The following is a 126,775-nucleotide window of genomic DNA, read 5'->3' as shown; positions in this document are numbered from 1 at the left end:
CTCTAATTTAATAAGACGACACGAATTAATAAAATTCAAGATCAGGGTCACCAAGAGACCATATTCTGAGAGCAGTTAGTTGGCTTCGACAAAATTTCTTGCAGATACATGCATGTAGACAACTGAGGTCATTTCGTTATTTTTAATTGCTTTTCTGACATTATTCGAACATTTGTTACACGTGCTAATAAAATAATGTTCCTACTATTAAAAATGAGAGTTGGATCTCTCAACAGGGATATTCCCAATAATTGAGATTTAAGATTTTTATTTATATATGTCATGTTCAAACTTGAGAAATAATGAGGGAAGCTCTAATATATATGAGGAAAACTTTATGGTATTTAGAGAGTATTTAGTGATATTTTATTTATTTATTATGATTTATTTTAAAGAAAGAGACATACAATTAAGAGAAAATATAAAATTTATGACCTATTAAAAATAATAAAAATATATTCATCTAGGATTTTTCTCTCCTACTCATATCTCTCTATTTTTTTTTAAATGAGTCCTATATAGTTGTCACTATTTACTCTTTAAGCACCATAAAATCACTTTTAAAATGAAAGAGGTTTTGTGTAACAACAAGAAAATTTAATTGTATCTTTAATCATTTCTATTTTTATTTATGGTGCAAACCTTCCATTGCATGAATATTCATCTTATAAATTATTTTTTTATTTCTTTTGCTTTTCATTTAAACCATCAATTTCAAGCACTATACATGTGTGTGTGTCTATATATATATATGCACAGTGATAAGCATAACGTGGTTACTGTTCATATGACCAACTTAATTTTTTTAAATCAAGAGGCCTGATCATGCAATCAACTTAAAACATTTTAAACACTAATTCTTTTTATTTATTTTTCTAAAATTTATTTCATATATAAACAAAAACTTATATTGACATTACAATAAATAAATAAAGCAAGGTGACAAGAACCTATCTACTATTATCAAATGAGCTCCATCTACTAAAGGTCTAGCTCTGATGTCTCTCCTACTTCAAAGAGAGGTATTTTTATTAGTATACCACTAACTCAACTCATGAGGTATTTTTTAAAAGGTTCAAGAACCACAAATTTATATACAAATAGAACATGAGGTTAAGGTTATAACATTGGATTTTTAGCATAAAGCTCAAGGTACCAATGAGATATGAACTTCTCATGAAAGAAAAAAATAATGAGTTGCTCATACTTGATGAGCCTGTCAATTATATGGAACTAATATTCGATATTGATTCTAAGAAATGAGTTGAGGTCATGAAATATAAGATGGATTTCATGTACACCAACCAAATATAGACCTTGATTGATCCACTTGAAAGGATAAAACTCATTGAATATAAGTGGGTATTGCTTCTCTAATAGCTAAAACAGTTAACTGGTTTAGATTGGTTAAGCCAATCGGTTAACCAATTCCTGCAGAATTCTCAGGTGTTCATCATTGATGAATAAGTTGTCGACCGGTTCATTTGGTAACACTAAATGGTCGACTGGTTTATGCAGAATTCTAGATTTAACAGTTTAACCTAGATGAATTCTTAGAATCGTCAAACGTAGATTTTATTTCATTTTTATCAATCCTTTAATGCATGTAAAGTGAAGTGTGTGAGTTCATTTTAATTGTGCTACTAAGTAAGATATAAAGATTTACAATGAAGCGCTAAAATGAACACTTATTATAAGTCTTCACTTTGCTTTCTTTTTTGACTTCCTAATTAATTTCTTCATGAAATTTATTATGCTTGTTGATGTGCTCTTCATATAAAACATGTTTAAAGTTTATTTTTAACCAAGTATATTATAAGTTAATTTTCCATTTTATTGTTATCATAAAAATATATATATATATAAAAAACATTAATTTGTGACTCTAAAGGTCAACATAAGGGATGGAATTGAAAAATAAAATAAATAAAAAATAACAACCAAACGAATGAGGACCAAATATGATAGATGAGAAAAATTAAAGGAGGATGAAACTGAAAAAAATTCTAATTTTATAAATTATTTCAAATAAAATAAATAATTAAAAAAAATAAGGACCAAATCTAAAGGAAAAACAAATTAAAGGGTTTGGTGTGGAAATCAAAAGGAAGATAGAAAAGAAGGAAGAAGTAAAAGGTTGTTGAAGCCAAACTGAAGATCCATTAACCACATGTGTCGTCTAGGCATAAAGGGGTCACTGAGCATATTCCGACACAACCCATGAAGTTGATGTTTGGCCACCTCGTGATTCTGCACTTGCCGTCCAAAATGTGTGGACACAACCCTCACGTTGACGTGTGAATTACATATATCAACTATTTTTTTTTAATAATTTTTATTTTCATTAAATTACCAAATAACCCCTCATTCTTTCTAATTATAACAAAAGGACTATAATGAAAATACAAAAGAAAATCCTGAAAGTAAGTTAAGTAGATTTTGATTTTAAAGATAATGTAGTTATTTTACTGTTATAAAAAAATTAGAAAGACTAAAAAGTCTCTAGATACAAGGTTAGTTTTGTTTTTAGATTTTAAAAATAATTAAATCATTTTACTATACTAAAAAAATTAAAAAGATCAATTTAACTCCGATGAATTCTATAATGAAAATTAAAGCTCACAAAAAGATCATTTTAGCTCCCAATTCTTCTTTTATTGGCTTTTATTGTAGATGACAAAAACATCATTATATTATAACACGACACATTACAATAATGTTTTAATAACAGTGCCCAGGATTAAACTAGAAAACAAATTAGAGTGGGGAAGGGGAGAATTAAGTGCTCCTAGTTTATCCTTGTGATGCCGTGCGAGCCAAGGCTCAAGCTGAAGGGAGATGTCATTATTGCCTAGCATGGAGGCCAGTGTTCAGACCACGAAGAAGAAGAAGAACAGAATATTTAGGCCTATGTACTATGCTGTATTGTCAATGACAACTAAATAGAACATGGATCGGTCAGAGATGCACCAAATCCAGCCCAGAGCCAAGCAAGCAGTGCTGGAAATACCCATTCTGGCTCTATATTCCAGAGGCAAGACGCCTTCCAATTTTGCATTTAAAATTACAGCAATAGACTGGTGAAGTTCCCACGAGAAAAGCTAAGTTGATGATCAAAGATGATAATAATAATCTAACGATGCTGTAATGTATGGCCAGCAATCATCTCATCTGTAACAAAAAGGGGTGTCAATCGGTTATGTAGGCGAATCATATCAATAATAAAAGAATTCATCCCCAATCATTAAGAATTTGCTTTGCTAGCTATTAGTAATTATCTATTCAATTTTTTAATCTTTTCTTTTTTGTCTGTAATTGAATCCAAGATCTCAGTATCAAGGTCATAGTAACAGTACGCCAGCTGAGATTATAGGCATGAAATGGAATCGCAACAATTAAGGGTACATTTGGCCCATCTCTTTCAATTTCAATCGTTGATGGAAGGGCCAGATCATTACAAAATAGAGAGTTCGAGGATTATATTAGATAAAATTGAAAATTGAGGGACCAAATACACCATTGAACCAACCGCAATAACTATAGCTACTGATATCCTCAAGATCCAACCCGTGAAAACTAAAAAGAAGAGGCAAGCACGATCGCACAGTTGCATGATAAAATGGTCAACGAGAATAATGAGTATAATTCAATTAAGAATAAATTAGTAAATTCTTAAATAATCTTATTTATCATAACCTGACATGGCCTCTAAGTCTAGTCTTTTAAGGAACCCTTTAATATTATTGTTATTATTTATTAGTAGTATTTGAAAAATCAGCTTCGCTGGCGCCTAACCTTTTATGCTTTCACGTTGGCGAGGGCTCACATGGCTCTCACTTGTATCATTCAAAACACAGGAAAAAATAATTTTTTTAATAAAATAAAGGCCAAGGTAGATACCCATTAAAAAGAAGAAGAATCAAGAACCACGTTAAAGATGTCTTTTCCCTTTCACTATTGTTAGTGTTTGTGGTGTCTTTCTTTTCCATACTTTCCTGAACTAACTTTGTCTCGTTGAGAAAGGCATTACATAGCTGCTGACATTTTTATAAGAATTCTTGATCGTGATGGACATGTCTCGAAGAGCATTACTGAAGGTTATCGTTCTGGGCGATATCGGGTATGAATCTTCTTCTTTTTTTTTCCTTGCTGAAGTTAGCTAATGTTCATGTTGATTTGTTATTTAACATTGAATGTGGATTTTCTATTCAATTCTCATGAAATTCGTTTTCTTTCCTTTTACTTTCTTGTGATTTTCCAGGGTGGGAAAGACTTCTTTGATGAATCAGTATCCGTTACATGATGATAATTATAATTTTCTTCTCTCTTTTTCAATGATTATGAGAACTTCCATTTAAGCGTCCCTTTTTCATTCTTGTCACCTTTACTTTGGTATGTAATGCCATGTTTTGTCAACTGCCAAGGACAACAGTACTAAAAAATTAAATTTTTCTTCAGTGCAAATATCTGTGGTGCATTGCATTTATGTTTTTGCTGCCTTCAGACGCCATTTGTTGGGCTGTTAACAGCTTTTCAGATATGTATATAAGAAGTTTAGCCAGCAGTATAAATCTACAATTGGTGCTGATTTTGTCACCAAGGAACTACAGATTGATGACAAACTGGTGACTTTGCAAGTGAGTAAAGAATTATCATTCAATTCTATTTGAAATAGAAATTAAGGAAAATCTTTTGCAAGCTACAATTGCTGATATTATGTATGTTATGTGTTAATGCCAGATATGGGACACGGCGGGGCAGGAGAGGTTTCAGAGTTTAGGATCAGCGTTTTACAGAGGGGCAGATTGCTGTGTTCTTGTATATGATGTAAATATACAGAAATCATTTGAAACACTTAATAATTGGCATGACGAATTTGTCAAACAGGTATCGAAAAGTGCATTACCTTTCTGTGCTCCGTTTTTTCTTTCACTGTATTGGGCATTCCTGAACAGTTCATTAGTATAGAATTACAGGTTTGCGTCCTTAGCGCAGTACCAGATAATTAAGCAACTGATTTATTATTATGACCATGGCACACTAATTTTAATGTTTTTCCTTACACTTTTTTTTTTTATGTTGTGGCTACGTATTAAACGGCATTTACAGCTTATAATTTAGATCATGGATATGAAAAGGTTTACAAATCATCTTCAGTTTAAGGTGTCTAAAGATACAATGTTGGAAATTGCAGTGTCCGCAGGGATGGCAATGGGAATGGGATTACTGTATTAAAACAACATATATAATAATCCTCAAGTTCAACAATTAGATTTATAGAGCTTAAACCCGATGAGAATTGCTGGGAAACCTCTTGAATTGTGTGAAAATCTGCGGTTTTGTATTTACATCAGTAAAAAAAATGCTTACATGCTGTAACACAATCCTTTTTTTTTTTTTCCTATTCATGCACTGGTGACATTTTCAATCCTTCTACCTATTTTGTATTTCAATGGCAGGCGGCGGATCCAGCCGATCCTGGTGCATTCCCTTTTATATTATTTGGGAACAAAATCGACGTGGATGGTGGAAGGAGCCGAGTGGTATAGATGCATGCTAACTGCTAAATGCTGAAGTGCAATATCAGTGTCTTCAGTTGAGTTTTTCCTTTCCCCTTAAAAAATACATTAACGTGCAGGTTTCGGAGAAAAAGGCCAGAGAATGGTGTGCTTCCAGGGGAGATATACCATACTTTGAGACCTCAGCAAAAGAGGGTTACAATGTTCATGAAGCATTTCTTTGTGTTGCAAAAATGGCACTAGAAGGTGAACAGGAACAGGAACATGAACAGGAACATGACATGTAAGTATACCAGTAGACTTGTTGATTATCAACATCAATTCTTGCTACCCTTTCTGTTAAAGGCTAACATCAACTTCATGTCCCGATCAATGCAATGAGCTGGCTATATTTTCAGAGAAGCTTTTGTGCAGACCTTTTTTCCAAGACATGTGAATGGTCATAGAATCCCTTAACATTACCTCACCTGTAAACAGACTTCCATAAATTTGAGAAATCATCAGCAATTTGCGTTCCAAAACATTCAATCAACTCACGTTTTGTGAGTTCCTGTCACATCTAAAACTCACGTTCTTGATCCCTTTTTTTAAAAAATACATTTGATTGATTAATGGGCCCCGCCGAACCAGATAGATTTTCACCTTCCATTGCTTAATTTCCCTGATTGCTAAATTTCTGCAAACGATGAAGATTTGCCTCATACCCAAGGCACTTTTTGCAGTTACTTTCAGGGTATATCAGAAACTGTTTCAGAAGTCGAGCAAAGGGGAGGCTGTGCGTGTTGAAGTTGGCTGCCAAAGGATTGGACGTCGGAAAATTCAACCTTCTCATATGTTTCATTCTTTATTATATATGTATTATGATGCTGTTCATTTGGGATTCAGAGGTGTTCTTATTGTTTGTATTTTATGTGTATCTACAGCTAATTAACTAGCACACTCACCATTAGACTGATAGATTGTTTATTTTGTAACTCTATTTTACAAAAAGAGACGCTAAACCATTACCAAAACTCTATTTACTGAATTAATATACCTGCTAATTTTTGGATGTCTTAGCTTTGGAAAGAATTGATAGATTTGTGACGGTGTGGATACACGTGATAGCTCATTTTCATTATTTGTTAAAACATTTATTTTGATGACATGTTTATGACAAAAATTAAAAATATGAATTATTTGGATTGTGTCTTGCCTATCCACATACTCATGTCATGCTAATCTAGCCTAAGTGTGCTAGTCCCGAGGCTAGGCCCGATTTTTTTTAAAAAAAAAATTCATACAATGTTTTTTATAAATTTAAATTTTAAATTTTTATATGTTTTTCAAGTTTCTTATTTTTTTATTTTATGTTTTACTTTTTACTTTTTCTTAATTTAATTAATTTCTATACTACATGACTAATTAAATAGTTTTAAGGAATAACAAGAATTAAATTATAAATAACTCTTAAATCCACATTAATTTAAAAAATGAAACTTTGCCCAATTAATAATATAGTTTGATATTTAATAAATAAATAAATAATTTCATTTTGTTTCCACGAGCACGACTTGGCTTTTTCTTCTTTTTTTAAATTTCAGCCTTTAATATTGAGTTTTTATTGATTTTTTTTCATGTTAATCCTTCAATTTTTTTATTTTAAATTATTATTTTTATTTTTTATCATATAACTGAATTAAAAAAATTATTATTAAACCCATTGGATCTATGATTTGGATCATAGGTTTGGCAAATTAATTCAAGTTGATCATAATTAATCTAATATGGTGTCATTTTAATATTTTTTTAAAAAAATCATTTTAAAAAAATTTATATTTAAATATTTTTTGTTCAACTCGTAATGTAGAGCATGGAAAGTAACCTAGTTTTGCACTAAATATAACTCACAAGCTTCTTATGAAAATAATTAATTTTTTTCCTTATAAAATAGAATAATATGTCTATCAATCTTTTGTATCCTTGCAACCATGTCCATTCTAAATTGGTTAAAGAAAAAAAAAATCTAAAGTCATTAAGTTAATTTGATATTACAATTTTCTAAAAAATATACTAAGATAGCTAGGTATTCTATAGTAGCAATACATAACAATTATAAGTTTTTTTTTTCTAATTTTATCCTCAGATGTTTTTTTTTAAATTATACCCTTTTATGATCAATTTATTAAAATTTGTTCAAGAAAGATAAAATTCAACAAAAGATGACCAAAACTGTAAAATAAAAGGAAATCCTATAACCAATCTTAAATTCATGCAAGAAAATACCTTTAACCCGACCATCTTTACTTTTGTCTATTTTTATAGTCCCTATAGTTTTCTGAAAAAAAAATCTATTTGAATAGTTCTTTTTTATTATTATTTTTTAGACTTTAGGTTTAAGAAATTAGGGGTGATCATTTTCGGTTCGATTTGGTTTTTATCAAAAAAAAGTAACTAAACTGAAATTTTTTAAAAAAAACTGAAACCGGGTCAAACCGACCAGTTTCAGTTCGGTTTTTTAGGGAAAAAACCAGTTTGGCCCGGTTTTTCTGGTTTTGGCTCTTCCGGTTTGGCTCGGTTTTAGCTCGGTTTTTTCCATTTTTTTTTTGTTTCGGTTCAGTTTGGTTTTTTTTCTTATAAAACCGAAACCGAACCGAACCGGCTAGTTTTTTTAAAATTTTAATCGATTTTTTTCAGTTCAGTTATTTTTTTTCCAGTTTTCTCGATTTTTTAGTTTTTTTGCTCACCCCTATAAGAAATGAATGAAAACTTGTTGAAAACTTAAAAACTATCTTTAATGTTAACGAGTTTTACTTAACAAGATAAGCTCCATAAAGATGTACGTAGACCTTTAATTTGCTTGAAAAAGTAGATTGCAATCAAGGGAAAAAAGATGCACTCACCCTATATTTGTTAGGCCAAGTAGTGCTACGGCTTGGCCTCTTTGTATTTTTTTTAATTTTTAATTTTATTTTATTTTTTTTGGATTTAGAGTTAAATGCAATATAAAAAAAATCTAGCAATCTATTTAATTATTGTTCAATTTTATTATATTTCTCAAATAATATTATAGTTTTTTATAATAATGTTAATTTTTTTTTTGATTATCATGTGTCTAATATGAAAAAAAAACTCATGAATATTAAATTAACAAAAAGAATTATGTTTTTTTTTAAGATTTTTAATAAATTTTGATATAAGTTTATCACATTGATCGATTTTTTTTACTTCAATCATATTCAAAATAATGATACTTTGTTTTAATGGTTTTTTTTAATATATTTTTGTTTAAAAAGCAATGCTAGCAACTTACAAAATATCTCGACATTGAGTTAGTTGTCGATTTCATGAGTATCTATTAAACCAAATTGAGTCCATAATCCAATTCGTAGATTTGATAAGTTAACCAAAGTTATTAAAATCGATGGGGTCTATGACCTTAGTCATGAGTTTGACAGGTTAACTCGGGTTATTTTTAATTTTTTTTTTAATTTTATCAACCAATAGTTGATTGAGAATTGAATTTTATAATTTGTTTCAATTTGCTTTCAATAAAGTTACCGCCTTCTCAAAAAAAAATCATGGTATTAGATTAATGCTCGATTTTATAAGCGTATATTTTTTTTGCTATTTTATCATATAATTAAAATAAAAAAAATTTTTAGAAATTTTTTTTTATTAAATTCAGTGGAGCCCATGATCCGGGTGCAAGTTTGGAGGATTAAGTCAGGTTAACTCGAGTCCATCCAATATGTCGTCGTTTTAATGTTTGAAAAAAAAAGATGTCATTTTTAATTTTGTTTTAAAGTCAAAACACGTTTTTACCGATCATCTATATTATTTTTATACTTATCAAATTAACTAAGTTATATAAAAATAACTTTTACATGATTTAATTTGAAGCATGAGTTAAATAAAGAATCAAGCCAGTAAATTTTAAGATCGATATACCTAGAAAAGTTTAATGATACTATCAAAAAATATTTTCAAGACATAAATATTTTTTTTAAGTATCTCGCAGTATATGGATGCTCGATGACATAATTTTTTTTTTAGATTAACATGAGTGTCTGGACTAACTTGTGCGTATCTCGACTAATTCCATGGGCCCTAAAGTTAACGACCATGTAGGTCTCAAGTGGTCCTGAGGTTTATAAAAATTAAACTGATAATATCTAAAAAATTAAATATAAAACCTGACCAATTAAATTATACCAAATTTAATAACATAATTAATCTTGAATTAGGTGGTAAATGATATACTTTTACCTTATCATTCACTTTTCAAATTAAAAGAAAAGTCGTGAAAAAAACCTCCTCGATGCACCAGCATGTAAATGGATGGTCTGCTTTCCATTGATTAGAAAAGGAATGTAATTCTCAGCACACTAGACTCTATTTGTTTTTATGATCATGGTTAAAAAAATAAATTTTAAAAAAATATGGTTAATCTTAATTAGTTAAATTTAAATATGTGTTTGATAAAAATTATAGTTGAAATTTATATACAGTAAAAAATATGTATAAGATGTTTGGTTGTGGTTACTTTTCAAAAGTGTTTTTTACTTGAAAATACATCAATATTTTTTTTATTTTTTTAAAATTATTTTTAATATCAATGCATCAAAATATATGAAAATACAAAAAAAAAATTTGAAGCAAAGAAAAAAATAAAAAAATTTTAAATTTTGAAAAAAATGCTTTTAAAATGCAAAAACAAATAGAATTTTGCAAAACTCAATTTAAAAAGCATATAAAAATAATATTTCAAACTTAATTTTTTGATAAATCCCATAATATAAAACATAATTTAATATATTACTAAACACCTAATTGTATTTTTTTCACGGCAAAAATTAAAGCTAAACAAATGGACCCTAAAAGATAATCTAAGAATAATATCATGACATAAAAGACGAAAAACATCCTATTATTGTACACTAACAGTAACATATACGACAGAAGAAGTTTTTTTCAATGGCAAAGAGCCAAACACACCAAAGAAAGAAAATCTTCTTCCATTCGCATAACAGCCTTAAAATTTCCGTCCAAATAAAATAAAAAGAAAAACCTCAAAAAATTACAACACCATGTATTTATTATAAAAATATATAAAAAAAATGAAGAAAACGTGAAGTAATATATGACCACCTAGCCGTTCAACTTACAAGGACCAGTAATCAAATCTTGAACGGCTACGATCTTCTAATCAAACCTTAATCAATCCATCCCCGGAGGAGGCTAGGAGAAGTCCACAAATGGCGTTTTTCTCTTCGACAGCAGCACCACCGCACTCTCCTCTTCTTCCATCGCCAAATTACACTAGTACAAAAACTCTCTCTTTCTCTTCACCTCCAAATTCTCTCTCTTTCCGATTCTCGAAATCAAATTTCAGCCGTCGAAACCATCCTCTCTCCCTTCGATCAACTTCATCTCCAGGTAAATTCATTTTGATTCAATGCAACTCTCTTGTGAATTATTATAACAGCATGTGACTGTAATTGTTATTATGGTCGATGATTACAGCTGCGCCGCCGTCGGAGGGGGTGGCGCCGGCGATATCCGTGACGGAGAATGCGTTGAAGCATTTGAATAGGATTAAAAATGATAGAGATGAAGATCTGTGCTTAAGAATTGGGGTCAAACAAGGTGGATGCTCTGGCATGTCTTACACCATGGATCTTGAAAATCGAGCCAATGCTAGACCTGATGATTCCATCATTGAATACAACGGATTTGCAATTGGTATGCGTTTCTGTTAGCAGCCTCTTTTATTTTTTCCCTGTTCTTGTAAATGTTGGCGCGTATAGACTGGACTAGACTAGAGGGATCGTGGGACAAGTGTTTGTTCATTTCTAGCTGGGCACCAAATTCTAGTCAAAATTAGGTTGTTCCGCGCAGTCCCATTTAGCCAACCACACTCTCGGTATGCTGCTCCTTCACTTGCATAAAAGCGGGAGTCAGCATGATTGTCAGTGAATCATTTTTACGTGAGTGGGGTTGGGAGTACCCAATAGTCTCTCTCTCTCTCTCTCTCTCTCTCTCTCTCTCTCTCTCTCTCTCTCGTTGTAGTATTTTGCGAATAGGGTTTGTCGAAAGATGAGAAATTGTGCTTACGGAGTATTTGAGACACATGATTGGATAAAAATGGGTTTTGTAAGCTAGATGGTACTGAAGATCATGGGTTTTGTAAGTCAGATGGTACTGAAGATCATGCGTTTAACGTAGTGGTTGATCTAGGAGGATTTTGATATAAGGCCGTTAAGTTGATGTGGTGAGTGGTTATTGTTTAAGTCAGAAATGCATTAATTATAGGGTAATGAAAATATGAATGAGTGTCATGGATATAGATTTATTGGGTGAGTTGGGTTGAAGAGGAAAACGTTCATGTAGGATGTAATGGGATTTTCTCTTCCATGAATGATATGTGTAAGTTGATTCATCTATTCTCTTTGGTGAAACATGATGTCTTTGATCCTATAATAGTAATAAAAAAAATGTTGGTTGGCTGTCCTCTACGGTAAACAAACCATCTCTTTCATTAGTTGTAATAACCTTAACCCTTAATAAAAGGCATCATACATGGAATAAAGGCAAGTTGAGTTTCTATCAAAATAACCAGTGTTTCTAGGAGGTTTATCTGCTGGTTCCCTTCCAAGTAAACCCTAATTTGGTTCTGATTGCTTTCTCAAGAAGGCCTCTCTCACGTCCTCGTTCTAGATAGGGAAGGACAACATATGCAGAGCCAAACCTGATCTGACTTCCATCAACAGACTAACTAGGTCCCAATCTGTTGTCAAACGATATCAGGCTGCCTAGCCTTCCAATGTAGTGATGTTTTTATTGAAAATCTCAGCTTGAACTGTATCATCATTCAAATGAACATCTCTGTAGTAATTATCGAGTATTTAAAAGTTGAAACCCCAATTGCAGCATAATTCTTTTTGTTGGTTATTCGAAAATGCAATATTAGACCCTGAACATGTTCATTTCTTCGACTCTTGATAGTACACTTTATTCTGTGCTGATTGTATCTTCTTGCAAATCATCAACTATGTTGTTATGTAGAAGCTTTTGACAAGTCCTAATAAATCCTGGTTGCAACTTTTTGGTGTTTTAAAATTTAGATCTTAATTTTTGATGTGCTTCTCTTGTATATCATCGTCTTTTTATTTTGTGGTTCAAAATTGACTTGTTAAAGGCACCTAGTTTGAGCCCTTATTTATCCCTTCTTTGATTTCATTAATTCTAGTAGTCGTGGCAACACTATTTGTTTTAGCATGGATACTGGATCTTGGAGTTGGAATTTTCCCATTGTCCTGATTTCTGGAAGCCAACATGTACGTCTTTCATAAAAAATGGGTACCATTTGTTTGTCTTGCTTAAACAATGTAAGAAGCTTGCAGATTTGACACCACCCTCCTCTGCATATGGGAAACAGGATTATGCCTGTAGAAATTATAGGTTATTTTTTACAATAAATTTACATTTTTCTGTTTGTTTTGCAGTTTGTGATCCAAAGAGCCTGCTCTTCCTATTTGGGATGCAATTGGATTATAGCGATGCTCTTATTGGTGGAGGTTTCTCTTTCAAGAACCCAAATGCAACAAAGACATGTGGTTGTGGTAAATCCTTTGCAGCATAGATTTGAAATGATGTGTACAAAAAATATTTAACAGAGAACATGCACAACTCTGAAATTGTTACCGACTTTATGTTGAAGATGTGTACAGGAGAAAATAATTTATAGTTTATGTAGTCTTTTGGCAATTATGGAGTGTGGAAGATGGTAATCATAGAGGTTTGGATGAGCTCTTCAGCTGCAAAAATACCCCCCAACTATTACCTTGTTCATGATGGTTGGTTACCCTATAACAATTTGGACAATCAATTTTGCCGTAAATTAATTTAACATTTTCAATGTGTATTGGTTTTAAACCATGCCACCCTCAGCGAAACTTATTTTAGAAATAGATCCCATGTTGTTCTTGCAAGCGATGTTCAACTCTATAGTATTTCTCAGCTCCAACCCCAGCCCTTTCCACCTAGAGAGGTTGCGCTTCTGCTCAACATGATTTTAATTACTTTGCCAAGGAGAAACAAGTAGCCTCGGTAGTTTTTTATAATACCTTTGATTGATTAATGAAGTATGCTTTAATTATTATTTTTTTCTTGAATTTCTCAGGTTACATCAAGTTAATGCGAAGGCGGGTCCTTGAAATCGTTTAGAAAGAAAAATTAATTTTATTTGGTGCACGAATTAATCAACCAGGAGTACCTCTCTCAACAGAACAAAAATAGAATTTTTATATACCGAGAATGAATGATGAAATAAGGTGGAGTTTGCCTGCACATTTTGAAGCCCAGCTTTGCATTCTTCAAGAGAAACATTCAATTAGCTAGAGAAAACTTTCCATGCTTCCAGTAATTAGCGGTTACCCCAAGATATTTCAAAGGAAGGTTGGCTCTTCTGAAAATGCCCTTCAACTATACTTTTTTATTTTTGGATAAAGTTAAGATGTATATTAAAGGGAAAAAAAAAGAAAATTATGTACAAATATTACAGCAATTTTGTGCAATTTTTATATTATATATTTATATAATTTAAGAGCGGTTTTGACATGAAAAAAACATCATTATTCGATTAAAAAAGACCTTGACACAGTATAGCATATTAAAGAATTAGATAATAATTAAAAATGTAAAGATACCAATCATGTAGATGCATATCTTGTCATTTGCCCATATCTTATAACACATTAAGTGCAATGGATAATTATATTATAATTATAATTATAAGAATCTCTAAAGGTGAAATACCTCTGCAAAATAACTTTTTTTCATTAGCTTATATTTTATTGTGGATTTTTTGTTATATTTTTTTTATTTTGATCCTTAATTTTTTTATCTGTTGTATCATTTTAGGAACAAATTAAAGTTTAATTACTTCAAAATTGTTGACTAGAAACAAAATTAAAAAGAGCACTATAGTGAAAAAGATAGATAAAATAGATGGTAGTTTCAAAATAATATCAAAACATTCATTTTTATCCTTTTACTTGTCACATTATAAATTATTAGATCCCTTGATTTTCTAAAAAATTAATTTTGATCCAAAACTTTATTTTTTTATTTTTATTCCTTAATTTGAGAGAAAATAGAGAAAGTATATGGATTCCAGTGTTAGAGAGAGGAAATCTTGGTTAACACCAATTGTAGTTATAAAAAAATTGATTTTTGTGTCAATAAATTCTATTCGATAAGGGGATTTTATCCTGGATGTTACTTGCCTTTTTTCTTGAAATGTCATATCTAATCTTGAAAAAGTTCTTGGTTTTAAGTTGATTTTAGGTTTTTGAAATGATTTTTTTATTTTTTTAGATCATATTTGAGTTTATTAAGATATTTAGATGCTTTTATAGATATTTTAAGTAAAAAATATGTTGAAAATAAGTTTCTAAACTAAAAAAACTATTAGTCCTCGCCGCCATTGTAGCAAGAATATAGACAAAGATGACAACGTATTATTTATTTTTTTTAAAAATAAATCCCAAATGAGCTAGGCATATGAGCTTGATATGATAGGCCCATCAATGCTTCACTTTTTTTCTTCTAAATTTATTTTTTTGACTTGATTTTTTTTTAATATGTATTTTTTAAATAATTTTTATTTTTATTTAAATCAATACCTCTTTCTCTTTTATTTCTTAGATTGTTTTTTTAGCTTTTTCTTTTAAATAGAGATTTTTTTTAAAATTATTTTATATGTATTTAATGTTTTAAAGAGATTATTCTAATTCATCTATTTTTTAATATTTTATATAAATAAAATTTATTTTTTAAAAAAATATATATTATTTTTAGATAATATTTTTAATATGTGTAATTTTATATAATATTTTTTTAATAAATTTTATATTTTTATATATTTTTATTATCATTTAATTAAATAAAAAATTAATTTTAACAGCTAAATTCATGGTTAAATGTCTAGTATTATAAGATTAAATATATATCTTTTGATTTTTTCAAATATAACCCTCTCAAACTAGATCCAACGGTGCGAAAACAAGGGCTGGCCTACTACTCAAAAACACTCTCTCTCCCTCCGTGTTTCTCTTCCGCTCGGGTCGGATTTCAGCGGTCATAAAAAACGAAGAGCCAAACAACCCTACTCCTTCGATTTGAAAAAAAAAGAAGGAAGAAGAAGAAATAATGGCTTTCAGTTATCGTCTCTTATCCAGATCCAAACAGGTTTTGCTTTTCTTCTCTCTATTCCAGACCATTTACCTCCTTTCCAATCATCCATTATTTTCTTGACGCTGGATTCCGATTCCTCTTAAGTTAATCAAATTCTGAATCCATCTACTCTGATTTTTTTTCATTATTTTTTGCTTTAGTGGACAGGAAGAATTATTAGGGATTTCTTTGGGTCACTGTGATGCCTTTTCTTTTCCTATAATTATTTTTCTGATGAAAATGGAATTATATGTTGGTTGGGATTATTTTTTTATGGGAAATTCCAAATATCATGTGGGTTTCTTTAGGGATATAATTTTGGAATTATTATCATTTTTTATAAAGAGAGGTGCGGGGGTTCTTCGTTCGATTATTGGGATTTTGTATTCATTAATAATGATTTTGTGGTTTATAATTTTTTTGAGAATTTTGGGTTTATGCAGTTGTATGGAAGTCAAGCCATTTTGAATCAGCAACTTGCTTTTCCAGTTCGTTATTATGCAAAAGAGGCGGCTCCCGATGGGTTTAAGGGAGATGGTCAGTAACCCTGTAAACTTCTCTTATTAAATGGGTTTTTGTCACACTTGTGTTCTTTGATGATATTGTGCAAAATGTAGCTTTGTCACTTGCAAAGCACGATGATTTGGGGAGATAAGTTCTGGACCTAAAAGTTGAGTGTTATTGGCTATTATAACTCTACACATTGTGCTATGAGCTTGAAAAAATATTTTACGAAGCTCGGGAAATATTAAACAATGTCACCGACCTACTCACTAGCAGTGGCTTCTGTTTGTTAATATTTGTATTTTGTAAATTTTAACAGCACAATAAAGCATTAACAACCTTACTACTTTTAACCTCTAATCTTTTGGCTAACAGCCAACCCCAACTAGTTTTGGACCGAGGCTTTGTTGTTGATGTTGTTGTTAGGTTTTTCTTTTCCTATAGCATGTTTTGAGCATTGCTCTTGGGGAAAAAAAGAATCCTTTGTGTTGTACAATTGATTTTACTTCACTTTGGTTGGTGCTTGCTCACTTTACTTTTGATACCTTGGATCTAATAGATTCAATTGCAATATTATGCCTTGCAACAACACTGCTATCACATACATGCTTGTGCATCTGTTTTGTTCACTTGTCCGAATGTGAATCATGTCATCGTAACTTGTTTATGTATTATGCCTCTTTTACTGCTGAAACTTGTGCCAAATATAGAAGCAAATTAACAAGTTTGAATTCTGTATGTATTCTGGGGGCCTTCAAACTTTTGTTTGTTCCGCAACACCAAGCTGGATGTCTTATTGTTCCTGTAGATGGTGATCACAATGATTTATGTTGTTGCCCTATATTCTTATTAGGATACGTTTACAGTTCAGTTCAAAGTAAAATATGTGGTAATCATCATTGTTTGTTCCCGAATTGATGATTTATAATAACATTTTTCATTCTAGGTAGAAGCAGTTTTATTTGCAGTGAACACCTTGATGATTTGGTAACTTGATGCAAATTGTGTTGCTTTGAACTAAACAGAGATGTTGAAGGACATCTTTCGGGACCTCAAGAAAAAATTTGATACAGCCATTGGGGTTTTTCGGAAGGAAAAGATCATCATTGATCCCGAGGATCCAGCTGCTGTGTCTCATTATATGAAGGTCATGAAGACAGCTAGAGAGAAGTAAGCCATTTCTATTCTTCTATATTCTGATAGTTTCTCCACTTTCTCCAGAGGTGTTTCAGTATTTAGCATTGTTCTTTGTTTTTGGTGAGCATTTGGTTTGATGCTGATGAATCTTTCATCGAGTGGAGTTATATGCATTGTTTGTGCTGAATTTGGTACACTTGCATTTTAATGATCTATGATGTATTTACTGGTCATATGTTATGTCTTTGCAGGGCTGGCTTGTTATCGGAATCACAAAGGATCCAGTATACTATCGAAGAAGAAACAAAAGATATTCCAGATGCTCGAACATATTTTTTGCAATTGCAGGAAATAAGAATCAAGTATTTGTTTTTTCTTTTCTTTTCCAAGGTCTTGTTTAAATTGGATATTATTGCTGCAGCAATTGAAGCTTCATGTCATAAATGTCTATGTATTTATTATGAATTATCATTTTACTAGGATGTGGAAGAAACTGCTATTTTTTCCTCCTCTCCATTGTGCCAAACACTTGTCCCTGTGGACCTGAAATTAAACCTCACATCTGTAGTAACTGACGTGCAATTCATTTTGTTATAATTCCTCTAAATTATGTTTCTCAACATCTCTTTGTTGTATTTCTTATTTGTAATGTAATGATGGATGTGGGTTTTCCCCTGTAGGAGAGATCTCCCTGATGAGCTTGGTGTAGAGGCTATGATGATGGATGCATTGGATAAAGTTGAAAAGGAAATTAAGAAACCTCTGATGAGGAACGATAAGAAAGGAATGGCACTTCTTATGGCTGAATTTGATAAGATTAATACGAAGTAAGTTTTGTTCTATCAACTGAATCCGAATCCTTATTCTTGTTTGTTTTTTCTTTGTTGAATGATGATGTGCTTTATCTTACCTACTAGAGTGTTGCACTTAATGATGCCCAAGTACATATGAAATGTTCTTGATGAAGTTCATTCTTGTTGCATGATCATTCTCTGTCTTTTGAAACCTGAAGAATATGCAGACCCTTGGCTGTCTGATGACTTATGGATGTTTTCTTTTATTCGACAGATGAAACATCTAATGCATTGGTTTACAAAAGAATGTGTCTATATATTGCCTAGAGGACTTACTTTAAAAAGTATGTCTGTACAGGATTGGAATTGTCAATGTAACTATGTTGATCTACTATTACCAGCAAATAATTTGTGTTTGTTAAACTCCCGCTGTTGCAGTTGGTAGCTCTAGTGCTAGTGCTGATGCGGTGAGTTTGATATGGAGATAGCATCCAAGTGTTTCTTTTCTTTTCCTGGTTTCTTTACGGTGGCTAATGTCTGATAATTTTGTTCATTAGTTGGAATTTGTAATATCACCTGGCATTTAGTTTGCGTTTTAGGATATATTTCAAAAGGGAATTTCAGACCCTTTTTTTTAATATATACATATATCTCCAGGCTTGGAGTTCGGAGGGAAGATCTGCCAAAATATGAAGAGGATTTGGAACTTAAAATCGCTAAAGCTCAATTGGAGGAGCTGAAGAAGGATGCTGTTGAGGCTATGGAAACACAAAGGAAGAGGTACTTTGTTGTTTTTATGCTGTCTTTTTTATTATGAACCTTGTGGTTCTAGATATGCGGGCTTCCTACTCTTGTCTTCAGTCGGGCAGTGAATAGATAGGAGGGATGTTGGTTTAGGTCCCATTTTTGTATTTTTCCTGGGAAAGTGCTTTTTTCCAGATCTCTGTATCCCTGATGAATGAGCACTGAATAGGGGTGTAGGTCAACCCAAACAGCTTGAATTTGACCTGGACTTGGCACATTAAGCTTGATCAAACTCGTTCAGAGCATAATCCAAACCGAGCTTGAACAAAATTTTAAGCTCGTTTTAAAGTTGAGCTGAGCATGACCACTAGGTTGCTCAACCTGGTTTGTTCTCGATCACAGGGGCATTCTAGGTGTTTCTGTTAGAGTTTCAACATGACTTGTTTTAGAGCAATAAAATCTGTGCTCTGTATCTTTAGGAGTTAACAAGAATGAAAATAGGGATTAGATTGACATTCTCAAATTTCATTATTTATTATATTTTCTTCTCTAATTTTGTCTTGAATTGAAGACGATTCCCAAAAAGGCTGCTCCTCTTGTACTAATTGTTTGGCAAAGAAATTCAACAAGGTATAATATCAGGTAGTATTTCATATTCTGAAACCTTGAAGGACAATCTGGCTGGATGAATCTTGACTGTGACTTTAAGTTTACCCTTAGGTTCATTTTAAGCCACCAAGCCAAATGAACCAAGCTCAATAAAAATCTGTACCTTGAGCTGAGCTTGTGCAGAATACCTTTGAAATGGCTCGACTTCGACCAAAGCTTGATTGGCAATTCAATCTACCCAAGCTGAGTTTGATTAATCTTATATTCTGTTATGTTTCACCCTTATAATTGAATTTCGGTATTGATATTTTATTGATACTTTTTTTTTCAGGGAGGAATTTAAGGATGAGAAACCGGTCGATGTGAGGTCTTTGGACATCCGGAACTTTCTCTGAATCTTGCATGGCTTGTTAATTGTTTGACTTGAATTTGAACTTTGTTGAGGCGCAAGACCTGGAATGCGGGAAATAACCATCTGTTTTGCTTTGATAAATAAAACGGTTTTGAATCACAGCTATGGCAAATGAGTAGATATTATGCCATCTTTTGTTAATTCAACTCAATAGCGAGAAGGGAACTGGTGTTATGTTGTCACATGTCTTGGAATGAATTTGTCTTAGAAACTTGCTTCTCTTTGCTAACTAATTTTCTTCCGCTCCCCACTGTATCGAAACCTCTACATAAGTACCGTACTGCGGTATGTAGTCTGCGACTCTGTTGAGTTAAATGGCTGTTTAAACGTCAACTTGCGTTGCAAAAGGTTAAGCATGATGAATTGGGTGATGAAGTTGCTTCTTGTACACCATTTGAAGATCCAATATTCGTGGCTCATGTGTTTTCTTTTAAAATGTGAGCAGTAAGGATGTAGGGGGAGCAGTAAGGGTGTGGTTGAGAGTTGCAGTGATTGTTTTTTAAAGTGGATTTTATTTTAAAATATTTGAAAATAATATTTTTTTATATATTTTTTATTAAAAAATATATAAAAAAATTATTTTCACTGCCGGTTTTATAACTTATTCTTTAGATGAAGGAGTGGTAAATATGGTTATATTTGGGATGTTTCGATTGATTGATATCAAAAGGAAAGACCGGAACTTGATTACCCCGAGGACTTTACAAAGTTGTTTTAGGTAGAGATGCCAGGTTTGTTCTGTTAGTGACCCCGGAGTCTTTTCGGAAGTTTAAGAGATTGGTCCCGGTGTTCGATACTTATTTTAATGCTTTGTTGAGGAGTTTGTGTCAAGAGAAGAGTATGAGCGATGCGAGAAATACTTATCATCTGTTGGAGAAGGGTTTTAGGCCCAATTTGCAAACTTTGAACGTACTTTTGTCGGGGTGCGACTTGCTCTGCTGACAAAGCTGCTGCATGTAGAAGTCAGAAGATGACTTATTTGGCAGAGCCCTGAGTCAGAAGGTTCTATCTTGTCAATTCTTATTAGCTTCTCAGTCCCAGAAACAATCTTGCTCTTCAAATCTATCTTCAAGACTGGATGGATTCAGATTCAAGACTGAACTTCAATTGAAGCAAGGCATGAGCAGAAAAACCCAAGCGGATCCTGAGTGGATGAGAGAGGAATTAGAAACTACAATACTTTGATAGCGTGAAGCTCTATCCATTTGGACCACAGCTATATCAACTGACTGGATATAGCAAGTTCGGGTGCCAATGCAATTTGATTGCCAGGAGATAAGTCGTTACTCCGGCAGCTTCCTGCTATGAAATGATGGTATTCAGAGGTCATTGCTCTCACAAGCTCTCACCCAAATGGAAGGTCGTATGCTTACATTTATGTTGTGCGCGTGGACCATTAGTACCATTGTTTAAAGAGCAGGTAAGACCTGATCAACTGGCAGTGTCAATTGCCTGTCAATCGGTATTTTATGGACGTTTACTTCAAAAACTCGTGCATGCGCACTGGCTTTTTTCTATAAAAATGACACTAAAAATCATGAATCATGGGCTAATGGCTTTCTCAATCAAAATTGCATCTCTATTTTTTTTCTGGTCTAATTAACAGTCGCAGAATTAATCAATCATGACATTCATAACTATCAAATAAAAAGGGCTCTGACAATTAAAATTTACCCTTTTTATTTGATTTAGAGCCACCATCCTCTTTGCTTCGCTTTCCCCCACTCCTACCACTCTCTTGCTTTCCATGTTTATCCGGTTTAACTCCTTTGGGTTTTGCACTAACAACACCACCTGGCTTTATCTTTCCACCATGTTCTTGCAAAGCATTCTCCAACTCTTCTTCCCTGCCCACAATTGCATGCTGTTGAAGGAATTCAGGATTCAGTAAACCCTCCATCTTGGATTTCATCCCATCCTACAGTCAGTTTAGCACTAGGAGATAAAAGAACAGATACAGAGATTAAAGAGAGGAAGAGAAAAAAGGAAGAAAAACACACCTCAACTTGCTTTGCTGCTTCCTTTAGATCATCATTCACTGATATGCTGTGAGGTCTCAACTCTCTCTGAAAAATTTGTTCACATTAGGAATTAGATTGTTTTGAATGAAAATGTTCATACACTAGAAACAATAGAAGAATCGCACATAAGCAAAAAGGTGGAACACAGCCGTGTAAAAATATATTCGGCCTCTTGATGATGACAACTGAATGGAGAAAAAGGATTCATGTGGCCAAGCATAGCTAGCCTCAAAACAAAGCCTGGTTGAGTATATAATGGAGAAAAGGGATAATTTTTCTAGGCGTTGGGATTACAAAATATTTATTGGATTCATATACTCACAATACTATGTATTAAACATATCCATGTGCGGCAATGTTTTTCATTGTGTTGTGTAGTATTATGTATGAAGTACAGGTTTTCTATCAACTTACCTCTTTTATCCGGGGTAGGGTTGATTCTCTCTCTTTAGATGCAATACCACGAAGATATTTGTAGATCTTCTTCATAGCCTTCATAAAAAGTGACAAAATTTGTGTTCTTTCCACCTTCATTTGTTCCTGTAATAACAATTCAGCAGTACACTCAGTAGTCATTCCTGATATGCTAGGTAAGCATAAAAAGGAAATAAGAACATCAATAAAACAGATTAGCATGCACTAGAAGTTGTGTGGATCTAACTTTTATACCAAAAGCAACACACATTTTTCTACCCTTTTCCAGATAACTCTCCGTTCACTTTCTTGCACACAGAAATATGCACGTGCATGCATAGTGCACATGCGTGAAATGAAATAATCTAACTGGCAAGTTGAGAATCAAACCTCAATAAAGGTAATATTTCGTTGCTGCAAACCAACACAGAGTAAAATAGAAGCCGAAACATATGACAATGTGACAGGAAGCTTTCCTCGAAAATATAGACGAGCCAGGATTGGAACAATGTCTAAAATCTGGAGGAAACAAAAACACAAAATTATTAGAATCACACAGAATGAAGTGCCTGACAAACCTTTGCATATTTTCAAATTACTAATGTTACCAACTTTAGTTATTTCCACAAGACACAAGTGATGAAATGGTCTATGGCAATCCTGCTGTCTATAGAAGTCAAATAAATCTCACCCCATCCCAGGCTTCAGAAGTTCAGCATAAATGGTAAACAAATGGGTTGTGATTGAAGTAGGTCTAATATTCTATGGTGTGAAGAATTAGATCACATCTAATAGACATTTTTCTTCTTTTATTTACAGAAAAAAAATTACAGCTATCTTGCATCTCAAATACATGTCTATCCACAGAACCTCTTACATTCCATACTAGTTCCCAATATCCATTGACATGTGCAAATCTTTGAGCATGCAATGGAAACATAAAAAAGCCAAAGTCCTCTGCTAAAAAAAACCACCCCTTAGATATCAAAAGACCCCTTCCCACACTCCAGTTCTCATTGAATTTAAAAGCAGTTCTGTTGTTGGTGTACTGATAAATGGGAAGGGGGTTACTTATCGATCCATCATATACACAAACTATACATTTTTGCATTAGCTTCAACTGGCAGATTTTCTTTTCTTGGCCAGAAAAGAACTGAAACAATGCCATGTTGAGGGAGATATAAATCATTTACACATAATAACCCTTTTGCCTTAGTATAATGATGCCAGGTGTACAAGTTCTAAAAGTCATTCAGCAGACTGAAACGGGTTCCGTTTCCTCATTGTTTCCAAGCAGAGATGGACCTCAAATTTATATGCATGTGCCATGTATCAGATTATTTGCCATGATATAAATTTTATCCAATAACTTGCAGAGCAAACATGACAGTTTCCAATTGGACCTTACCAGATGAAAATCAGCAAGGTTTCCAGTATAAACTTTCAACCGCTCCAAATCATATGGTGATAGATCATCAGTAGGCGACCTCCAAAATCCATCAGGAGCAGATGATGTGGGTTCTTGCTCCATGTCAGTGTAGTTAATTTTAGGATCCAAGACACTGAAATATCAAGAGTTGCATGAGCATATTAAACAGAAACTCATTTGAAGGTAAAGTTTCAAATCTGACCTCATAGCAAGCTTATATTCCATTGAATGGAAACTATCACCTTCCAGTAGTCGAGCAAACCTTCGCTTGAAATCTGAAGACAGATAAGAAATAAGCTTTGAATATTCAGAATTAAAAAAGAAATATGAAAAGGTACATGTTGATCTGAAAAAAGGACTAACCTTGGTAAAAGGGACCAAAAAAGCCCCATTCATCTGACCCACGAGCTTCACTATCATCGTTGTTTAATGGTTTGAGTACCATACATGAATACTCACCAGTTACCGTATTCTAATTCAAAAGAAAACAATAAACAAATAAAGTTCACAACTAATTATCATTATATAACACAGTGTCCGTATAATAAAACTGAAAAGGCATCTTAACTGGAATTTGGCCGATGTAGAAGGGAGCAAATTTACGTCTCTTCCAAAAGCGAAAAAGGTCCAAAGTTAGCCCAAAGGAAACACCAAGGTAATGGAGCTTTTCCGGTTGCCGTTCATGAAGATTTACTAGCAAAGGTGGAAGCTCCGTCCTAGGTTTTATATTTTCTTCTAGCAAAGAAACCTACAGGCACAATAGTTACAAAAGCATGACTCCATCCATAGTACTGGCCTTTGGCAAAATAAATTTTCCATGTGAAAAGTAATGTAACAAGATACTGTTCATATTAATGGATTCACAGTTATCATTCTAATTTGAATTTTCAGGAGAAGAGAAGAAATTATTGGGCAAGTGAGACTGCAATAATTCTTGATTGAAATTAAAAGATTTCATCACATTGCTTGGATTTATAATCTATAATATAACAAGATAGTAAAAAAAACCCCATATACTACAACATGAAAATCATTAAAGGAAATATAACTATGAAAACTTAATATAGAAACAAGAGTTGTTCAGTGAATGGACCTTCTCTGCAGCTTCTGTAACTCTAAGTTGAGGAATTTCCACATCATTTTCATCATCTACTACCGAAATGGGAGTTAATTGTCCTCCATAGTACCTATAGAGACTAGGATTGTAAATGCCTCCGCTTTCAAAGAAATTCTAACTTGTAAATGCATCATGCCATGATTAAGCATGGAGTATACTCATCAAGTCACTTTCTCTTATATATTAGAGTGCTTGTTATATTATACTGTTGCATATGCAGCACAGACTAAGGATATCCCATCACAAAACATATCAAAGTAGATGTTCTCATATTGGCAAAATCTCTTACTCTCGATATTAAGGCCACAATGATGATTATGTATCCATATTTCTAGGTTTCACTATGAAGCAAAGTAAGCAAAACTACAAGACCCTTTATGTTTTTGACAGTTGTTTTCCAGAGTCTTTAAGTTTAATTAAAGGAAGATTTTCTCTATACCACTTTTCAATAAAATTTGCCACTTCTTTTGCATTACCTTGTATTGTCATTATTCAACTCCAAAATTATGTACTAACAATTTCATGCGGGAGAGTGCAGCACAGCTCTAATTCTACCACTTGAACCAACAGTCATTCAACACATGGTTCAATAAACTTACACACAATATTTACAAAGCTCAATCGAAATCTTGATGCAATGTCACCAACAAAACATATGGTAGCTCACATGTATGAATATTTGTCATAAAACTAAATTTTCCTTATCTAGAAAACAAAAGGTACAGTAGTCAAGGTACCAAAAGAGAAGATCCCCAAACTCTCCCTGTAAAATGTGTGTACTACAAAGCTAAAACTACCAAGTCAGCTCATATGGTAGCTCATAAACCATAAAACTATATCATTGGTCTTATCAAGTCTGGACTCTTCTTCAAGTGAAAAATTTGTTCAATCATTCCAGGTACCACACTACTGTGTAGGGACAACTGCTTGGGAGTATGACAATTCATGTATAAGAACATGATGTTTGATAGAAAATACATCAGCAAGAAAGCTAATTCTGTACCAATTCAACTAATCCTTGCTGAAATAGGAGCAGTCCTTGTTCTAAGATCATGACTTGAATCATAATCTGTAGGTCAAGTTTCTTCTTTTTTAACCAAAACTTGTACAGCAAACATCTAAAAATAACCTAAATACAACAAAGAGAAGAAATAAGAAAGGCTGCTGCCATTCTAATTGCAATTACTTTTATTTTTGATAATCTTACCAACTGTAAGCAAGATAAGTGCAATATCTACTTGAATGATAATGTCAAAATAGGGAGAGACCAACCTGGTTAAGAGTTCCACTGCAGCAGAACCGTATCCAAGCTGTGTTGAAACGACATAAAGAAAAGGTATATTACAGTTCATTACATGAATCCGAGGCACTCAATTTGGCATGATTGAGATAGTGGCTTACCCTCATTGCACTTGGATGGGTGGCAATGCGAACAATACGAGCACCTGAAAAGCTAGGGAAAACTATATCACGAAACTGCTCACAGAATTTCCATGGTATTTGGTCCCCAAAGGGTTGATGGCCTTCACTTAAGCTTTGGATTGCAGATTTACGAGAAATCTGTCCTTCAAGACAAACCTGTATATAAAGATGGACCATAACAATGAGAATCATAATAAAATGTTTCGGCAAATTTGCAATGACTACAAAAATTAGGAAGATCCTTCACATTTAATCAAACAATGATATCAAGCACAATACTTATCACAGAACAAAAGTCCCTGTTGAGTTAAGAGAAATGAGATAGAGCCTGTCATTTACATCTAGAATACCTGGATAAAAGCTAATTACAAATAACTGCTAAAAGTTTAAAAACTTTTGGCCTATCCAAAGCTAAATTTTGCTCTGCCCTCCACTCAGATGGCTAGTGTAGGCAATTAAAATTGGATGCCCAGAGAGCATTCTCAATCCTCACAGATTCAAAAGGTAGAATACTTGTGAACAGTGTTTATTGCCTCAATATAGAACAGCAGACACCAAAACAGATAAAGAAGCGATCAATCACATTAATAAAAGAAAATAAGCATTTAGTGTGCAGAAACCTTATGTGAAAAGCATAATTTAAACATAAATAATCTACAAGGGGATCAGTGATGAATTTGGAGACAAATTGATAATTTGATTCACCATAGAATTTAATGCTAAAGCAGAATAAATAGAAGTGCTTGTGTCTCTCTTAGGTTATTTACCTGAATGACGCATAAGATATCAGGAAGTTGATTTTTTGACTCATCAACAGGGCCTGTGCATACAATATTAGTACAAACCTAATCTCTTGCTGAAAGAATAAAATAAATCAGTTCAAGGAAAAAGTTCTACCGAGAAACACAAACAAATGGTGTGCGGGAGCATCAGCCATTAGTTGCAAGTCATTAGGAGAATTTTTGTAGTGAGATGCAACATATAATGCCATCATTCGCTGCACAAATTAAGATACATAAGCATCGTATCTTGAATACCATTAACTAAATACAAAAATATCAAATCACAATGCATTTTACCTGCAGAAATAACTCGCTGTCTTTGTGATAGGAAAAGAGAGTATCCCGATTGATGTAATAGAGATTACATTCACTGCATGGGGGTAATCTAGTTGGGCAAACAAACAAAAGAGTAAATCAGTAAAGTTAATTGATATGGTTTCATAACAGAGATCTCAATGAAGATGATGGAGGGATCTTCAGATCCCATGTTCTCAGCAACTTAATTCTGACCTTCTGATACTAGGTATTGAATTTGTAACATCCAAACAGAGTAAGGCATTGAGCCAGAATTCTATTGGATCACAAGAAGCATATCTGATAGACTCGCTTAGTTCTATCTTTCTGAAAAGACGACCTGAATAAAAACAAATAATGAAAACAGCAAATCTTTCAAATAAATGACCTAAATTCGAAAAAACTAGAAGTTTCAAAAACTGCAAACCAAGACAACAACAAGATTGTAGTGTCCTTGAAACCATACATGTAGAATCAGAGACTGTTCAAGATATTATGCCCCAAAACATATAGTTTCCCAATAGAAAACAATGGTCACTGTATTCATTCTGGTATATTGTACTTCTTTCATCAAGTTCAGTTAACATATAGTGAGTAAGCAACTGACACGTTGTACTTCTTTCATCAATTTCAGTTAACATATAGTGAGCACGCAACAAGATTATGCTGAGTTTAAGCATTTTAAATGGATATTGCCCACATCAACACGGATATGCCATTAGAATAATTAAGACTGGTCCTATAATAAGCAATACAAACATTCCTAGCAGCACAAGATGCATTCATAGAAGACGCATTCATTATAAAACTATCAGAGCCATGTGCCCAGATATATACCAGAAAGAGAGCCCTCCACATTCTTAGAAGATATCTGGCTCTGTTCTTCCAATTGCTGCAGAAGTTTTAGTGACAAGGATCGGCCAGTACCTTCATAGCTTTATGCAGGAAGACAAGTGTAAATGTATATAAGAATGCCTTCATAGCTTTATCAGAGGAGTGCATTTGGCTTGGTTAAAAGGTGCAAAATATAAAAAGTCCGTATTGTTGGAGAAGGAAATGGAAGCTTTCTTTGGAAATCAATGATCTCTTGAGGAAAAGTAATAGCTTTCAATTGAAATTAAAATAAAAGTATCATTCATACCCATTCACAGTTGATGAAAGGAAAACCAGATATGGACCTAGCAGGGACCTCACAACAGGCAATGGAATTGCAGCAGCTTCATCAATAACAAGTAGTTCAACTTGGGAGAGCTTTTCATGTTCATGTGGCTGTATATACTGCAAGGAAATGCAAGAAACCACATACATTAGGTATTTAATTACATGATGTAGCAGATCCTTACAAACCAACAAGAGAGATGGATCAGTTAACTAAGAACATCATTGTACATGGAAGGTCCTTATCTTCTAACCTGAATTGTTTGTCTGTGCTGCTTGAAGATATTAATGCGCACAGTAGCTTTCTTGAACTCAGGATTTGCACTTTTCACCACATCATAATCAATATGTTCCTGGAAATAAAAGGCCAGGTCACAAGCTTAAGAAAAAAAGGTGAATGGACAATACTTGCACAGAAACCAGACTGACCATAGAGAGCAAACAGGAGAAACTGTCTTAAGAGAGGTGTGCATGATTACATAGAAGGAAATATACATTCCAAAAAATGGGCTTAAGACAACACACAATTCCTTCAGATCTGAACAATGTCCAGATACTCAAGGCATGAGAGAAAAGCAGAAAACAAAATGCACAAGAAAATCATTCATGCAACAATAGATGTTGCCAGGAAACAGAACAATGGATACATGGCTAGTTGAGCTGCTCTATCAATATGTTATGAATATAAAACGAGCTGACTGCCAATTTTATTTAACAGTCCATCTTACTTTATTGACCTTGGTACATCAACTAGAAAATGTTGGTTTGCTCTAACTCACATGCTAATAGAAAAGTGCAACCATAAAAACAAATAAAGCACCTTCAGTGTGTATCAATAGCTTATACTGATAAGATCATGAAGCATATCATTCCAAGCAAAGGGAAAAGGGACAACTGTACCTTGTATTCAATTGCATCAAATCCCTTGCATATGAATTCAAACAAAGTTTTTACGTTTTCAGGGCTGGGTGCAGTAATAAATATATTTGAATACCTGTAAATAGCATTGTTTTTATGTTATCATTATTTGTATGAAAAAGATCATTTAGGGCAAACAAGCACAAGCATCAAAGAAACATGCAGCATTTGATATCCACGTTACCCAGCTGCAATAGCTCCAGCAACAGCTAAACCAAGCGCAGCAGATTTCCCACGACCTCGAGCAGCAAGCAAAGCAACTGTGCTGCGCAGCGTCTTATCCAAAACTGAATCAAGGAATGTGATCACAGCTTTTCCCTATTTGAAATAAAAATTTAAATGTGAAACAATAAAGACAATACAAAGTATCAACCACATTAGTTATCCACTGTGTTCTCTACCTGATCCAGTGTACAACACTTTTTGATCAAAGGACCGACAGGAAAATCCTGATGTAGTTGTTCTTTCAAATTCTTTAGGCCTCGTTCTGCTTCTGAAAGCCCTTCAGAGTCCTTTAATCACAGAACACAAGACAAAAGATAACTTGAGCATTTAGATAAAACTGGAATACTCGATGCAATAGATATGCTGTAATGAAAGAATCACTTGCTAGAAAGGATACATTGAGCCAAATCTTCATTTATTATTTTTGTTAAAGAAAAAATAATAATTGCACAGCAAGAAACAATACATAAAATTTTTTGCAGTCAGTAAAGAAGCCACACCTCTTTAACAGGAACTGGGGCGATTGACCTTATATGAGAAGAAATAGGTAAAATGTTGAGCTCGTCATCCATAACCACACATGCTTTGCATGACGCAAGTGATAGTAAGAAACGTTCATTAAAGCGGCCAGTTGCCCGGAAATGGGACTCAGTACGAAACCTCTCATGAACATCCTGAAATCAGTAAAATCTTCTATAATGAACCTTTGCTTTTAAGCACAAGGAGAAGCTCAAAGAATAGACTGTTGTTGCCTCGTAAATTTGTCAAGAAACAAGAAAGAATATAATTGCATTTTTTTTTAACTCAAGTTTAGGGTTCACGTCAAAGTATAAGAGAGTCAAAGCAAAAAAAGCATAAACCATCTTCATGCGTCCTTTGTCTTTGTGGTCGTTTGAACAAATCTAGAAACCAAAAAGGCTTAAATACAAAAGGAGATATAAATCATACCATAACCATAGTAAACAAACTGGTCAACGAAGATAAAGAGCGTAGCAGCAACACAATCAACCCACCACCTTCAACTGTTTCTATAGTTCTAGCCAACAAATTCGGAGTCAATGCCTCAAAATCCTAAAAATAAATAAAACAGAACAATATTCCTTCATAATAACTAATATAGAGACAAATCATTAATTGATTAATTAAAGTTTACTTACCTGTAATATGCACATTCCGAAAGTATTACCGAGAATTCTCTCGGAATCCTTGTACAAACAGTAGGTTAAACCTCCAGTTTCAAGAAAGAGCGAAAAAGGATCAACCTTCTCAGGATCCAACAGTCCCCTCTGCATCAACTTTTTCACCTGCTTCGCTCGTTTTTTCTTGTGACTGCATCATACATAAATTCACATAAGAAAATTAAATCCAATATCCAGCTCAAAAAAATAATAAAATAAAATAAAAAGTAAAATAAACCTGCTAAGTTCAAGTTTATCCTTGTAGCACCACAAAACGGTTGGTCTAGATTTCACCACTGCCTTGCTTAGCATATAATGAAGATTCACAATCTGTATCCAATGCAGTGCAAAATTATTACTATTACAAGAATAGAAAGAAAACAGATAATTAAGAGGAGCGTCCAAGCGTGCCTGGTCACGTGACTTGTCGCCGATGATAAGGAAGAGTGACCGGTGGCGTAGTTTGACGCCATTTTCGATGAGTGTTCTGATTCTCTCGTCCACCTTCTTCCTCATTATTACAAGCTTTTGCCTGCTTATTGAGTGTGTTTAGCTTGCTCCTTTTCCTTTTAGCCTTCGAAGGATTGATGCCGCCGGCGGTTCCGGTGCTTTGCTGTGAGCGTCTCTGTGTCTCACTCTGTTTTTGTTTTTGAGAATTGAGGGTTTAAGTCGGGTTTTTGCTAAAAGAGATGAGGCATGGTGAGTGGTGACTGTTAAAAACTTGGGTGGAGTTGAACCGGGTTCAACACTATTAGGAAAACTTCGTATTTGGTACTCAACTTTTTATTATTCTTCTATTTGAATGCTTCATTTTTAATTTTATATATTTGAGTTAATGACTTTTTTTTCTCCATTTGAATGAATGTTTTTAATTCAGTTATCTAGCAAAAAGTGAGTCCTAATAAAACAAAAATAAAAATTGAAATTGAAATTGAAAAATAAGGGGAAAAAAGCAAAAATAAAAATATATATTTAAAATTTTCAACGCAAAAATAAAACCTAAATTAATATATTAAATCTACTTAGAAATATAAACTATTATAATTTCTCATTCATGAAACTAAAAAAAAACTATTATCATCAAAAACTAAAAAGAGAAACAATAATTTTATTCATTCAATTTAAACTCAATACAACATATAATTTTATAAAATCTTAAATTTTCATTCTAATTAAATTTTTTATATATACATAAGATATTTTAGATCAGTTTATACATATCAGACTAAGTTTCTACAACTTAAACAAGCCTTTCAAAACAGAGTTTATACCTTGTTATCTAGGAAAAAGTGAGTCCTGATAAAAAAAATTATGAAAATTATAATTTAAATTGAAAAAAAGGGGAAAAAAGCAAAAATGAAAATGTGTTTTTAAAATTTTCAACACAAAAATAAAACCTAAATTAATATACTAAATCTACTTAACAATATAAACTATTATAATTTCACATTCATGAAACTAAAAAAAAAACTATTATCATCAAAAACTAGAAAAAGAAACAATAATTTTATTTATTCAATTTAAACTCAATACAACACATAATTTTATAAAATTTTAAATTTTTATTCTAATTAAATTTTTTATATATACATAAGGTATTTTAGATCAACTTATATATATCAGATTAAGTTTCTACAACTTGAGCAAGCATTCCAAAACAGAGCTTATATTTTGTTATTCATGACCCCAAAAATATTTGTTAGTAAAAAAATTTAAACTTGAAACCTAGAATAAAGCAAATCCTAATATCTTAATTGATCTCCATTGAAAAAAATTCATTTCCTAATCATAAGCGTCATCAATCAAATTAACATTAGTATTGTTTTCAAAATTATTTTTTAAAAATAGACAAGTCACATAAAAATAACATTAATACTTAAAATTGAAAAAATAATAAAAGATCAGTAATTGAAACAGTTAAAATTAAATAAGAGATAATTGTTTAAAGGAAAGTAATTCAGGGGCTGTAGACTACTAAGATGTATAGTAAAAGGACTGGTTTGTAGTTACTCTTATAGACACCGATTTTAATCCTTCAGGCATCTTCATTTGTCTGTGCAATGAAGTTGAAACACCAGATGGTTTTAAACAGTAAAACTCTAGCCAGTGCCTGGGTTTTGATTTGAATGGGCAAATCTTCTTGATTGATTCATCCTAAAAAATGGGTTCAATTAAAACATTCTCTGCTTACCCTCCATCATCACAATTTCAGAATTTGAAATTGTCAAAAGATTGCTTCTTCAATCCACTAAAACCCCCACTATGTTCCTTCAATCCACTCAACATCCACAACAGGCACAGACTACGCATATCCTCGAAACACTCTTGTATGTCACCCTTTCCTCAAATACTCACTTCTAGTCTCTCCAAGACAAACTACAAATTCACCAATTTTTTGTCCGAGAAGGTTTTGGTTTCCCTTGTTGGGGCATTCATTTTTATTGGTTCTTTTGGTTTAAATACTAGGCAAAGTTTGGCGCTTCCTGCTCAAACAACTGGTCCTAGTGTGAATTTAGAGGAAAAGAGAGATGCCCATATGGAGAAAAGAGAGGATGAGGAGATGTTTGAGAAGGTTTTGGAGATAGAGCCAAGGAATGTGGAGGCATTGAAGGTCGTTGTGCATGGGAAAATGAGGAGAGGACAGACTAAAGAGGCTGTGAAGTATGTCGAGAGGTTGATTGATATTGAGCCTGAGCAAGTTGAATGGAGGCTTTTAGAGGCACTTTGTTATGAGATGATGGGGCAGTTGAGTAAGGCTAAAACGTTGTTCAAGGAAATCTTGATAGAGAGACCTCTTTTGCTTAGAGCTTTGCACGTATGATTCTTGATCCGGTATTCCTGTCTTCTGAATTTTTTTTTCCTACAAAATAGTAGCTGTGTGTGCAGAAAAATAACCTTGGGTGTGTGTGCTTTTGTTTTTTCATTAAATGCGTACATGTACGAGTGCTGAGATGATCACAGAGTTGCACAAAAGCATTTGCTCTAGCTATCTGTTTTGAAAGTTATGGAGGCTGACTACTAACGGAGTTCAAATATGGGTGAATAAATAATCTGGTCAGAAAAAAATGCTTCCTAGAGGGATAGGTGATTAGTTTGAAAAGGTACAAGTAGATATACAGCCGTTTCTGTAATTGACCTCATAAAGCTTTTTCTTAATTTTACCAAAGATTACCCTTTGTTCGTTATGGGAACAGAGACGCTACTGATTGATGGATGCAAAGGCTTGAGCATAGAACCGTTGAGCCATTCCAATCTGTGTTACTTTCTGAAGTCTTTGTGGTAGTATTATTTTATACATAGTTTCTTCTCATGTGTTTGTTTAGAAGTCATCTCCTCAAACAGTCAAACATGTTGTTCTCAATACAATTGGCTGTGACCTAGATTTCTTTCTTGAGTTCCAATTTTCGTTATTCAAGTTAGAAAGGTGGCTAGGGGAGAAATCTTTAGGAAGGATGGATGTGTTTGGAAGCAATTCAATAAAACTGGAGCTTTAGAGACCACTGAAGTGATATCTGTTGAAAATCACTTTTTTGATAATATAATTTAAATATTACTATATTAGATTTTTACAGTAACATCGTTTAATGACAAGTGATCAAATTTCATTTTTCTTGTTGCCAGTTATAGTTCCTTGGGTTTGAATTTAATCCCACAGTTTGTCGAAACTCATCTCCTAGTTAAACCAGCACGCCTACTTTGTGTCTGTGGCAGATAATTATGAGCTTGGTACTTTCTGATTTCTTGGCCATTGGTATTCTTATCACTGTTTCATTTCTATTTGGTTATAGTACAATGGGCAAACTGCAAATAAGGATTTGGCTTGGGAATGAGTTTTCAGTAATTCCAGGAGTAATCAGATTTCATTCCTATTGCTCCTGCTATCAAGGGATTCAACTAATAATTAGCTTTCTTATTGTCAAACAACTATAAGATAATCCTTTTCGTTCTTTTTTTTTTTTTTATCAAGGGTTCCATAGTCCCTTGTGTTGCTATTAATTATGTTAATGTGTCATCTTCATCAGATTTCACTTTACTAGTTGATGGAAAGCCATGAACAACTTGACAAGACCTCAATATTTATCAAAATACTCTTATTGAGTAGCTCCATTCCTAGCCACTGAGACTGAATCATGAATTGCATGGTGGTATAGGATTTCTTAGAGAACCATTGTCTATATAACTAGCACATCAATATGCCATCACATTTCTATGTTGATACCAACATCTGTGTCTTTTTAGTGTTCTTTCTCGTCACTGGCAATTAGAAGTAGTATCCGACTCTCTGTTTGGTGCAGGGTCTGGCATTGGTGATGCACAAAAGTCTTGAAGGTCCAGCTGTCTTTGAGATGCTGAATAAAGCTCTGGAAGTTGCCCGTCGTGAAAAAAGAGTCACTGAGGAGAGAAACATTAGAATTCTAATTGCACAAATGCTTGTTGTAAAGGTGAGTCCCATCAGCTAGTTCTTTCTTTTCCAAGGTCAAGTGGGATATGAGGAGTGTTAGGCCTCGTAAAAATTGTTCCACACTATACTTTGTGCAAATGCATGTTTGAAAATAGGGCATCAATAAGTGCCATTGAACTGGAAAAAGGGAAAGATATTGATTGGTAGATAATGGATCAAGTCAACGAATTGATTTTCCCACTTTTAATATGTTAAAACTTGCATACTTTGCAGGGGGAATTGGAGGAAGCTTTGAAGAAATTTCAAGGTCTGGTTAGTGACAACCCACGAGATTTTCGGCCTTATCTTTGCCAGGTAAGCTTGTTTCAATTGTGTGTTCCTGCTTGCAAATGTGTAACATAAATTGATTCTTTCAGTTTTCTTAAACTTAAAGCTTGAGGCACGACACCATCTTTTAAAGATTTCAAATCTGCTCATAATTTTCTTACATTTATCTTGAAGCACGTTGCCTTTAATTTATATCAAATTTCATGTGTCCATAATTTGTTGCTTATGACAGTATGGTTGTCTATATTCTGTTGAGAGTTCTGAAAGAGACACTGTACCCTTAAATCTTACTTCTTACTGAGCACCAGTCAAGTTTCATTCTAAGTTGGAAACAACCTTGTATATAACTAGTAGCAGCAAGCATGTTTACTGATACTCTGATGAAATACAGTATTTTTGGTTCTTCCTGAGTTGTTATGTGTTCCACAAAATTTGGAGAAGAACATTTTTTGTGTAAATCCTCAATCTCCTATGGAAAATATTGATTACTAATTGTGCAAGGAATGCAATTAACAGAATGGAGTTGTAGCATAAAGAATTAAATATTACAGTTTTACTTTTATCAACAACCAATAATGGGAATTTGTGGCAGGGAATAATATACAGTCTGTTGGGTCGAAAAGAAGCAGCTGCAGAACATTTTGAAATATATCAGAGTCTTGTGCCAGATGAATTTCCACTAAGGATATTTCTTGATGATGTTGTATTGGAAGCGAAAACCAAGTCCCGGGAATGGTTTCAGGAGGAGTTTCAAGCTGAATTCTCATACAAGAAATAAAGCACCAGCTCAGCTTTGAGTGTATTGTACTGTGATAAAATACTCTTAGAAAATTTAAGCTAGAAAGTAAATTTTGACAGCAATATATATAGTTACAGTCCAATGATCAACTTAAATGCTGCAACTTGGGAAGGCAATGGATCATGCAGATACTGCATTTGTCTAGGAGTCAAATAACTAGTTCACTATTTGGATAAAATTAGTGGTTGTACCATTTGCAGTGTTTGTGTTTGTGCAGTTTTACTGCTAGAAGGAATTCCCTGGCTCCATTTTTGTTCTCATACTGAACTAAACAATTGTTAGAACTTATCTGTAATGCTTATTATTTGCATGACATGTAGTCATGGTGAGACATCTAGGTGCTACAGTGATTTTCTCAGTAAAAAAAACTGAGGTGTCTGTTTACTCGTATCATCTTTATTCTCGTTTTGTTCTTTCACTAGTTCTGTGCCATTTGAGTTCCACATGTTTTAGTCTGGGCATCAATGCTGAAGAAGATTTTTCAAAATATTTCGAAGGGTGAGCTGGCAAGGGAGAATATAGAATATAACTAGAAGACTCATTTAACTTTTACATGTAGTTATTTTTTTAAAATGTTTTTTTTTAATATATTAAAATAATATATTTATTTATTTTTTAAAATTTATTTTTGATATTAAAATATTAAAATAATTTAAAAATACTAAGCAAATAAATATGAAAATAGTTTTTAACATCAACTAAAAGCTAAGATATAAAGTTAACAGACATATATAGATAAAGATATCAAATCCAAAATAAGTTGAATCGTCGCATAAAACTCGATTTGATTTATAATAAAACTTAAAGACTCCATGTATTTTTTAATAATAAAATGATCGCATTCCATTTGACACAGTTTAAATATGGTCATAGTTGGGTTTAATAATATTTTAAAAAAAATTATTTTTTATTTAATTATATAATAATAAAAATAGATGACAATAGTAAAACAATCAAATGAAATATAAAATGAATGACTATAATGTGTTGCACAAAAGTGCTAATATTAAAAAATAATCTCTATAATTTTATTTGAAAACAAAACAAAAATGAACAATATTAAATAAAAAAATATCTAGTTAGATTACTCACATTTTACCATTAGTCAAATGAAAAGTCTTTTAACAAAAAATTTTTTAATGTGTTGGCACTTCCAACATGTTTTTTACATAAAAAAACATATTTAATTATGAATTGAAAAGCTAATACATATATTTAATTAAATATATATATATATATATATATCAATAAATATATAAAAAAAGTTGTTAATGTTAAAGACTAAACTATAAAATTAAAATATAGATATAAATCATAATATATATCTTGCATGATGATTCATGAACCTGTTTGGATTCAATAATTTTGTCTTTTGAAACCACAAAACGTTAATAAAAATAAATAATCATAAGAAGTGAATAAGTGAAATTTAAAGGAAAAAAACATTATATAGATTTGCATATAAAAAACGGTAGCTAATATTAAAAAATTACAATCTTGTAAGAAAATTAAGTAAAAAATAAATGATATTTTATTGAAAAAATATAACAAAAACATATATAATTAACGTATTTTAATTAATTTCAACTAAAATTGAACCCCTGCGACATGCCACACATATACTTAATTAAACCATTTCATGCCCTTTAATATGTTTTTTTCTTGACATAAGAGTAGACAACCTTCTGTTCGTCTTTTATTTTATTTTTTAAATCTGCTTATCTAATTTTTCACTACCGCATTTTTGGTCGGAGGGTTATTATTAATTTAAATCCTATTTTTTAACTTGTTTTAATTTATAAATATAAAAAAAACCCTACAACCTTAAAAAATCAATTTCCCAACCTAAAAAAAACCCTAAATAGAAAAAAAAAACTTCCTTAACTCTGATTTTTTTTTGCAACATGAAACTCCAAAAACACCCCAATTGCATTCCTTGGTGTTAGGAGGAATACTTTGACACTAAAATTAATTATTTTTTTCATTGAAAGCCGACCAACTGACCTCTTTATCTTTTCTCCATTATTTTATAATGATTTTCTTTCAAAATATAAATAAAATAAAATTTTGTATCAAAATATATAATTGTAAAACTAAAAAAATTAAAAATTATTTTTGGACAATTTTTAAAGCTAGAAGGCATTGGAGCTATTTATTTAAAAAAAAAAGATTGTCATTCTTCTTTTCCAATTTTGATTCTCAAATTTTAAATTTCTTATAAATAACAAAATTGTTTTTTTTTAAATTGAGCTTCAAAGTTGTGATATTTTTTTTAGATCATTATATCACTATAAATCAAATCAAAATAAATTTGCAAAATTCAATCCCAAATAACCCCTTACCCGGCTCGCTGCTCATGCCCTTTGTAAAAGAAATAAGTTGGAAAAAATTAAAAAAACAAAAAAAGCAAATTATGGTGTGAATCCATAATAATAAATTGAGGAACATTGTTTTCAAGAGGAGAATAAATTTCTCTTTAGCGGTGTTTTAAAAGGACAAATATTTTTCTTTTTCATTTAATTTTAATTTTAATAACTTAATATTAATTAATTAATAATACGCATGGTCTAAAATCAATAAGGAAACTCAAATATGAAACTCCCTGGCAGCTTAAATTTAAACATTCCAAACCCAAATGAAACCATTTTTTATATTGTTGGATAGTTTCCTTTTTGAGTAACAGTGTTTTCTTTTGTCTATTTATATTTCATAGGACATAAAGTCCTCTTCAGACAGACAGCGGTCCACAACCTCAACCACCGTCCCTAACCATGTCTCTAGAAACAACCCCTCTCTTCCATTTAAAAACTGGTCTCCAACCTAGCCGCCGGTTCATTCCCTCCATTCCCGGTCTATTATCGGCTCACCACCACCGGATTCCACTTCATTTCCAGGTTTCTCAGTCTTTTCGCGCCAAAAAAACAATTAAGCCCACAGAAACTAAAATTCCCGCGGTTTTGGAGCACGGAACTGCGGTGACTGAGAAGCAACCTGACCCGCCAGTGAGAATAGTCACCATTGTTGGCGCAGGAAGCATCAGCCCTTTAAAACGCACTCCTTGGGAAGAGGTCATGCTCCATACTGTAAGTATCAGTGCTAAAAATACTTTCAGCTAACTTCTAGGTAGCATATCCATACCTGTGTAGTCTCATTCATGGACCTCACTGTGCGGTCAGGGTACCTTCAGATGTAACTGCATGTGTTTGTATAATGGAAATTAATGGTAGAATTTTTGGATAATTCGGTTTTTTTTTATGAGAGATTGTTAATATTTTCCTGATAATTACATGACCCTTTTGCATCAATTATATGATGATACAAAATGATTATTCAGGATGGGTTGTCATGCTTTCTCTGATATGGGAATTGCTGGAATTGTGTGGTTGTAAATGTTTTCGTTTAACTGTCAAGTCCGATCTTGGATTAGCTAGTTTGCACTGGACAAAGTCTACATCCCAAGATTAGTTAAGCAAATGTCATCAATGCTTGGGCTAGAGGATTCTGGAGGAAAATCCTACGCTGTAGCCCTCCGAAACTTGAATGGATGACCTTAAGGTAGCAAACCTTGGACCTGATCACTAGAGCTTATCCCTTGGGTTATTTTGTGGTTTTTATTTTTTTGTAGTAATGAAATACTGAAGAATGTTATCTCCAAAAACGAATGGTGTTTTTTGTTGTTGTTGTTGGTTTTATAGTGAAATACCATGTCTTGTATATTTTGCAAGGTCGCATTCTCTTTTGGTAACTCTTTCTTTTCGTTACTAGGCAAAAAGATTGAAGTGGGTTGATGAAGGATATGATATGCTGGTGTTTACTGATGACTTGTATCAATCCAAGGATCAAACCGAGATTCTACTAAAGGCATTGAGCTGTGCAGATATATTGCTGATAGTGGCTGTTACGGATCAAGAATCAGTCAAGTGGATTGAAACCGAAAGCAAAAATGTTCCAAACATTGTATGCTTTGACTCATCTCCGAATCTAGTGAGCAAATTAGGAGGATCTTATGTTCAGAATGAGACCAGTGGGACCTTATTTGCAAAAACATTTGGAATTTCACTGTCGAAGAAAGCCAGTGATTCTATGGATGTAGTGCAGACCGTATCAGACGCATGGAAGCGACATAATTCGGATGACATCAGGTTCTGCTTGTTGATAATAATCAATGCTTATATAAGACCTGTACCATTCCTAAAGAACCTGAGATCAAAAGGGTTTTCCACCTTGAACTGCATGGTCAAGAATTGTGGGCCTCAGATATTAAATTGTCTATTGGATCCTGACTGCAGGAAAGCTCTTCAATGCTTGAACAAATGCAGCCCAGTCGATCAGGTGTGTAATTATAGATGTATTGCTTCTTACGAAAGTCCAAACCTGGAAGCATTTTCTCTTTGTGTGCTGCAGAAGAACAATTGTCTTGAATTGGATGCGAAGATCCCTGAAAAACCTTTTGTGCCTCCCATGGCCAGGTTTCGAGGGGAGGACTTAAGTCATGATACTGCAGAGGATCTTTTTGTGGGTTGGTTGGGGAGTCTGGACTGGAGTTGGCGGGTAATTGCAGGACAGAACCCAGCTTACGATCAATTTCCATGCCAGTACCAGTTGTTCTACAGAGGAAAGGCGAAAGGTTCATTTTGGTACGAGCCAGTTTTCCAAGTTAAAACTCTAGAGGGGAAGGTAGTTTGGAGGAGAAGGAAGTATCGTGTCAAAAGAGGCAAAGTTCCTGGAACATTTTACTTCAGTGTATTGGACAATGGTGTTGTTTCCAATGAGTGTTGGACGATTGTGGACGTCTCTGATGATTTTAGTTGGGGTCTGTTTCATTACAGTGGGGCTGCTCGAGTTGCAGGACAGGCATATACAGGAGCAGTGCTTGTTAGTTCAGATGGAGCCTACCCAGATGAAAAGGAGAGCAAGAGACTTGCTTCTGCCTTGGAAAAATGTGAAATAAAAGAATGGGAGCTATTTACAGTTGACAATTGTTCCTGCCAAGATCCTCCGCTAGGACTTCCAGAGGGCTCAAGTTTGCATTCTGCAATTGATGTTAAAGACCAGAAATGGATCTCCACATAGTTACGCCTGGAAGTTTTGATTTCAACCTTTGATTCAACGGCAATTGGACCTGGATGGGTCATGAAGTTATGAGTGCAGCACCATTAGGTAGATGAGGTAACTCATCTGCAGATTGGTGAGTATAGTGTAGTTGTGAAGATGGAATTTGCAATTGAAAGATCACATAAGAACTGGTGATAGTGTATAATATGGTGCAAAAATAAATAAAAGCAAGTCTAATTGCAATATTCTTTCATAAGTAATCAATGGCCATTATATATATATATATATATATATATATATATATATTTCATAAAACATCTTATACACGCACGTAATCAGATTTTAATCAGAAATAACACCAAACTCTTGCGTATCAGTTTAATATACAAAACTCAAAAATGTAAATTAAAAGTTTCAAAAGCTAATTGTAATTCTATCACTAAGAGAAATGCAGAAAAGTGATAACAGTAAAATCAAATGCTAAATACAAATCTATCACCAAAAGAAATGCAGATAGTTGGTACTGTTATAACTAATTTCATTGCTAAAGAAATCTCTTTCTACTGTTTCAACCAAAGAAATGCAGATCACTGCTAAAGAAACCTCCCACTCATGCTCCGAGTTGGAGTCCTGATAAAAGATTAGAAGAATTATCTCATCATATATAGCCAATGAAAAGTATTAATAATAAATCAGTGGACCAATAAGAAAAAAGTACAATACCAATGCTGTAAATTGGTTATTGTGTTATTACATCAGGGTGAAAATGCCAACATTAATCCAGAAATGATGCTTGTTTCATATGCCAATTTGAGTCTCTCCAGCACCCACAAGCTGCAATGGGAAATGGAAATCTCATCGACAGGCATTTGTTTTAACCATCATTGCTAATCCATTGAAATCACATGCCCCTTCATCTAGATCATGCACTTGGAAGTACATATTAAAAGCATAAGAAACATTGCCATCAAAGTCTAGTTTGTTGCATGATGATCCATAATCCAATCTTCTGCAATCAGCCAGAGAGCAGGGCATAGCTGATTTCAACTGTATCATGGTCAAGTTCTTATTTTCCTCATTAAGCACACACCTTTGAGATGGCATGTACTGGACTCCATATGCTGCTATTAGCATCTTTTCATCACCTTTTCCAGATAAATGTATGGAAATTTTAGCTGTTCATCATAGCGAGAAAGAGTCCTCAATGTTTCTTGAAATATCCTAGTGCAATGCTCTTCTGATTCTTCGATTAGGCCAAAGAAATACGCATTTAATTAACGTGGTCGGACAAGGGTTTCGTTTTTTAAGAAGACCGTCACGGAACGTTTTAGCTAATTTGGGGCTCTGTAAGCCAGCCAACTTCTCCCGATCTTCAAATCACCAACACTGTTCTGCTTAAGAGTCCAAACGAGAGTATCATAATTTGCATCGAAAGACATTGCTATATGAAACATTTTTATCAGAAATTGTTATGCCATTACCATCAAAGAAGGCATATTCAAACGGGAAGCCTTGGCTTAGATAAAGACAAAGGAATGGATATATAATTAACAACAAAGAAAGCTTTATTTTGACGCTTCACAATATGAATCGTGACATCCTTTATGTTGTTACAGAAATTATCATCGGATGGTTTGTTGGAAGATGATTCAAGAACATCAGCATTAAGGGCTTTAGCACAAATTGATCAGTATATATGAGTAAATTGTCATCTTTCTTTATGAAGATATTATTTGTGCCTATGACCAAATATGGGAATGATATTTCATATTTGGGCTTCAGCGGAAGAATTCACTTCATCCATACAAAGACTCAATTGTCACTTAATTCCTATAGTTTAATGAAACTAATTAATTTGATCATATACCATTAAAAATAATCCAATATTTACTTGATTAGAGATGACCACGTTTTCGTTTTATTTTTCTTCAAAACGCCTTCTTTCCTAATAATAAAAAAATCCCTATCTTACCTATTTATCTTTTTTTTTTTAAATATACAAAATATAAAATAAATGGAACAAACATAAAACAAGAGGAAGTAAAAATTATTTTTCAAAATATTCTTTACTTAAAAATATATTAAAAAAATATTTTTTTATTTTTTAAAATTTATTTTTAGCATTAAAATATTAAAACAACTCAAAAACTCTGAAAATATTAATTTGAAGCTAATTGTTTTTTTAAAAAAAACGCAGTCAGAAGACTCAGAACACAATGGCAGACGGAGTTATATCATATAAGGATTAAATATATAATTTCTTACCTGAAAGGACTGGTATTTTGTTTTTCTAAACTTTAGGGACGGATTTATATCATATAAGTTTATATTTGCCACCCATAGCAAATGCTTCCCTCAATCTCTGGCTGTCTCACTGTTTTCAACCAGACGAGCCCAGAGCCACTGCTCCTTCATAACTTCTTCCCTTCTCTTTAGTTTCCCCTCCTCTCTCTGTCACATGTATCGATAATCAATTGATTTCATAGTCTTTTGGTTGTGGAGAGTGAAGTGAGGTTCTAGTTTCTTTTTAGTAAACAAAAAAAATGGGTCCTTTAACATTAGCTGTGGACACAAAAACCTCTTCAAAACCCCATTTAGGTACCTACTTTTTGTTTTTTTTCCCTTTTTCTATTACACTTATCTAATAATTAGCAGAATGAAACATTTTTTTTTGTTGAATTGAATTGCAAGCTTTGTTCTTTTTGGTTTTGCAGATGCACCTATTTTGAAAATGCAAAAAAAAAAGCCTTTTGCATCAATCAATGCTCAAGAAGATAGCCCATTTGATTTCTTGCGTATTTTATTCGGTATGTTTCTTTAATTGTGCGCTATCATATCTTCTTTTTTTTCCTTTTTTTTCATATAAAATATGTGTGTGTGTGTGTATTCTTTAAATTTTTGGCAGAGGGAGTTATAGCAGGAGGTACAGCTGGTGTTGTTGTTGAAACTGCATTGTATCCTATTGATACCATAAAGACAAGACTTCAGGCAGGGCCTCTCTTTGTTTAATGTTTGTTTTGGATATTATTGTCCTTTGTCTTTCTTAATACTATGTTTTTTCTATCTCATTTCTAATTTCTTAAATTCTTACCTTGCCTTATGGTTTGATAGATTCTCTTGGGTGCTTAATTTTGACAATTTGTTATGTATTTATTCCATCTGCACTGAATAATAACAAGAATGCTTTGGAATTTACTGTTTACAGGCGGCTCGTGGTGGTGGAAAAATAATGTTAAAGGGTCTTTATTCTGGATTGGCTGGAAATCTAGCTGGTGTCTTACCGTAAGTACCTTTTGCAGCATGGAAGTTCCCTAGTTCATTGTTCCAATATACGCGTATACATGAGCATGCTAGCCATCTCCCACTGTGTTAAGTATTCTTGTACTGATCATGCACATTGGAGAATTAGTGCTCCAGCACGCTAGCACTCTAGCAGGCTTTCAAGTTCAAAAGCTTGACATGTTCCTGGCTGATTTTGCGATTATTCATGATTCATTAAAAAAACTAATTCCACGAGTTCAGTAGGAAAGTTGATGAAATCTGAAATACCTGTGTGGTGGGGTGGGTGTGACTCTGTGCACATGCTGTCTCCCTCTATCCATGTCTGCCTCTGGTAGTGTCGTTGTTTAGTATTTACAATTGAAAATTAGAAAAGCTCACATTCTAATTTTTGTTATGGTTAAAAACTGCTAATCAAAATGAATGAATAAGCTTATAGTCTCATGCTTCAATTTTCTGATGAACTCAAAAAGTTTTAGGGTGCAGGAAGTAGTAAACTCTTCCACGCAGAGTGTTCATTTTCCAAATAGAGTAGTATTTTTCTTCTTTACGGGCAGGTTAAGGAATTGAGTTTAGACACTAGTCTTGTTAAATTTTGATAATTAAACTTTCAGTTTCCTCTCTTCTAAATCTAATCAACTGCATACAAGAAGTGGAAAACATAATTATAATTTCATAGGAGGTTCTCAACTGTTATTGTATTGTGAATGATCAACAAAATAACTCTGGATGAAGTTACATGACCCGATCAATTAAAATTTAATATCTGGTTACCATGAAGTTCTTTTCTTCCCTGTATCCATGCCTGCTTTTGGTTCCCAGTTAGTTGGTAGTGTTTCTCTCTCTACTTTTTATTTTCTTTTCTATTCTTCAGAGCTTCTGCGTTATTTGTTGGAGTATATGAGCCTACCAAGCAGAAATTGTTGAAGACGTTTCCTGAAAATCTCAGTGCTGTAGCTCATCTGGTAAGATTCTGTTTTCAATTTGGAGTATTTTCTGTCATGGTATGAATATTGGCTCGGGTGCATGCTCAATGCAGAATGTCAAATAGGCCTTCCAATTTGTAGGTCTGTTTACACAGCTCAGTCACACTGCAAAGCTTGCATCTGTCATCAAAGTGTTAATTAATTAATTTGGTTGAAGCTCTAAGATACAATATGGCGCACTGTTCCTTCGTTCTCTCCTCATTTCCTCACAGGATTAGAATTGTATGATGTCTTATATTCTTTATTATTCCATCATGGAATATAATTTACATCATCTATCACACCAGCCACCCAGATAGTGTCAACTGTCAAGATCATTATCTACCAGTGCAACGCAACTGTCCTAAATTTTTAATTTTTAAGCTAAGGTTGTCTACAGTGAAGTATTTTTTTTCCCTTTTATGAATACTCTTTTCTTGCAGTAGCTATAAGGTTGTTGACTTTTATGTAGACTGCGGGTGCTGTGGGAGGGATTGCTGCTTCTCTCATTCGTGTTCCAACAGAGGTATATATTGTTAACTTGTGCATCCATATGAAAATAAAAAATAATATATATATATAGGCCATTATTACTCAAATTAAATAATCCTCAGGTCGTTAAGCAAAGGATGCAGACTGGCCAATTCACCTCAGCCCCCGATGCTGTCCGTCTTATTGTCTCCAAGGAAGGTTTTAAGGGTTTTTATGCGGTATGTTATGTCTCCCTATAAAAACCCTGAGATACATGTGTTTGTTTGCTATCTCAGATCTCTTGATTTCTCTGAATTAGCAAATTTAAAGTTTTGATTTGCATTGTTTATTATAAATATAGGAAGGTTCTTTTTCAGACTAAAGATTTCTGGCTGTTTATTATGCCTTTACCATCATCCTTCATAAATCCTCATGCATTTCTGACTTCCAACTTCTTTTTGAGAGTGCAGGGATATGGATCTTTTTTGCTGCGTGATTTGCCATTTGATGCAATTCAATTCTGCATCTATGAGCAGCTACGGATTGGTTATAGAGTGGCCGTATGCTTTCACCAAGCATCAGTTTTTTGTGCAATCCTTCAATTACTTTGTGCTGTTTTACTCAGATGTTTCTTTGTTTTTAATACATGATGAAATCCATACAATTTGTGCGCTCTGTTCTTGGTTCAGAGATTGTTGCCCGTCACCAATTCATATCATGTAACATAGATAATTGGAGAAGTGAGAGAGTGGTGTTTATTTGTTTTAACCCAGTTAGACAATGATTTTTTGACATGATATCAAAGTCTTGATGACCAAATTGAATCTCACCACCCTCTTTCTCTCCTCTAATTAAAATTAATTAATAGCACAAGATAGTGTGGGTCCATGCAAAGCTTAAGCTATAGGGTTTGACAAGAGTTATGAGAGTTCAAGAGTGATTTGACTTAACATAATGAGTTAAATAAATTAGATTCTTGCATTGATTTGTGTGACTTTGTCCATTGCCTTCTTTCCCTGAAACATTGACTGTTGGAAGGTGGTAAACTAGTTTCTTTTCTTGAGAGATGAAGATTGAAAAGATGATATGTTTGGAATAATCAATTACTAATAAATATTATAAATTTAAACTATAGTACAGTTTCTGCTACCTATAAGAAATAACCATGTGAATATTAAATTAAACGTGCACAACATGTGGCTATAGAAGTAGTGTACATGAATATGCACAAACCCAAGTATTTAAATTTTTATGTACACTTTCTTCTTCTCTTGGCAGGCACAAAGAGAGTTGAATGATCCTGAGAATGCTGCGATTGGTGCTTTTGCTGGTAATATTGAAGTCCAGATATGTGAATTGCCTTCTTTTCCTCCATATGATACTCATCTTCTCATTGAATTTGGGTATCTTATCAAAGGCTTGGTTGAGGAAATTTATACCAACTACATAAAATTTAATGATTAGATTAAAAATACGAGAGTTTAAGAAGGAAAAGGGGCAAAACAATGTACTAGTTGTACATGTGTAATGTGATAGCTATATATGTCATATAGCTCCTGACTGGCATGAGTTGGAGTGGAAAACTGCTTGTGAACAGTTGAGATGGAATAAATGTATTTGTTCCCAGTTTCTTTTATATCCTCAAGAACAGTTTGTCAATATGAATCCCATTTCATGCTCCCCATACCTTTCTCTATTTCTTTGCTATGTTCTCTATTAAACTTTTTAAACTGCACTCTGCAGCAAAAAACTGAATAAATTTTAATTTAATAACTCTGTATTTTGAATAATAATGTTTTGCAGGTGCACTAACTGGAGCCATAACCACCCCCCTCGATGTGATCAAGACAAGGTTAATGGTTCAGGTATGCCTAAAACTCATGCATGTTGTCCTTCACATCATTGAGCCATTTTATGAGCTGCCTTTTGGTGTTATTATTCTTTGTAGGGATCAGCTAACCAGTACAAAGGCATCGTTGACTGTGTTTCGACTGTTGTTAGGGAAGAAGGACCTACTGCTCTCCTAAAGGTGTGAATCTTCAATGTTTCTTTTGCCCATGCAAACTGAGTTTGAACATGATGTGCACTCAAAAAAGAAGAGAGAAGAAATATTGTGGTTCTATTAAATTAGAAGGGATATGCAGTGACTGCTGTGAGAATGAATTTTTACCATTTCAGGTTAAAAATCTTGACATCTTGAGAGGAGAATAATTTTTCTTGCCTTGCACTGTATGTCAGGGTATAGGGCCGAGAGTGCTGTGGATAGGCATCGGTGGCTCAATCTTCTTTGGTGTCCTGGAACGCACAAAGCGGTTGCTTGCTCAGAGGCGTCCTATATCTGATCAACAGCCAAACCCAAAGCAGGATTGAAGTTTAACCAGAGTGGCTTGGAACCCGTGGCAGCTTTTTTCATGTTGACTTTCGGGTTCAATGCCAATCCATGCACCTGGAAATAGCGTGGGAGTATTGCCCTTGACACGAGCTTCATCAAAATCAACTGAAAGGAGATTTAATCAGGGATTGTCAACCCCTGGGCAGGCTTAACCATCAGTGTTACAAGGAAAAGTTATTTATCCGCATTCTTGAAAATAAATAAATAAATCAAAAACAAAAGAAAGCTGTTCATCTTCATCCTTTTTGTATACCAGAACTCGGGATTGCAAGTGAGGCTTAAATGTAGTTATTTATCCTCGTGTCTTTTAGGAGGGAATGCTCTTCGTGGAAAGCAAAGCACTTGATCAAAATGAGTATTAAAAGTCCCTTATTTTTGCTTTGCCCTTTTTTTGGGGATTAGTGGAGCAGATTTTTTATTTATAGTGGAGAATTTCCTAGAAGAATTGCTTTCACTGATTAATTGCAGTTTTATTTATGTTGATTGTTTCTAGTTGAATTTTATTTTAGATCTTGTTTTTGTTTGTTTGATTTTGTTAGCTTTTTTAATTAAATTTTATTTTTATTTTTTTAATTGCTATTTTTTTTTGTTTTTAATGATTTTCTTGATTTTTTTTTTTTTTTCAATTTCATCCTTATCATTTTTGAATTTTTATATGTGCCTATTTGTTTAATTGTTATTTTTTAATTGATTTGTTTATTTTTTCAATCTCATCTCTAAACATTTAATTTCATTTAAATTTTCCCTTAACATTTATTTAATTTTAGTTGAATTTATTTTTAATTCTTTTAATTATTATTTATATTGTTTTTTTTTTTATTTCAATTAGTGAATAACCTGCCTTTCTTTTCATCTTGTCCAACGGACCTTAGATTACACAGGCAAGGGATAGCTATTCTCCATCTGTAAATTCGACCCAAACTTGTCAGGGTCTGAGCCTGATACAGCGGAAATCTCGACTACAGGGCCGTCTCTTGGGGACTTTCGCCTTTTCCTTCACCATCATGGCTAATTCTCCAACATGGTTTTGTGTACATGTTCACCTGTAGGAGCACGAGAGACTGTCAAAATAATAAAATAATAATAATAAATAAATTGCAATTTTATATTGAACCAGGGATATTGACATATTGTACATTCGTTACAAAAATGACTTGGCCTCGCTCATGGCATCAAAGGGAAATAAAAACTAAACATGTCCACAATAGCACACCACCAAACCGCAAAAAGAACCAAACCAATTTACACTGCTTCAGTTGTATAAACTAATTGAGCTGATCTACGTATATTCTTTACTTCTTCAAGCCACCATTCTGAATCACCTAGCCTGTTCAATCTAAGTTGGAAAAGTAAAGTACCCTTTCAAACTCTTTCGCTAAGCTAATTTACAACTGTGTCAATTTCCGGTCCTTCACAAGACATTACAAGGATATAGCATCCTGCTGCTATCACCAATATTTTCCACCACCAGCCATCACAATCAAGTTCAGTGTTGCTTCCATTTTCACATCAAGGGGAGGTAGGCACCGCCATGCCCTTTCCTGAGGACTAGTGGTGCAGCATTGTCAGGAACCTTATCCAATGCATTCATACATGTATCAATGATGTCATTGAAACCAGTTGCAATGGTGGCCAACTGCACCCTTAACCTCAAATCCCGTGTCCTCTTTAACAAGCATCTGAACGATCTCCCCAGATATTTAGCCCATTCTGCAGGTAAGCCACCTCCAGTCAGCCAAACTGAGAATTGGGATTGGTCACCTCTGGCTGCTACCTCAGCTCTGTAGAATCTAGCCAATTCAACAAGCATTGAAGGCTGAAGTGGAAGCACAGCCACAAATTCAGCAACAAACTCTTCAATTAGTTCTGGTTTTAACATCTGATTCCAAAGTACCAGTGCCCACTCACTTGGCTGGTTAAGACCATAAGCTTCAGCAACAATTAAGGCCTCCTGGAAATAGGATTGCTCAACCAACAATCTCCTGGCATTGGTTTCAGACAAGTTCAGCCACTTGCAATCTGGCATTCGAATTTGCAGGGAAACAAGAGATGCGTGAGCACAAGCTCCGCGAGTTTTATTGCCAGCATCAATGGAAGAGTGAACTTCAGCTGCTTCAATGAAATATCGCATGGACTCAAGGAGGTCTTCATTTTGGTCCTTGTCATAACGGTGAAACCACTGCTCAGAAGACTGCCATGCTCGTGACTCTAAAAGAGCAGCAGTTTCATGCTTCATGTCAAAGTGGTTATAGACCTGAAAAGGAGAAGAGCGATCTTTATCCAAAATGAAGAAACAGATAAATCACCAGATTTTACAGTTTAAAATGGATCTTTTTGAAATCTCACTCAAAGCACCAAGCCATAACACTTAGCATGCAAAAGATAATAAGTCAAACAAAGTGTCTATCCTGCCAAAGCATGTTGCCACTCAAACCTGCATGCTCGCAGTGGCAACCTGAGACACATTCACTTGTACTCAGAAAATGGTCCTTGTGAAAAAAAAGAAGAGTGGATTCTCTGTCCCCAGTGTAGTGCATGAAAAAAATGAGCTGAGACCAAATAAGCCAAGAAAAGCTGAAAGAAACAAAATTGCATAATAGGGTGACATTGCAAGCCATGTATTTTTATATGATATATCTTCATATTGTATTCAAGAGATTTCATTTCCTAAATGTAGGAGTCCTACACTAGATTTTAAAAGGAACAAGTTATCATGAACACACATGGACAACAGACTAATATGAAACCTATCCCCAAGGAATCTAATAATACGGCATATGCATCCCATATCATATACTCCACTAAATAAGGGCTTAATGCCTTAATCAGAAAAAAAATTAGTCAGCAGTAACAATTCTCTTCTCACAATTACTCTGTTTAAAATCATATACTCTATAAGATGCTTAGAAACTGAATTCTTTCTTACTACAACCTAACCCGTTTTAGGCTGACCTTGTATCGTTTCCATCCTTTCCACTTGAATTAGAATATTTTCTTTGAAGTATCTTACCAACTAGTATAATACTATTTCCCAATCCATATTTAATGTTCACTTCACAAAATAGAGAAATGAAGACCATACGAACCATAGCAAATGCATCATGATCTTCAGGGTTGAAATGCTTCAGTGATGTAAGAACAGCCATTCGAAATCCTCTGACTGCCTCAGCAGTTTCCACATTTGTCTCCGCAGCAGCTGAATATTTCTGAAGAAGAAGATCCAGCTGACCGTTTTCTATGAGAATGCCAAGAATGAAATTAAGGGCATGGAAATTTCCTACTCCAGTTATCAGGCGAGCCAAACATGGAAAATCACCCTCAGACACATAAGCTTCCACCCTGGTTGCAGCAAGGGCTACAAGAACATCAACTCCATCAAGGCATGCTGATGATTTGTAGAAGTGGTGTGACAGGATAAGAAGCTCAACCTAAAACAATAAATTCCCAGTAAAAGAAAAGTTTATGATTATCAATAACAGGATTAAACAAAATCCAGATTCGCCTTTTTTATCATCCATTTTCTTCTTCAGCAGGAAGTGCTATCAAGGTGTCCCTTCTAATAGACTGAATGACCGTTAACAAAGTCATAACGGTTGTTGAAAATGATTGCCATTTAGGCACATAGAAATACTATCAAGGCTCACTTATAATGACAATACCTCACAGGCATGTGGTATTTCCTGTCCAGTAATCACCAAACGCATCAACGCATGACCAATTTCAGGTTCAGAAGGGCAAAGCTCCGCCCACTTTAAGAAGTCAGAAAATCTCCATAATAAAGGAGCAGGTCCTTCCTCCTTCTGAGAATCCATATATCCCCCACGATGCGCAGCCAGTAGACCCTGTAATATGTCAGCAATGCAAATAAATTACATCACAGACAAGTACTAGATTGCATAGGACTCGGTTAAATTTATGCAAAAATGGGTAAGGAATATGATATGCAATCTCCAGGTACGTTGCCATTTACACATGAAAAAAAAGAAGCTCCAAAACTATTTATTATACCAAGTTCATCAAACAGTCTACAAAACCAACTTCGATCAAACCAGAAACATCATATTTCAAAAGATAGAATCCTAGGACATTAATTTAAGAATAAAATATGGCAAAGAAAAAAGAAACACGAGGGAAAAGAGACGCCAGACCTTGAGAAAGGATTCTGCAAGAATTCGAGCAATACTAGCAGCTGGCATGGAATGAGTTTGCACTATGAGAGATGCTTCTTCAAATGATTCTTGTGCTTTAAGAGCAAGCAGCCGAAGCAATTCGATTGGCTGCTTATCAAATGCCTCCGAGAAAGAAAGACCCAAGACATTTGCAGCTTTTACAACTGCTATAATTCTCTTACACAGTCCGCGTCCACTCCCTTCAGTAAAAATTGTTGCTAAGCTCTCCAAGACCTTCATTGGCATAGTCCAAAATTCCAATCCATGCATCCATTATGAAACAAGACATCACATAAGGACATGGTTAGCAACGACAATGGACTGCAAAAATAGGCACTTAAAAAGGGAAAAATCAAAGCAAATTAAATTTTCATATTAATAAACAAGCATATTTGTATAGAATAAGCTGCCAAATTTGAGAAAAGAAGAAACATTGGATATTTGGACAATAACCTGCAGTGGATCAAGCAGATGCTTCTCGGTTAATATATTATATGACTTGACAACAGAACGTGTTTCCTCATCAAGCATTGATATGGATATTTTGCTTCCAGGGGTTGTTATTGCTCCAAGCTTTAGAGCAACATCAACAAGTTTAAATTCAGGAGGGGTGTGTGCTGGAGACAGCTTATGTTGAAGTTGCTTGGAAGCTGTAATTTGTCCAAACTCCAGTAAAGAAAGAACAGCTCTTTCCAGCTCTGCAGGTCCAACCCTTTCCTCCCACTTCGAGAAAGACATTTCTATCTTTAAGTTTTCATCTGGCAATGGCAAGTCAATTCTAGAAATGAAGTTGGTGGACCAATCTTCAGGCTCAGTACTTTTATCTATGGGGTCCATTAATGATCGTCGTGATAGCACATTGCCTTTGGCCCTCCGTTTAGTCTTTGTACTACCCCCAGCTGTCTGTGTGATGGAATCCAATACTTGGTTTTTGTGCTGTGCCAGGTTATTTTCCCTTGCATCTTGTTTTTCTACAGTTCTGCTTCTCATTGTATTGATATGATTGTCCATCTTTGTTATTAAACTTGCTGTCTTGTCAATGATATTGGAAGCGTTTCCAATAACAGGATCACCACTGGAAGTGATTGTAGTAAAGTCTCTATCACTCTTTGCCTGAGCTTCTGATTCTACTGCCAAGAGCCATACTCTAGTCTCAATTTCTCGCAGAAGGTGCAATGGATAAACTCTGATAAAATCACCACATGTCAGAAACAAACATCTTCCTAAAAATAGGAGAAATGGAAATTTAATTTGTAATTCAACACTTACGGATTGGACAGAGTTATCATCCCACTTAACCACTGAAGAGAAAGCAGCAGCAATTCATGAAGCTCTCTCGCTGGAAGATCTTTCTCAACAGCTTCAGCATGTTTAAGGAAAAATAACCCAGCCTGCAAATCATGTGCAAGCACACGATCTCAAGGCATTAGTAGCAAGTTGCAAAACATGATTCTCAATGATGGCAGCTACTAATAAAATACACCTGTAAAGGAGGGAAGGCATATCTGATGAACAGTGTCTGACAGTGGCCCCATAAAGCAACTCTCTCTTCTGGGACATCCCAAAGGAACTCCTTCCACTCAGCTACCATGGATTCAGCCTGAAATTTGAGGGGACCAAGAAAAGTTGGGACATCAAGAGTTTCATAATAATACTACCACAAACACTTGGACTTCTGATTATGAGCATGAAAAGTGTGTCATGCTTGTTAGTAGCATTCATCCCATCAATGCATAATCAATTTCAAATTTTTAACATTGTAACCAAAGGAATCAAACAGAAGTTGATTCAAGGAACCCAGTTGCTTTAAAGCCTTCCAAAGACAAACTTAGTTCAATCGAATACATGGAAATGCATTCTAGTGCAATAATATTCTTACTGAGTAACATTTTTTGGTAAAAATAACAAAGCATGAGGGCATGTACCCATCCATTGATTTATCAATTCACACATAAACAATTCATTAAAACAAATAATGTCTAAAGAAAACCTCCAATTTCAAATGAAGACTAACTTAAACAATTACCAAGTAATCCTAAATAAAGTACTTAACAGTGTAAAAATTACCTTTAGCAATCAAAATCACTACAAAGTAATTGCATGGATGAAACACTTATGATTCTTTTGAACACTTGGTATCCAATACTTCAACTCATTCTCCAGGAAACTTTAGTTGAGTAGAGACCATTTAACAATTTTACAACATTGTGTGTGCGTGTGAGCGTGTGTAATTGTATGTTAAGTTGCCTTGAGAATAGTCAATTGTTGTAATTTATATTAATTAATTATTGCATCTCTCTTCATATTTAAGAGTTCTCAATCAGATATATAAATCAGTCTCCATTTATCTCCATCTCAATAAACTTGTACCTATCTAATCTATAAAAATCTAATTTATATCCCTCAAAATATTAATTTTCTCCTCTCCTAATAACCTATTCAATCCAAAATAAGAAATGAATACTGGCCCAAATAATGAATAATATAAGAGTGTGAAGCTATCATCTCTCTCATATTTTTTGCAAGTAGTGATGGCGATTTAAATGCACTTTCAATCAACTTTATTTGTGAATATTAGTATACAAATGGAATTTTTTAATCAAGATAAAATATATAATCCATAACTTGTAAGAGTCTGATTATGAAGAGAAGTTGTTTTGATTCGAGTTGCTTTCATGGAAAGATGTATTACAAATTACTCATGTAATACTTGTGTATGAGAAAAAATAATAAAATTTAGTCACATTCACAGAAACCCCTGAGTATACCTGAATTTCAGTAACATGGTGAACAGCAGATTTCCAAGGTCCACCACTGGCATCCAACTGCCTGGCCCAGTTACGTGCTTGCTCCCAATGCCCATTCTTTTCCAGTGCTTCTAAAAGTGAAGCATCATCTAGAGCCTGATTTCCAAGATGTAGAGCATCATCCTTCCGCAGTGAAGGCTCGGCTAAATTGATTTTCCAGTAAAGTCGTCGATAGTATGTTGCGGTAGATCCGCCATCACCGAAGTCCGTAGCAGCAAGAAGTTGTAATAAACATCTTTTTTCATAAGGAGATGGACAAGTTAAAAGCATGGCATTGGCAGCTTTTACAGCGGTCGAGCTTATCCATGAAGTTCTGACCCGCCCTTCAATTCCTATGTTTGCCTGCATACTGGTTTGTTCGTCCTTTATCCTGACAGAAAAGGAACCAAGATGGGCTGAAGCTTCAGACAGGCGCATTTGAGAAAATGCCTGAAAGGAAAGAAATAGGTTAAGTTTCTGTCAGAACATGGAGATCCCAATGATCTCATTGTTTCCACAACTCAAGCCAAAACAAGCAAAATTTGTCTCAAAATAAAAATATTACCAAAAAGGAAAAGAAAAAGAAAAACAAAACAATCATACATGATATGGTTGGCCAGCAAAGTTACTCCATAAAAAAAAAAAAAAGCCCATTGTTTTTAATTGTGTTTCAAAAGTTCCATCCATCCCATCCTGTTTAGTTCAAGGTGCTTTACAATGGTCCTCTCCATGCCCATGCAAACAGGACATACAAAAAAACATAACGAACATAATCTGATGCCAAAAGTCAAGCTTAGGATTCTGGTTCTCTGAAAATTGAACTTCCATTGGCTTAGTATGCATTTGAGACAAGTAGATGAGAACAAATAGTAAACAAAGATCACAAGAACAAGAAGCAAGAATCTCCTTCATGCTTTAATACAAATGCAGGTTGTTTCCAGAAGCCCTTTGGAGAACAATATGAAAAGTTCAGATTTCAGTTTGTAAGATTCTCTTTTGCATGTGTAAGACAGCCTTCACTTGGTATTCTCTTAGTATCTAAATCTGGTGATGCATTGGACCTCAAGTGAATGGAAGGAAACTAGGAAATGAACCTTTGGCCTGCCTCTGTGGAATCAGGCCTATATGTGCCTTTTGTTGGACAAATGGCAAAAAGGGGAAAGAAAGAAAGGTCAACCTCTATATTCAAAGCATTCAATATCTATTACTAAGATAATAAATTTTTCTACACATCAACAAATCACAAGGATGAGAAAAGTGGGCTGTAAGTTTATTCAGACCTGAAGTGCACGGATGAAAGGTAGAAAAGAACATGAAGGAAGGAACATTTCAAAAGCTCTCAGCAAAGGTAGAAACAACTGTTGTTCACAAAGCACTGCCACCATCTTAGAGAGAGACACAGGTCCTTCATCAGAATCACTTGAAACATTTTTTTCACCAAAATCTACTTTTCTTTCCTCTTCAGTAACTGCGCCTTGGGAAGCAGGTCTTGTTGCACCACCATAAGTAGTTGAAACATCATCGATGGCAACCAATGAATCCACATACATTGGCTCCATAAGCCGCCTACGTTTTGCATTCTGCCGATTGTAATGAACTGTTAAGACCCTGCTACCTGCTGGCAGGGAATTCGTAGCTTCCACAGCGGCTTCAACATTATCCGCAATCTGGGATGCAATGTCATTCACCTTGATGGATGAAGTTTCCCTGTAAATATAATTCATCAATAAAATGAATTCACGACGAAGCATAGAACTCGTGAAGAACTTCATATCAAATATGAAACAAAATACAAGAAGTCACACCAACACAATGCTTGAGCATCTAAAAGCTTGAAAAGGTGTAAGAATATAGATCTGCAAAGCACTATTCATTTAGATCATGGGATAACCTTGCTGCGGTGATTTCCAGCCAAACTGTTAGGCAGGACAAGGGAGACGCATCAGGAAAGCACGACGCAATCATTGCCAAAATTGACCAGGACATCTCCTTTGCTTTCTTCAAGAGAGACTCTCCAGGATTTTTCTGCTTCTCACAGTCTGCTAAAATTCTAAAGAGCTCAGCAGGAATAAGCATGTCTTCCTGGAAACAGTGAGTTTCACTCCCACTTTCCCCAGTATTTGTATATGCTGGAGAACCAGATTTCTTTCTCAACTGCATGCCTTTTAAGACTGTTAATATATGAATTTTGAGACGTGGATCACTGAACTCCTTGGTTGCCTGCAAAATAATATCATAACACCATAAATAGGGAAAATTCCATCAGAATCTTTTGGAGTATAACCTGGATTCAAAGACTAATTAGAGGCAAATGATATGTACTACTTGGACAACTGAATCAAAAGGGTATCCTCCAATCTGAGCTTCAGACAGAAATCCAACCTTGCAGAAGACAAAGGGAACATAGATTAGGAGCTGCAGTTTATTAAAATCAAAATGAAGGAAGCATGCCATAACAAATCAAATGAAGGACATGATACAGGCAAATCCAAACATTATTTTTCTTTTTCCTTTTTTTTCGCCCCTATGAAGTTGGAAAAGATAATTACCCAATCATTGTCTCTCGCTAAAACAGTAAGATACTTTGTGCTTAAGGGAAGTTGATGCATCTGACAGAAGAGTGTAACTAAATTCCAGTGTTGGCTTGCTACTTTTTGTTGATCTCTTAATTCAGTTCCATCGCCAATACCAGTCAGTAGCCAAGATCCACAAGTCTTTCCATCCATCATTAGTGGAAGACTAGCTTTCTCCAAATGCTGCAGAACTAGCATGAGAGCTCTTGAAGATTGTTTACCAGCGAATGAATTTGAAGTCCCCTTTAACTTAGAGTTAGTTACACGATCCTTGTGTAGATATTCATCGGCAAGTGATTGTGCTAGAGACTCTACCACATTACCTCCATGTGATACCGCTTGAAATGCAGAACCTTTGGGTGAAATTTGGCTATATTTCTCATTGTTCTCACTTAATTTGTAAAATGAAGATATCCGCCTCAAGGCAGAAACATCCACATGAAGCATGCTGGCAGATAAACCACAAAGCTCCAGGAGAAAAGCGCATGATGAAACCAACACAGAATCCACAAAATGAGCAATAGCAAGTGGAATGACCTGAAAATTCAAGTCCCAAAAGATATTTTACATGGCATCATTTAGGTTAGATAAACAAAAGTACTATTAACAGAAAGCTTTCTGCATGTGTAAGTCTGCAACAGCAAATGAAAATCAATTGAATTGGCCTATATTACAAAAGAATTGACTCCATTATTGCAAGGCATAAATTATTTTAGTATGTAAATCATTTACACTCAAATAACCATCAGAAAATGAAGCACCAATTTGAGTGACTTCTCTTATATTTATGTAAGCCACCATCCCCTGCTTTGCCCTAGTATCTTACGCAGATAGGGATTTCGCTTCTAGGCATGAAAGAGAAATAGAAGGATGTTAAAACAGGTAGAGAGCATGGGATAACAATTATCCAAACAAAAACAAGGCATCCTTATGCCTCATTGGGAAATTATAGACAGAGATTGTCCAATTTTCCAACATTTGAAGGCAGCAATGAGACATGAGTGGAAGCCTTTGAGAGGTTTAGATATTGATAAGATAGGCAAGATTATTTCACTTCCAATTCTTTCGAGGGAAGACAAACACAGTATTTGAGAAGGCCCCTGGAATTTTGATAAGCAAGTTCTGATTTTAAAGAAGCCTTGGCAGATTGCTTTGTTCAAGAACCTTCTCGGGGTCAGGGCTTGTGATATGCTTTAAAAAGTTATAGACAGTCTATAATATTGAACTTCCAGCGAAGAAGGTTGGCCTCTTTATGAAAATGGAGTGTAATGATATGAGGTGGCACAAATATGTTATTTTTCAAACTCACCCTGAAAAACTCCACCTTTTCAAGGATCTATGGTCAAGTGTAAAATGGCAAATCACGCTGGATTTTGTTTAATTACAAATGGTTGCCCAGCCTGTGTCATTACTGGGGCCACCCAGGCCATATTGCCTATAATTGTCAGACTGTTGTTATTGTTGATGATGATATCCATTCTCCATACCCTATTTGGTTAGTTTTTTCTATATCATCATCATCAACAATAACAACAGTCTGACAATTATAGGCAATTTGGCCTGGGTAGCCCCAGTAATGACAGAGGCTGGGCAACCGTTTGTAATTAAACAAGGTTTGAGGTACATGAGAGACATTGATTGGGAGGCACAGATGGAAGAAGAAAATCAAGGCAAGAATTGAGTCGATCAAGTAGTGAAAGGCACAAGGAAGTTTGGATCCATTCCAACAGTAGTGAAAAATCAGTCTCGGTTGAAAAAGAAAGCCTATGCTTTCAGCTAAAGGATATCAGTATAACAAGGGAAATGCGCTGCCAAAAGCCAGGAAGATTATCACTGGAAAATCCTCCCTTAGCTCAAAGCATCACTACAACTTAATCATTAGTATAACCATGATTTAAAATCATGTTGACACATACACTTACAGTTGCAAGTCCAAGATTTCTATTATGGCACCAAATAATAGCCCCAAAAATAGCTAATTTGAAAAAATACAATTCTACTCAGTTAATCCTTACCGATGAAAGACCAGCCTCTTCACTTTGTGTCAAAGGTGCAAGAAGCGCCTGAACATCTGACTGAACATTTCGTTGTCCATGTGATGAAGCACCAGATTGGCCTTCTAATTTCAACTTTTGAGCTCTAACATCGAGGATATGGTTAAAAGCTGCAAGTGCACGCCCGCGATGTAAATGGTGCTCAAGCCCAAGTTTAGTTTCCTGAATTTAATGGAACACAATCAGATATTCATCACCGTGAGAAACATAATGAAGAAGACATGAATGGAGGTGTCAATGAAAAGGAAGATTCTCTTTTTTTTTCCAGGAACCAAAAAGAAAAGGTGGAAAGAAAAGCTGAAGCATAACCTAAAAAAAGTTTGACACATTACAACAGCTCTTTGAAACAACTAGTCAACACCAGCAAACGAGACTGCTTAAACAAAACTCACAAACAATTGATGTTCATTTCCCATTGGCTCATATTTAGGATTTGAAAATGCTAAAATTAGGAGCTACAATGAGTAAATGGCCAAAATGAGAAGAACACAAAAGGGTGGGAATCATCATAGCATAACATGCATGGTCAAGTCAGTGTATGTGTGTGCATGCAAAAGACAAAAGTTGTAGACTGTAACCCAAATGCCTAATGCTATTCTAACAAACTAAAAATAAAATATCAGTTCACTTTCTTACCATTAGCATAGTTGTTGTACCAAACAAAGCATTTCCAAAAGAAAACTTCTATGAATTTCATTCCACTATACAGAAGCCAGTTTTAGGGAAAAGAAGTACATAACAACTAATAACCATTATATAGAAAATAGCATTTCTAAAAAGAAAATGGCTTCCCTGCTTTTTTGCAAATTCACCTACATACAGATTAAGTGAAAGATTCCATTTTAAAGTTCCATAAAAAATTGCAACTGACATTTCAAGATACAACGCCTATGAAAAAGTTAAATTCTCTAGAAAGACTTCAAAAAGATTAATTTTATGGACTCAAAAACAATATACATATATGATCCACATGCGTGCGCGAGCACATATATATACCTCAAGTGAAGAATTGTAAAGTTCCTCTTGAACATGCTTTTGGATAGTTGCCTCCCAGTAGACACCATTTATCTCTGTATGTTCCTCAGCATGCATGAAAAAATCGAAGTCTCTGCATTCTCCAGCAGGCAGACCTGACAATGACTGCCAACCAAGAGGGCCCTGCATGTCATGCAAAAATCAAGATATATGTAAGTATTTCCAACAAAGCAAAAGAACAATATTGTAAGTCCTCAGAAGACCTAGGATACCTCTTAGGAAACCAGCATGGCATAAAGTCTAGTAAGATACCTATTTATATATTCATTTATGACAAGAAAGCTGAAATCAATCACAAAAAAGTAAGAAATAAGATGCAGATTTCAGAGACATGATGGAGCTCAAAAGCAACCTGAATATGAAGCTGAATCAATCTCCGCACAGCCTTAGGAAACCAGCACGGCAGCATTTGTAGAAGTGAAGTATCACGTGTAGTGGAGAAGAAGATGTTGTCACGCCAGTTTAGATAGTTTGCTAAAGCTGAATTTCCAGATACATAAACAGCAAGCAATTAAAAGAATCAGCAACAGGAAACCAAAAACATTCAGCTGATTTTCCTCTCCCCATGGATTAACAAATCAAAGAAATATAATTGGCTGGCCTACCATTTTTATTTCCCTTAGGACCCAAGAAATTAGAAGTTGTGTCATGACCAAAACTTGCTGCAACAAGAGTGCGCCACAGAGTAGGAAATTGCTGCAAAGTGGGCCTGAGGTTTTCCAAAGTGCACTGAGCTGAAGAGCTACCGTGCCTTTTCACACTACCACTACTCAAGCAATTTTGTATTGGGTCAGTGGCATACATTAGAGTTGCTAAAGCTGCCATTTCACCCCCACCTTCTGCTATATCATCAACAGTATGAATTATTTCATCGATCTCCAGAGCATTGAGGTTGCTATCAGGAACTAAATTGGGTGACATTATTGTTCGAGCATTGCAGAATGATGCATCATATTCATGCCCCTTAATCATAGATAAAAGCAACCATTTTGCCCATTGACAATCACCCTGAACAAGAAGCATCAAATAAAGAATATGAAGCAGGTCAGTGCATGTGTAAATTGTTAAAGAATAAAGATAAAGTAACAATATCAGAAAGATCCAGAATGATAACCAATACAATAAAGAGAAAGAATATAAATATTTGTCACAATTAAGTTATAATTGGATGAATTAACTCTTGCAGTCCACCATTGAAGTATATTATTCAAAACTAAACAATAGCTTCACCAAAATAACCCATTTTGGAGTAAAATTGAATTTGGAAGTTGAAAGATAGTAAATCATACCATCCCCCTCTGGATAGGAAAGGCTCGATTTAGTGAAAAAAACATTTTGGGGAAATTTAAAAGATCATGGAAGAGGAAAGAGTTACAGTCTCGTAGGCATAAATGCAGCCTGCTAAGCTGTTAAATTCTGTATGGAGAGGCAAAAACACATGCACACAAATGCAGACACTCAGTCTATTACATAAAGACCATGGACAAAGCAGAGAGATTCCACTAGACAATTATAAATCATACAAGTTAAGCAATGATTTCACAACTTTGCCAGCACACGATCGACTTGAAGACAGACAGCTTCTTTTTTATCAATCCTTTGCAGGAGATCTTTTCCAATGTAAGCCACGCATTTTGGTTGGTCACTACTCCACTCAGTAGTCACCTAGAAGGATTGATTCCAAAACCACCACAACTGAGAACCACTAAAGGGAAAGACACTATTTGTAATTTTCCTAGTAAAAACTATCCCAGGCAAAACAATGATGTCTCTGCTCTTTGGCTTTCTCAACATGCCTTAACATTATTCACTCACTCATCATCCTGTTTCTTTTTTTCTCTACATCCACACCATGCTTTCCATATCATAATTCCTCCTACTTACAAATCCCAATCTGGAAAGTCCATGCTAAATATGGTACAGATACAGGCCTAGAGTGTGCATTCAAACTCGGGTATACAAAAGGAGTAAACCAGCATGCCGTATGATGTTGAATATAAACATAAACTTTGAAATGGATGTCAGATACAGATAAATTCCAAGTGTGACTCGTTAAGTTTAAATTTTAAGGCAAGGACAAAGATCTGAAAATTGGATGCATAGAAATCCATTTGGCAAACAACAAAAGCATGTAGAAGATATGGCAAAGGGAGAGTGAGAGAGAGAGAGAGAGAGAGAGAGAGAGATTTGGCACAATAACATATGGCGAAGGGCCCGATGCAATGGTAGAAGTGCCTGACTTATAATGCAAAAGATAAAAGTAGCCAAGTCATACAAAATGCTGACATAATAAAATTATATGACAAAGGGCTTGATGCAATAAAGTGCTGGAATTAAAACACTAGAAGATATCAAAACTTGAAAGCAGCCGCTTCAAAAACTGCAGAAGGACAAGACTGTCTCCAAACTCTCCTTTCAATTCTATGACTTGTTAGACTATAAGTGAGTAAAGGCTTTTTTGGCCGCCATGTGAGAAGGAGCTCAGAGCAGATATGCTAGTTACTATATGATATAAAGAAGCCCATTAGCCCAAGGCAGGTTTCTCTTAATCACTCTTCTTCCATCTCAACTTACCCATCCCCACCCACTTGCAGTGATCTGTATCAAAAAAGATTTTACCTTCTTATTTCTCCATTCTATCCTTTTCATTTAGCAAAGTACATAGAAAGACTTGGATTCCGCAATGAACAAAAAAAAAATATTGGGATAATGCAGAGAGGGATTGGGCTGGGATCTGAAGAGTTTGGCATAATATAGCAGATAGTCAAGGGAATCGCAAATCACTAAAACATAAGAAGCCCTAGTACTGTCGCTAGCAAAGAGGAACACTAGCTCTGAGCTTCATGAACCCAAAGCCTGTATGAGAGAGAAGGATATTTTTTTTTTCTGGCAAAGCTGTTAATCTGAAGCAGTCAGAGATGCACAAACTGGTTCAGGATTCTATAAATTACAATGTCTATTAAGAGATCCCTCTGAAGAAGATCACCTCCAAGTTCCATCTTTTACCATCCTTAAAATTTCTGTACTCCTTAATCAGGCCTAAAGATGACTTTTTTTTAAGCACTATTTGTCAAAAACAAAGTAGTTTGCTACAACAACCGAACAAGTTATATATTTGGACGTGCAGCATGACAGATGATTAAATTTCCCAGGAAAGAAATGGTGATGCCTTCCTAAATTGGAGATTGAAGCGCACAGGACATACATAAACACTCAAAATGACATACTTGTCCAAGTCTCAAACTGACATACTTGTCCAACTAGCATAGCAAAAATTTAACAAGGTACTAGCTTCCAGGGTGTCATTTGCAATAAATGCAGGATATGAAAGATGAATAAGATGTTACTGCTTGGGAATATTACTGGATAATAGCCTTCTTTATTTTAAAAATGAGTACGCATAAACAAATATATGTAGAGGGAGAGGGAGAAGTTAATTGCTTTTACAGAAAACACCTAGATGTTGCCTGTATTAAACCATTAACCTATCAGATAGGTGAAAATATAATACATCATAACTAGAGCTGCTAGATACAGCAGTTTATGAACCAATAAGCAGAAGAGATTAGAAAGTGCATAATACCCATATGAATGCACAGCTGTACATAAGCAAAGATTCAGAGAAAATACCACATAAAGAATAGTTAGACTCAGTGGGCATGAGGAAACTTACTGCAGCTTCTTGCAATGAACCAAGCGAATCATTATCTAGAACCAATTTGTGATGGTCAAGGTAAAGGTCCAAAAGGTTTGGCAAGCTATATTGCACACAGTAATGTACAAGTAATTTATGCAAAGCTTCCATGCGGACAACATGAAACCTTCCATCATCTGTGATATTGAGATCAGATGAAACCTCAGCAGAATAATCCTCCATTGTCATTTTATCAGACCTGCTAGTTATGAGGCCTGAACGAGCTAGCAGAGCTACAATTTCACCAGTGCCTTCCCAGTATTCATTCAAAAATATAAATTTCTTTGCAAGCTCCTGCTCCATGAAATTCCTTAACCACATGGAGCAAAATGCATTGGCAGGAAACCTGAAAATCTTGACCCCTGGAATATCAATGCACACAGAATCCAATTCTTCAATGGAGCATATGTAACTGTTGTACTCAGGAAATTCACAATTGGACCCAACCTCTGGAGCACGCTGTAAGTTGTCCAAAGTGATCTGGAGGCTTCCATCCGATAAAACAGATGTGGGTATGAGGTCTAAAAGTTTGGAAACTTCCTCACAGTCATTGTGGCATAGATAGTACTCTAGTTGAGATTCCCACAATACATGAACACCCATAATGAAAGGTTGGTCCAAAACTATCTGTATAAAAGCAAAACATTATGGAGAGAATTAAAACCCATCGTCAAATTAAAGCCTTGCAGAAACTATAAATGAAAAAGGATGTGAGCACAAGTGACAGAAAAGAGAATCTTAAAGTTCAATATATATAGATTCTATTTCATAGTTTACAAGTTTAGATGTTTTAAATAACCCTCTAATAGCTGCAATTTGAGCTGAGTAACAAATAAAACATCCAGCACAGATAATTAGAAAGCATAAAGTGAAAATGGGGAAAGATTATTAAAGAGCTAACACAGTACGCAACCATCAGCTGAATTTGCCATAGCAGCTGAAAAGATACACCATTGAATTCTCTTTAATTGTTCAAGTGCCAATGCCTCAACATTCTCAATTTTTGTGAAGTGAAGCATTGTTGTGATGGGAAAGAGGCAAACATCATCTGAGAGTATAAGAAAAGAACTGCAGCACTAGCCCATTCCACATTGCATGTCTTGCAAAAAAATAACAGTAATAAATAAAACATGTAGCTTCTAAATGACATCCTTCTATTTCCAAAAGTTCAATCTTCACTTCTTCTGGATTAGACAAGTGATAAATTTGGCATCTTTACAGCAGAATCAAGTGAAACAAATTAGCGACCTGCATCCTTGTATGTTTTACATGACCATCCAAAGGAGTAAGTTGATAAATCAGTAACTATAGTCGTCACGTGCTGTAGAAATTCAGTAAAGAAACAAAAACTGCCACATCATAGACATCACTCTCAAACTTTTAGCATGGACCAGGTCCCATCTTAGCACAGGATTTCATATTCCTTCATTCTGGTTTCAGATGGCATGCCGCACTCCAAAGATCCATAGTACAAAGAAAAGCAAAAGAACTAAAGTACTTACACGATCAATGGTTCTCTGGTCCCAGGCACTAGACCACACTGCAGCAGCAGCCCAATATCCAGCATGAGCAGTATCTTCGTCAACCACAGGATCAGGAGAGTTCCCACTGATGCTTGTCCATGAGCCTAAAACTACTCCATCAATTTCACCACACTCAATTGTAAGATTGCTAAACATATATGATGGCAATAGCTGCAGCTTAATTTGTGCTGGTGAATTTAAAGTTGATGTAGCTTTCTTTAGTGCCTCCTGCTGACCAACAAAAGTTCTCCAGAAACTACTGCTAGGGTACATCCTCTTTCCAGTAAAAAAGAAGAACAAGAAATTCTCATCAGAGTTGAAATCCAAAATTAAACCACGACACTAAAATGGAATGGATGATGATAAATTTCAGGTACCTCAATGATTAATATCTTCTCAAATGTTTCCCATTCATATGCTCCCAGGTAACCATATCTTCTCATATCCTCTGCAACTTGAAGTCGAAGAGATCTCCTGACAGTGCCAAAAAATAGCTGCTTGAGGCAGGTTGCAACATCCTCTCCAAGCCTTTGCAACGTTGCAACAGCAGGTTCAGTTTCCCCCTGTTTATCACGAATGATTAATGCAGAATATAAATCACTCCACCTTTGGCTTTGTCTAATAAACATAATTAAGCTACCTTTAAAAATAGGTCATAAGCAATGGCTCTTCCAATGTCACGAACTTCACTGAAAGTATCAGGCATTTCTTTACTGGTTTCTGAATCTTTAGAACGATGAAGATGCAATTGTAGAACTGCCAAAGGGAGACGACCAGAGAGTAGTGCATCTTTAACCACAGTATTTAGGTCTAAATTATCCAATTTCCATCGTGCAATCATCTCTTTAGGATTTTCAAATGGAAAAACTTTCTTTCCCATATTACCACCCTGTGGCACAAGAACAGATACTCCATTTGAATCTTCTATATCCAAGTGAGTTCTGAAATCCAAGGAATCCTGATACATCAAAACAAGCTTCTCATTATTAGAACCGACAGAAGACACAGAAGCCAAAAGTTCTTGTTGGTTTGTTGTCTCTGATAATGCAGCATCTGCTGAAAGAATAGAAAGCTGAGATTCGTCCTGTGATAAATTTGCCTCCACCAAGCTTAATTCCTCCCTACCATCCATCTATAGCATTCAAAAATATAACGTGGTTAGCAGCAGATAAGAAGCAAACAATTCAAAAGTGTGTTGTAAGCACGCAGAAGCATACCAATCTCAGGCCAGTCTTCTTGAATTTTGAGCTCAGTCGATATTGAAGATTCCGAATAATCTCTAAAAGGTGAGCCATATCATGAAGACTTCTTGAGTCCCCCATTTTGTTCTGTACTTTATGTGGTAGAACTGGTGGAAGAGAAAGTAAAAGGGTCCTCCTAAAACCCGGTAATACGTATGCATCTTTCTTATGCTGGAGCGACCCACATTTCCGGATCATTTTGGTTGTAAAGTGGCTGGCTAATGCAAGGAGCCTGTGATGCAGATTTGAGGAATTAAAAGAAATGAAAAGGAAACAAGCAATTCAAAAGCTAGACAGTAGACAGTATGGTGTACAGCAAAGAGGGATCCGGGAATAAATAACAGAAATCCTAGAAATCCACTAGGAGTCCCATCCGGTCCAGGTTAAGTAGAGAATGGCTGATCTAGCAGATGATGTAAATTATTGGCCCATGGGCAATCTAAACTGTTTGGCCCATGGGCAATCTAAACTGTGGCTTAGATCGTTAAGTAAACAATAGCACTCAATCTCCTTATTTTTATTTTTTATTATGAGAAGATGAAGAAGCAATATCCATTCTTTTATTTGCGGAAAAAATGCTACTGGAAACTCAAAAAGACTCCTAGATGCCATAATAATCCAGTTAATGATCTATTGTCAAGAATCAAGTTTAAGAATACACTTAATCAAACCCAACAAGCCAGGAACTCAATCCCATCACTGAAGATATCATGAAAGAGCAAGCTATGCAAGTTGATCAATTGTGGAGAAAAGCTTCATACTACCATCACTATTTCCTCCCATAACAAAAGGCATTGCTATCAAGTCTAAGAATGTGATTTCATGCCTTAGGTTGACATATCAAACTTTGGGTTTTTAATCAAACATTTTAAAACTCAAAGTCGAGTTTTTCCAGACAAGGAAGATGATGCAATATAGAAGAAAAATTTTCAATTTATTTTATAATATTAGGAATTATTATCTAGGATAGGTTTCATTAGTTAAGAACTTGTATCAATTAATATTATTTAGTATTTTATTCTAGTAGGGATTTTATTTCCTTATTTTAACTAGAACTCTTTTAGGGCTTTTTATGAGCCTATGCACAAATGTTCATTATACTGTGGGGAGAATGTTTACAATTAATTAAGATTAATTGAGCATTGTTTCATTTTATGATCTTCCAGCCCCCTTCTATAAAGTCATTGCCTTCTTCTTCCTCTTCCTCTTTTTTTTTTTTTGTTGCAGTCTTTAGCCCTTTCAAGTTCAAGTTAACCAAACAATTCTAAGAACAAAAGGAACTAAATATAGACAGATAAAGAACCAAATATGTAAAATATCGGGTGTATACAGGAAACAAGATCAAAATCAGAAAAACTTAAATGTATGCTGAAGAATTGTAATCTATAATGATATGATTGTCGATTCTGTACAATCAACAATCTTTAACATTGTCAAACAAATTCATAGATATCAAGATCCAGATAAGTTGATGAATTCTAAAAAGGAGCAAAATTTGCACAAACCTAAAATTTGACATGCATTAGTATCTTTCTAGCGATTTCTTTCATTAATCATGAAAAAACTGTATCCTCATTTACAAATATGAATAACAATCAGAACAAAAACTTTTACCTTGATGCAGCAGAGACCTCATTATCATTGCTATTTCTATGAGACATCAGATAAATTGCAGCAAAAAGCAATCTCAAAATGCCTTCTTCTGCTAGGTTGATGCCTACAAGCATTTCCAGAGATCTGTTGAACCATAAAAAATTAATAATAAATAAAATTGAATAACTCTTAATCAACCTACTATATTACTACTGCCAACAGAACAACCATATTTTGGTCCTTTTTTGTGATTACATAATTGATCCCCATAATTTGAGATGATCAGTTGATTGGTGTAAAAAAAAAATATTCCTCCAATATGGAATGGACAATGGAGTGGTGTGCTCTTTAGAAACCGTATATCCTACTTGGAGGTGCAAGGCATTTGACTCCAAAATCCAGCCCAAATCCCCCGGTCCACTATAAGGGAATGGTTTTTGGAATTCTTCTTTCAAGATCAAAAGATTCTAGGGGAGTGAATACAAAGGACATGTTTTCCAATAGAAGTTAGACTACGGAATCAATAAAAATTGTATCAATGAAACACAGGATAATTCATAGTCAAGAGGACCCCACCCCTCACCCCCATAAAAAAACAAGAAAAAGAAAGGAAGAATACTAAAATTAAAAATCTGCTTACAGAAATTAACCATGTCATTTCCTAACAGCCTTATAATTTAGACTAACTAGTTTTCCATCATTTGTATACATATGCAGGTGTTAGGACTTAAGATAATTATTTTTAGTAAGAAGAAATTTAATCTAAATAAGAGAAGAGTTTAAAAATGAGATAAATTAATTGCACCCTCTCCATTGGATTAAACATTTAGCAACTTCTTCATCATGCCAGTTGACAAGGGACAAAAGAGATTTAAAGCTAAAGAAGAGAGAAAAGAAGAAGCTAAGAAGAAAAGGCCAAAGAAAGAGGAGAAAAGCTGAAGAAGAGAAGAATGGGGGTTGGAAAAGTCTGCAATTTTGCAATTTTTATTCAATTCATCAAAAATTGTCTTACATTTAGAAAAATAGAATATAAATACTAAAACCCTAACTAGAACAAATGACTGGCTTAAAGCCCACTAAATAAAATATCCAACAATAACTAAATTAAGCCCAATAAATAAACCTAAATAAAATCCAGTAACACATGGGTTGGGCTATCCTTCATCATCGATCAAACGAACGTGTGAACCATGTCCCGGGCCTAATGTCCCCATCACCAGTTTAAGTGAAGTGGCTTTGAGAGCATATCATTTGGTCATTCCAGGATGAAAATGATCCCAGAAAACCAATGTCCAGCTACATTCACCCAACAGTGATGCACTTTGGTAAATATGGCCATGATAGTGTTCCCGGTGAAATAAAAATGGCACTTGATCTAGAAACTTTAAGCAACTCCCAGCCCCAATAGAAAAGTGTGCATATGTGCGCAGATACAATAAAAACCTTCTTAAGAATTTACTTGTGGCCCTGTTTGTTATGAGCTTTTTTCACATCTATTTGAGTTTTTTTCACATGTATTGGATGTTTTACATAAAAAGCTTGTAGTTTCTGCTATTTGAGGATTTTACATACCACCACCACAATGCCAAATAACACTGGGTTCATACATGCATGTGCCTGTGAGGTAACATATGGATAAATCTATGGTCGATGTATATACTGTGACGGATCCAAGGACAGGGATGGCCAGGAACAGAATATTCCCCTCAAACCCTTTTGGTCACAGAAATAATCCCAACATATACACGCAATGGCACCACTAAAACATAAAAGTTAATCATCCTTGTGAGTGTTTTCATGCATGCAAGTTCATGAAGACATGTACACAAACTTCTACCGTGAACAAATATATAAACCATAAGATCATATCCTTACAAACAACAGTTTCACATAATACAGACCATAAAATTTTCACTTTTAAACAAGACAAGAAATAAAAGCAATTGGATATATAGAACCTTACTGCTCAATTTCATCATATTTCAGGTATTCCAATGCCATCTGTAGCCGCCGCAACCTAGAGATTTTCAACTCCCACCCTGACATGGCAGTGATTAAAATGATTAAAATGTTTTAAGTCCATTCAAACTTCAAAAAAGAAGCATGTCTGACACTACCCAATCACCTTTATATTGTAAATCAGAAACCAAAAACTGACTACAAGACAAGCAGCAAAGCTGCACCATAAACAATTTCGAGAAACTGGAGAACAATTCATACAGATAAGAAAGGTCTTAAAAGATAGCAAATAAGAAAAAAAAATTCCACATGTTCATGCCCTGACAGTAAACCAACTGTTGAACCCACATATGTATTGTAATTCTTGCATTGGTAGGACCCTAAAGTGATCATTAGCTCAACAATGCAGACACTCATCGGGTACAGCAAGTTCAATTATTGTTGACCTTATATCTTGGAAAACCGTGTCCTCCACATAACATGAACGGTCATCCTTTCCAACTTTGGAAAGAAACAGTACACAAATAAATAAGTAAATAATGATTAGATCCACATGCAGCAATTCAGGTCCTGTGTAATGAACAGATACTATTTATACTCCCTGAACAGGCTCACAATGCAAAAGGCAGTTACTAGCATCTGAATATATGCTTCTTGACTATTCTAATTTTATACATGAAATCTAAATTTTACTCAGGTACGTATAATATTGGAGAAAACAATGAGGAGTCAGAGCTTCGAATTGGATGATTAGCAGCGAACTAGAATTCAAAAACTTAATTTTTTACCTTAACATTTATGCTTTAGGACAACATTAATTAATTGTCATCTTTGTTGGTTTATGATGCCTTTGCCTCTTCTGCATATATGTCAAGACTCAACACAAATAAAACATATCCACATGAAGCACAAGGTACCCAACTGCCAGCTCCCCAGTCATCGCCTCAGGAGTTGAGGTCCAAAAGGCAACTTGCTCAAGTAAAGAAAGGCGCCTTAATAAATGTATGCATAACAAAAATTATATTTGACAAGTGAATACAATAGGAACTTATCCACTATCATAATTTCATACCATCTCTCCCTTCCATAACTAATTACATGCCAAAAACACAATAACAAATCTTTTTAGCAGAATTTTTTTTAATTTTGAATGGACTTAATTGAGGAAGAGAAGAAAATTGCAATGCATCATTGGAGGACAAGACATCCTCTCAAAAACAGAAAACAAAGAAATTAGCATAAATCACTCCCCATTCTCCAGAAATTCACTCAACAAAACTTCCAAAAACTCCTAATATAAGCACTGTAAAGAAGCTAATAAAATTATTATCCCAGGTACATCGAAATCAACTATTTTTAGGAAATGTTCCATCTAAATCCACTTGCACCATATTATTTACGAAGCACATCTCCTAAGAGATTAGTCTCTCTTTATCCTCCCAGGATCCAAAACTCATATCAAAATAAACTCCTCCAGGTTAATTCCACACACCCATGCTCCCAGAAAAATTAGAGAAAACCCGTTCCAAAATAAACTGGGCAATGAAAAAGTAGATGACTTGAAGTTTCGCTGCTAAAACATAAACACAAACATCCAGAAACAATGCCTTAGGATGCCTCACACGTGCAACAAGTCATTAGTATTAACCTGGTCAAGAACTACAGAGCAAACGAGCATCTTAAACTTGGAAGCTACCTTAGCCTTAAAATATAAATAGACAAAAGGTATGTGAGCTAGAAAAAGCTGCTGAGATAAGAGACAGAAGGTGTCCAAAAAACTCTTCTTGAAGAAATACAAACCATGAATCTGCAGCAAGGAAGCCAAAATGCACCTTCTCTGTATAACCAAAAGGTCCCAAAAATATATTTCTCCTTTTAGGTACAAAAGTTAGAGATAGGAGACAAGTGATACAAATAGCATCAATGTCTACCATCCACAAATCTTCCCAAAATGTACGCAAGATCCATCCCCTATTTACAAGAAACTAAAAGACACTAGTAAAGAAAGCTCATTTGAGATAAATTGGTACTAATTTTAGCATTCCAAACATTCAATTTAGAAGCTGAAGGACATGCTCTATCTTTGCCACAATAGAATGAGACTATTGAAATCCCAGGAACATTCTAATAAAAAAAATTGCCCCAACAACTTTGCTCCCCTTCTAACTTGGGCCTACAAAAAAAATCTAACCTTACCAAGTGATCCTGCTTGGTGTCACCTCTACCTGATCGCAGAAACTCCCACATTAATTTTATTTCTGTTAGGCGCCCATATAAAGATTGATGATATAGAAGGATACACATTCGTCCAGCTAAGAACTGATTAACCAACTCACAAAATGATCCCAATGAATCTCAACTCCATTTAATCAGAGCATCATTATTCAATTCTATTATCCACCATAACAAAGGTTGATTACAAGAATTAAGGGCAAGCATGCTTTGTCTAGTAAATACCAGTCATCTATTTGTACCTATAGTACTATTCATTTCATTCGATTGGACACAGAACAAAATGAAGCAGAAATAGCACACAGCAAGCATTCAACAACAAAAAATGCGCAGACATGCATGCGAGTGATGGAAAGGGAGAGGAAGGAATCAAAAGGTAGACAATAAACGTTAATAAAAAAAAAATATTTTTCTTTGTATTGGAAAGGAAACCAAGCATAATCTTCAAATGATATGACATGCTAAAATAAGAGGCCAATTTATTAATGTTTCACATTGGAAGCCGCAAGTGATCTTTAAATGTACAAGGCATGTTAAAAAAGAGGACCAGTTGTCTATTAAAGAGCTGGGAAGGAAAGAAACATACAAAATCATGACTAGTTGTTGTATATTGGGATTTCCAAACACACAGCCAAAGATTCATGACCATTTAAGTAAGTTTGAATGTCTAGAATCTGTTAAATTCAAGGGAATGCTCAGTTTGCATGTCTGGGATCTGTTAAATTCATTTCCTTGCCTGGGAACCTTAAGACTGCCTCCCAACTACAACAAGGCATGCAACTGACTCCCCCTTAGTGAACTCAACATAGTATCAGCTAAAGACTTTGTAAAATTCTCATGGCAAAAAAATTACCAGTGCATGATATTCAATGTTTTGAATATGATTCTTTAAAGTAAGAAATAACTGAGACATAGGCACATACCACAATCATTATTTTAGCGAGCCAGGATCTTAATTTAAAGCAAAACTACAACAGCTGAAAGAGATGTAGCATGCATCTAGAACTTATCAAAAACCTATGTAGTGTAATGAAATGTGCACACGCATGATGCATTCTATACAACAAACTGTATAGGAAAACAACTAGTGACCAAATAAGAAATGCACAAATAAAATTTTACAAGAACACATGTATTGAAAAAATGATCCAGCATATATCTGTAGACGCCATATCATTACAGACATATAAATATGCTATATAAAGGCAGGCTAGGAATTGCAAAACTTGAACTTTCATCTCACCATTAGTCAAACATAACTGATCTGCCTCTGCCGGGCCTTCATAGAGAAGAACTCTATCCAAAACTTCAACTTTCCAAGGTAAGAAGGGTTCAATTGACTCTCCTATTTCCAGCATTTTTTTTAATTGCTGTCCAATGTCCGTTTTGATAGTGCGCTGCTGATATCCAATGGTTTCAACAGGAAGGAAATCAGATGCAGCAGAGACAGAGGGAAGAACAACTGAAAGACCAACTTCAGTCACCAAATAAAAAAATCCCTGGAAGGTACAACCAACTACTTCTCCAACAGAAGCTTCTTTCCCTTGGCTATAACACTTGTTAACGCTATTATTCAAGCATCTATCATCATGAACTGCTGAGCTTGTGTGCAGATTAAAATGAACAACTTGAGTGGTTCTGTGATTTTTTGCATCATGCTTCTTCATGAGTCGAGTGATTCCCATAGGTGAAAAACAGATGTAATCGTCTTCATTAAATCTCTCTGTGGGAAGAAAGACTTTCCGCACCAGGTGTGAACTTGCTTCACAATCATGAAACATGTGAACAGCTATCTCCGAAAAACCACTCAATAACAAGTCTTCACACCCATGATGGTTCAAGTTTTGGATTTTCTCAAGCGTGTTTTTTCCAGCATAATCCAAAAAGGAGAATTTTTCATTCGTAGTGGATGGATCATTGGAGTATACCCATTGGTGCCCTATGTCAGAACCACCAACCGTCCAGCCAACAAACATCCCAAGCCATAAATGTTGAAACTGCTGAAGCAATTTATCATAAGCATCATGGTTGTTTGAGAAATAGTTACCAGTAGACATGACATATACTACTCCGTATTTATCAACTACAGCTAACAAGGATGCATGGGATCCAATAAGCAACTTTCTAAACATTCTTTTTCCAAGGAAATCAACACATTGGGGGGTTGAATTGTGTTGAACTTCAAGTTGTTTGATCTGTAAATCAGCGGGCATAGCCAATTTTTCTCCCTTCCATAGGCCTGAATGAGGGTTTAATCCAGAAGCTCGTAAAATATCTATATATGCAACAAATTCACCAGACATTGCATCATAAAAGTAGATTAACCCGGAAGTATTTAGGCAAACAAGAAGGTTATCAGAAAAGCAAAAGTCTGCCCACTCCGATACATGGTCTACATGAACACTTTGCACAAGCTTCACTAAGGAAACCCATCGGATCCCCCAACTATCTAACTTTCCAACAAGAAGAAGACTTTTTTTCCTGCTTCTTTCACTTTCATTCCCAGTACTCACAGAAGCAGAATTGACTGGTGTTAAGACAAATCCAATTAGGTCATACGAATTGCTGGAGAAAACTCTGGAGCATTTGTATGAACCAATACAGAAATCATCATACAAACCATCAGACTCTGGTTTGAAAATGGTTTCACGCTTGCTCTCCTCCCTATTTGTGATGGAACAGTCTTGGTTAAGTAGGTTCAGAAGTGGTGAAGTACTGTCAAAAACACTAAAGGAAACAACCTCTGCGGAGCAAGGAAAAGATGTCTTTTCTGGAAACCTGGTCCAGATGTTACCCTCGGATTTGATAATCTCGACTTTGATGAAAAATGAACGCAACCACCTCTTTGAAGCAACACCTTTCGACAACTCATCAGGCCCACTTTCCTTATCCATGTCTAGCAGACTTCCTCTATTTCCATTAGCCCTTTCATCAGCCATGACAGTAGAAGTGCTTTCAGAACACGAGCTGGAAGAGTCCTGAACCTTCAAAAATTGAGCTGGCATAGAGGAAGGGCCCCAATCAACCCACCTCCCTTGCCCAAATTCACCCTCCAGTGCAGATTTAGTTGTTCCTCCATCAATATCAGGCTTGCGAAAAGCATGCACTGTAACTCCATCGCTGCTGGACACAAATAGAAACTCTCTAAATGAAGCCTCCTTGTGCTGATTATAAGTATCCCCACATACACCCCAAGCAAGTGAATTCACATCATGAACAAAACCATAATTATTAGACCTCAAAAATCCGTTTTCAAGAGAAAAACCATTGTCAAAATCCCCTACAGATGCAGAAGAGCATGGAATATCATCCTTCAAATCTGACCTACTAGATTCAGTACACAATTCTGAGTTCAGCGCTTCCGAAGATCGACATTGAAGCCTTTCATCACCTACAGGTTCTGAGACGCAATTATTGACAGATTCCCCTGCTAAAATGATTACAGAAAAACAAAAAACAAATACATAAAAAAGACGACAATCATAGCATACATAAACAAAAGGATTTTGGGGAAGTATATTTACCGGCAACTAAAGGAAGGAGCAAGGCTTCACATTGATAAGACAGTAACAACAACAGCTCCCTGGTCGGTGATATAAAGCCCTCGCGAAATTCCGACAAGTCGATGTTGAGCTTAGAAGGGCCCCATTTGTGGAGCTGCAGAATTGCCGGACTCTCACCGCCACGACAGTAATCCATCTCTAAAACAGTAAAAAAAATCTATTAATTAATCCAAGAATTTTATGGAATATTAAAAATCGATTCATTAATCGCAACAGAAGCTATCAAAAAAATAAACATTCAACTATTCCATTAGATTAATCAAATTCGTATTATTTAAATTTATAATCATGATCGTACATAAATTAAAAAGAAGGCAAAGAATGATATGATTAAATGACAGAGAAATAAAGAAAAAATAGAAGTTAACATTTCTTCTAATCGGAAATAAATAGATAAGAATTGAGAAAGAAAAAAAAAGGAACCTGAAACTGCTAAGCAAGCGAATTGGTTGTGCTGGATTCAAGCCATTTGCTACAAATTATTCTCGAGTTTTGGGTTCTGCTACAGTGTAATAGAGTGCTTTCTTTTTGTTTTCTTCCTCTCTTGGTTAAAAAAAAAAAGACAGAAAGTTTACAGGATTTGAAGATGCGTGTGTTTTTTGTTTGTGTTAAAAGGAGGAAGATGGGGGGGGGGGGGGGGGGGGGGGGTATGGTGGTCAATTCGTTAATTACGGACAGCAGTCCAGCGAGGCTGGTTCTGGCTTTCTGTCTCCGAGGCGGGATTCTCTGCGGCTGTCAACTGGCTGCGGTCATTGTGTTTTCTGGGCCGTCCACCCAGCATACTCTTTTTTTTTAATTCTATTTTTGTTTTTAATTTTGATTTTCTAAATTCTATTAAAAAAGCATGAAAATTTGATTCTAGTTTTTTGTCTTCTGAAAAATAAAAAACTAGCAATCTAAACTCTAAAAATAATTAAAAAATGATTTTTAGAATTATTTTTCATCTTAATTTGTTTTTTTATTGCTGGAAAGAATAACTTATTTAAATATTAAGAGTTGGCTTATTTAAATGAATAAGAAAATGAATTAAAAGACTGAAAATGCATTTGGATGGTTCAGAACTTAGATTATAACCATTAACCTGAAAATAAAAAGTTTGTTGTGACGGCATATTTTCCTTTACTTTAAAATACAGCTATTAGATTTGATGTCGGTTGATGCACTGATTATCTTCAAGGTATTCTTATTATCAAACCAGAGAAAAAAACATTTTGATATTATTATCATAATTTCTAGCATAGATAAAGTAAGGTTGAATTTTATTCACGAAATAGTTGCCGGTGGCACATGCTACGGCCTCTCCTCTAGATGATTCTGACCTCTCGTAACATCTAGAAAACAACAAGCTAGCATGCTCAAGCGATGCCACGGGGTCGTCATTTCGAAAACATATTTTTATTTAATTTTATAACAATTAAAATACAAAATTTTAAAAAAATTAATTATTTATATTGAGAAGAAAAAAATATTTTTGTTAACCAAAACTCCTTCTCTCTTTTTATTTTTTTTCAGGAAAAAATATTTTTTTTATTGGCAACATGATTTTTTAAATAAAAACATTTGAAAAGCAAGTTTTAATCAAAAAAATAAAAATAATATCTTAATAATTTTTTGTGTCGGTGGTAAGAAGTAAAAGAATAACTAATTTAAAAAACTATATAAAAATTAATAATAATAAAATGGATATTTTATTTCTTTGAATCTTCATGAGCAATGGTTTAAAAAAAAAACTTTGAATATTAGGATTCATAAAATAATTATTAATATCACCATAAAAAATTTAGTTTTATTTGGAAAGTACTCGATAATTGGAAAATATGAGATAATATAAAATATTAGGACTCATAAAATAATTATTAATATCACCATAAAAAATTTATTTTTATTTGGAAAGTACAAGATGATTGGAAAATATGAGATAATATAAAATAATTGTAAGAAATCAAGCAATTATTTATTTAAAAAAAAACAAATATCACAAGAAAAAAACACAGGTAGAAATGAAACAATAATTAAAATATTACATGATTTGTTTTAATAAATGAATTACTAATTAATTCAATTAAGATCCATACAAGCTAGATCTAGTATATTTAAAATAAAATAAAATAACTGAGGTAGGTTCATTCTAAGATATTCAAGGTTGTTGATTGTATAATTAAATATTAGTTAATAATTTTGTATAAGAAATATTAAAATTAATTAATTTAAAAGTATACAAGGTTATTCTTGACTTTCAAATAAAATAAGCAATCTTTTATCTTAGAAACTAAGATACCTTTGTAGCCTGTCTAGCCTCCTATTTTTTCAGCTTATATTGCTATGTTTTAAAGAAAAGCATAGAAAAAAATGTTTAAAGTCTTTGATTAAAAATTAAAAAAGCAGATGTTTGACTTTTGAGAATGAAAGGTGATTTTCATAAAAATAGTTTAAAGGTATATTATTTTAAACTTAAAGAAATTAGGAATTGTTTTTTTATATGAAAGACTGCTTATTCCATTTAAAATATAAAAATAACCTTAAATATTTTAAAATTAACCAACTTTGATAATTTTCGTTTCATGCATGTTAATTAACTAGTATTCAATTACATAGTTAATAGCCTGAAATTATTTAAAATTATCCACCTTCAATTATTTTATTTTAAGTATATTAGATCTTAGTTTGCATGTATCATAATTAAATTATTTAGAAGTTATATTTACTAGAAAAACTATGTAATTTGTTTTTGTTATTGTTTCATTTTTACTTATGGTTTTTTATGATATTTGTGTATTTTTTTCCAAGAAAAAAATCATTTCTTAAGCATTTCATTTAGTTTTTTTAAAGAAATCGCGTAATTTCTATATCCTAACATTTCATTTTTCAACAAGTAATTTATAGGATATGACCAGATATCATTTGGGGTTAAATTTGTAATTTTCCAGGAAAAAAAAAGGTTTAAGTTTAGTTTTAGCTTTTATGAGTTAATAACCTTTAACATTTCAACAAAATAGAACTTTACTTTAATATTTTTAATAATTATTCATGATTTAAATTTTTATAGTAATTTCAATTAATTCTATACTATGATTAATAAATGATTGCATTCTTATGCCAGGGGTATTTTTTAAATAAAAACATCATATATTATTTTTTATGATTTTTATAGCTAGAAATGTGATATTAATTTAATTGTTTTAGATGCTCCAAGTGCTTACTTTTATTTCTTTTTTTCCTATACCCTAGTTTTTTCAAGTTTTCCTAGGTTTGTGAAAAAGTTCATCGTTTTTTTATATTTCAATTTTGTTTTGTATTTTCAGGGCATTTTTATCTAGAAAACAAAGTAAAGAAAATATAGAAAAAGGTATTGTTTATTTTTTGTATTTTTATATCCATCAATAACCCATTCCTCTCATCAATAAAACTTAAATTATGTTTTTTTAAGTTTTTTATTATTTGAAAAATAAGGAAAAAAGGAAAAAAGTGGACACGTTAGAAAATTTGTCGAGGAAATAATGTGTTTTTGGAACAAGAAACTCCTAGATTAAGGATGATTGATATTGCACCGAGGCTTGTAGTCCAGCGGCAGAGGCAAGGTTTCTCCTTGCCTCTGTCACCTGGGTTTGAGCCTTGGCGTGCACGTCTGTTACCCCCGTGGTGTCTTACCTGCCTACTGGGCTTGCAGGGTGTTCAGTGGGTCCGGGGGTTAGTTGTGGTGCGCGTAAGCTGGCCCGGACACCCCGGATTACCAAAAAAAAAAAAGGATGATTGATATTGATTAAGGGACTAATGAATTACTCTTAATACTACAAATATCAACTAATTAAATCATATAAGCTGCAAAGACTAAGTTATGATTGACTATAGTTTGTTTAGCAGTGTGATTGTAATTGTTTTTCAAATAACTTTTCGTACCGAAATGTATGTTAATGATGTTTTTTTATTTTTTAAAAATTATTTTTGAGATCAGCACATCAAAACAATCTAAATCATATAAAATATATTAAATTTTAGTAAAAACAAATCTTAAATTTTTTGGGAAACACGGCGCATTCTCAAATGGTGTCTAAGTTCCCAAGGTCGATAATATATTTTTTTCATGCAAATTGAAATTCTACAAATTATCAACTATTAGTTTTTTTAATTCCCAAGATATAAAATTTATTATGAGAAAATTAGAATTTTAAAATTTTATATAAATTAAAAAATCAAGTTGCTAAGATAAAAAGAAAAGTTTCATAAATGCTCGCAGTTAATTTTTTTTAAAAAACTTTATATGAAATTAACAGAATTAATTTTGTTTGAAAATGACCAAGAGATTAGATATTCAAAATTGTCCGGTTATTAAAAAATTTAAAAATATTTAAGAAATCAAAATATTTTTCTTAGGATAAGGAATTTGCAAATACGATTTCATATAGGAGTCCAATTGGATCCGGTCGATAGAATCTTGCAAGTACAGGATAAGATAAAAAGTGATCAAGTCTTTTCATGGGTGTTTATCTGTCAAATCGACACAAACACGGGAGCATTTCTGCCAGATTTTTCATTAAATTCATTATGAGAAATCCACTCATTCTAATTAATGCTTGGGATTTCTGGACATATATTTGAAAACACGGATTAAATTGTGTTTTATTAAAATTTATATATTTTTATTTAAATTTATTTTATATATATAAATATTAAAAAAAATTAAAAAATTAAAAAAAAATTATTTTAATATATTTTTAAATAAAAAATACTTTAAAAAATAATTGTTACCACTAGACAAACAATAACAACTCACCTTAACCACTTTATTCATACTATTTTGTAAGAGTGATTATTTTCGGTTCAGTTTAGTTTTTATAAAAAAAATTAACAAAATCAAGTTTTTTTTAAAAAAACCGAAACCAGTTCAAACCGACCGGTTTTAGTTCGGTTCGGTTTGGTTTTTTAGGATAAAAACCGGTTCAAACTGGTTTGACTCGGTTTTTTCGGCTTGGCTCGGTTTTTTCAGTTTGGCTCGGTTTTTCAGTTTAGCTCGGTTTTGGCTCGGTTTTTCAGATTTTTTTAGTTTCGGTTTGGTTTTTTTAGTTCCAAGCTTTTAAAACCGAACCGGTCAATTTTTTAAAAATTTTAATCGGTTTTTTTCTCAGGTCAGTTTTTTCAAAATTTTAATTGGTTTTTTTCACAGTTCAGTTTTTTCAATTATCTTTTTTTATTTCCTTGATTTAATCAGTTTTTTGATTTTTTTACTGAGACTTACCATTTTGTGTGCTTAACGCATTCTAATCTTGGTGAACCAGTTTTTGTTTGGTTTGCTGGCTTCAAAAGAACATATTTGGACTCTTGAATCATTAATAATTAAGAATATATCTAGAATTATACTCCTTTTAATACAAGAATTTAGCAAGAACCGGATTCAATCATTAACAACCTCATAAATTACAAGCTTATGATATTAGAAAACATTTCGCAACACTTTATAAAGTATGGAGATAAATCACGTCATTATAAGGTACATATGTACATTTTATTAGTTTTATTAAAAAAAAATAAAAAAAAAAATAGTTTGAGCTATGCTTTCTATTATTATGTAAACACAAAAGATCCACTACAGGTCTCATTTTTTTATGAAATAAAAGAATTCAGTTTCAAATATGTTAGAGAACTCTTTTAAAAAATATTTTGATTTTAATCTTCATATAAACAAGGTGAAACCTATTAAAAAAACTTAAATATCTTGGGAAAACATTGTAACTACACATTTATATAACTAATGGTGTAATGATGGTTTTACCTCTCCATTACAAAAACTTAACGCTTGATATCAAGGACATTAAAGTATTTTCTCGTGAATCACGTGTTGTTATCAAATTGATTAGGGTAAATAAGTCATTTTCTTTTTAATTGCACAGTGAAACAATTAAAATATCATTAAAAAATAAGTAAATAAATCTGACATCAAGAGGTATTTTTATATTTTCACAATAGATTTTTTGTTGTTATAATTTCAACTTAGAGACAATTTAGTTTTTAAACAAATATAAAAAATAATAAACAATTAAAATACATGGTAAAATTATGAAAATACCCTTTAAAGCAAAAACTTTAAACCTATAGTTAAGAGGCTTTTTGGTCTTTTCATAATGTTTTTGTGTAGTTATCAAGTCAGCTTAGGTAATTTGGTATTTAGCTAAAAACATGACAAGAGTGTACGACGCCCTTACCAATATATGGGACGAGCTCGTGCCATTTAAATGATTCGTGCGATGCCTCTTAATGTAAAAAAAATATCATTTCATCATGTCATTAGAAGCCTCATTATATCCTCTTGCTTGTGAGTGGCGTGTGTTGGCGTTGGTGGTCTAGTTTGTTGCTAGTGGACCTTTTTTATTTTATTCTTCTTTTCTTTCTCATTCCCTGAAAATTACATGTAAAACATTAACCTGAAAATTGATAAATCAATGTTAAATAAAGTAATGCTTGATGAAGAAATTATATATATGTTACATGATACAAATGGAGCCCTCGTTTTGGGTTGTAATTGGTGGGTTTATTAGGGTTAACATGGTATTTTTTTTCTTTGGACTTACCAAGTAAACAAGATTACATCGAGACAACTTTCACATGATTTAATTTAAAACCTAAGTCAATTGTAGAATTGAGTTAAAAGTTTTAAAGTTTAACTTGTTATATCAAATTTATTAACAATACCATTTTTTTTTTATCTAGATAGTACTAGATAATTGATCCACTCTACCTTGTGGGTTGAATAAAATTTTTTTTGAAAATGAAAAAATATTCAGATGTTGCTAATGTATTTTTTTCTAGTAAAATTTTTTTTAATCATGTGATGGTTGACCCATTATAACCTAATTAACTTTGTGAATCCTAAAACAACTCATGTAACCTGTTAAAATATAGTTTGACTAAAAAAAATCCAAGATGATATATTTCGTTAATAGTGATATAACAACATATTGAATTGATTTGAGTCAACCCATATTAACATGTTAAATCCTCGATCCAGGTTATAAGATTATGACAACCCTATAAAAAACAAATCAAAATAAATTATGAAGCTTAATTCCCAATCAATCTAATATTAAAGGATATGATAAAAAAAACAGTAAAAAAAAACCTAAAAAGACGATCCGGGTTGACTAGTTAAACCTGCTACTCAGATCACAAGATCAAGAAGCAAATCAAAACAAATTATGAATTTCAATTCCTAAACAAAATGTTAAAATATGAGAATAAAAAAATCAATTAGAAAAAGAACATAAAAAATGACCATGATCAATCCTTCAAACCCATAACCCCGAGTCATTAGATCAAGATAATTTCGTAGAAAAAAAATAAAAAAATAACCTAATTTAATTTGGACCGTCCTTGTCAACTCCAATATTGAATGATGAAATTTGTAAAAGTTTTAATTAAAAAATAACATAAAAATGAGTTAAGTCAACCCATATTAAACTTGTTAGGCAATATTCCTGGGTCACAAGGCCAATATAACATATTAAAAAAGTAAATCAAAACAAATCATAAAGTCTAATTTCCAATCATACACAATATTAAATGATGAAATCGGGGAAAAAAATCCATTAAAAAAGAACCAAGTCAATTGGGTAAACTCATCAAACTTTTACCCTAGGTCATAAGACGAGGATAACCCAATAAAAAACAAATCTAAAATTGAAGAACCTGTGACGAGACAATCTCTTATAAAAAGAATAAAAAAATGACCCAATTTAATTAGGATTAAAATACCAAAACCTGTGACCTTAATTATGAGATTAAAATATTCCCTTAAAAAAGCAAATTAGAACAGATTATTAAACTTAATTCTCCACAAATCCAGTATTAAATGATGAAATTAAAAAAAAATCAATTAAAACAAAGATATTGAAAACAACTCAATCAACTTGGATTTATCTATTAAGTACTATTCTAGGGTTACGAAGTCAAAATAACAAAATAAAAAGTAAAACAATAATAAACTATGAAATCTATTTTCCAATCAATTTAATATTAAAAAGTTAAATTAAAAAAATTAATAATAAAAAAATATTCGCTGAACTAATAATTGTGAAAATATAATAAGTTAATAAAAAAATAAATCCAACGATGAAATAAAAATATAAATATGGATTAAAAAAAAACCTCAATAGTGATTTGCGAGAGAGGATCACACTTCACACTTGACTTTTTACATTCAAATTTTTCTGGTCCGAACTCGATAGTGTTCGGAATAACGAATTTCTAACTGAGTTAATTTTTTTATACAAAAACTTGCCGCTAGCCTTCCAAATTCCAGACAGTCCACAAACTGCAAATCCCACCCCACGACCAAGACCAACCACCCAAATCCCTCCCTCCACCTCAACCTCTCCACGCTCTCTCCTCGCCGCCTCCGCCTCCTTCTATTTCAATCAAACAATGCAATCACGCTTCACATCCTTAGCAACTCGCACCCTCAAATCCACAACAACCAAAGCTAAAACTCGAACTTTCTCTTCCTCCACAGTCGAATCCTCCACGAAACAACCCCCACAATTCTCCCAAACCCTAGCGGGTCTGCGCGCTCGATTAGCCGTGGAATCTCCCACGCTCTCCGACTTCATCCACCTCCAATCCAACAACACCTACTCCGTCGAAGTTGGAACCAAAAAGAAACCACTCCCAAAACCTAAATGGATGAGAGAAGCCATTCCAGGTGGCGAAAAGTACGTTCAGATTAAGAAGAAATTGAGAGAATTGAAACTCCATACTGTTTGCGAAGAAGCTAAATGCCCTAATTTGGGGGAGTGCTGGTCCGGTGGCGAAACCGGCACTGCCACTGCTACGATTATGATACTCGGCGATACATGTACTCGTGGCTGCCGGTAATAATTGTAAAATTTGTATTTATTTGGGATGGATAATAAGGGTAATGAATGTAGAATGTTTTGGATTTATTTTGTTGTAGGTTTTGTAATGTGAAGACGTCGCGGACGCCTCCTCCGCCTGATCCAAATGAGCCAACTAATGTAGCAGAGGCAATTGCGTCTTGGGGTTTGGATTATGTTGTGATTACGAGTGTGGATCGTGATGATTTGGCTGATCAAGGAAGTGGTCATTTTGCGGAAACTGTACAAAAGTTGAAGACACTCAAGCCAAACATGTTGATAGAAGCCTTGGGTATGTTTGATTGATATGACATTTAGGATTTTTTCTCTACTCTGCTATTTTTGTAACGGTGCTAGCAAATGTTTTGGTTGTGTAGTTCCTGATTTTCGAGGAGACGGTGGTTGCGTAGAGAAAGTTGCAAAATCAGGACTAGATGTTTTCGCTCACAACATTGAAACAGTTGAAGAGCTTCAGAGTTCTGTACGGGATCATCGTGCTAATTTTAAGCAATCTTTAGATGTTTTAATGATGGCTAAAGAATATGCTCCGCCTGGGACACTTACCAAGACTTCAATAATGTTAGGCTGTGGAGAAGCGCCTGAACAAGTCGTGAAAACAATGGAGAAGGTGAGAGCAGCAGGTGTTGATGTGATGACGTTTGGTCAATATATGAGACCATCCAAGCGTCATATGCCAGTATCTGAATACATTACTCCTGACGCTTTTGAGAAGTATAAAACACTTGGCATGGAAATGGTATGTTTCTGCGTTGTACTATAGATTTTTTGGTTAACGCATACAATTTTATTTTTGCTCCATCTTGTCTTATGTGGTTAATTTGCAAACTAAAAAGCCCATGCATTGTGTGATTGGTATAAATTTTATGCCATTAACAACATAATGGATTAAAAATTGGGCTGATTTGTCTAGTTGTGGGTTACAGTTCTTTTTCCAAGTTATGAATTACTCTTATGTTCACTCAGAGTACTTTTAATAACAACTAATCTCTGGGTCCGCTCCTTCATTTCGGTTTTGTATTATGTGGGGGCTCTGATTTTTTTCCATGAAGGAAAGCACACATACTGGATCAATCTTTTTGACTTTTTAAATAACTGGTTCTTATGTATGCTAGAATATGAATCAGTGGCGGTGAGTGGGGAGGCAAAGGGGCTGCTTTCCATGTTGTAATTAATTTGCTGCATAGATTTAATTTTTATATATGAGTAACAGTGCAATGACTTCTTAGGGTTTTATTTTGTTATATATATCTCTTAATTTTAATTTTTTGACTATTTATCTAGGACACAACTTTAGTTATTTTTCTTGGATGGTTTCATCTTCTTCTTTTTTGTCTCTACAACTAGCTTAACAGATATGTTCAAAATATAGTTTATTGTTAAATTTTTAAACTTGTTGCTACCTGATCGGTATTTTTCGATTTCTGCTCTATATAAGAATGTTCAAGATATTCTGGAATTGAGTGTTTGCTTATTATTGTTAACATTCTAGATATTAATGTTTCATTAAAGCTATAGTGCGTGCATGTACATGGGTGTGTCTTTGATTTTTTGTTTTTGTTTTTTTTTTTAAATATTATGGTAAATTGACTATTGGCCCTCCTTTAAAATATCTCTTAGCTCCGCCACTTGCACTAATCTGTTTGTAACTGGGAGAAGTATTGTGTGTCAGAAGGAATATTCAAGTATTGCAGATGAAAGCACCATTTTGAACTTGGCTACTTTTGTCTATACTTTTTTCTGGTGAAAGTTAAGTTCTTTGGTGAATGGAATTAATCTAATCTGCTTCTCAAGCATATCTCACGTTTCATTGTCTGGTCTCAATTCCTCTATTGAGAGCTTGATGTTTGTGGATGAACGCTTCCACATAAATTAATTCATGATATATTGGGTATAGTAGTTCACTTGTTACAAATTAGATGTCTCTTTATTAATAATTTATTACTTTTACGTTACAGACTAGTTTACTTGATCTCCCTCTTTAGCTCTGTCATGAAGTAACTGTATCGGACAAGGTTGAAAATCTGAACATGTCAGCAATTTCTCCTCCTCTGCCATTGTCTGTCTGCTAGTATTGTGATAGACTGGGTTTCAGCCTATTCTTCTTGAATGAGTCAACTCCTGATAAAAGCCCCCTTTCAACTATATATTTTTACAGTCATGCTAGTTTAGTGCATTGAACACAGTTGATGCTGCCCTTTTCCTTGGTCAAGGAAATCATGTCTAATGTTCTTTGGTTTGTCTGCCTTGTGCCCTTTTTCCTGTATAACAAATCAGCTGTCAGCATTATGTATGCCAGGACTGACTGTCGACTATCTAAAGAACATTTACAAATAGAGATGATATTTAGCCTTCCTTCCCAGTTTCAGTGTACTGCTGGAAGCATTACACATCTAATGATATTGATCTGATATGTTCAGATTCCATAAACATGTATTGATATTTGATTACAGTGATAATAGCCACTATACTGGATATGCATTGATTATCAATTTGATATGTTTTGTAGATGCAGCATCCTATTCCAATATGCCAGTAGTTTTGAGTTGTCTGTTAAGTTAAAACTATCTATCGATGCTCGGATTTCTGAGACCTATACTAGGATTTCTTGTGTGATTCTTGTTATCTTTGGATGATACAGGGATTTCGATATGTGGCATCTGGTCCCATGGTTAGGTCATCATACAAGGCAGGTGAATTCTACATCAAATCCATGATAGAATCTGATCGGTCTGTTTCTTCGCAGCTTCCTATCTCCTGATGGATGCTTTATTCATCTTGTCCTATTATATTTCACTTTTAACCTATTTGCTTGTGAATTTGATTATCAACTACATGGACCCAAAACATGAGTTCTGGCAGCAAGTCGAAAGCAATAATGTTACAAGTTGTCAGAGGCCATCCTTGCAAATTGTTTCAAGGTTACATCAGGTCGAGGTCTTTCTAATCTGCTGCTGTTGTAAATTCAATCTGCTACATGTCTTAACCCCGTATCTTTTGTTTTCATTATTTTTCTTAATAAAATTTCATATTTTTATCTAAAAGAGAAGAAACCCGGTACGTTGTGATCATGAAGTTTCTTTTTAGCTGATGATGCCTTTCCACTCATATCCCCTTGTTTTGTCGTTTTTCTACTTGCATTTAATTTATTCCTTTTGTTTTGCGAGATTGGACTGGTGAACTCTAAATGGCACGTACTCATTTATTTAGAGTACACTTGCACTGGTGAACTCTAAATGGCACGTACTCTTTGTTTAGTCATACCATGTCTTCTTTGACGTTGTTTCTATGGAATTTCCCTGAGGTGCAATTAATTGATTATTTGCTGGATAAATTGGGCAATTAGCATAAAAAATGCAAATAATTGGCAGAATGATACAACCAAAAGAATCAACCATCTCCCACTCTATTGTGCGTAAGTTTTTGTTGTGAAACCAATATTCATCACTGCCTAGAAAAATATCACCATTTTATTTAAAGTTCGCCAGAAAAATATTCCTCTTGGTCACAGCCCCCCGAGCTATCTATAGAACCCATCTAAAAATAACAGAGGTAGAGAAGAAAAATAATATTGACGGTTTATGTCGAGATGTTTTTTTGTTTTTGCAGGTGTCAGAAGTTCTCAGCGATGACATAAAAAGAAAGATGTCTTTGGCTGTTCATTATAATTAATGTCACGCTTGATATTTGTCGTGGTTAGATACATCACGTTTTTTAATAGGGATATTTACTAGATATCAAGTTTCAAAAACATGTCACCAAATATTTTTTAAACATTATATTATGCCAAAACTTTAAATTTACCATGCTAATTTTTTATTATTTTTTTTAAAAAAACCTTATTTGCTGTCTAATTGATGGCAAGGCAAAAATGCTGCAGAACCTTGTCTACTATTTCGGTTACATCATGTCGTGGGACCCATTGGCACTGGTTCGACAGGATGCATGCCATGAGCATTTGACACCTCGTAGTAACATCTGGTCCACTCCACAGACCTTTGGATCTTTGGTGGTCCACGAGTACGTGCACCTGGTTTCCTCATCTTTGGATAGTGGTCTTGAATTACGTTTTTCAAGGCCGACTAGAAGAAAAGAGAACAAAATTAATTTCGAGGAAATAGTTTCATTTTTCTAGGTAATTTATCTTACATGAAATGCACAAGGTCTCAAACAAGAAGTCTAATGAAAAACTAATGGCCAGCAACTGTCCCCTCGAAGATCCTAGCCCTTCAAAGTGCAAGCAAAGTCTGTTGCGTAGATCCATGAATCCTCAAAAGGAGAGAGCACCAAGACAACAGGCAATTCTTTAGCACAGGGCCAAAATAGGGAACGAGTTCTTAACCTCGCCTTCTTTCATTATAGCTCCAGCTAAGGCTCCTATGCCCCAGTCCCCCATCTCTGGGTCTCAGTTATGGCTTCAACCCTGTAAAGTTAACAGGTAATCAAAGCTTCCATTTTCATTGAACTGTTCCGTACTCACAATCTCTAAGAAAATCTCTCCCCTTTACTTCTCAGATGATTACATCTGATCTGTCCCCTCACTCTCTAATAACACCCACCAGGCTCAGGAGCACGTTCTTATATAATCAAAACCCCACGACACCCACATTTGCGCACTTTTATTTGCCTTCCTCTTTTGCCTAGTTTCTATCTATTATTATACCCCAATTTGATCGAACAAGTTGTTTGTTCCAGTCCCTTCTCGAATGTCGTTTCTTGCTTGAGTGCTTAACCACTAGGTACTAGGAAGAAGACATTTTATAGCTGTTAAGAGACACAAACTGCATATTCAGACATTTGCTCCGTCTCTCTCACCTAATGGGTTGCTGTATTAGCTCCAGCAACACCAAAAGAGGGTCAAGTAACCCAGAACCACCAAGCCACCGCCATTCTCCACCGCAACCCCGCAAACCCCATGTCTCCACCACAAGTGCCTCACCACCACCTGAAGAAGAGACAGTCAAAGAAGTCCTTTCTGAAACCCCCATTATCCTCGAACTACAAATGACAACAACACAAACCCAAGAACCAAAAACCCTGATGCAAAGAAACAGAAAGAAACACCAAGAAGACCAAGAAATCTCTCAAGCATCAGAGACATGCAGCAATATCACTGGCACTCTCTCAACACCAACAACTACGACCACCACTGCCACCACCACTACCACTACAATAACAGAGATAAGAGAAGATGAGGTAACAAGCAAGAAAAGGGTCAACAGATCTCCCGCCAAAGTACATCGAAAGCGTCCGTACACTGGAGACAGAGAAAGGGTGTTAAAGTATCCGGTGAAGACGACGGGTCAGGTGATTAGGACCGCAGCTGGGCAGCGTAATGTGGGGTCTAGAGGGGTCAGGAGCGATTTTGGTAGGTCACCGGCGACTAGGACGGCAGGTGGAGCTGGGAGGGGTCGTGCGGGAGCGATTCCTGGAAAAGCCGGTGGCAGGTCAGTGGAGAGCAAGAATAAGGAGGATTCGGAAAACGGCTCCGTTTTGAGGCAGCAGGAGGAGGGGAACGAGTCCCTGGAGAACCCTCTGGTTTCCCTGGAATGCTTTATCTTTCTTTAGATGTATTTATTTATTTATTTTCTCGTTTTGTATTTTGCATGTGAGTTGATGTATTATATTTCACAAATCTCTTACGCAAACAGTAACTCTTTATCCATTCCATTCATTGAGGGTGATGCGATTCAAGGCACGAGCCTTTACTTTTCTTATTTAATTATATTATAATTACTTTTTTTTTATAAAAGGATTAATAATTTAAATTCCATCAAAACAAGCTAATTTGATAATTCATCATTGTTATTATTTTTTTTTTAAAAAAAATATAATGATGTATTTTATGTCATGTACCTCAAAAAACAATTTGAACAATAAAAAAATCTCTCATAATCAAATCAAAAACTTATTATTTAATTAACGTGCTCATTAAAAAAAACATAAAAGAGAGAAATTAAAAAACAATATTTGAAAATTAAGTAAAAATTAAATGATATTTTATTAAATAATATTTTAAAAATGTTTTTAATTAATTAATTTTAATAAATTTCAATTGAAGGCCGCGAAGCATCCAAACATGTTTTTAAATAATCTATTTTAATTAATTTATATTTAAATTGAAGAAAGAGAAAAAAAAAAGATAAAAATATCACATTAAATATTTTCTTATAATGCATTTGATGTAAAATAATAAAAAAAAACTTGAAAAATACAGAAAAAAACCAATCACCTAAGCCAAAGTGATGACCCCACCTTCCTAGCCCAACTTAATAATGCCAGGTGTCTAATCTTTTTTATGCCAAAAAACGCATCTTTTTTTTTAAAAAAAAATTTATATAAATAACATGTTGTTTGTGTGTGCAATTTCAGGTATTTGGAGAGGTTGCTAGAAATTTAAGTACGTGTCTAGTTTCAAGTGGCCAAAAAGGCTAGTTGGGCTTTTTTAACATAAAAATTTAATTTTAAACTTATACGGGTTTTTTTAACATAAAAATTTAATTTTAAACTTATACCTACTTAAAAATACTTAATAAACATTCTTATAATCTCAATAAACTAATTTATCAACTTAAAAAACTAAGAAATAATTTTAAAAAACATAAAATTAATATTAAAAGAATCTTTCTCATGGAGATCTTTTTTTCAACAATGTAAAAACTCAAAAGTATCTAACATTCTTCTTATCAAGAAAAACACAATGACGCCAAAATTAGTTTTTTTTTTTTAATGAAATCTCCCCAAACAACTGTTCACTCTATCCTCCATTGTTTTTTTGGTGAGTCTCTCTCATTTCTCAAACTTAATAATTGAAACATGAACAAAATAAAATTTGTGATGAAAAAGGTAAATATTTAAAATAAAGAGATCAAAATTGAAAATACAAAATTCTTTAGGCAAAAATACTATAAAAAAGGCATGCATTCAATACTATAAAAAACCCCTTGCGTTGTTGTTTTTTTATCAAATTCGATCCTTAATTTTTTTATAAGCAATAAAACCAAATTGGTTTTTTATGTGTGCAAAATATAGCATTAATCTAATATTGAAATGTTAATTGAACACCATAATAACTCTATAGAACTTTAACAAACTATCAGGTTCAATTCCAATCAAGTGTAATATGGAAAGATGAATTTGAAAAAAAAATAGTAATTAAAATAAAAAAATCCTAAAAAATATATAAAAAAAGAGAATTTGCTGTATGAATCTATGGTGAATTTAGTCTTGGTCCATGGTGTTTAATTAGTAAAATAATGACCTATTTTAGGTTATGGTGATTAATAAAAACTAAAGTTTGTGTCACTGTGTATAAAAATAATGATCAAATAACATGTTTTTTTGAGATAGAAGGTTGAATTAAAAGACAGAGAACTGAAGTGAAAAACAAGAGTAATATAGGTTATGCTTTTAAATTTATTTGTAAAGTATATTTTAGTTTTATAACTTTTTTTTCTATAAGATGACCTATCTTTTTAATTTTTTAAATATATTCTGGGGACAAATAACGTCATTAAACTCTACATCGATTAAAGTGAAGTGAGGGGAAAGGGCTCATTTCCAAGAACAAAAACAGACGGGCTTAAGCCCAGAAACAAAAGGAAACGTGCTGCCTGCCATTGCTGTTTTTCTGGGTTCACAGTAACTATCGATAGCTATAGGAGGGTAATGGGACAAAGCACAGGACTTGCACATATTTCTTGAACCTGAAAAAAATCGCTCAGCACCCACAAATCGCTCAGCCCCTTAGAAGGGCAGCTTGTGCTGATCAATGTTCTTTGCTGAAGCCTGAAAGCAGCACCCAAAATCATAGGGCTTGAGAATTTTGAATAGAAACTAAAAAACCTTAAAACATGAATAAAAAGAATTTCCCAGGAGCCCATCATAGGGTGAAAATCCAAACCCAGCTCGTATATATTCAACTCAAGGAATTTTACAGGAGGCTCCCTTAAACAAGGTTAGAAATATTCGAACACATCAGCCTAAAAGAACTTCATGTGAAACAATGAATATGTTTATTAAAATTGGTCTTTTATTTAATTAAATAATAAAAACAATAAACACATAAATAAAAATTGATTGAATAAAATCATAGAAAGAAAAATATCTTATAAGATTGTACTTATTAGAAATACTATCAAGAAACAAATAATTTTTATTTTTAAAAATAAATATCAATCATCTAAAACATAAAAAAATTATAGATGAATTCAAATAATATCTTTAAAATAATAATTAGAAAACAACCACAAAAAAAATCAGAGAAAAGAGGTATTAATTGAAATAAATTTAAAAAGTATAAAAAAACATTTTTTTTTAAAAGATAAAATTACAAAAAAAAAGTAAAAGAAAAGGCTAAGCGCCATTGGAAATGACAAGTTAGGCCAGCACCTGGCCTATTTAGGAAGGGTTCACACATGGGTCCTATTTTCTTAAAATGTAACTAGGGCGGGCGACATGTATTCCTATTCTTTTCAAATATAATTAAAGTGAAAAACATGTTGTCCATCCCGATATTTCTTAAATTTTTTTTTCAGATGATATGTCATTTGGAATTCCTCAGATTCCAATTATTATGGTGCTGAAAAAACAAGGTATATGTTTTTTTTGACCCAAAACTTATGATACATTTATAAAAGATAATAGACACCTTTTCAAATCCTTAATGATTTTTTAAAAACAACCGCACAAAAATTCAAAATCAACACGAAACCAAAAATTTACTCGAGTTTAGATTTGGTTTTTAAGCAATTTGAAGGTGAAAACACACCTAAATGGATCTCCCTTGCTAAATAAAATCATTTAACATTAAGATTGACTATTTTGGTTGTCAGAATCAATGTCAATGTTAAATTTTTTTTTTCTTTAATGCTGGAATCCAATGTCTTCTTTCTTAAACTAGAGATTAAAAAATAAAAAAATAAATTTTTATACCAAAATTAAATTAAAAAACTATTAAGAGACCAAATAGATACAACTTTTGAAGTCCAAGGACTAAAATAGATTTTTTTTGTGATAACTTTGAAAATATCACCTATTTATAGTACCTTTTCATTTTGATTATTTATTTTTTAATTTTATTATTTATCAATAAATTCAATTTAGTTGTCCTTTAATTGTGTCAGAAAAAGATGCAATCGTGGAAATTTTTATTGAAAACTGAAATGAATAAAAAGCAAAAATTGTGAATAATAAATCTACAATAAAATTTGAGAAGATATATATATATATATATATATATATATATAGTCCACGTATACGCAATGTTCAGAGTCTTTCTTAATATTGAAATCATGGAACAAAAGATGAAACTCATTCCAAGGCGATCATCCCAAACCATTCCTCACACCAATATTTCAAAGTGGTTTTCAAATAATTAAAACGAGAAAAAAAAGTTGAAATCAAAATTTATCTCAATTCTAATTTACAGTTTTAGAAAAGAAAACCTATTTGACTTTCAGAGGGAATATAAACCAATCAATATGCAAGATACAGATCCATGTCTACACATTTCAAGCCTAGAGGTACACCGCACCCATGTAAGATCTTCGAGCAAAGTTTAACAAAAAACCATACCGATTCAAAGTAGAGCTGAGAACCAGGCAAGTTATATACAGATGAATCAGAAAAAAGAAAAAAAAAAGGGTGTGTCTGTCTAGTTTTCAGCACTGCAAACGGCGTGTATCTTTCGTAACACCATAAAGAAACTCATATAATACAGCAAAGTAAACATGCTGATCAGAGAGTCAGAATATTGCCGTCGAAGACATGCTAAAGCCCTCCTAGTCCTAGACTTTCTAAATCAAAGTTTAAAAATGACAAACAAGCTTATGAATTAATAAACAAAACAAGATTGAAATAATTATAGCTTCACTGGAAAAAAATCCAACACTAACAGCCCACAACGACTCCTTTGTTCCTTCAACTTCTTGTTTAAAAACTGGAATTACTTTCTAGCTCCTGGTAAAGATGAATCCTTTTGCAAGTTGAAGATTAAGCGCCAGACGAATCCTAGCTCTTCAATTTTTGTTAAATATATATCTTACCGTTTGTGTACAGAGGGAGAAAGGATTCCCTTTTCTTCTCTTCAATTTTCGAGCTGGAACAACAAATTACGAGGCTATTTTGGGCCCTGGCTCCTTCTTTGTTTCCATCATTTTCGTCTTCTTTCGGCTAAAATAGACTGAGAAGAGCTTCATTTTCATGCATGCCTTATACCACACCGACACCTTGCTCAGTACAGGCAGATTATCGAGAATATTACACATTTATTATTTGATCATCAAATGTGTGTGATTTTTAGGATTATGTTCTGACTTTAGTATAGTCAACCTGTATGGTATATTATCAAGAATAATACTATTTTTTATCATACGATTCCGAACGTTATTGAATTTATTGTATTCTATTTAGGTCATTTTCCTAATTAATACCAAGTCTCCTCTTCAAATGTAAACAATTTTAATATCTGGACCATCTTCCCAACCTTATCTTGCAATTGAACGGTTCATGAGTTCACAGAATCTTAGCGAGTTGGAATTTATCAACAGAAATCTTCGCTTAAGAAGGAAAAAAAGAACAATCTCCACGGTAACTGCTTAATAGTCTCAAGATGCTTAATAATTTTCCAAGTATCAAATGGATAACTGCTTTCTAGTAAGCTAAGTTAAGCTGCTTTATTGACTGCTTAAAGGAAAAGACAGAAGAGTTCATGGAACTGCCCCACATGAAGATCTACCAAGTCAACGGCTTAGATCTCTGAAATAATGCGAGGCCTTTTGATCAATCGTATGTACATAGATACACAGCACCATTGACATTCTTGCTCAGGAAAGCATCCAAGGTACATGAACTTCAGCAAGAGAATATTTTCATGGCTTCCTCGGAGATTTACATGCTCTTGGATGCATGTGTCAATGTCAAATCTTATTATATCAAGTATAATTACTCTGTTAGAAAAACTTAAACATGGTAACTTGTAATGGCAAACATCGGTAATAATAGCATAGACTTTTATGGCGTAGATCACTCTCTTTAGGTAGGACCCCAAATCAAATAACAGCAATAATGCCCAAAAACCCAAAAGGAGGAGAGCTGGTTTGATTTTGTTGCTGTCTCCAATCATTTGTTAGCCCCCAGTCTGGCCACCAAGCTATTGGTAGGTAATTATCTTGACACATGAACGGATTAGAAAAGGAAAGATTATGAAAAAGTGTTCTTCACTGAACAAGTTAATGCTAGACTGACCCCATTACCGTGGGAAAAATTAAAAAAAAAAATCAATGCAAATTAAGTTTAAAGCTTTCATGATATTAAAGTACAATACTCGAACGCCTAACCGCTCCAACCAAGAAATATTGTCAAAGAAGTAGAGTCCAACCTAGCTCATAAATCACAAAAATGGTGGATATTTCGATAAAAAAATCTTTCAATAAAGTAATCTTCTTTATTTTTTAATTTTTCTTCTTGATGGAGGTACTAATGGTCTCAGGAATTAAGCCCTTACATTTCACATCTCACCAAAGAGATCTCATGCAATCAATATTTCATCCTGTTCTCTCGGTGTAACAAATTCCCTTATGAAACAATTTCTTCACATATTCTCGCTAAATGTGAAGAGTGGCAGCCATGGGAATTTTTTCTTTCCAAAATCTGACTGGCAATCGAGGATTTGATCATCGTATGTCTCCTTCGAGAAATGAACAAGTTGCGGTCACAAGCAGAGTCAAACTCGTACTCTGCTTCTGCTATGTAGAAATGTAGAAAGCCAGAGCCTGGAAACAGTACAGTACATATATAGGCAGCAGTAGAACAGAAGGGTCTGAAGCACGCGCCACCACTGAGACAGAAGTACGGTACCGATGTGTTGAGGTGAGTGGTACCTGCACGCATGTCAACTAATTCTGTAAGAAGAGAAAATAACAGACCACCACTTGATTCCTCCATGTCACTGACACACCCACCATTCAATGCCTAAATAAAAACATCCTTTCTTTCACTAAATTGAACAGTCAGTCCTTTTCTGTTTTCCTTTTCCTTTATATATATTTCCTTGAAATTAAAAAAAAAGAAACCATTATTCCTTGAATGTCGTGATTTTTTTAAAAGAATGTTGGGAGGCTGTTTTGCATTGCTTCTTTCTATGTTTTAAAAATATATTTTACATAAAAAAATATCGAATTGATTTTATTAGTATTTTATAATGTTTGTTATGTACTAATATTAAGAATATTAAAAATTATTTTAATTTATTTTCAAATAAAAAATGTTTTTTAAAAACACAATTTATTACAATAACAAAATGTTTTTTGTTTTGTACTGTTCTATGTGGGATTCTTGAACGCAATCAAATTTTATCTTCTCCTGTTATTAAACAAGTGTGAGAGAGACTACATTTTGGTGTCTTTATGGCGACCGTTAGCTTTAGGCTATAATTAGATAATTTAAAAAAATGAAAACTACATTTGTAATTTCAATGCATGATCATAGGTTAAGTGATTTTCATGAAAATAGTTTTAAATTGAGGTTTACACACACATTAAAAAAAAATTTAATAAAATAACACAATCTAAAAAATATTTAAAGAAATAATATAATTTTAAAAATCATAAATGTCATATTCAACTCGTGAGTCACATATGTCACTAGTAACTCTTTTACATTGTAAAATGGCCTACCATAAATTATTTTTTTTAAAAAGAAGAGAATAAATAAATAAATAAAGGGATTCAAGAAGTACGCTGAAATTTTGATGACGACACTACTAATACCATTATAAAAATCTTAACGAGACGAATCCAACAATACCAAAGATCACTGACGATGACCAGAGTGTAACACACAAGTCATCAAAAAATAATTAGTTCATAACCAAATAACTTGTTCATTTAAGTTTTCCAAACTTATATTTATTTGGTTATTGATTAGTGTTTGTAAAGTATTAACAAATTACTTCTTAATATACAAGGAACAAAAACAGGACTATCAAGAACTAATTTCCATACTTGTTTTTTTTTAATTGATTAAGTTTTTCTTACATGAAAAGTATCCAATATTCAACCAGCGAGACTTCATTATAATTTTTAGGTTTAAGTTTAAAGATGAAAGCAACATTACCGACTTGATTAATCATGAAGAATCATATATTAACCTCACTTGACAGGTCACTAATTATTGAATCCTGAAAAAGTCTTTTTAGTTTTTGAATTGCTTTGGAAAATTTTTGTGAAATTTGATATTTGTCCATTGATCATGTTATTGATGAGTTATTTGAGATTCTTTTTTCCTTTTATCATTCTTCCTGGAGGTGTTCTATTGTGCTTCATTTAGGTTTAACCTATCAAAAATAACATCCACGCCAACCTCTAATTCTTTTTTAAGATAAAATGTGTTAAACTCATCAAACACAACATGTATAGATTTTTCAATTACTGGAACTCCACAATTATATAACCTGTAAGCTTTACTAGTAGAATAATCAGAAATATACCTTAATCATATTTGAAATCAAAATTTCCTAAATTATTTTTATTATTTAAAATAAAGCGTTTTGATCCAAATAAATAAAAATAAAAAATATCAGGTACTCTTTCAAATCAAAGCTCTTGTGGAGTTTTATGTAAAACATGTCAAAAAAAAACTCGATTTGAAATACAACAAAAAGTGTTTATAGTTTTTGCCTAAAAATATTAAGGAAAACTATACTCGTTTAGTATAGTTTTTTCCATTTCTTTAAGAGGATGATTTTTTCTTTTAAAAACTTCATTTTTTCAAGTAGTTCTAACAGTAAAAAAAATTACGCTTAAAACCATTTTCCTTATAAAACAATCAGAAAGTAAGATTGCCAAATTCTCTACCATAATCACTTCTAGTTTTGGAAATCCAATAACCTTTTTCTCATTTTGATCTTTTTTGTAATTTGTTTTTTGAAAAGCTTGAATTGCCCTGTCCTTATGATCATGTAAATATAGTATAATCATCAACAATAACAAATGCAAATCTTTTAACATCAAAACTTGAAATACATATAGAATCAAAAGTTCATAAGAAAAGGTTATAGTGCACGATTTGTTGAAACTTGATTCTTGGCCTTAAAAGAGCTCTTGATTTGCTTCTTATATTGATAAGCAACACATATCATTTTTTCTATATATCCATGATGTGGAAGCCTTTTTACAAGATCTTTCCTTGATAATTTATGAATCAATTCCATGTTGGTATGCATATGTTTTCTATGCCAAATACAATGTGAGTCTAATAATACACTAAAACACTTAACATCATTATCATTATCATTTATATTAATCACATAAGTGTTTTCAAGTTTTTTTCATATAAAAATTATTGTTTCATCAATAACTTGAATAACTAAGTAATGTAAAGATTCAAATATAACTTTATTACCTTTATCATATAATTGTCTAATACTAAATAAATTATATTTTAAACTATCAACAAGTAAAACATACTTAATAATAGAAGAATTACCAATATTACCGATACCTTTTATCTTTTCTATGGTATCATCTTCGAATATCACATATCTGACATTCTTTTCTTTAAAAGAAGTGAATCAGGTTTGTCACTCGTTCTCTTTAACATCCATTATCAAAATATCATTATCTTTATTTTTTACAAGAAAAAAAATCTCAACTTGTTATTTTTGGTACCCATAATCTTAGGATCCATCTGGGTTAATAAATATGCATTTTGGCATCCAAACATATTTGGTTTTATTTCAAATATTCTTGTGTATGCAATGTTTTTCATAAAATCCATTTTTTCCACAAAAAATACGTAAGCTTAAAGATGTTGATACCCTAACAAAGAAATTTGAGTAAAGTATTTTGTTTTTCTTTGGATTATATCCTAAAACACTTTTCTCAAATACACATCTTTAATTACCTAAAAGTCAATCTAGGTTCTCTCTTTTTTTAAATATCTTTAAAATTATTTCAATCAATAAGTTTTGAGTTAAATATCTTAATCTCTTAAGCATTGAATTCAGTATCATTTTCATTTAAATAAAACAAGATTCATACAAATAAAGTTAATTATATCAATTAATATAATGTTTTAATTAACAGAATTATCTTATTAATGTAGGACTACCCTATACTTTATGGAGCATTGCTAAACAATACAAAGATAAGAAAAACACATAAGCATACAATTCCTTTTTACAATGACTCTTGACTGAATGGGAAAATTAATGAATTAATAGTACGACTTGTCAAGATTTAATTAAAAAATAAACTGTAAATTACAGTGGACCGCCCCCTCCCCCCAACGAGCCTCAACTAGTTTATTAGAAAAACCATGACGTGGAATGAGTGTGGATTGCCACATCACAAAGCAAAAGGCGACATTACCATAAATCTTTAATGAGATTGGAACATTTTTAACACAAGATTTTAATTGAGTTTTTTTTCTACAATTTTATATTGTTTGTACTTACACTACTTAAAAGTTTATATTATAGAAAATAAAAATTAAAAAAATATTTTTTTTTCACTAGAGGTGAATTCATATCCTGTCCTCTAAGTAAGTTATTTAGAGGGTGCATGAGAATGTAGTAATAGTTCAAAGTATTTTTTACTTAAAAATATATTAAATTAATATTTTTTTAATTTTTAAAAATTATTGTTGATATTAGCATATTAAAACGATATAAGAACATAAAAAAATTATTTTTTTAAAAATTTTTTCAAATTCTTGAAAAATACGATTTCAACCTCGTTCCAAACACCATTTTAAAATTTAATTTGGCATAAAGCTTCATTTTCGAGTGAATTGCATTCTTTTTATTTGCCAAATAAGCTCATTCATAATAAAACATGAAGGCATATTGTACATGTGATGTAATAATTTCTTTCAAGAGTGGAACCGCGTACGTAACAGTATTTGTGAATAATCCATAATAGCCTGCAGATATTCACTTAGCGGCATCAAACCAAGTGAAGGGCATGCTTGGCAGAACCGAATGGAGTGAATTTGCTTTGTCGGGGGAGTCACAATGTTATGGTATTGTGGCCGGTGAGTTACTACTATACAACATAATTCTTATTTATTTATTTATTAATTTATTTATAACATGAAAGTATTAAAAATATTAATTGAATATACTTTTTAAAATAAAAAGTAATTAGAAAACAGATTATATCATAAAAACAATCATTCACTAGTTCAACAATGATTTTTTTTCTTCGAAAAAGAAAGAAACAGGGAAAGGATCGAAGAGGCATGATGGCCACCTATAAACAGAGACAAAAAGAAATGATGTAGTTTGCCACCCCATGCCCTATCCCTAACTTAATCAGGGCCCAAAAGTGAAAGTGAGAAAGATATAAAGTATTATTTTAACAATCTCTGTAGATGATTCAATTTATTATTTATCAATGGGACGTCGCATTGTGATATCATGGCCACATCATGTCCACGCAAGGATAAGCTCCTGTAGTTTTTTTATTTTTCACCTTTTTATGGTTTTCACCATGACCAAGGATCGACTGCAAAATTTTTATCTTTACTTTTTTCAGGCTCAAACGTTAGAGTACTCTTTTCATTAGTTTTCCCACGTTAAAATAAAAAACAATTTGCTCTTTAATTGAATATTAAACATGTCATTTATAATTGATTAATATAAATAAAATAGATGTAAAAAATTCCCAAAATAAACCTAAAAAATCTCCAAAATAAGCCCATCAAGAATATTTATTAAGCTTGAGTTTAGTATCCTAAACATGAAGTACAACAGGGAGCCGGGAAGAATGAGTTCGGATGTGGTAGCTCGGACCTAATTCTTTATAGGGCATGAGCCCAGGCAAAAAGCCTGGGCCCATGGACGGTGCACATCCAATATAGGCGCGACATGCCCAGCATTCTTTGTGTTAAGTATGCATCTCAAGGGTATTTTTTATAATTGTCTTTGAATTCATTATGTCTTTAATTTAAGATCAATTTTTTTTTAATAATTCTCTTTGTTGCAAGTATATCATCCAAATTAACGAAGAGATTATTTTTTAATACCAAATTGCTTATTTATTTATTTATTGATATGCTAAGAACACGTGACAAATATCATAATTAACATGTGCCATTTTATGCGTTTGATAATCACAAGACGAGCATGTGTACATTACTTGCATTAATTTGACACTAAAACTTAATATTACCATTCATAGTATTTTTTTTTTTTTTTGCGTGTGTGAAAATGAGGGTAGATTATCTTAAAAGTCCACTTGTTACTTACTTTTTATCATGCTTAAAAGTTTCGTTCCCGGCCCGGCCAATCGCATCCTAAATTTTATTACTTGAGATTGTATATTAATTCCAGCAAAAGGACCTACGCTAGATTTAGCAATAATTTAAAGAAGAATAAGATAGTCTTTTTCCTGTAATAAATTAAATTATTATTTTTTAGATTAGCAAAAGGATTACAGAGGTAGTTATGAATCAACATTTAACCCTTTTTGTTTTGCATGCTACTACTACATATTGATCTACAATTTCATATTGAGTTATAAAAATAATATTTTTTTCAAGTATTTATCTCTTAAACAGCATATTTATTGCAAATTCAGCTATGGAAAATTATTTCTTACACTATTTTCTTTTAATTTTGGTGGACGTTCTTTAATTAGTCTAAGCTTTAACTATATATTTTTAATTAAAACATGGATATAATATATGCCACCCCTCGTCTTATTCTTTTTTTCCTAAACTTTAATCTTCCATTCTAGAATTAAACGAACGATAACAAATCTCTTGTTCATGTGAGCAGAAGTCTCATTTCAATTGAATTATCACCAAATCTCTAGCTTGAATTTGCATGGTTCATAATAAGTTCGTTATTGCAAGTCCCTATGCCTGCCTAGATGATCAGTTTATGTTAGTTATTTCCAGTTAATTGCCTACGAATTTGAACCAACGCATAGAGTCTTAGATCTCCTTATTGACTCATTATTTTCTACTAAATGAAGTTAGTTAATCATTTTATCCAAGTTAAACCACATTGGCCCAAGTACAGTGAGAGCATAATTAGTTTGCAAGTTAAAGAAAGTATAATCTGATGGCCTGCATGCTTTGAGAAACAGAAAGGAAGAGAAATATTATGATAGCAATAGAGTTGCGACCCACAAGAGTTTTTAACGAGGAAAGACATCAGAAAGTAACCAAGGATTATTATGTTTAATCGAAGGGATCATGACACCATAATAGTTTGGTTTGGAATTTGAGAATGGTGGGTAGCTGTGGGGTTGCAGGAAGTATACATACATATGTAATTAAAAGGTGATATAGCTTAAAGTAGTGACAAATGAGAAAGCTGGGAGGTTTTTTCTCTCTGCATAAAGTCAAATAGGGCCTCTCTCATCAATCATAATGATATCTTCACCGTCGATATTCAGTGAGAGATTTGCACCCAAGATTCATCATCATTACTCCTCATGATATTTCTTTTTGGGGTACCCAAAAGAAAGAAACCCTAGACAGTAATACTATCATTCATGTATCATCTCCTCTTTTCACTTTCTGAAATTTCTCTGGATTCACATGTAATTCACCTCTTGCACGCATATGTTTCTGTTTCTAATATATAGTGAGTGCAGCGCAATCTGGTGAGAAAAAAAATAAAACTAAACAGCCATTTTTTAAAGAAAATAATGTATAACAGAACCAGCTATCTGTATATCGAAATTAAATTCTTTCCAATTGGATTTGTGGGTAGAAAAATAGATGTGATAAAAGATAAAAAAAAAATAAAAAATAAAAAGATATATTTTATTAAGTGTTTCTCTCGGAGTTTTTTTAGTTATTTTTTTGTACTGTTTACAAGTCTTTTTATAAATATAAAATTCTAAATTATTAAAAAATTAAACTGCTATAAATAAAATCTAATATAAATAAAAATTACATTCTACCGACTAAATCTATCTATCAATTTATTTAATATAACTAGTTATTCAATCTCATCAATCTTCTGAAAATCATTTTACTTTCCACAGTATTTAACCCCTTTGTCGTCTATTGTTGACCTCCATCTTGTAGAGATAACAGGGAAATTCCATTAACTCGTTAGGGACACAAAATTTCTAATGCTTTTGAGGGCAAACAGTAAATGTGTTGCACAAAATCACTTAAAAAGTGAAAACCAACTTCACTTTGTAAAAAGTCTATGCACTTTTTATTGTTAAAATGTTTATCGCAGTCACAGGCTTCTTCCCCTTTTATATTTTCTTCCTGTATCCCATTCCTCGACTATATAAAAAGTTCAAACGAGAGGAGCTAAACAATTTAAAAGGCTCTTTTGCACATACAGAGAGATAGAGGCAAAAGGGAGCTCAAAGGGAAAGTGGCTGGTCATATTTATAGGCACTCAGGTTCTTATCTTTGCAATTCTCTCTTATATTGTTTCTGGGAGTTCTTCGAGAGAGAAGCCCTCTTGTTTTCGCTTGTTTTAATATAGGCTGCCTGCTTGTGATCATTTAGAGATCTTCCTTGCCAGGTTTTTCTCATATAAAAAGAACCAAAGGTACAATTAGTTACTGGTGTTCTATCTTCGATAGAGAGAGAGAGAGAGAGAGAGAGAGAGAGAGAGAGAGAGAGAGAGAGAGAGAGAGAGAGAGAGAGAGAGATGGCAGCTACCTCCCAAGCTACACTAAACCAGCAGCCCTTGTTTGAAGATCAAGAGATGCCTACACAAATGGGCTTCTTTTCTTTTCCTCCACACTTGACCTATCCTCAATCGGCTAGTTGCCACCAGTCTCTCAAAGGCTTCATAATACCTCCTTCACTTGCGGCTGATGCACCTTCTACCACCAATCTTACTGAAACCCTACTACTCTCATCTGTCACTAACAAGCAAAGAGAGGACACTATTGCTTCTGATTTGGGAGGACCCCATCTTCTTTCCTTGCAAAGATCTAGTGCAAATCTCTGGTAAGAAGATCACACTTTCAAGAAGAAAATCATGCAAATCTCCTTTTGAGTGGATTTGTTTTGTTTTTTGGCTTCCCCCTCCTTTAACTGTTAAAGAAGCAAATATATTGTATGAGTATACTCTAGGTTAGGATTATCATTTAACATCCTTGTTTAGTACTTGTATAGATCGCATATTATTTATTATAGAAGTTAAATATTGTTAAAATGACAAGAAGGAGGGATTTTGTTTAAGCCATGCATAGTAATTAGGTAGTCCTTTAATCCATATATAGAACTTTGTTAATTTCACCCAACCAAAGTAGGTATATATATTCATTCAGGCAGTGCTCTTTCCCTAATGAACTAGGGTCTGTGTTTTAAATGGTTTCCAGGGCTTGGGGAGAGGTAAATGAGTGCTTGAACAGCAAAAGAAGTGGTTCTGGAGGAGATCATCTAGGGGTATCAACAATAAAGTTGAAGAAGATAAAAGCAAGGAGGAAGGTGAGGGAGCCCAGGTTTTGTTTCAAGACCTTGAGTGATGTGGATGTGCTGGATGATGGTTACAAATGGAGGAAGTACGGCCAGAAAGTGGTAAAGAACACACAGCATCCCAGGTTTGATATTCAATTTAGAGATCAATTGCTATCATCTAATAAAGTTGATATCACTTTGTATTTTAGCTATTGCTTTAGTTGTATCCCACATACACATGTGTTATGTTCCTCCCCCCCCCCCCCCCCCCCTCTCTCATCATCATTGTGAATAGGCTTTACAGGCTTGGCTAGGAGATGTTTATGGATAAATATTATGTGAGAATATCAATCATATTGATGCATCATTAATTGACCATAAAAACAATTGATGAAAGGGGCCAAAAAGAAGTAATTATTACCTTTTCAGGACAGAAATCTAAAATGAAGTATTAAAAAATGTGCAACAACTGATCAATTATAATGGTGTATGCTTAGGAAAGTAGAAGATCTAACTTGAGCAGAAATTCTTAAAGTTAGAGGATATACCATAATAGACGAATCTTGACTGAACATTCCGATCACGTTGTGTTATTGTTTCAAGCTAAATACCGGAAAGGACTATAGAAAAGGTATGAAGAAATCCGTCTTCAGTTTTACCATATGAAAATGTATGGATCTGAATGGAGAGTTTCAAATGAGAAAGATAGTGATGCATGTAATTAATTAAGACAGTTTACTGAAATACATACATCATCATTCCTTATCACTAGTTTCATATATTGTGTGTATATGTTCATACATTTCCTTAATTATCACTCGTTTCCGACAGTAATATTTAATTTTTGTTCAAACTAGGACATTTATTTAGTTGAGCTCATGCATTCATTCACACAGACGCATGTTGGCATATGCGCATTGATCAGTTCACAGCCTACATGCAGATAGTCAGGCTTCTTTAGGTGAAAAAAACTCTAGTTTATTGCAATCTCTTTGTCCCCTCGTCGGAACTGCTTTATGACAGGGGAAACACTGCAACGGGGAGGTGAGAGAGAGTACAGAAGACAATTTCACACCAACACTTCTAGAAGAGCACGTTTAGCCGTGCATATGTAGTGCTTTTAAGCAGTTGAATCTTGCTTTTCTCTAGTGACCACTTATCAAAATTTCTTACAACGCAGAAGAAAATTCTACGGCAATGATTTCAGTTTTGAATTTTTGAATGCTGCATAATCATGCACGAGCATTTATCTCGTTTGTTTTGAGCAATGGATGTGATTTCTTGTCTTGAGATCACATTGGAATGAAATTATGCCGATGAAGTCAAAAGGCAGTTTTCATTTCCAAAGAAGTTTTTGCTCCATAACAGTGAATGTCCTTAGCACCACTAACTTGGTTTAATGTCTAAAGTTTATTTGTTTTTGTTTTTTAAAAATAATTTAAAAAAGTTTGAATTTTTTATTTTAAATTAATATTTTTTTAGTATTTTTAGATATTTTGATATGCATGATATTAAAAATAATTTAAAAAAATAAAAAAGTATTAATTTAATATATTTCTAAAAAAAACTAAAAAAACAACTATTATCATGATCTAAAAATACATTATTTGATTTATCTTTTAACTACGTGGAATTGATTTCACTTTTCTCGAGTGGCTTGGAGGATAGGAGAGTTTTTAAAAACATAACCTGTTTATTTTCGTTGTTGGAAAGCATCTTTTGTAAAAACTTGAAATTTTTTTAAAAAATAAATTTTTAAATATTTTTAAATTATTTTAATGTACTAATATTAAAAATAAATTTTTAAAAACAAAAAAATTATTTCAACATATAAGTAAAATAATTTTAAAAACAACTATTATCTCAATATTAAACAAACGCTTTTAATATAAATATGTTTTTAAGGTGCATCCTAAAAAACTCTTTTTCATGCTTTTAAGTTTTAATAAGTTTAATTTCATCTTCAAACCAACCTTAATTAAATGTTTTGTTTGTTATAATCTTTAGCTTAAGAAGAAATTTATCTTTCTATTATTGTACATGAGTGATTCTGATTTTGTATGTAATTGTGAAGTAATAATTAAATGTGATCCAACACGGGGTGGCCTAAGAGATTACCCTGTGCTGGCTAGTAGGAATTCATGCTACTTTAGTTTTTGTCTTGCTCTAAACACCTTTTATTCTCACATCTTTATAGATAGAATATTATGGATTGCAAATTGCTTATATATATATATATATATAAAGAAATCAGACCATACATTATAGATGGAATAATTGCCTATTTATCAATTGAGTATATGAATTTTAAATTTTCTCATTTCATTTTACAAAAGTGTTAGATTGTGCTAATCAATTACACTAATGTCAAAAGGTCAATTTTTGATGATGTGCATACGACTTTGACTACTAACTTTAGGTTTGAGGCTTTTTTTATACAGGAATAATTCCTATTAATTATACATTGCATTTAATAAAAAAATATTAAATATACGAGGAAAACAAAAATTAATAAATGGAACTCTTTTCCTTTTGCAAAGTAGAAGGCTTACCTGACAAAAGTAGCATCCAAGATTTTAAATTTGAAAATTTAAGATCAGTACTAGATTAGGGTTGAAATCATGTTCACTCTATTAACAGCATTAATTCTCTTTTTTCACAATATTTTGGATGTTCAAATCCTTTATGCTCACCAGAGCCTTCAATAATGGCTTAGTTTGATCTCATCCTCTCAAGAACGATCAATTCAAGAGGATGTTACGATCTAGAGCATAAACAAACATTTTGGCATACCCAAAACCTTGCCTTCCTAAATGCACTGCTTCAACATAAGAGTTCTGGTGGAAATATTGCTTGATTTTTAGATTGTGTATGCATCTAGCTAGTGTTATTTCTGTTGGTACATTGTCGCATTCCTACTTCTAGAAGCTGTGACTTTTCCCCCCTCTATAACATGCTTAATCCTGCTTATATATCTTGAACTCTCCTCCCTAATCTTAAGTTTTGGGCTGCCATGTGCCATCATTGAATTTTCACCAACTTTCCATGCTCTAAAGTTATATTGATCATTATGATCTTGGTGCGTGTACGTATAGAGCTGCTGGTAATGTGTACATGCATACCCTTAGATTCTTCCATTTTCAAGCAATTTTCTGAACATTTTCTTGATAAAGGAGGTGTATTGTTGTATCATCTCCGTACGTCATTTACCCCAAGGGATACGCCCAATTTGGCAGAAAGTGTCACATGCAAGTGCTATAATTATCTTTTGGAGCATGTCTTTCAAATTCAAACCAAGCACAGACAGTAACTAGTCACATCACTCCCACTTTCTTTCTTAGTCGGGATATGTAGAAAGTGTTGATATTATATGCTAGGAAAATCATGCCTACATGATACCATAAGTGTTGCTCGGGTTAAAGTTTTCTGGGTTGACTTGCACAGTTAAATTTGCTGCTAATTGCATTCAAAGCGGTGAAAAATTTCTTCGGTTTTTTGAACCCAGGAGCTACTATCGTTGTACGCAAGACAATTGTCGCGTAAAGAAACGTGTGGAGAGATTAGCTGAGGATCCGAGGATGGTCATCACAACCTATGAAGGCAGACATGCTCATTCCCCGTCCCATGATCTTGAAGAGTCACAAACTCCATCTCAGTTTAATAACTTCTTCTTTTAGTATGTTAACCAGTCATCTCAATTTAGCCTCTGCAATTGTTTTTGCATGAGCTCTTCTTTGACGGTGTCAATGACATGGAGAAATAAGAGAGAGATGCGGGTGCTGGCCGAGTTTCTTAGGCCCCCTGCATCCTTTATCTAATTAATGAATAAGAACTTAATAGTTGTTTTTTCTCTGTAAATTTGAATTAAAATTGTAGAGCTTTCAGCTTCTTTTGTATTGATTTGGATTTTGGGTACATAAATAACGTAATTCTTCATGAATTGCTAGATTAATTTTCTTAGCCAACATACGCTAACACCATTTTAATGAAGTATAGTCTGGCCACCTTTGCATCTCATCGGACATGATGTCCGACTTCCAAGGAAAAAGATGATTATTGTATACAACAAACATGTAGGGCTGTCCTGTACCATCCATTCATGAATGATTGGGGCTGCATAAATACACAAGGGGGCGAAGCAGGTGTATACAGGAGAGTTGAGATTGATATGATTGGGCTGCCCCAATTACCTATAATTATTAGTTACCTTTTCTGCTTTCTTTAGTAAGAATTTGAGTGCTTTGCTAACACTCATTATCATGCGCAAATTGCAATTGAAACTAACCACTGCTTTCTATAATCGCCGGTTTGGAACGTGAATATGCGTTTGGATTCCTCCTTTTTTACATTGATGATGAGAGAAAATCCTGCTTGCCTCTTGGCATGCATGCTTTCATTGGTTTTTGGTATAACGAAGTTGCGTTTTTGCGTTCCTTTTCCTTTTATCTGGGCCACCTATCTATTTTTCACCTCGGCATTCGGCCTGTAAGGCCAGAGTTGCTTCTGGTCTCTCCAGACCAGTTGTAATTTTAAACAAGACCAAAACACAAAAGGATCATTGTAAACCCGCTTCTTAAGTTCCTGTTCTTCTTCAAGTTTACCTAGAGACCTGGCTGGTCAGTAAGAGGTTTCTTCTCGGCGTTACCATCTAAGGTTTAAATTTCAGGAAAATAAAAAAAACACTATAAAAAACAATTATGAATGTAGAAAATGGATGAGGATATATTAACAGAGAACTAAAAGAGAAGAGGTAAGTTTTACTGTTAAAATAAACAGCGAACCACCTGATTATTTTTTTTTTAACTTTTTTTCCCTTTTAATTTAACCCTTCTGTAGCCTATTTCAATGGCATTAATTAGATATAGATGCAATACATAAGGACTAAAAAGTAAAACATAAAAAAAATACAAGAGTTACTCCAAACTTAATTTCCTTCAATAAAAATAGATGAACAATGCCAATGCGTGCAGATCTAGGCTAGGGAGCTCGCTTATTTTTAAATGCTCAAACATGCAGGGCCACCCAGGCCAGGCCCCGCACCCCTAGGTTAGGTTTATTTTTTGTTGTTCAATTCTTTTCATTCCAATTTTATTCTTTAATTTTTTTTTAATTTTTATTATTATATAATTAAATAAAATACAATTAAAAAAATATTAAATTTAGTGGAGTTCTTAATTTAAATAGCAGGTTTAATAAGTTAAGCTAAAAAGTCAAAGTCTATATAATATATTGTATCAATATTTTTTATAAACAACATATCATTTTTAATTATTATTTTTTAAAATTATTCAATTTATTTTGAATTGATTTTCATAACATATTTTAGTTTTTATGATTGTCTTGTTCTAATTTATTTTGTATAGGATCATCACAATCACATGATCTTCATCACGAGTTTGTTAAAAACATTACCAATTATCCAAGTTAATTTTAGATCCACGATTGGTTTTTTTAATATTTGGGTTTTTATTTTCCTTTAATTTATTTTACTTTTCATCAAAAAAAAAAATTTATCTAATGCATATGGACCGATAACATAGTATTTTACTAAAGCTCGACTAAAGAGAGATTTAATTTCAGTGCACAAAAGATGGCTGAAGATAGTAAAATTGAGTCCTTCTCGGCCCAAAGGCCGACGCATCGTAAATAAGATACGGAGAAAAAAACAAGTCTTTTAATAAGTATTTCTTAAATACACATGTGAAGGTAGGCAATGATCCAATCCTCCACAATCTGACTTAATTCAAGATATGGGCTTGGGCTTAAATATTTTGAACTTGGGCTAGCTTATCTGTTTGTCTTGGATTGTCCGGCAATCTTGAGCTGAAATTTGAACTTGAAATGAATTTCTTCCGATAGATAATTAAAGAAATATGTCAAGTAGATAAGAGCTCTTAAACATAATATACAATGAAAAAAACGAATATTAAATTTATAAGTTACACAAAATCTTAATATTATTAAAAAGATTAATTTCATATACGTAATTAAGTAACATTGCTAGTTTTCCGGCGAGCGCTACGTTGCAAATCTTTAAAAAAAAAAAAAAAAAACACTCTCTCCAACCCTAGCCACAACCTCTTCTCTCCTCTTTCTCTTGCCTGCAAATCCAGTACAGTCAAAACATGCAAATCAATTTCTAATGAAAAAGTTATCGGCACCAAAGATCACTTCGTTCACCATCCGCCATCAAACCTGAGGATGGCTAGTTGAGAAAAAGGCGAACTTCACATCCAAACAGTCCCAAATTAATGGTGTCTCTGTATAACAGGTTTACTCTGACTGCTGTGGACTGAAACACATACGAGGTTCCTTTTGCATTACAGTCTTCGCTTCTAGGCAAACTCCAAGTTAATCCAAGGCCAAAACTAGAAAGGTGTACAAGAGGAGTTGAGATTAAGAATAAAGACTCCATGGACATAATTTCTGGGGTCAAGACTGAGTTTTCTGAAATGTTAAAGCATGGGAGATGCTTTGCATATTCTTGAGCCTGTAGTAGAACTTGATGAGGTTAATTTCCAGGACTGGGTTTTACACTTGATCTCATCCACACCATGAACAACAAATAACCACCACCACAAACACCTACCCTCCACCGAAGAGACTCGATAGCCACGCCAATTGTTAACCCCACAACGCTCTCCCTCCACGCTTCCAGCCTCCCTCCATCACAGTTAAACAACTCCCTTCCTTCTCTCATTGACATCAGCCTTCCATTTCGTTGATTGAAGGGTTGGAATTCAAAAATTAACAAAAAATATGGCGTACTCTTTTTTATTTTTTCAGGGTGTGATTAGGGCTAGAGGAAGACGTGGTTGCTTAAATTCAACCCTTGAAGATATGAAATTAAAATTTATAGATCTATACTAGATTATTATTTGTGCTATGATGTGAGTTGATAAATTTTTTTGACTTAAAAATAATATCCATGTGTTTTGTGTTTTTAGCAGGAAAAAATTAAAACTTTTAAAAGATTGATTTTATATAATTTAGTCAACTTACTAGGTCTGAATACAACTTAAATAATTAATAAAAAAATAATTTAATTATAAAAACATAAAAAATTACTTGAATGAACCGAATAAACTTATAACCAAGGTAATTCTCTCTTTTGTAATCCAAAGGCCTCCACTTCCAGGCCGAACCTCCCTGTCGAGAATGGTTGGAATCAAAGGGGGCTTAGATTTAGTTAGAGATAAATCAAATTAGCCGATTGATGATTTTGCTTAAATTGGACCCCCGCCCACCGTTCATGGGCTGAGAGACAATGACGTGGATTCTGATTAAAGAGACTGCAGGACCCATGCAACGAAGAAAACGGCGATCATGCAATAACAATATCGTTTGGAATGCGGTATTTTTTCAAAATTTATTTATTTATTGTTTTGTTAAAATTTATTTTTTATATATTTTTAAATTGTTTTGATATAATGATCTCGAAAATAATTTTTAAAAAATAAAAATATATTACTTTAAAGTATTTATAAACAAAAAAACACTTTAAATGGTTAAAATCTTAAATAGAGATATATTCAATTCGTATGTTCTTATCCAGAAACTTTTCTCCAATTTGTTCCTAAGTCCTAACATTTATTCATTTTCTTAGACTTAGAATTTTAAAATACATCATCAGAAAGTATGGCAATAGAATTATAAGAATTGACGGCGAACTTGTTGGTTTTATCAATAATAAATTAATGGAAATAAAAAGCATAGGATAAAGGGTAAGTAATCAATTAGATTAGTAGGTGGACCTGAAACTAGAATGACTTGAGACTTGAACTGGCGTAATTAAACACTTAACCTACTATAGCCCAATTAAACTTAATTTAATGGGCTTATTAAAGCCCAACACGAAACCCAACCCTAAAAAAAGCCCTTTATAAACCCAACATCTCATTTCACGGGAATCTAATTTATAGCAATTTTAGCAGGGAAAATCCTTGTAATCCCCATGAGCTTCATAACTTCCAAAGGATCTGAAACCGGGCGGATAGCAGCTTAAAATTGTTGTTTGAAATCAATTCTTTATTATTTAATTATAGTGTTTAATTTAAATTTAATTGATAAATAAATTGAATTTATATGTTTAGAAGAGATAGAATGCTCTCATTGCATTTATTTTATTCTTTCAAATATCTCTAAAAAATATATGCACTAATTACCTACACTGGAATAACATAGGTTCTCTCTACGGTGTCTTATTGTTTGTATAAACAATAAATTATCTTAATACATATATATTTTTAATTTTTTATAATAATTATGTGCCGTAACTCAATTGGTTAACGCGCAAGATAGATCATTTGTTACTTATTTTAGAAGATTATAATACTAATAGTAAATTATTTAAATACTATTTTAATAATTTATTTTCAATTATTATATATCTTATATGAAAATAATAATACTAATAATAAATTGTTTATGAAAATTTTATTCAAATAATTTTATATTCTTAAAATATTTTAAATAGATTTTGAACATTATTTTATCATATTTATGGTTTTTTAACTTTCAATTACTTATAAATTTTGGACATTCTATTTTGATATTTTTTGTTAATTTTATGTGACAGTCATAAAATATTTTTATTTGTAAGAGAAACAACTATGACAATAAAAAAAACGTCTTGTTTACTAAGATAAAGAAACTCTTTCTTGATAAAAAAAAAAAATTAAAATAGCTGTAATTTCATGTTTAATAACAATGTTACAGAATCTATGACCTGGATATTTTATTATTTTTTTTACATTTAAAAGGAAATTAACTGGTCTTTCACGATGTAGTGCAAACTAGTTATATTTGAAAGTGAAAAGGAATAAGAATCTTAGGGTGATGTACCATACGTCCTTTCGTGGCAACATCCACTAATTAATAGCTAATATATATGGTTTGATCTAATGACAGATTAATTAGTATACTAATCAGGTCAAGTGAACTTTATTACAAGTTGAAGTATTAATGGCTTGTGTGTACTAACAAAACAAGACAAGGAGAAAACATTTCCTATACTAAATCAATTAATATAATTAATATCCTAACAGCTAGCAGCTAGCAGCTAGCAGCTAGCTGGATTATCTTAGTTTTTAGTGGCACGTAAAGTTCATGCAAAATCAACTCATCAGATGGCAAGATAAATAAAAAAATGAAAAATAAAAATGAAATGAAAAATAGCATCAAAATTCGATTCTCTATCTTGGGATCCGAGCTTAAGAAATTAATGAGTCATTAAGCAGGTTGACTTGTACATATGATTTTACTGCAGATGCAGATCTAGCTAGAAACATTTCATATTGAACTACAACCATGAAATTATTAATTTGTCCCTCCTTCAAATAATAAATGGCCTTGTTTAAAAGGGTATTAGGATTATTTTGTTTTATATAAATAGTGAAAATATTAAATTGTCTTTAGAGATAAATAAATAAATAAAATTCCATGCATTTAGTCTAGGGTATTATTGATTTTTTTAAAAAAATCTAGATTATAGTTGGATTACTAAAAATCAAAACAATCAAAGCTTTCGGTTAAGAAATATTTATCTCTTTTTACGTTGGTTATTTTGTTATTTTATCTGAGTTGTATATTTCACTTGTTAACTAGATCAATACAAAGTATCATTATCTTTTCATTGTACTTTTTTATTTTTTTCTCGATTTAATTCTTTAACGGTTTGTTGTTTTACATTTAAACTAGAGTTAAGTAAGGTTGCAACAATAATTACATGAAAATTTTTTAAAATCAAATTATCATTTAAACTAGTCAATTAGTTTATTCTTGACCCGTTAGATTGAACAAGTCATAATAACTTTTTATTTATTTATTTATTAATATTTATGATGATCGATTAATTTGATTTGATATACTAGACAAGTTTTTATTTTTTATGTCAAATATTTTATCATCATATATAGATAAAAATAACAATGCTAATGTTATTTTTAATGGAAATCATAACTTGCTGCCAGTCAAAATGTGAGCCTTGAACTTGGAAAATACCCATCACGGGCAACAAACACATACTGCAAGAGTAGTCTTTTTATTATATATATATATATACACACACACACATACATGCTCCAAAAAGAAGTGCACACTTTCCAAGCTATAAAGGAGATTATAATTGCCTGGTACAGAGCACGTGCCATGCACATTATCCATGAAAAAGAGACAAATGTAATTGATTACATTATTTTCCAAGGAAGGCCAAATCGTGAATTTACTTGGTACCAATCAACCTTTACACTCATGGCATCATTGATGCCAAGCTTTATCATGAGTGTACGGTTTATAATTATGGGATCGACATTTTGATCATGGATTTGAACGGTCCTCGTCCAGCCTTGATGATGTGAATTATAACAATAATGGTAGATTTTCCAAATTGTAAGAGAAAGTGTCAATACAAATAGTCTTTTTTTTTATTTTTTTTTTTCAAAATGCAATGATTTCTGGCATTCAAATCTACTACCAATGGTTGGCCCTGCCGCTGCCCTTTTGCTTGGTTTGGTTTTTAACTTCCAAAAAACAAAAACAAAAAAAATTTGAAGAAAATTCTGTAGTAGAAGGCTAAGGGATCATGCTCCACCCCTTAGAATGAACACAGTGGGCACACTTAGGGTATGAATTCTAAGACATGCTGTAAGAAAATTAAGAGAAGATGAGAAAATTGTTTTCTCGTCATTTCATTAGTTCTGGTGCGAGAAAACGTGTTCAAAAATACCCTACGTTACCAGAATAGAGAAAGAAATTATGGGAATGCTGTCATGCAACTGAAATTTAAGAAAAGGAGAAGGAGAACAGATGGAGGAGCATGAAGAAAGGGGCAAGAGATCCAGCCCTCTACTAGGTCACTAATGCCGAGGTCACAGATAACCAGCCCAGCAGGCTCTATATTTCGAGGTTGGTTTGTAACAGAAGATTTAACAAAAAACCAAAGCAGCTTAACAACAGACGAGACTGTATATTTACATATTTTTCACAAGTTAAACAACCTTTTTTATGTATAAAATAACGAAGAGTTTGCTGGGAGGGATACAAGACATGATACATACATCAAATTGTAGAAGCCGATCAAGCAGGCAGGCAGTTTTATGCCATTTCAAGTGTTGAAGAAGAAGGAAAATTTCGTTGGAGCTGAATGAATCATTTCAGTGATCACCACCACCTTCTTTCTGCTTTCCTGTGTTTTGAATTCACTGGAAAATCGACAGGACTTGTTTACCTACTGCTTGCTTAGCTATGGGCCTTCTCTTATGCTCATCTCTACCATTTCATCTGCACTAAAACCCCCATCTTCAGTGGCGATTGTGGATTGTGAGTCAAGGCCTGACCCTGCTTGGATTTCTTTAAACATCGTCATTACTTGAATCATTGTGGGTCTTCTACCTGATCGATCATCTAAACAAGCACAAGCTACCTTTAAATGTTGTAGGAGCTCCATCTCAAGGCTCGGATCCTCTTTTAAAAGCACCGGATCGAAGACATCGCTTATTCTCAATTTGGCATGCTGCTTCACCCACCCAACAAGATTATTGTCACCAAAATCAGATGAATCTGTTGGCCTTTTTCCTGTCAGCAACTCAAGCAAGACTACACCATAACTGTAAACATCCCCTTTGATGGAACACCTAAAGCTCTGGTAGTATTCGGGAGGAACATAACCAGGCGTGCCTGCTAGTGTGCTAACACTCAAATGAGTATCCATTGTACTCATAAGCCTTGCCATTCCGAAATCGGAGACTCTGGCCTCCAAGTTCGCATCAAGCAAGACATTGCTAGATTTCATGTCCCTGTGAATGATCAGTGGGATGCAATTATGGTGAAGAAAAGTTAATCCTTTGGCGGCACCAATGGCAATCTTCCTTCTTGCAGCCCAGTTCAGTTTGATCCCTGTTTTCTTTTGGTTGTGTAGAACGTCTTCTAAACTGCCATATTTCATGTACTCGTACACCAAGAGTCTCTCTTCTCTGACCTTGCAGTAACCAAGGAGTGGAACAAGGTTATCGTGCTTGATTTTGCCAATGGTCTCCATTTCAGCAGTGAATTCTCTATCACCTTGTCCACTGATATGTATCAGTTTCTTGATGGCTACAACGCTTCCATCTTTCAGTTCTGCCTTGTATACGTCACCAAAACCTCCAGAGCCTATGAGGCTGTCATTGTGGAAGCCATTCGTTGCTTCAAGAAGATCCGCATAAGTGAGCTTCCGCAGGGGCTTCGAATCAAATGTGGCGAGACTGATGCTTAATGCTTCACGAGCCGTCAGCTTCCAGGCAGTATTTGTGGTGCCAGAGTGTGAGCGGCTGTCTATATAGATATCAAGGGCTGCCTCTTTCTTTTTCTTCCGCTTCTTCATTTCCAGAGCAACAATAATCAAACCAAAGAAGCAGAAAAGTGAGAACAACAATCCCATTGCCACACTCTCTGCCAGGGATGCCTGTCTCCTATGAGACTTGTGATGCCCAGAACTCGAGCTTGATGCTGAGCCCGACCCACATGGAGGAAGAGGTATCCCACAGAGGCCTGAATTGTTGAGGAAACTGCGATTTAAAAATGTTTGAAACTGGCCCCCTTCAGGAATAATTCCAGTGAGGTGATTGTTGGACATATCAATCTCTGAAAGCAATGAAAGGACAGTCATTGACTGGGGAATCATCCCTTCGAGCCTATTGTTGGAGAGGTCGAGAATGTCAAGACCAGTCAACTTTCCAATCTCTTGTGGAATGTTTCCGGAGAGATTATTATGGCCCAAGTTCAAGATATAGAGGTAAGACATACTCCCAATCGCTGCTGGAATACTGCCAGATAACATATTGTAAGAAAGATCAAGGAAGATCATTGACCCATTATCATTGAATGTGGGTTGGGTGTAATCTCCATATACTCTGGTAAAGTTGCAGGGGTGCCTGCTGGAGATTCTAACCAGGTGTTCCGATCTTATTCCGGCAAATTCAAGCAAATCTCCCTCCCCGTGACACTGTTCACTCTTTTCATTCTTCAGATACACATACCTCTTTCCTCTGATAAAATTCACAGCAATACTGCCAGACTGTTTGAACAGCTCAGGTGGGATTGTTCCGTTCAAAAAATTGGTATTAAGATCCAACCAAATCAAGCTACGACTGTCTCCAAGCTCTGGCGGGATTCTACCATGGAACGAATTGTTGCTCAGTTTGAGAATTGCAAGGCTCCAAAGCTGGCCAATTGATGCTGGAATCTCACCACTTAATCGATTGTTAGACAATGAGATCCAGTTAAGGTTAGTGCAGTTGCTTATACTTGAAGGTATCACTCCTGTCAACTCATTGAAGTCTAGAATCAGAGTCTCCAGTGCTTTTATGTTCATCAACTCAAGTGGGATTTCTCCATGGAGCTGGTTGAACCAAAGGTTCAAATCGCGAAGCTTATTCAGCGTTCCCAAGCTCGAAGGGATACTTCCAGTGAGGCAGTTATAGCTCAAATGGAGTGCTGTAAGTTGAGAGCAGTTGCTGAGGGTGGCAGGAATAGACCCGGTAAACCTATTGTTTTGAAGATACAACTCTTTGAAGTTGTTACTTGGACCTTGACACAAGCCAGCAGGGATTGGCCCAGATAAACTATTAGAACTCAGATCTAAAGACTCCAAACTAGCATGCTGTGATAAAGAATCAGGCAAGCCACCCATAAAAGCATTATATGCCAAATCAAGCCTCTTCAGACTAGTCATTTTCAAGAAAGTATCAAAAGGCAATTCACCAGTGAAGTTGTTGGTAGAAATATCAAAACTTTCCAATGAAGTGCAGGAACCAAAACTATTAGGGACAGAACCAGAGAGATTGTTTGAAGAAAGATCAAGCATAACAAGACCTGGGCAAGCATCCATGAGATGCAGAGGAATCCCCCCCTCAAAATGGTTGCCGCCAAGTGAAAGAGACTGCAAATTCCCAGTTGGAAACACTGGAATTGGACCTGAAAACTTGTTGCTTGAAACATTCAAGAAGTTGAGCTTAACACAGCCACCAATTGCACGACCAAGATCACCATAAAACTTATTGGAAGAGATATCAAGGTGCTCCAAAGCTAAGCAGTCGCCAAATGAAGGAACAGTCACAGAGAAATTGTTTGAAGAGACATCAAGATACTGCAGATTCTTGCAACTTGAAAAATCAACATCTCCACTCACTTTATTTCCCTTCAAAGCCAAGTACTTCAAGTCATTGCAGCCTCCAGATAAAATGAAAGGCACCACGTTTGAGCCTGCAATCTTATTGAAAGAAAGATCAATAAACGTAAAGCTGAGCCCTCTTAGCCCACTTGATTTATCTTTAGGCACTGAAAACTCAATGGAGTTGCCAGAAAGGCCCAAGGATTTCAAGGCTGGACAAGAGCGTAAAGCGGCTATATCAGAGACCGAACCGGAGAGACTATTCTGAGATAGATCTAAGTTGCTCAAAACTGAGCTGCACTTAGATCCAAAAGGGAAAGAAATAGTGCCAGAAATGTTCGCTGATTTCAAAGAAAGGCTCTCTAAGTTTTCAAGAGTCAAAAGGAATGCGGCCACAGGATGGAAATCACAAGTTAAAGACATGTTAGTGAGGTCTATAGAGGAGACTCTGTTAGTGGTTTCTTGGCATTTAACTCCAGTGAAGATACATGGGTTTTGGTTAGGAAGCCAGTTTTGTAGGAGAGATGGGTTAGAGAGAGTTGTCTTGAAGTTGATAAGGTTTTGGGTGTCTTTGTTTGCTGAGGTAAAAAAAGGTGGTAGTGAGAGGAGAATAAGAGAGAGAAGCGAGACAAAGAAGTGGGCTTCCATTGTTCTTGATAGGATTTGAAAGAGAGAGACAGAGAGGAGGAGTCTTTAGCGTTGGAGAGCGGCCATTAGAGAGGTAGAGAGCTTCAAGCTCTGGTTTTCTAGTTTCTTTTTTAGAGAGAGTTTGGATTTATCTGAAGGAAGCTTGGGGGGGAGAGAGAGAGTCAAAAGACTGTAAGAAGGGTATTTATCAAGTGGGGAGTGGACACAGCTGTTGCTCACATGCCATGTGCCTCACTGCCTACTCTCTCTCTCTCTCTCTGGAACCCCATTTCCTTAACCTTGTTTTGTGTCTCTAACCAAACCCCATTTATCCATCTACTTAAATAATCTCTTTGTCTCTCTAATGGCTGTTTAACTTTTTGGTTTCATGAATAATTGTTTAATGAGCCCAAGATTTTTTATATAAAATCAAGAGAGAGAGAGAGAGAGAGAGAGAAGACGAGGTGGTTCTATTTTTCTTCTTTTGGTCGATTAAATTTTATTATGATAGAAATTTAAATATGTTTTTACTCAAATCAATACATTCATAAGAAAAACATTTTATTATAAGAAATTTACTTCTTTATTAAGATATACTGTGTTTTTCATATGTAACTTTGTTAACATGGTGCAGAGTACTTTTCATATAATTTTTATTTTATTTTTAGAATTAAAATCATAAAAAAAACATTTTAAAATGCATTAATTTAAATAAAATATATATTAAAAAAAACAGAATGATGAAAATGGACAGCAACTCGAAGTTCTGCATGAAAAAACTGCTTTTCTCTCCAGCACCATCTCTTTGTCTCTCTAGCTTTTTATTTTATTATATTTCTCTAGTGAACGTGTGATCAACGAAGGAACCATCAATGGCGGGAAGATTCCATCTCCTTAATTTATTATTACAAGCACCCCCTGCTCACGAGGATTCAGAGGTGGAAGTGATTTTGGCATTTATATAGAGAGCTCAGTCTCCTGTTAAGCAAGAACACTCTCCTCTTGTTGCGTTGGGAAAGTTAAAGGGTAAAGTTGAATAGTAGTAATATAGTAAAAGGAAGAAGCAAGGGAGGGAGGGAGCCCCCATGCGAGGTGCGAGCCCCGATGTCTCCAAGCTAGCTACTCCCTCGCCTCTTAATTTGTGCATGCGCTAAGGTTCCTTGTTATTTCTGCATTAATTAGGATATAACAGCTTGATGGCAAAATTATTATCATCATGCTTTATTATGAGCACTCTCTATCTTTAGGGCTCGGGTCCTACCACAATAACATTACTTTGAATGCATCTACATCTCATTACACGTGTGGTTATAAAATTTCCTGCTTTTCCCTACAAAAAAAAGCAAAGGGAAAATCACTTCAATGACCTAAATGAAATCATGGAGTGCGTAGGCATTTATATATACACGCCCATGCATGTAATGTTCTTTTAGGGTTAGAGCCTTAAATGTCAATATTCTTGCGAGCTTGACACAGTAGTGACAAACACCATAAATGGCTGGACCTTTTGATGAAGAACCTGTTCCTGGATTTGATAGTATATTTAGTATTAATTTTGAACTGCCATTGATCCAGCTTTCTATATTCAGAGTTGTGGTTTGCAGCTTTAGCTCCAATATATATATATATATATATGTGTGTGTGTGTGTGTGTGTGTGTGTGTGTGTGTGTGTGTGTGTCGTTTTTCCTATCCCATGAGCATGACTTATTGGTGTACGTAGCTTAGAAAATGCGTACGTAGTAACGCCTTCTGGGGGACTTTACCAAATTAGTGATAACTTGATTATAGAATTTCGAGAAAATTTTTGAAAAGAACTTCCTTTTTCTAGAGAAAAGTATTTTTTTTTTCTTCTTTTAATAACTTTATCTATGTTATCAAAGACATTATTGAGATCCTGTCACCGTGAAGATAACATTGCAGGGTCACATAGGCTAAATTCAAACGTTAAAGGACGATTGTTTTGTATACAATAATTTATAAACATAAAATATTTTATAGATGATTTATAAATCTGGTGTATTTATTAAAAAAATATTTTCAACTGTAAAGTTACAATATTTTACAAATAATAATTAATTAATTCATAATTAATATCATTCCATTATTTCATACATTATCACAACACTATATCACTCCATCAAAGTTACCATCATTGAGATCTTGTTCCCTGGAAAATAACAAATTTAAAATTAAATATATTATCATAAATCACTTCAATTTAGTATAAAATAATTGATACATTATGTATGTTATATAGTTATTTTTATAGCTATAGTATTTTACTTAATAATTATAATTTCATAAAATTAAATTTATTATGAGTCACATTTGTAAAAAATTATCACGTTCTAGAAAGACGTCTAAAAATTTGTATACCAAACGCTTTATAGAGCAAAGGTTATGTATTGAACTGAAAGGGGAAAGAAAACATTGAAAGTTACAAAAAAAAAAAAGGAAAGGAAAAAGAAAATTAAAGAGAGATGGTTTTGCTAGGTATTAATAAGTTACGAAGCCACTAATTTAAGAAGGAAATGTGAATAATGATGGATAAAATCAGAAAAAGGTGTACTGAAAATTGGCAAGATAGTCAAATACAGGGGTGAATAAAAAATTGAAAAAACTGGAAAATAAATAGTTGAAAAAACTAAACTGTGAAAAAAATCAATTGAAAATTTTAAAAAAACCAATCTGTTTGGTTTTGGTTTTATAAACCTGAAACTGAAAAAACCGAACCAAACAAAAAAAAACCTGAAAAAAAACCTAGCCAAACTGGAAAAAAACAGCGTCAAACCAGAAAAAATCGAGCCAAAATAGTTTGAACTGGTTTTTGTCCAAAAAACTGAACCAAACCGAAACCGGTCAATTTGAACCGGTTTCAGTTTTTTTTTTTTTAAATTCAGTTTGGTTGTTTTTTTCTATAAAAATCGAACCAAACCAAAAATAATCACCGCTAATCAAATCTAATATATTTTCACTCTTTTGATCGTATCTTAAATCATAATTAATTGTTTCTGTAATTAGTTAATTCAAATTGCATTGTAAATTAACAAATTCTCATTTTTCTCGTATTTCAGAAAAAAAATATATGATAGGTCCAAGATTCGTTCAGATAACAATTAACAGAGAGATAACTTTTGGCATTAATCCAAAATTGAGAGGCCATTGTGGTGTTGCTATGGCCAACTTTTGACAATTGCTAACATCTAGTTGGTGACTCAACAATTATAATTCCATAAGATTAGATTTATTATTCAATAATTATAACACTAGTTAATTTAAACAAGTAAAATATTATATGGTCTGAATAAAAATTAACATATACTTGATGAAAACGTGAAAAAACTTGAAACAAAAATTGAACTTTTTATAGCTAGACTGCTAGATCGATGTGCTTCAACCTTTGTTTTCAGTATGTTTCTAAAAAACAATCTTACGGGGGAACATGGAACGCTCAAATATCTAAGTTAATAGATGTATAAAGAGGGAAAAAAACGTACAAGAAAAGATAAAATGACAAGATGAAGGTTAAAGAACGCCTATTTGTGTGTTTTGGCCTAGAAATTATGTGGCATGACCTAGCTTCAGCATGGCTTTCAATGTATTGATGATGGCTTTCATAGCCTGGAATGGCATGGCTTGAGTGGCTCTGGCTTTTTGTAGTTGTAGTTGTCTATTAAACTTGTATTATTAGGAATTAATTACTCTCCTTTTTTACTTAGTGACTAAGTCTATTTATACCTCAGATCTTAGAGTCTCTCTTCATAGAAAAGAAGAACATGTCGTTAATATAGAAAATTATTCTTTAAAAAAAGAAATTGTATGTTGTCAATACTTAAATTAAGAAATTACTTGGAGAGTTTTGATGAGAAAGCTGGAAATTGAGACTTAACACGCAATTGCAGTGAAACGAGAAACCTACAATTGAGATTTGACTAAGAAAGATTTGTTGTGAAATCTAAAAGTTGAGATCAATTAGGGAGATTTTATGAGAAATAAAGAAATGGGAAATAAGAACACCAAGGGTAGATGAAATTTTAGATAATTTAGAGAAGAGAACTCAACACAGCTAATTAAGCTAGATCTAATAAAATGAAACTTTGTTGAAGGATAATAATTAGAATTTATTTTTATTTACTTGGAAGTTTTAATATTGTATGATTATTCTAGATTTTATTATTTAAGAATATTAATACCATGATTTGACGTACGGAATTTTTAAAAGTGGGCCCACGTGTTTCGTGCTCATTACTAATTTTAAAATGGACTAAATCAAATCAAATAATTTGTTCAGGGATTAATTGTGCAATTTTTTTTATTTAAGGACTAGAGACACCTTGACTAATAGTTCAGGAGGTGAGGTACGTTTTCCCTTTTCTATTTCGTACTAGACTCAGTGTTTACACTTCACTATTTTTTTTTTTACAAAAAAAATAATATTTAGATATTCAAATGAAATTAAAAAAATAATATAAAAAACAGTCATGATAAATAAATAACAAAATTAATTAAAATTAAAACAATTTTGCTTGTTTTTTTACCAACACATGCCACTCATAAAAAAAAATAAAATAATAAAAAATAAAATTATAAAGCAGACCCTAAAAATAAAGTTAAAAGACCTTTTAATTGATTGAATTAATTGAATCCTTTAATTTGTCTTTCTTATCTAGTTTAGTCCTTAAACCTTCAACTATTTTAATTAAAGCAAAATTAAATTTATTTTTCTTGATTACTTTTTAATTGGGTCATAATCACACCTAAAATTATTTCTATTTTTTTTCCTTCCTTCACTTAGTTGTGGGCTTGTCAAATGTAATCATCAATCTAATTTTATCCCCAACTATATGTTTGTATTCTTCCATTTTAATATATATATTGTTCTTTCTAATTTTACACACAAAATTAAGTAAATAGAATGATAAAAAATCATTAAATGATTTAAATTGACTGAATTGATTGAAAAAGAAACTTTTAAATAAATAACCTTGTGACGTTGAGACACTGCGCCGCATTTTTCTTCTTATGAAATTACTCTTTGCAAGAGCCGTTGTTCTCAGTTTTCATTAATATTAATTTTTCCTTGTAAAAAATGTAACAAGAAGGACTGACATCAAAATGCTAGACAGCTGGAGCTTCTTCTTCTTTTTTTTTTTTTTAATCCCGTCATAATGGCGAGGACGGGCCTCGGAGACTGACTGCTATTGCCCCTCGTGTCACTAAAAAAAAACTGCACCAAACCCAGGTTACTTTTATTGTCTTCTCTGCTCTCCTTTTCCGGCGCGTGACCGCTCGAAACATGCCTTTCTTCTTTTCTTTTGTGCCAAAATCCCCTCCCCCCCTTTTTTTTTTTTTTTTCATGGAATGCATTTACAATATATGTTGAAAAATATTGTGTATTTTATAGCCATATATATGAAAAGATTCAACAGCATTCATGTTGAAGTTTAGATTTTAAATATTTTTACTAATAAAACTAATTTAATTGATATAGATATTCCGTATCTCTTGAAAAAAATTATGATATGATTTGAATATAAAAACTTATGTCATGGTTTTAAATCATGATTTAGTGGACTCATTGTAGGTTTTATAGAATAATTATAGGCAAGTATTAAAAATTCATTATCTTTTGAAATATTTATAAATTAAATAATATAATAATTATAATGATGTAACATAATACATCTTACCTGCATCAAGATGTATGGACTTGAATTGGGT

At 33.5% G+C, this 126,775-nt stretch overlaps 12 protein-coding genes across 19 annotated transcripts; 9 read left to right on the top strand and 3 right to left on the bottom strand.

Annotated features, from left to right (window-relative positions):
* Positions 1-3,869: 3,869 nt before the first annotated feature.
* LOC133694008 (ras-related protein Rab7) lies at positions 3,870-6,570 on the top strand. The gene is made up of 7 exons (XM_062115413.1): positions 3,870-4,120; positions 4,262-4,288; positions 4,538-4,637; positions 4,741-4,887; positions 5,460-5,543; positions 5,639-5,802; positions 6,242-6,570. The coding sequence occupies exons 1-7, from the start codon at positions 4,068-4,070 to the stop codon at positions 6,303-6,305; spliced, it is 639 nt and encodes a 212-aa protein (XP_061971397.1). The 5' UTR covers positions 3,870-4,067; the 3' UTR covers positions 6,306-6,570.
* A 4,081-nt stretch (positions 6,571-10,651) lies between these two features.
* On the top strand, positions 10,652-13,268 carry LOC133693131 (iron-sulfur assembly protein IscA, chloroplastic-like). Its single transcript, XM_062114264.1, has 3 exons — positions 10,652-10,937; positions 11,025-11,243; positions 13,007-13,268. Exons 1-3 carry the CDS (start codon positions 10,757-10,759, stop codon positions 13,141-13,143), a joined length of 537 nt encoding a protein of 178 aa, XP_061970248.1. The 5' UTR covers positions 10,652-10,756; the 3' UTR covers positions 13,144-13,268.
* Positions 13,269-15,551: 2,283 nt separating this feature from the next.
* LOC133694686 (probable ATP synthase 24 kDa subunit, mitochondrial) lies at positions 15,552-20,148 on the top strand. The gene is made up of 7 exons (XM_062116331.1): positions 15,552-15,752; positions 16,181-16,274; positions 17,267-17,411; positions 17,630-17,740; positions 18,059-18,205; positions 18,830-18,952; positions 19,857-20,148. Exons 1-7 carry the CDS (start codon positions 15,714-15,716, stop codon positions 19,918-19,920), a joined length of 723 nt encoding a protein of 240 aa, XP_061972315.1. The 5' UTR covers positions 15,552-15,713; the 3' UTR covers positions 19,921-20,148.
* Positions 20,149-21,472: 1,324 nt separating this feature from the next.
* Positions 21,473-31,587, bottom strand: LOC133694685 (RNA cytidine acetyltransferase 1-like). Of its 4 annotated transcripts, none has more exons than XM_062116328.1 (26): positions 31,307-31,587; positions 31,134-31,225; positions 30,875-31,046; positions 30,666-30,788; positions 30,218-30,391; positions 29,894-30,004; positions 29,677-29,810; positions 29,475-29,568; positions 28,829-28,927; positions 28,558-28,694; positions 28,254-28,351; positions 27,633-27,756; positions 27,420-27,507; positions 27,238-27,337; positions 27,108-27,160; positions 26,320-26,496; positions 26,191-26,228; positions 24,895-24,988; positions 24,370-24,549; positions 24,165-24,273; positions 24,004-24,076; positions 23,781-23,934; positions 22,763-22,891; positions 22,373-22,498; positions 21,938-22,003; positions 21,473-21,801 (listed from the first exon to the last, which is right to left on the bottom strand). In XM_062116328.1, exons 1-26 carry the CDS (start codon positions 31,409-31,411, stop codon positions 21,601-21,603), a joined length of 3,051 nt encoding a protein of 1,016 aa, XP_061972312.1. In that variant the 5' UTR covers positions 31,412-31,587; the 3' UTR covers positions 21,473-21,600. The 4 variants fall into 4 exon arrangements, with proteins under 4 accessions (XP_061972312.1, XP_061972311.1, XP_061972314.1 ...); XM_062116327.1 differs by having other exon boundaries at positions 21,473-21,855; positions 31,307-31,586; XM_062116330.1 differs by lacking the exons at positions 31,134-31,225; positions 31,307-31,587 and having other exon boundaries at positions 21,473-21,855; positions 30,666-30,745; positions 30,875-31,008.
* Positions 31,588-32,956: 1,369 nt separating this feature from the next.
* On the top strand, positions 32,957-36,841 carry LOC133694031 (protein SLOW GREEN 1, chloroplastic-like). The gene is made up of 4 exons (XM_062115448.1): positions 32,957-33,710; positions 35,191-35,337; positions 35,571-35,651; positions 36,217-36,841. The coding sequence occupies exons 1-4, from the start codon at positions 33,057-33,059 to the stop codon at positions 36,400-36,402; spliced, it is 1,068 nt and encodes a 355-aa protein (XP_061971432.1). The 5' UTR covers positions 32,957-33,056; the 3' UTR covers positions 36,403-36,841.
* Positions 36,842-39,124: 2,283 nt separating this feature from the next.
* Positions 39,125-41,738, top strand: LOC133693625 (uncharacterized). Its single transcript, XM_062114870.1, has 2 exons — positions 39,125-39,506; positions 40,189-41,738. The coding sequence occupies exons 1-2, from the start codon at positions 39,195-39,197 to the stop codon at positions 41,494-41,496; spliced, it is 1,620 nt and encodes a 539-aa protein (XP_061970854.1). The 5' UTR covers positions 39,125-39,194; the 3' UTR covers positions 41,497-41,738.
* Positions 41,739-43,819: 2,081 nt separating this feature from the next.
* Positions 43,820-49,068, top strand: LOC133695069 (S-adenosylmethionine carrier 1, chloroplastic/mitochondrial). Its single transcript, XM_062116843.1, has 12 exons — positions 43,820-44,076; positions 44,193-44,285; positions 44,384-44,466; positions 44,684-44,760; positions 45,632-45,722; positions 46,195-46,248; positions 46,337-46,432; positions 46,664-46,753; positions 47,472-47,523; positions 47,997-48,058; positions 48,142-48,222; positions 48,432-49,068. The coding sequence occupies exons 1-12, from the start codon at positions 44,022-44,024 to the stop codon at positions 48,561-48,563; spliced, it is 966 nt and encodes a 321-aa protein (XP_061972827.1). The 5' UTR covers positions 43,820-44,021; the 3' UTR covers positions 48,564-49,068.
* Positions 49,069-49,666: 598 nt separating this feature from the next.
* LOC133695068 (uncharacterized) lies at positions 49,667-77,629 on the bottom strand. 4 transcript variants are annotated; one of them, XM_062116841.1, is made up of 26 exons: positions 77,431-77,629; positions 76,969-77,145; positions 74,688-76,871; positions 71,217-71,292; positions 69,275-69,397; positions 67,637-67,892; positions 67,060-67,551; positions 66,797-66,982; positions 66,399-66,695; positions 64,876-65,523; positions 61,808-62,210; positions 61,555-61,682; positions 61,164-61,325; positions 60,129-60,329; positions 58,090-58,650; positions 57,863-57,922; positions 57,432-57,760; positions 56,821-57,247; positions 55,523-55,990; positions 54,238-54,354; positions 54,024-54,145; positions 53,208-53,940; positions 52,734-52,988; positions 52,245-52,427; positions 51,672-52,013; positions 49,667-50,839 (listed from the first exon to the last, which is right to left on the bottom strand). In XM_062116841.1, the coding sequence occupies exons 2-26, from the start codon at positions 77,141-77,143 to the stop codon at positions 50,090-50,092; spliced, it is 9,678 nt and encodes a 3,225-aa protein (XP_061972825.1). In that variant the 5' UTR covers positions 77,144-77,145; positions 77,431-77,629; the 3' UTR covers positions 49,667-50,089. The 4 variants fall into 4 exon arrangements, with proteins under 4 accessions (XP_061972825.1, XP_061972823.1, XP_061972824.1 ...); XM_062116839.1 differs by having other exon boundaries at positions 74,688-76,874; positions 77,431-77,628; XM_062116840.1 differs by having other exon boundaries at positions 57,866-57,922; positions 74,688-76,874; positions 77,431-77,628.
* Positions 77,630-85,281: 7,652 nt separating this feature from the next.
* On the top strand, positions 85,282-88,994 carry LOC133694725 (lipoyl synthase, mitochondrial). The gene is made up of 4 exons (XM_062116400.1): positions 85,282-85,865; positions 85,949-86,160; positions 86,246-86,625; positions 88,528-88,994. The coding sequence occupies exons 1-4, from the start codon at positions 85,420-85,422 to the stop codon at positions 88,645-88,647; spliced, it is 1,158 nt and encodes a 385-aa protein (XP_061972384.1). The 5' UTR covers positions 85,282-85,419; the 3' UTR covers positions 88,648-88,994.
* Positions 88,995-89,793: 799 nt separating this feature from the next.
* LOC133694848 (uncharacterized) lies at positions 89,794-91,454 on the top strand. Its single transcript, XM_062116546.1, has 4 exons — positions 89,794-89,919; positions 90,050-90,131; positions 90,249-90,324; positions 90,722-91,454. The coding sequence occupies exons 1-4, from the start codon at positions 89,794-89,796 to the stop codon at positions 91,452-91,454; spliced, it is 1,017 nt and encodes a 338-aa protein (XP_061972530.1).
* A 13,644-nt stretch (positions 91,455-105,098) lies between these two features.
* LOC133694071 (probable WRKY transcription factor 13) lies at positions 105,099-110,229 on the top strand. 2 transcript variants are annotated; one of them, XM_062115495.1, is made up of 4 exons: positions 105,099-105,265; positions 105,391-105,824; positions 106,199-106,420; positions 109,783-110,229. In XM_062115495.1, exons 2-4 carry the CDS (start codon positions 105,520-105,522, stop codon positions 109,952-109,954), a joined length of 699 nt encoding a protein of 232 aa, XP_061971479.1. In that variant the 5' UTR covers positions 105,099-105,265; positions 105,391-105,519; the 3' UTR covers positions 109,955-110,229. The 2 variants fall into 2 exon arrangements, with proteins under 2 accessions (XP_061971479.1, XP_061971478.1); XM_062115494.1 differs by having other exon boundaries at positions 105,099-105,824.
* A 6,916-nt stretch (positions 110,230-117,145) lies between these two features.
* LOC133694092 (systemin receptor SR160-like) lies at positions 117,146-121,248 on the bottom strand. The gene has a single exon (XM_062115524.1). The coding sequence runs from the start codon at positions 121,072-121,074 to the stop codon at positions 117,520-117,522; it is 3,555 nt and encodes a 1,184-aa protein (XP_061971508.1). The 5' UTR covers positions 121,075-121,248; the 3' UTR covers positions 117,146-117,519.
* Positions 121,249-126,775: the final 5,527 nt, after the last annotated feature.

Source organism: Populus nigra, chromosome 5, assembly GCF_951802175.1.
Source record: "Populus nigra chromosome 5, ddPopNigr1.1, whole genome shotgun sequence".
In the NCBI taxonomy this organism is placed as follows: Eukaryota; Viridiplantae; Streptophyta; class Magnoliopsida; order Malpighiales; family Salicaceae; genus Populus; species Populus nigra.
This window is presented reverse-complemented; position numbering and strand designations above follow the sequence as displayed.

Excerpts from the sequence above, each read along its gene's own strand:
- LOC133694008 (XM_062115413.1), top strand. The coding sequence starts at position 4,068 with ATGGACATGTCTCGAAGAGCATTACTGAAGGTTATCGTTCTGGGCGAT. Across the intron at positions 4,638-4,740 it reads ACAAACTGGTGACTTTGCAA|ATATGGGACACGGCGGGGCA; the intron begins GTGAGTAAAGAA and ends TGTTAATGCCAG. Across the intron at positions 5,803-6,241 it reads CATGAACAGGAACATGACAT|TTACTTTCAGGGTATATCAG; the intron begins GTAAGTATACCA and ends CACTTTTTGCAG.
- LOC133693131 (XM_062114264.1), top strand. The coding sequence starts at position 10,757 with ATGGCGTTTTTCTCTTCGACAGCAGCACCACCGCACTCTCCTCTTCTT. Across the intron at positions 10,938-11,024 it reads TCGATCAACTTCATCTCCAG|CTGCGCCGCCGTCGGAGGGG; the intron begins GTAAATTCATTT and ends CGATGATTACAG. Across the intron at positions 11,244-13,006 it reads ATACAACGGATTTGCAATTG|TTTGTGATCCAAAGAGCCTG; the intron begins GTATGCGTTTCT and ends TTTGTTTTGCAG.
- LOC133694686 (XM_062116331.1), top strand. The coding sequence starts at position 15,714 with ATGGCTTTCAGTTATCGTCTCTTATCCAGATCCAAACAG. Across the intron at positions 17,412-17,629 it reads ATGAAGACAGCTAGAGAGAA|GGCTGGCTTGTTATCGGAAT; the intron begins GTAAGCCATTTC and ends ATGTCTTTGCAG. Across the intron at positions 18,206-18,829 it reads TTTGATAAGATTAATACGAA|GCTTGGAGTTCGGAGGGAAG; the intron begins GTAAGTTTTGTT and ends ATATATCTCCAG.
- LOC133694685 (XM_062116327.1), bottom strand. The coding sequence starts at position 31,411 with ATGAGGAAGAAGGTGGACGAGAGAATCAGAACACTCATCGAAAATGGC. Across the intron at positions 29,569-29,676 it reads GCTGGAGCTATTGCAGCTGG|GTATTCAAATATATTTATTA; the intron begins GTAACGTGGATA and ends TGCTATTTACAG. Across the intron at positions 22,892-23,780 it reads ACCTTGCTGATTTTCATCTG|ATTTTAGACATTGTTCCAAT; the intron begins GTAAGGTCCAAT and ends TGTTTCCTCCAG.
- LOC133694031 (XM_062115448.1), top strand. The coding sequence starts at position 33,057 with ATGGGTTCAATTAAAACATTCTCTGCTTACCCTCCATCATCACAATTT. Across the intron at positions 33,711-35,190 it reads TTTTGCTTAGAGCTTTGCAC|GGTCTGGCATTGGTGATGCA; the intron begins GTATGATTCTTG and ends TGTTTGGTGCAG. Across the intron at positions 35,338-35,570 it reads CACAAATGCTTGTTGTAAAG|GGGGAATTGGAGGAAGCTTT; the intron begins GTGAGTCCCATC and ends CATACTTTGCAG.
- LOC133693625 (XM_062114870.1), top strand. The coding sequence starts at position 39,195 with ATGTCTCTAGAAACAACCCCTCTCTTCCATTTAAAAACTGGTCTCCAA. Across the intron at positions 39,507-40,188 it reads AAGAGGTCATGCTCCATACT|GCAAAAAGATTGAAGTGGGT; the intron begins GTAAGTATCAGT and ends TTTCGTTACTAG.
- LOC133695069 (XM_062116843.1), top strand. The coding sequence starts at position 44,022 with ATGGGTCCTTTAACATTAGCTGTGGACACAAAAACCTCTTCAAAACCC. Across the intron at positions 46,249-46,336 it reads TCATTCGTGTTCCAACAGAG|GTCGTTAAGCAAAGGATGCA; the intron begins GTATATATTGTT and ends AATAATCCTCAG. Across the intron at positions 48,223-48,431 it reads GACCTACTGCTCTCCTAAAG|GGTATAGGGCCGAGAGTGCT; the intron begins GTGTGAATCTTC and ends ACTGTATGTCAG.
- LOC133695068 (XM_062116839.1), bottom strand. The coding sequence starts at position 77,143 with ATGGATTACTGTCGTGGCGGTGAGAGTCCGGCAATTCTGCAGCTCCAC. Across the intron at positions 65,524-66,398 it reads ACCAGAGAACCATTGATCGT|ATAGTTTTGGACCAACCTTT; the intron begins GTAAGTACTTTA and ends GCTTTTATACAG. Across the intron at positions 61,683-61,807 it reads TCCTAAGGGAAATAAAAATG|CTTTAGCAAACTATCTAAAC; the intron begins GTAGGCCAGCCA and ends CTGGAAATTCAG.
- LOC133694725 (XM_062116400.1), top strand. The coding sequence starts at position 85,420 with ATGCAATCACGCTTCACATCCTTAGCAACTCGCACCCTCAAATCCACA. Across the intron at positions 85,866-85,948 it reads ACATGTACTCGTGGCTGCCG|GTTTTGTAATGTGAAGACGT; the intron begins GTAATAATTGTA and ends ATTTTGTTGTAG. Across the intron at positions 86,626-88,527 it reads AAACACTTGGCATGGAAATG|GGATTTCGATATGTGGCATC; the intron begins GTATGTTTCTGC and ends TGGATGATACAG.
- LOC133694848 (XM_062116546.1), top strand. The coding sequence starts at position 89,794 with ATGTCGTGGGACCCATTGGCACTGGTTCGACAGGATGCATGCCATGAG. Across the intron at positions 90,132-90,248 it reads CCCTTCAAAGTGCAAGCAAA|CTCCAGCTAAGGCTCCTATG; the intron begins GTCTGTTGCGTA and ends CTTTCATTATAG. Across the intron at positions 90,325-90,721 it reads CAACCCTGTAAAGTTAACAG|CTCCAGCAACACCAAAAGAG; the intron begins GTAATCAAAGCT and ends TTGCTGTATTAG.
- LOC133694071 (XM_062115495.1), top strand. The coding sequence starts at position 105,520 with ATGGCAGCTACCTCCCAAGCTACACTAAACCAGCAGCCCTTGTTTGAA. Across the intron at positions 105,825-106,198 it reads AGATCTAGTGCAAATCTCTG|GGCTTGGGGAGAGGTAAATG; the intron begins GTAAGAAGATCA and ends AATGGTTTCCAG. Across the intron at positions 106,421-109,782 it reads AAGAACACACAGCATCCCAG|GAGCTACTATCGTTGTACGC; the intron begins GTTTGATATTCA and ends TTTTGAACCCAG.
- LOC133694092 (XM_062115524.1), bottom strand. The coding sequence starts at position 121,074 with ATGGAAGCCCACTTCTTTGTCTCGCTTCTCTCTCTTATTCTCCTCTCA.